At 31.8% G+C, this 114695-nt stretch overlaps 3 protein-coding genes across 6 annotated transcripts; all 3 read right to left on the bottom strand.

The window, feature by feature from the left end:
• Positions 1-3066: 3066 nt before the first annotated feature.
• LOC127730841 (protein patched homolog 1-like) lies at positions 3067-49158 on the bottom strand. Of its 4 annotated transcripts, none has more exons than XM_052239468.1 (20): positions 48860-48987; positions 38531-38619; positions 36433-36685; positions 34139-34209; positions 33169-33285; positions 32679-32802; positions 32292-32389; positions 30370-30490; positions 29630-29753; positions 28736-28908; positions 21678-21929; positions 20185-20362; positions 18622-18783; positions 17922-18055; positions 17510-17659; positions 15459-15584; positions 14705-14849; positions 13975-14096; positions 13416-13586; positions 3067-8371 (listed from the first exon to the last, which is right to left on the bottom strand). In XM_052239468.1, the coding sequence occupies exons 3-20, from the start codon at positions 36646-36648 to the stop codon at positions 8255-8257; spliced, it is 2601 nt and encodes an 866-aa protein (XP_052095428.1). In that variant the 5' UTR covers positions 36649-36685; positions 38531-38619; positions 48860-48987; the 3' UTR covers positions 3067-8254. The 4 variants fall into 4 exon arrangements, with proteins under 4 accessions (XP_052095428.1, XP_052095404.1, XP_052095420.1 ...); XM_052239460.1 differs by lacking the exon at positions 38531-38619 and adding an exon at positions 11626-11646 and having other exon boundaries at positions 8230-8371; positions 48860-49158; XM_052239444.1 differs by lacking the exon at positions 38531-38619 and having other exon boundaries at positions 48860-49158.
• Positions 49159-56163: 7005 nt separating this feature from the next.
• LOC127730876 (dual specificity testis-specific protein kinase 2-like) lies at positions 56164-87672 on the bottom strand. The gene is made up of 10 exons (XM_052239484.1): positions 87123-87672; positions 79386-79507; positions 73892-73940; positions 71294-71443; positions 69026-69108; positions 66971-67055; positions 65631-65714; positions 64242-64328; positions 62427-62538; positions 56164-61413 (listed from the first exon to the last, which is right to left on the bottom strand). Exons 1-10 carry the CDS (start codon positions 87390-87392, stop codon positions 60443-60445), a joined length of 2013 nt encoding a protein of 670 aa, XP_052095444.1. The 5' UTR covers positions 87393-87672; the 3' UTR covers positions 56164-60442.
• Positions 87673-105191: 17519 nt separating this feature from the next.
• LOC127738748 (uncharacterized) lies at positions 105192-108140 on the bottom strand. The gene is made up of 2 exons (XM_052250092.1): positions 108030-108140; positions 105192-106638 (listed from the first exon to the last, which is right to left on the bottom strand). The coding sequence occupies exons 1-2, from the start codon at positions 108138-108140 to the stop codon at positions 105277-105279; spliced, it is 1473 nt and encodes a 490-aa protein (XP_052106052.1). The 3' UTR covers positions 105192-105276.
• Between the last annotated feature and the right edge of the window lie 6555 nt (positions 108141-114695).

Genomic DNA, 114695 nt, shown 5'->3' on the forward strand with positions numbered 1-114695 from the left:
TTTCGATATCACAAACTAGTCAAAACATTTACTAAATTTTATCATCGGTACAAGGACATCATTCGTAAATATAAATCAACATGCAGACATCTTATACGTTCAGGTATTTCACATCCAATCTTTTATGGTAATATTCTGTACAAAGTACAACAATGTCGTCATTCACTTCAAAAGATAACCAAACCTTTAAACAGACTTATTCAGAAGGGATATAGTTATGATACTGTTATCAGGTCATTGAAGATGGCATATTTTGGAATTAATATTGATTCATTCATAGGGTCTTTACATCGGAAATAAACACATTTATTCTAAAACCAGTTGTTGGCATGATACGGTTATGGTCTTCTTATATATTTTATGATGGTATGATACTAAACCCCTAACAGGAAGGATTGTGCTTGATTTCATATGATGAAGACATAATCTTTTAATCAGTTTAATTGAGGTCTGGAGCTGGCATGTCTGTAACTGCTAGTAGTCCTTTGTTAATTTATGTATCATTGTCATTTTGCTTAGTTTCTTCTGTTACCTATTCTGACATCGGACTCGGACTTCTTTTAAACTGAGTTTTACTGTGCGTATTGCTGTGTGTTTGTTTATTCTACATTGGCTAGAGGTATAGGGGGAGGGTTGAGATCGCACAAAACATGTTTAAACCCGCCGCATTTTTGCGCCTGTCCCAAGTCAGGAGCCTCTGGCCCTTTGTTAATCTTGTATGTTTTTTAACTTTAGTTCATTTATATGTTTCGGAGTTTAGTGTGACGTTCATTTTCACTGAACTAGTTGGGTCCAGCTGAAGCCCGCCTCCGGGTGTGGGATTTCTCGCTGTGTTGAAGACCCATTGGTGGCCTTGGGCTGTTTTATGCTCTGTAGTCGGGTTGTTGTCTCTTTGACACATTCCCCATTTCCATTCTCAATTTTGTTCTATGAAGCAATAGATATCCTGGTTTCATGTATAAAGAATAAGTAGCATATCGAGGAGGCAATAACATCCTAGCGTCTGATAAGGCAACATCTTGGCTAAACGAATAAAGACAGAAAAAACAAACAGCTTTCCTCAATACACTACACAAACAATAATGGTTTTACTATAAGTATCGAATAAAATTAACATTATCAAAGATCAATGAAAAAGAGGTAAAGGTCAGATAAACCTTGTCAGACAGACATGGCACCTTACAATCATACCATACACAAACTATAGTTAACCTATTGCTTATGGTATCCGACAAACAGATCTAATTACGAAATTTGTGACCAATGAATCATGGTCAGATGAACCATGAAAGACAACATGTACACCACTATATCACCCATACACCAAATATAGTTGACCTATTGCTTACAGTATATAACCATAATAAACTGTTAACACAGAGATATGTCTCGCCTATTCGTTATTTTGATAATGCAAATGTTGAAATAAAAATAGCAATACTTTAACATGCAAGTAAATATTCAATATCAATAAACCATGACTGAAGGTACAGGGTTAAACAATCTCCGTGGAAATGAGATGTGCTAATGCTAATACAACTGCATACCAAATACCATTGACTTTTCATAAGTCGTTCCCTTTAAACAAACCTAAACACAAACATTTAACTTGTAAACTATGTGAAAGTTTCAAAGTCAATGAACCATAATGAGGGGCCAAATAATCTCCATGGAAATGAGATATGCCAATGCTTATACAACTGCATACCAAATATCATTGACCTACCACTGTTTTTCTTTGTTGACATATTTGTGGTTTTTATAGTGATTAAGTTTATAACAATGTTGACTGCTGTATCCCTATTTTTGACATTTTTACCTATTATGTCTGTTTGTTTTGTTCACATATAGTTGTCAATATAATCAATACTATACAAATCCTTGATATAATGGAATTTTATTCGACTGTCATACAAGTGAGAGGTTCAGCTAGCTATTAAACCAGGTAGGGTGAACCCTGTCTGACGGACATGTAAACCTTGCAAGGAACCCATATACCAAATATAGTTATCCTACTATTCATAATAAGTGAGAAATTCACCTGACAAAAAATGCCTAAATTTTTTTTCAAGCAGTCGGTGAACTATGAAAATAAAGTCAATGGCAATTAACATATTACAGATGGAAACCTCGTAACATAAGGTATGAAACATCCAGGTATTCCTCCTGAAATATAAGCTTTAAACAAATAGTCGGATAGTAATCCCTTGGCATCACTTTCTGCGACTTTCGTTGCAGACAAGACAAAATCTAATTAACTGTTGACACTGAGATATGTCTTGCCTGTTTGCAGAAAATTTAGACTTAAGAAAAAAATCTGATGGAGAGCAATACTGCTAATTGATTCAAAGTAGCTGGACCATGACATAGAGTACAGGGCCTCAAAATGGTTGACAAACTGAGATGAACTGACAGTTATGCAACTTACACATTTGTTGTTGTTGACACCGCCAATGCTGGAAAAACACATTCAGCGACTTTCAACACAGGCGAGACAAAAATTGTGCATTACAAACCTAACCAAGATTTGTTTCTGCTCTATTATTAGCAAACGTCAAGTTGTTCATGACAAGCAAAATTCTGATGATTGTATTTAAAAAAAGTCAAAATTTTGTGATGTTAATTTGAGAATAATACATGGTGAAATTGATATCACATGCTATATCAACCCAAGTTACCAATATCAGCAAAATAAGCAAAAATATTATAATACAAACATGTGAATAATTAAAGGTCACTATATGGCCTTCAATTAGCAAATCCTAAACCGTATAGTAATCTAAAAAAGGCAAAAATGTTAAAATGTGAAACAATTTAAAAGAGAAAATAACAACAACAAATATGACAGACTGCAACCAACAACATCAGAATTACAGGCTCTTGACTTGTGGACAGGTAAATAATTAATGTTGCAGGATTAAACAAGTTTGTGACCACTCAACCTTCCACTCACATTGGACAGAGGTGTAACAGCACAATGAAAGAACAAAATAATTTATATCAAATATATCTTAAAGACTTAGTGGAAATGGACCACTAAAAATCAAGTAAATCAGAACAAACATATAGTAATTATTTTCCTTTTATTAAAACATGAACAATACAATTATATGTGCTGTATTAAAAAAAACCTGCAACATTGCCAAATGGGCAGCTTCCCCAATGAATTCTGATAACAATTACATTGTCATAACATCTAGATGATACAACAGAAAAGGATTAAGTTTCATAAGACCTAATAATGGTAAATTATGGCAAAATTTAATAATGCTAGATTTTCTAAGCTTGTCAGTGAATGCAAGGCATAGTTTACTGTGAATACATTTAATATTTCCGAAGAAAACATCTTGTAAAGATTTTTGTTAGGGTAAGCATATCAGATGGCATCAAAGCAAAGGGTAGCAAAGACAGAATTCTAGATGACTGCTGTCAAAGCAAACTATAGTATGATCAAAACCACCTGCTGACAAGCTTTGGTCTGTTTTCAATTCAGCATGTATGTAAAGATGCTACCTTCTATGTAAACTATTTCAGTTAGGTTTGCAATTTCACACATATCTATTGATGCAACATAAATATAAACGAGTGATACAGTCTACAGATGTATAATTAGTGCAATTAAATTGAGAATACAATAAATTAGTTTATCTACTCGTATCACCAGGATTTAGTGAAAATATGTATAACAAATTATAAATAAAAATGTGGCAAGTTTGACAATATTAATCTCATTCGAAAATAATAACTATAGTATGTCACTGCATATTAAATAAGAAAGAACGCATATAAACTTTCACAATCTTGCTTTAAATACTTGATCCTTAAGCAGATGGGCCTTTCTGTTATATGGTGGTAACCAACCACCTGTATATATAAATCAAAGGAAATTATAAAAATAAAGAATGTAAAATAAATAAAGGTAGCATAATAAAAATGTTTTGTTATACATTGTACTGCTTTCAACTTACTTTCGAAAATAATTTTTTTTTATTTCTAGATGATTTAAACATATGAGGCGTCATTATAAAAACATGTTAAGTTTTTATAATGCAAAAAGTGGAAAGACTTGATTTTCCCTTACTAAGTGAAACTATGATATTTTCATGAAATTTTTTGTTCAACATTATATTCACATTATTTATGCAAATTGAACCACAAGAGGCAACAACAGGGTGGCTGATATTTTAAAGCTATTGAAAGCAGTTGAAAGTGAAAGTGCAAAGCAAAGCAAAAATATCAAGTGTCATTTGCAGAAAAACTGGCCCTTTTATTATATGTATATGAAAGTTTCGCTTATTTACAGAATAAAAAATTCTTTTTAAAAATCTTCTTGCAAAAAGTACATTTAGTGACTATTGGTAAGTTTTTTCAGACTCCTTTGCTTTCTAATAATTTGTACTGCTGAAATCCAGCAAATCTCCTTTTTGACGAACAACCATCACTCCACAACTTAAATTTGCAATTTCTAAAAGCCTTTTCTTTCAACATCTAAATTCAGAAATAAAAAACGGTACCATACTTTTTTTTCCCCATTTCTGATCAATTTATATATATATATAGTAAAATAAGCAACAAGAGAGACCTTCACCTTTATTGTTTCATCTGTCCACTTAGGTTTATGTGAGTATTCAAAGTATGACATAAACTAACTCTTACCTTTTTGGGGCAAGAGGAGCTAAAATTTATAACTGTTGTATTGAACTACCTTTAAACAGAATTAGTAAATGACTATGTTTTTTAAAATCAAACTTTTTGAATTACTTTTACGTTCAATAATAGTATCTGGTTGACAAGTCCTGGGATGTAAAATTAGTGTCATTGTTTTTTGATCCCCTGAGATTGTCTTGTCTGGTTGGTGGTATATAGTAACATTATTGTCTTTGATTTGTGGTCCCCTGAGTTTGACCCATTGAGTCTGGTTGGTAGTACTTGAACAACATTATTGTCTTTGTTTTGTGGTCCCCTGAATTTGACCCTTTGAGTCTGGTTGGTTATACTTGAACAACATTATTGTCTTTGTTTTGTGGTCCCCTGAGTTTGACCCATTGAGTCTGGTTGGTAGTACTTGAACAACATAATTGTCTTTGTTTTGTGGTCCCCTGAGTTTGACCCATTGAGTCTGGTTGGTAGTACTTGAACAACATTATTGTCTTTGTTTTGTGGTCCCCTGAGTTTGACCCTTGAGTCTGGTTGGTTATACTTGAACAACATTATTGTCTTTGTTTTGTGGTCCCCTGAGTTTGACCCTTTGAGTCTGGTTGGTAGTACTTGAACAACATTATTGTCTTTGTTTTGTGTTCCAATGAGATTGACTTATTGAGTCTGATTAGTGGTACTGGAATGTTTAATTTTGGTATCTGCTTGGTGGTCTTTGGAATGCTAAATTGTTGATTCTGCTTAATGGTCTTTGGATGTTAAGTTATTGAATCTGTTATAGTATCCTAGAATGTTAGTTTCTTGTGCATGTTATATTTATACAATAGAAATATTAATCAATATCCAAATAAAAAGGTGTTATCCTAGTACAGCACAATCTGTTAGATATAATTTACAAATGTACTTACATGTATACACAAGTCAAACTAACATAATACATGTAAAGTTAAATGCATGACATGGTATGACAGAACAATGTCAAACATGTATATTGTTTGGACTTGTCAAATTAGTTTTCTTTGAAAATTTATTGTATTATAGGGTTCCTGTCTTCAAAACCAATGAAATTCAATTAATGCTGTAATAACTATGATTAGTGTTTTTTTAGATCTGTACTTTACATTTCAAAAATATCATCTTAATAACTCATGCAAATATAAGAAAGTTTTTAAAATGTATAAAAATTAAAAAAGAAGAAATTGAGTATAAATGGATTCAATACAATATTACTGGATTTCATTTCAAAATAAAAAGTATGTAAAAAACTCAATAAAAAAAAAGTCATAATTGGTAATGCTTCACTCACCTACAAAAATAGGAAAATACAAAAAAGCCATTAATTTGTAATAATAAGAATGAGGTGATGAAATTATTGTTAAATAAGCAAAGAAAAGTGTTAAATAAGGCACTTAATGACCAAATTACCAAAACAAGTCATAATGCAAAGAAAGTATTGGACAAAAACAATTATGTATAACATATATCACAGATTGTCATAAAAATATATAAATCTCAAGAGATTCTATTATGGCAGGTAGTTCTATTGTATACCCATGCAACAACACAATAAAGCGTAATACAAACATGTTCTATTTCAAATGGAAATATAACAACATCAACAAATCTTCATATCTTTTAACTTTCAGGATTTTTTTACTGGACTTTGTTTAATCCATTAATGGAATAGGAAAATTCTTATTACACTCAAACATTAGGTATTCAAATTGAAGCAAGAAATTTTCTGCATGAATTAATATGGTTCAGGTAAATGCAAAGCTTTTAAATTCCAGGTACAGTTATTAAAATGTTCTACTGACATACAACAGAAATCCTTCTTCCTTGCACATAGATTATATTCAATTGGCATACAAAGGTTTTTTTGTGAACATTTATAATATTCTAGTGCTATATTTTGTTATCTTCCCATAGTGTTGTGCTTCCTTTGAAATATAATGTTTATATCAAAACTTCACCTTTGTAGATTAATATTTCAAACAACTCTTTGTGTAAAAAATTTAATATGTTTTCTGAGTATAAAAATATTTGTTATTGTGGAAATCTCTGATTTCTATAAAGCTCATACTGCAATAGTTTTAGATCAGAAGGGTGTTGTTTCCTGAACAAGAGTTTTTAATGGTATCTGGGACAATTTACAAAATATCACAATTAAGAAATGAAAAAATATATTATTATGCAATTAAACTCTATAGCTTTTTAATACTTTGCTATTCATTATGATTTTTCAGTCATAAAAGAGATTGCATCATGAGAAAGGTTGACATATTATGCATCTAATCTCAATGGTATATTATTAACAAAATTAAATTGTAAATGGTGTAGTTGACATTGAAATTGTAGATATTTGAGATACACAATTCCTAAATCTTTGTTAGAGACACAAATTTACAAAGCCGCATATTTTCAATTTTAGGGCAGAGTTATTCAAATATTTTTTATGTCTCAAATGATAAAATTTAGCATTGAATGCAAACTATTTAACTTTGCCAATTTACTCTCAATTTTAGAATTTTTTTCTCTAATAATTCAAACAATTCTAAAAGATTCAATAATTTAACATTTATTAACAATTTAATATTAATTTTCTCTTTTTTAGTTGGACACAAATATAAATCAACATATAACAAAATATAAGAATTAAAACAAAACAAAACAATAAATAAATTACTACTACTACAAAAAATATATTCTAATTCTGATATTCCATGCATAAAAATATGCCAAATAAATAAGCTCAAACAACTAGTATATGTTGCAATCACATGAACAGAATGATTATCAATTACTTCAAGAGAGGTATAAGTTTCGACAAAATGTTAAGCATCCATAATCTGCTATCAATAGACAACACAGACCTTTTTGATATGTATAAATAGATTCTTTTCACATCAACCCATGACAAAAATATTATCATTATGCAAAAACTAGGAATTTGCTGGCACAACATAAATGGCAAGCCTGAAATGTTTTAATTTTTACTGACCATAAAATGACGTTCAAATTAGCTTTTTCTTCTTGATCACGACAACCATATCTAATGAGATTCTACAGTGATACAGATCACAGCAACCACATCAAATGAGACTCTGCAGTGATACAGATCACAGCAACCATATCTAATGAAATTCTACAGTGATATAGGTCACAGCAACCATATATAATGAGATTCTACAGTGATATAGGTCACAGCAACCATATCTAATGAGATTCTACAGTGATATTGGTCACCACAACCATATCTAATGAGATTCTGCAGTGATATAGGTCACCGCAACCATATCTAATGAGATTCTACAGTGATATTGGTCACCACAACCACATCAAATGAGACTCTGCAGTGATACAGATCACAGCAACCATATCTCATGAAATTCTACAGTGATATAGGTCACAGCAACCATATATAATGAGATTCTACAGTGATATAGGTCACAGCAACCATATCTAATGAGATTCTACAGTGATATAGGTCACAGCAACCATATCTAATGAGATTCTGCAGTGATAATGCTGATAATGTATCTATTGAGACTAATAGTAGTCAAATCTGTTTTAGTCCAATTCCAAAAATCCATGATATTCATCTTTTTTCTGGTGAAACTCTGTTGCTATATTTTCTTGTCATAGGTGGTGTGTAGTCAGGTGGAGGTATATAAACTTTATCTTTTGTATCGTTGTCATAATCAGGGGGTGGAAACTGAAATATATGAAAAATGAATACCATCATCCATACAATTCTAAATTATATGACATAATTAAAAATCATCTGTGAAAGTTCCTTTCTACATGTATTTGAATGCTGAGGAAAGTATTTATCATTCGAAATAATAAAGAAAATTTACAATCAATTTCATTCCCAAGCATGCATTTCTGGAAATTTATTTGCATCAGGTGATAGATTATTTCTGTTGATTACTTTCCCTTCAATTTTATTTAATTGTTTAATCTAAAATTACATACAATAACTAAAAAGTTCTGAAGCTGGTTCATAATTTTGCTAAACTTCAAGCAAAGATTAATACTGTAAACAAGAATATCCTTACAGTAATACATCTGTAATAGTACTTTATACTTGAGCTTTGTATACATTTATTACATGATTAATATCAATTAATTATTTTTGCAATCTGAAAACAGTAATTGTAAGCAAATCTGATAAGAGAAACGATAGTCTTTACAAAAAGCAGAGTTATTTAGTCCTTCAAGCATATAATACAGAGTTAACTGTAGAAATAAACTGTATTAGATTTACACATTAATAGAATAGCCCTTAATAGAAACATGAATCGTAATATTATATAAAACTTGGAAGTAAACTATTTCTGAGCAGTATTTTTTTTATATTAACAATGGCTCAATGATAAGCAGTTTTAAATTCCTATCAATTGACTTACAATATTTGTTCAAATAACTTTCAGGATTACTTAAACACACCCACAACATCGCAGGTCTGTGACTGAATTAAAGTACCTATGCTTTATTTTTAGCCTGAATTTTTAGTATTATATATTGTCATCTGATAAATTCATGCTGAATGTAAGGTGCACAGTTTTCTCTGCTTCCAAATCTTTCTGTTTGAACCCGTCCTGGTTTTCTTACTTCAATAAACTTACTCAAGGATTTGTATACTATAAACTAAATTTAACTTTTTTAACTTATTACCCAGTGGTATTGAGGTGGAAGAAAACAGACTTGTTAAATAGTGTACTATAGTGTAACATTGATATAAACAGATCCGTGACTGAATTAAAGTACCTATGTCTTATTTTTACCCCGGATTTTTAGTATTCATATTGTCATCTGATAAAGAGTCTTATAATGCAAGTTTTCTCTGCTTTCAAAATCTTTCTGTTTGAACCCGTCCTGGTTTTCTTACCACAATAAACTTACTATAAACTAGATTAAATTTTTTTTAACTAATTAACCAAAATTAAAAGTGGTATTGAGGTGGAAGAAAACAGACTTGTTAAATTGTGTACTATAGTGTAACAAACACATGTAGATATATTATATCTTCTCCCCAGGCGATATCATATAAAACAACTACTGGAAGAATTAGAGGTTCTCCTGATAGAGGAGGGATTTACAGAAGGTAACAGGTAACTACAACCGGAAACTATATGTGACATATACTATTGGTATTGGTATCAGATTCGACCCGGAACTTGTTAAATTGGTATTACTAATTATGTGGAAAACAAAAGGGCCTGGAATGGTGTAATTTTTAAACAACACCATAGTCCTTTATTAGTTATATATAAAGTTGAATTCTTTGATTCAACTTTTTTATGTCATGCCAGCTAACAAATTGGACCTCGTTATTTTAGTAGTATAGATATACTGTAAATTCAGAAATTATTGCGTGCATTTATTATTGCGATTTTGTCATTTTAAACTTAAATGCGATTTTGATTTTTACGATTTTGAGAAAAATCCTGTTTAAGGTGGTACCCAACACCTTGACTAACATTAATTTGGCTCGTTTAATTTTCATAAAATTTTGACAAAATGTTTACTTTGACCCTTTGACAAAAATATAAAAATTTCAAAAAATTTGAACCAACCACTTTATCAGAAAAATTTCTTTGGTTATATAGCAGTTTGACAAACACTAATTTTGATCATTGAGAAGCTTAATATTTCCTTAACAATACAACGTAATTAAAATGTTTAGCTGATTTTTACAGAGTTATCTCCCTGTAGTGTTAGGTACCACCTTAATTCATATAAAATATTTCAAAATGCGAGTTTAAATTATTGCGTTTACAACTCTGTCGCATTTGTCGCAATAATAAAAACCTCGCAATAATTTCTATTAACTATTGCATTTCTCAACTCTTTCTAAAATGTTCTTACAAAGGAAGGTATGAAATTTCACATAGTTCATGCCAATAAACCATTGATTCAAGTTCACTTTTTCTGTGACTTCTGGCATGAACTGGCAGTTTAAAAAAAAAAAATTACTTTCAAGTCCTCAAACAAATGACGGAAATCATGTGAAAATATTATTCTGTTTTATATTTTGCAATGTTGATTATGATGGACCCAATATAAAAAACAATTTAGGTATTTAGTATTTATTTCACAAAGAAGAAACAGATAATAGGAGTGCATAATTATATGCATGTTCATTAATTTAAATAAATAGAAACGTGGTTCCATCAACAACCTCTTTATAAAGGGCACCTGTATATTAAGGGCATTTACCTGCTATCACCTGAGTGCCCATTATAGACAGGTTTGACTGTATAAGAAAATAAAGTCTGTTTAGTTCTGCACAGCAGCAAATATGTACTACATCATAAAAGGGAAATAAATGTCATCAAACTTAAGTTTGTCTGCTTAAAAAAGTTTCTAGAAAGGGCCAAAATTATATACTTTGAAATATAACAAATCTTATTCTTTGAAACATATATATATTTACTACACAAAACAAAATCTTCACAAACAAATTCCAACAATCATGACAATAGAAATGAAAGATCAAAAACAACATTATTAACCAGGCATGCAATGATTATTGTTATATGAAAAAGCTGATATGAAATTCTAACAATGACTTGCATACTTTAATAAAAGATCAAAAATTATGAACCGGGCATGCAATGATTATTGTTATATGAAAAAGCTGATATGAAATTCTAACAATGACTTGCACACTTTAATAAACAACTTTCCCATTGTGTCTACAAAAAGATGAAAACCAAAATAAATTCAGTCTTGTCTTCTACAAAATCAATAGTGTCTGGGAAAGATCGTGAATCCAACCACTATCACCCTTACCGGTATACTAACTTCCAGAAAAAAAGACATTGTCAGAATTAAACATTTATAACAAACTTGCCTAGCTGCTAATACTCATAATGTTGTAGATTCCTAAAATCATTAAAGCATGCTTAAAACATACAAACTGCATAACAATATTATTACTCAGAATTCACATATACTTACTTATCTTTACAAAGTAGGGGCCTGAAATTATTTATATTATAAAATACTATGAATGTAGTCCTATAATGGAAGTGAAATACTTCTTTTTTCAATTTTCAAGCCATTCTTTATATATTTTGATAATGATGAATTCCAAATGTGAGTCATATAAAACATATCCTTCATAACATAACAGAATTCATAAACAAATTGATACTTTTAATTGTATCAAGGTTTCTTTTTTTTTTAAGAGACCAATGTAGGTCTATCTCAACTACTGACTGACTTATAATAATTAGTCAATATAAAATTTGAAACTGTTACAAATTAAAGGTCAGGTATATATTTTGATTTTGTAAAGAAATTTGACCTACTGTATAAGCATTAACTGAGAAACTAATTTGGACCTCCTGAGCATGAAAATGAGTTTAAGAAAATATGACACCTGTCAAATGGACATATAGACCTTATAATACTAAACACATTGTACCATATATCATTGCTCTGTAATATATAGTTACTAAACATAACTAATATGTTTTTTACCCTGACCACTAAAGCAAGAAGATGAATTAAAGGTCCATTGAAAATTATTGACTGATAAGTTCCACAAAAAGCTACCTCAAAACAGAACTTGTTAATGCAATACTTATGTCTAGTATTAGAGATATTTTCCAGCTTGACACAAAAATCTACCTGAAACCCATGCATGTCCTTTTTTAAAGGTAATATCTCAACCAAGTTTATTTAATCCTATATCTTATATACAGATATCCCAGACGCATCTTACACCAACATTAGTATAGCATGCAAAGAAGGTAATTATACTCATGACCTGATTTTACTTTCGGTTAAAGTGAATCAACCAACAACCTTGGGTGATCCCACAGCTTGTGATATCAACTTTCTTGTCAACTTGAACAGTATTAAATAAAGCATTAAAGGTGCAAATTCAAACCTATCTATATATCAAACTTGTATACTAATTTCAAGTTCCAAAAATGTAACTTTCCATAATATGGGTTTAAACATGGGCTCAGTAGATAAAAACAATATCATATGATATAATCCTCATAAATCATAACTAATTCAGTTTACTAGTGACTGATTAGCTATAAAAATTGTTTCAACATAAAATAAGATATTCCTTTTTTGTGTATGTGTGTGTGTCTATATAGCCTAGGATTAATAACTACATGAAATTTTTGTAATGTCATTAATCTTGTTAAGATGACTGTAATGGAATATCATTATGATTTCTACAAGCACTATAATAATGCTAATGTGGATTAATAGTAAATAATTCAAAACTAGAAATATGGTGACCTGTGTGTGCAATTTAAATAAACAAATTATGTTTATTTTCATAATTAGCCCATTATTCAAACCACTGATTTAAAAAACAAGTTTCCCCAAAAATAAATTATGTAAGAATGCTTAATATTTTTTCCACATTTTCTAATTTTCCAGAACCAATGTTATCTGCTTTACTAGAATTGTTACTTATATTTGCACAGAATTTTATACAATGAAACCCTCTTAAAACCACAATGTAATTGTTGATGTGTTCCTTCACAGCAAAAGGAATTTAAGAAGAACCGATTTCAAGTTTTGAATTAAGCTTTGTAGAAACCTCTGAACACATATTGAAGATACATTAATTTCAACAGCTGGCAAACCATCTTTAGCTATAAACCCTTCCCTTAATTAACAAGGATGGAAAAATCACCATACAGAAATGTAAGATTGCATAGAATGACTGAAAACATGACCATTGACTCCCTAGTGATGAAAATTAATATTTAGATTACCTGTTTTTCCATGGCATAATTATCTACACCATTCTCCTCATCTTTTTCTTTTTGATCATGCTGATATCGTCTGTCAGCTGACAAGTAGGCAGCAGGGCCAATCATACTCAATAACACAGGTAAATAGACTAATCCATGGAACAAGCCAAATATCACAACTAAAAATAGCACCTGAAAAAAGAGCAACTGATGTAATAATTAAATAATCAAAACTGTTACGATAAAATATTATACAGACCATACAGAAAAATATAAAGACCACATTCAGCAAGAGAATATGTTTTCTTTTTATAAATATCCATTTATAACTTAGTAAGCATGTATCAATTGTGTTTTTTTGTGTGTTTTCTTAAATAGATCTTTGATAGCTTTTGTTTAATTTATTCATAACTTTGGAGGACTGAGATCTTGATATATTATAGGAACACCTGTCTTTTCTTTATGAGTAAATGTTTGTGGCCTCAAGATGTTTTTAGCTTATTAAGTTGTTGTCTCATAGATGTATAGCTCTCTTTTTCATATGGCCTGATGGTAACTTTTTAGACTAAATATAGTTTACCTTAAAGAATGTAGTAAAAACATAGCTTTTGCTGACTGCCAACAAAACAAAGGCAAGGAATGTACTGAAACCACCACTGATAACTGGTCCTCCTATTTCTACTAATGTAGCTTTTACTCTCTCTACAAAATAATACAACAGAATAAAAACAGAAGTTTGATGGACTATAATATAACTGCAAGTACATATATATATATGTGAAAGTGAACATCACAAAGTTCTAAAATAATCACCTGATCAGTGGAGCAGTGAGGAATGAAATTTAACTTAAGATTCATGAAAGCATGATTAAAGAGTTACACTTCATAATCTTCTAGAGAATGAAAACTTTATCTACCTTTAACTGATATACCCGATAGGAGTAACTAACAATTATAAAGTTGAACATATTCATAGAAAGTGTTGTTAGTCAATCAACTCAAGTCAAATGGAATTTTTTTTTCTTCTGTCAAAATTTAACTCGTCAGTTATACCCTAAAAGGAGTTTAAGATTCCCAATTTTTCCATTAATTACTGTAAATTCAGAAGTTTTTGTGTTCATTTATTATTACAATTTTGTAATAGTAGACAAAAATGCAAGATTGGTTATTTCGATTTCAGGAATTGTTGCATACAAATAATGCTATGAAAATTCTTAAATGTAAGTTTTTATTCTAGCAAAAACCAAACTGATATTTTTGAAATAATAAAACATCTCTATTTGATAATTTTTTGTCTTAAATGTACATACCATTTCTGCCTCCTTGAAATGTCATAAAACAATGACCTATATGTGCTGAATAATCAACAGCTAAACCAATGGCAAGGATCAATTGTACACATGTGACAACATCTATAGTCAGACCCCAGAAATGCATAAAACCTCCAACATTAACCTAAAACAGATAATCAATTGGTCAACAGCTAATTCAATTGATAAGATGTGCAGTACAAACCTAAATGAACTTTTAAAAAGAAGTTTCAACCCTGTTATTTGAAGAAAACATGAAATTTAGATAAATTGTATACCATTTTAATAGTCATATAAACATTATTGTGAATTCATTTTGAATCCTAGTTTTATACCAATTTTTGTGTAGATTTCCTTAGAACATGGAACATATGAATCAAAATCACTCAATAAAATACAAATTTTCAATTGTTTTGATAGCAAACTACAATACCTTGCAATTATCAACATTTTGTTTAAACACAATAATTGGTTTCTATGAAATAAAGATATTTCATAATAAATCATATTTTACATAAACCAAGTTATATTAATTCATTTCATTTGTATAAAGGCCAATCTGTGTAGAACAAAAAGGCCAAATCTGGCAGGTACACTTTATTCTAAAATCTAAGAGTTTTTACAATTTATTAGTGTTAAGAGTTTTTACAATTTATTATGTTACATTAAAGGATTGTAGATTTTAATTGTGATACCATAAACTGTTTGAAATTACTGTGATAAAAATAAAGTAGAAATTCTGAAATAAACTTACAAAAGTTAATGCAACACAGGAAAATACCATCAAACTAGTCCATATGTTGGCTATGAGAACCAGACAGATGATAAATACACAAACTGCAGCCAGAGCAATGTTACGGTACAATTCCTGTCGGATAACCTGTAAAGACAATAAAAAATTAACACATACAGATGTTCAAAATACTAATACAACCTTTTATACTATTTAACTTCTGTGGTAAATTTAAACAGTTGTGTCCAACTTGTTTAATTTCAACATATAAAGAAACTATAACTGTCAATTCATTTATGGTTTGCACGTAGCAAATAAGCTTATGATATCCATCCCTCTATATCAAGATTGCAGCATGTTGTCATTGTGTGTACTCTAAAACAACTTGTCAACATCATACTTCCTTAAAGGCTGTCATTAGGACTTTTCAGGGTTCTTAGGTGTCACATATATGTTGTTAACTTTTATTATGTAAGACCAAAGACCTGTGCAAAGGTGAGGATCCATGCCCCAAATGACATTCCTCTTTGGCTCAAGGTACACAAAATTCAATGATGTCACATCTACAATTTAGATGTAGAGATTTAGGATGGCAGACCAAAGGGTACTAAACAAAAAACAAGAATAGACTAGGTGTCTTGACTGTAGAAAGCAGGAAAATAAAACCAAAAATAGATTTTCAGAAATCAACATTACCTTATTACTTTCCCATGTAAGATGTATTTGACTATAAGGAAAGCAATCACTACCAGCTATCCCTGAGTAAGGGGAATGAAACTTACCTTATTACTTTCCCATGTAAGATGTATTTGACTATAAGGAAAGCAATCACTACCAGCTATCCCTGAGTAAGGAGAGTGAAACTTACCTTATTACTTTCCCATGTAAGATGTATTTGACTATAAGGAAAGCAATCACTACCAGCTATCCCTGAGTAAGGGGAGTGAAACTTACCTTATTACTTTCCCATGTAAGATGTATTTGACTATAAGGAAAGCAATCACTACCAGTTATCCCTGAGTAAGGGGAGTGAAACTTACCTTATTACTTTCCCATAAAAGATGTATTTGACTATAAGGAAAGCAATCACTACCAGCTATCCCTGAGTAAGGAGAGTGAAACTTACCTTATTACTTTCCCATGTAAGATGTATTTGACTATAAGGAAAGCAATCACTACCAGCTATCCCTGAGTAAGGAGAGTGAAACTTACCTTATTACTTTCCCATGTAAGATGTATTTGACTATAAGGAAAGAAATCACTACCAGTTATCCCTGAGTAAGGGGAGTGAAACTTACCTTATTACTTTCCCATGTAAGATGTATTTGACTATAAGGAAAGAAATCACTACCAGTTATCCCTGAGTAAGGGGAGTGAAACTTACCTTATTACTTTCCCATGTAAGATGTATTTGACTATAAGGAAAGCAATCACTACCAGCTATCCCTGAGTAAGGGGAATGAAACTTACCTTATTACTTTCCCATGTAAGATGTATTTGACTATAAGGAAAGCAATCACTACCAGCTATCCCTGAGTAAGGGGAGTGAAACTTACCTTATTACTTTCCCATGTAAGATGTATTTGACTATAAGGAAAGCAATCACTACCAGCTATCCCTGAGTAAGGGGAGTGAAACTTACCTTATTACTTTCCCATGTAAGATGTATTTGACTATAAGGAAAGCAATCACTACCAGTTATCCCTGAGTAAGGGGAGTGAAACTTACCTTATTACTTTCCCATGTAAGATGTATTTGACTATAAGGAAAGCAATCACTACCAGTTATCCCTGAGTAAGGGGAGTGAAACTTACCTTATTACTTTCCCATGTAAGATGTATTTGACTATAAGGAAAGCAATCACTACCAGCTATCCCTGAGTAAGGGGAGTGAAACTTACCTTATTACTTTCCCATGTAAGATGTATTTGACTATAAGGAAAGCAATCACTACCAGTTATCCCTGAGTAAGGGGAGTGAAACTTACCTTATTACTTTCCCATGTAAGATGTATTTGACTATAAGGAAAGCAATCACTACCAGCTATCCCTGAGTAAGGAGAGTGAAACTTACCTTATTACTTTCCCATGTAAGATGTATTTGACTATAAGGAAAGCAATCACTACCAGCTATCCCTGCTACTAAACTCTGTATTCCATCTAATACATTAAATCCTTCCACTGTATCTTTAACACTGGGGTGGTAAAAAGATATTTTAGATCCCTGAAAAAGTAAACATGCATTTAGTTACTACCTATTACTGCCAATCTACTTAATTTTGTTAACTTTTTGCCTAATTGTGGTAAAATTACCTGATCCCATCCAAGGCATTGTGCAAAACTTATCAATCTTCACTGTTACATATTCAGACAACTTTTGCAATGTGGAAAAATTATTTAGGAAATTGCTATTCTGTGATTTTGTACTATCATAAAATTTGATTTGAGACATAACTGTTTTAATTACAAAAGATAGCTGTACTTACAGTAAGTCCTAAGACTGATGAAGTATTTGAAAACTTGAGATTTCTAGAAAACCTCAATCCTGTGGTCTCCGTGGTAACAAACTGGTACAATAAGTCATAAAATTTAGTCGAGTCTAAAGGATATTTTGTTGTTCCTGCAAAATTTTTTAAAACTTGATATTGCAAAAACACTTATACTGATACTCATGTAACATGCAATTACTTTATATTTTCTTGTGGTTTAAAATTATCATCAAAGTATTGAGTTTTATTCAATTTCATTAATATTGAGAATTCTTTTCCAGCCAAGTAACATCAACATGATGAACCTGCATTTACATAATGATTTTTTTACTACTATAATTCTAGTTCTTATCCATTTTTGTTTTTGAGCCAATGTAAACATTTAATTCTGAAACATTCAAGCTTGCTATGAAATTTGACTCTACTGAGAAAAATATGCAATTTCTTACAATCTGGCCACCACATTTTGAACCTGATATATCTTGACTACACAATTAATTTTCTAATTAACATGTGAAGGTTTTTTCTTGTCCTGCACAGGAAATTTAGAGTAGGATTATCATACTCAAACTCAGAATTCAACCAATCAAAATACTGGATTTGGTGTTCAAGCACAAATTTTGTACTCAGAGTACTGAGTCAAGCTTTATGACTGTAGGCCCTGAATTGCTTAATATTGTTCTCATGTGTTAATTACCATCAATCTGAGCTGTAACAGCAGCATCAGATGTGGTTGACAGCCAGTCTGTATAGGATTTGAACCAGCTGTCCACAGTTCCATTAACAACATAATTACTGGCTGTCAACTGTGTGTATAAAGAATCCATTTCTGTTTTCTTGCTGAAATAATCGATACTTTCTGAAATAAAAATAACTTATTTTCAATTTGTATATTAGCAAAATGATATTTTCTAAACTATGTCATTACAAGCTAAGACATGAGTAACCTATCCAATTATGGAAATGTCCTGTTAATTCACTTTATTAAACTTACTATGCTTACAACAAGGAAAACAAAATTGAAGTGGTCAGCTATTAATGCAAAGTGAGCTAAAGAGTCTTATTGTGTATATCAGCTATCTGTTGTCATGGACAACTAATATGGGATACAACAACTTAAACAATTTTACAATTAATACAATGTTTTCTTGCATAAATGAAGTTATTCAACCAGTTTAATTGTAAAGCAAATCTAGAAAAAAGCATAAGATTGGTTACTCATCTAAAAATTACAATATATCAGTTTTCATCTAAAGCATATTCTGAATGCCGTCTAGGTTTAATTCAAATTTCACTGCCTATCTTTAATTATTTTTCACATTAATTTGTTCCTTATACATAAAATAGATTTGTTAGTAAACTTAATATTAATACTTGAACATAAACATATAAACTTCTTATATTTTCTTTTTGAAGATGATGACTATAAAGGAATCGCGCTGGGCTTCTTCAGTGTCACAAAATGCAATTTTAATTTCAATTGGCAATACAATAAAGCTGCTGGCAATATTTCTAGCACCATTTTTCTGATGTAGAAATTTAGTTTTTGTTTGTAACTGTGATAAAATTCATATCCAATATACTGTTCAGATAAGTTTACTGTTATCTGCTGCCAGTGCATGCTGTTTATCACCTGTACAGGTTCATTTATTTAAGGCTTCCATTTCCTAATTAAAATGCCACTGATAAACCCTTAACTGTTGTTTAAATCAGTTGATTGAACAAAACATGAACCAGTTGATCATGGGGTCAATTGTCATTCTGATCCTCTACACTGTAGGGACAATTGAAAATAATTACCCATAAATCCAAAGGAAGTACTGGAATTAGTTTTTCTATTCTAATCTTTGAAAAATAATAAAATAGAGATCAAAATTAATCGTCTTCATCCTTAATTACTTTTCAAAAAAAAAATTAACGTTTTGCAGTTTCTTCAAAGTTAAAAGATTTCATTTCAGGTTTCAATATAAACAAACTTCAATGTTCTTTTGTGCTTGTTATTAAATGAAGAAAGACTTTTCTAACTGTTAATGATGAGCAAGCAAACCTTTATTAAAAAAAATCTGACGCATGATTTAACTTCACATGAAGAAAAAATATGATAAATGTGTGTAGAGGAGGGATACATGAAACTTGGTGCAAATTTTCACAAATCAGCAACAATTTTATACAGGGGATTTTTCTGGGGACTACTTTTTAGAGGCAAGCCTAGTCCCTGCCATAAACCATTGAGATGGACAACTAGCCTATTCACACTTACTACAATAAACTCCAGCCTGTTCTTGTCCTGAACTGAAGTATTTGTCTGATGCTGTAAGGTAATCATAGGCATAAGAATCTGATGGAAGGAACCATTTTTCTTCAAATTTCTGTTCTAAATTAACAGTTCCCCAAATAGTCAAACCAAACAATGCAGCAGTAAGTACAAGGACTACTATCTGAAAAAAAGAGTTAAATTTGAATGGACGATGTCAATCTTTCTTCTTTTACTCTACATTTCTTTCGATGCTGTTGGGATTTACAAAAATGTACATGAAAAACTTTATAGATTACGGTGCAGTCCGGTGTATTATGCGTACCTAAGACTTTTGGCTTCACTTTGGTAATCTCATAAAACCAATAATCAGATAATATTGTGTGAACAAATTCATGACATACTTTAATTTCATGAAATCTTCTTTATGTATGGTTCCACTCTAAGATTTTATGTAATGTGTGTCCAAAATTAGGGAAACCCCTGTTTTGACAGTTCTTCAAATGGTCGGTAATTTCGTGCATGCATTCTAAAAACAGCTTATTTTGAATACAACAAAATATAGTTCAGTTTGAACCAAACAGACTTCCAAGGATGCGGAGCAAAATTTATTTCATTTTGATAAACATTGGACTTAAAATGAAACCAATTTTTTCTGATGATGTAAATTTTTTTTAATGGCAAATGGCTGAATATGGTTAATCATGGGATTGCAATTATAAATTTATGCTTGAACTTATCAATTTTATTCGTTTTTGTCCCTTTGGAAGACTAAAACAATTACAGGAACGGTTCTATTTGTGTTGCATTACGGATATGACGAAATCAGGTAATGCTTGATATCACCAGCCGTGCTGACACAGGGGATTCCACTGTAATTCAATAATTGTTTTAAAATAATCTTTGATGACCTCAAACTGAATATAAAGAAAGAACCTTTGGTGAGAAAACTTACATACCCCAACACCATGCATAATTAATATGGGATATTTTGCCGAAATGAAAAGTCCATATTTAAGATTTTTCAGATGAACAAACTCATCTGAGGTTTATGATTACTGGTAGTAGAAAGCTCCATACAAATTTGAAGTTGATCTGATGAAAAATGAAGGTTCTATCCCAGCTACAAGCAGTTAAATGGGATATTTTAACAATTCCCTAAAAAACAGTCCCATATTTCTGAGTTTTCTGATTATCTGAAAGTTTCTGACTAATCCAAAGTTTAATGGACGGAAACCTTTATTTAAATTAGAAGGGAATAGAACATAAAATGAAGCCACTAGCAGGGCAACAGGTACCCACAGCTTATTGAACAATGAATTCAATTATGCCAAAAATAAAATACTGTATTGAGACACAAAGGACTAAAATATTCTGCACCCATATTTAATAACTACTTTTTTGATAAAACCAACAAAATATCACTTCACCAAAATATGCCAATTTATGGTATCTATGAAAAAATATAATTTGATATAGTTTGTATTTAAATGAAATACCTTCACTGGAAACTTGAGGAGATGTGGAGCATAGAACTTAAGTATAAATGTTGGCAGGTATTCCTTCTGGCTACAGTTGTTGGGTTTATATTCTGGTTTATGTTTATAAAAACAACAACAAGCATTCAATCTAGCTGCAGCTCTTTTAACATCCACTGCCATCGCAGATACAAAGAACGTTGTTGACAAACCATACAGAGCTATTATTCCAAATGCAGCAAAGATACAGAAAGACCTCAGGGCAGGCAGTAACTGAAATGGATAAAGTTACATCATGTCATTATAATTAAAACAATAACATAAACCATTGACAATTAGTCTTGTGTAAATTCAGACTTCAAAATAGTAATTTGCATTTGTCATGTGGCCTCTTTCTGCAAAAAGTTGAAAGCAATGCTTCATAATGTTCAACACTAAATTTACTTTTTAGACTTATTGTAGCACCTCCAAAGATGAAAGTTGCCTATACCAAGTCAGAAATATGACAGTTGTTTTCCATTCATTCCGTTGGTTGATAAAGTCTAACATTTGATTTTGTCAGTTTTTATGAATTTCCACCTTTTGGAATTTACATTGGAGTTTGATATTTTTGTTATATCTTTTTATGTAGCTGTGATATAGTATTCAGGACAACTATTTTTCTCCAACCTCTGGTCAGATTGTATTTTGTCATTGAGTTATGGTAATGTGCTATTAAGGACATTGTTGTAGCAGCTTTGTTTACAAAGCCATGATGTCAGTCATGACCCATTACAATGATAATGGTGTCATTTTTTTTCTAAATTTTTATTGTTTTTAAAGCTTCAAACGAAATTGGCTACATGCATGGTTCACCATACTTCTTTGTTCAGATGTGTCTTATCCATATACATTTTTTTATAACACATTTATTTTAATTTAAGGGTGTGGCTAATGTTTTTATACAGAAGGAAATAGACCTTCAAAAGCAATAATAAAATGCTTCGCTGGGGCGCAGCTTGATACGACCGCAGAGGTCGAACCCTGAACAGTTGGGGCAAGTATGGACACAACATTCAAACTTGATACAGCTCTGAATTTGGATTGTTATTAAATATTTGACACAGCATAGGTTTCTGACACAGAAAGAATGTGGTCTAAGAACTTGAATTTTTTTAATTTACCTATTATGGTCCAATGTCCAAAATCAAAATACATGGTTAGATTCAGCATATCAAAGAACCCCATATATTCAATTTTTGTTAAAATCAAACAAAGTTTAATTTTGGACCCCAACTTGGACAAACTTGAAAATTGGGCCCATAATAAAAAATCTAAACACATGTTTAGATTCAGCATATCAAAGAACCCCAAGAATTCAATTTTTGCTAAAATCAAACTAAGTTTAATTTTGGACCCTTTGGACCTTAATGTAGACCAATTTAAAAAACGGGACTTAAAATTAAAAATCTAAATACACAGTTAGATTTGGAATATCAAAAAACCCCAATAATTCAATTTTTGATGAAATCAAACAAAGTTTAATTTTGGACCCTTTTGACCTCAATATGAACCAATTTGATAGCGGGGCCCACAAATAAAAATTCTAAATTCATGGTTAGATTCAGCATATCAAAGAACCCCATATATTCAATTTTTGTTGAAATCAAAAAAAGTTTAATTTTGGACCCCAACTTGGACCAACTTGAAAACTGGGCCCATAATCAAAAATCTAAACACATGTTTAGATTCAGCATATCAAAGAACCCCAAGAATTCAATTTTTGTTAAAATCAAACTAAGTTTAATTTTGGACCCTTTGGACCTCAATGAAGACCAATTTAAAAAACAGGACCCAAATTAAAAATCTAAAAACACTGTTAGATTTGGCATATCAAAGAACCCCAATAATTCAATTTTCGATGAAATCAAACAAAGTTTAATTTTGGACCCTTTTGACCTCAATATGAACCAATTTGATAGCAGGGCCCACAAATAAAAAATCTAAATACATTGTTAGATTCAGCATATCAAAGAACCTCATATATTCAATTTTTGTTGAAATCAAACAAAGTTTAATTTTGGACCCCAATTTGGACCAACTTGAAAACTGGGCCCATAATCAAAAATCTAAATACATGTTTAGATTCAGCATATCAAAGAACCTCATTTATTCAATTTTTGTTGAAATCATACAAAGTTTAAATACTGGACCCTATCTTGGACCAACTTGAAAACTGGGCCCATAATCAAAAATCTAAACACATGTTTAGATTCAGCAAATCAAAGAACCCCAAGAATTCAATTTTTGTTAAAATCAAACTAAGTTTAATTTTGGACCCTTTGGACCTCAATGTAGACCAATTTAAAAAACAGGACCCAAAATTAAAAACCTAAATACACGGTTAGATTTGGAATATCAAAGAACCCCAATAATTCAATTTTAGATGAAATCAAACAAAGTTAAATTTTGGACCCTTTTGACCTCAATATGAACCAATTAGATAACGGGGTCCACAAATAAAAAATCTAAATACATGGTTAGATTCAGCATATCAAAGAACCCCATATATTCAATTTTTGTTGAAATCAAACAAAGTTTAATTTTGGACCCCAATTTGGACCAACTTGAAAACTGGGCCAAAAATCAAAAATCTAAATACATGTTTAGATTCAGCATATCAAAGAACCTCATATATTCAATTTTTGCTAAAATCAAACAAAGTTTAATTTTGGACCCTTTGGACATTAATGTAGACCAATTTGAAAACTGGACCCAAAATTAAAAATCTAAATACACTGTTAGATTTGGCATAACAAATAAATAAATGTGATCAAAGATTTTACAAATCTAATGCGCCATACTGTGCAATTAAAGATTACTTCTTGAAATTTTTCAATATTTGAAATTTGAAAAAAAAATAATATTTGAAGAATAATTCTTTTTAATTTCTGAAATCTGAAATGAGAAAAAATTGGCCCCCCACAATTTCTTTTTATCCCCCCCCCCTCTTTTTCCCCCAAAAAAATTCTTTCCCTCAAGATATGGTCATAATCTCAATTCAAATTTCCAATGGAGTTGGCAACCATAATTACCCATTTAAATTTACCATAGTGCTAACTTAATCTAATTTATAATAGAATTAATAAAAATATAGTGTCAAATCTTTCATATGGATTTTTTTGTAAAAAAAAAAGATGAAAACATTTGCAGATATTTTTACTGGTCTTCCTTTATAAATATGCATTTCTTTAAACATAATTTAAAAGCAGTGTAAGGGAAGTAACCAAAACGTTGTATTTGGATTACCTCCCTTACACTGTTTTAGATTATCTTTATTGTTCATTAACCATTACTTTATACATAATTTAAAAGCAGTGTAAGGGAGATAATTTCAATGATGTATTTGATTTATCTCCCTTACACTGCTTTAAATTATGTTTTGTACTAAAGTATTTGTCCATTAACCAGGACAACCTTGTTTTTCCCCCTTTTTTGCCCCTAATTCCTAAACGGTTTGAGCCATAACCCCCCAAAGCAAATCCTAACCATCCCTTTGTGGTATGGAAAATTGTAGTATAATTTCAGAGAGATCCATACACCGTTCCACAGTTATTGTCTGGAAACTAGAAAATGCTCATTTTTGGCCCCTTTTTGGCCCCTAATTCCTTAACTGTTGGTACCATAAACGCCAAAATCAATCCCAACCTTCCTTTTGTGGTATTTAACCTTATGGTCAAATTTCAAAAAGATCCATTCACTTAAACTAAAGTTAGAGTGCGAAAACCAATATGTATTCGGACGACGACGCCGGACGACGACGCCGACGACGACGCCGGACGACGACGACGCCAACGTCATACCAATATACGACCACAAAATTTTTTTGCGGTCATATAAAAAGGATAAAATGCTCCGCAGGGCGCAGCTTGATACGACCGCAGAGGTCGAACCCTGAACAGTTGGGGCAAGTATGGACACAACATTCAAGCTTGATACAGCTTTGCATTTGGATTGTGTTTAAATATTTGACACAGCATAGGTTTCTGACACAGAATGAATGTGGTCTAAGAACTTAAAATTTTAAATTGGACATTCACCTATTATGGTCCAATATCCAAAATCTAAATACATGGTTAGATTCAGCATATCAAAGAACCCCAAGAATTCAATTTTTGATGAAATCAAACAAAGTTTAATTTTGGACCCTTTTGACCTCAATGTGGACAAAGTTGATTAAGGGGCCCAAAAATCTAAATACATGGTTAGATTCAGCATATCAAAGAACCCCATATATTAAATTTTTGTTGAAATCAAACAAACTTTAATTTTGGACCTCGATTTGGACCAACTTGAAAACTGGGCCCATAATCAAAAATCTAAATACATGTTTAGATTCAGCATATCAAAGAACCCTAAGAATTCAATTTTTGTTAAAATCAAACTAAGTTTAGTTTTGGACCCTTTGGACCTTAATGTAGACCAATTTGAAAACGGAACCAAAAATTAAGAATCTAAATACATGGTTAGATTCCGCATATCAAAGAACCCCAATAATTCAATTTTTGATGAAATCAAACAAAGTTTAATTTTGGACCCTTTGGACCTCAATGTGGACCAATTAAAAAACGGGGCCCAAAATCCAAAAACTAAATACACGGTTAGATTCAGCATATTAAAGAACCCCAAGAATTCAAGAATAAAACCCCATTGAAATTGGTCAAGAAATAAGCAATTTATACGAAGTATCTTCTTTTGCACAATACTGTGCAATTAAATATTTCTTGCTATTGCGCAATACTGTACAATTGACAATTTCTTGCTATTGCGCAATATTGTACTATTGGATATTTCTTGCTATTGCGCAATACTGTGCAATTGAAGATTTCTTGCTATTGTGCAATACTGTGCAATTGAAAATTTCTTGCTATTGCACAATACTTATTATATAATAATTTACACATCCTGTTTGGTGTGTATCTCCTACCATATCATTATTATTTGCTTTTAAATATAAATCAGAAATAACCAACTTAAAATGGAAAATTTTAAAAGAAAAAAAAAAGGAAAAAAAGAAAAAAAAGGAAAATAAAAAAAATCCCCCCCCCAAATTTTTTGAACCCCCTTATGATTTATCACCCCCAAACTCAATCCCAGCCTTCCCTTTGTGGTATGGTACCTTGCAGTACAATTTCAGAGAGATCCATACACTTGAACACAAGTTATTGTCTGGAAACTAGTAAAATGTGTTTTTTGGCCCCTTTTTGGCCCCAAATCCCTAAACGTTTAGGGCAATTACCCCCAAACTCAAACCCAGCTTTCCCTTTGTGATATGGAACCTTGTAGTACAATTTCAGAAAGATCCATACACTTACACACAAGTTATTGTCCTGAAACTAGAAAAATGCTTGTTTTTTGCCCCTTTTTGGCCCCTAATTCCTAAAATATTGAGGCAATTACCCCCATCATCAATCCCAGCCTTCCCTTTGTGGAATGGAACCTTGCAGTACAATTACAGAGAGATCCATACACTTGAACACAAGTTATTGTCTGGAAACTAGAAAAATGCTTATTTTTGGCCCCTTTTTGGCCCTAAATTCCTAAACGTTTCGGCAATTACCCCCAAACTCAATTCCAGCTTTCCCTTTGTGATATGGAACCTTGTAGTACAATTTCAGAAAGATCCATACACTTACACACAAGTTATTGTCATGAAACTAGAAAAATGCTTGTTTTTTGCCCCTTTTTTGGCCCCTAATTCCTAAAATTGTGAGGCAATTACCCCCAAAATCAATCCCAGCATTCCTTTTGTGATATGGAACCTTGTGGTACAATGTCAGAGAGATCCATACACTAACACACAAGTTATGTCTGGAAGTTACAAAAATGCTTATTTTTGGCCCCTTTTTGGCCCCTAATTCCTTTACTGTTGGTACCATAACCCCCAAAATCAATCCCAACCTTCCTTTTGTGGTATTGAACCTTGTGGTAAAATTTCATAGAGATCCATTCACTTAAACTAAAGTTAGAGTGCGAAAACCAATGTGTCTTTAAGCGACGCCAGACGACGACGACGACGACGACGACGACGACGACGCCAACGTCATACCAATATACGACCACAAAAATTATTTTGCGGTCGTATAAAAAAAGGAAAAAAAAAAATTACCCCTTTTTTGACCCCCGCCCCCTTATGATTCATCACCCCCACCCCCCTTTCCCCCCAAACCAAGCTCAATAACAGCCTTGCCTTTGTGGTATGGTACCTTGTAATACAATTTTAGAGAGATCCATACACTTGAACACAAGTTATTGTCTAGAAACTAAAAAATGCTTATTTTAAACCCCTTTTTAGGCCCCTTATTACTAAACGTTTTGGGCAATTACCACAACACTCAATTCCAGCTTTCCCTTTGTGAAATGGAACCTTGTAGTAAAATTTCAGAAAGATCCATACACTTACACACAAGTTATTGTCATGAAACTAGAAAAATGCTTGTTTTTTGCCCCCTTTTGGCCCCTTATTCCTAAAATTGTGAGGCAATTAACCCCAAAATCAATCCCAGCATTGACCCTTTGTGATATGGAATCTTGTGGTACAATGTCAAAGAGATCCATATGCTAACACACAAGTTATGTCTGGAAGTTACAAAAATGCTTATTTTCGGCCCCTTTTTGGCCCCTAATTCCTTAACTGTTGGTACCATAACCCCCAAAATCAATCCCCACCTTCCTATTGTGGTATTGAACCTTATGGTAAAATTTCATAGAGATCCATTCACTTAAACTAAAGTTAGAGTGCGAAAACCATTGTGTATTCGGACGACGACGCCGGACGACGACGACGACGACGACGACGACGCCAACGTCATACCAATATACGACCTCAAAATTTTTTTGCGGTCGTATAAAAAATGGCTAAAGGCTTGTAGTATGTTATATCTTTGAAGTTGTCAACACTGTAAACAAAATCCTGTCTTGTTTATCTAAATATGAATATATATAGATTGTAAATATTGGTTTCTAGATATGAAATAACACAGGTTTTCAGGTCCTAATGTAGACCTTCATGGTTCTACTCCTTTCCTTGTAGCACTTACTGTAGTAGCTCCAATGAAGAAAGCCATGATGTCAGTCAGTGATGTTACTGTTATAGAAGCACCAGAATGTCTAAGAGCTTTCCCAATTCTCTCATTTAGTGGTAATTTTTGTTGTTCATCAGATAAATTTTTCAATGCTCCAACTATCACAAACATGTCATCAACACCAATACCTAACAATGAAAAAAGATGTCATCAACACCAATACCTAACAATGAAAAAAGATATCATCAACACCAATACCTAATAATGAAAAAAGATGTCATCAACACCAATACCTAACAATGAAAAAAGTTATCATCAACACCAATACCTAACAATGAAAAAAGATATCATCAACACCAATACCAAACAATGAAAAAGATGTCATCAACACCAATACCTAACAATGAAAAAAGATGTCATCAACACCAATACCTAACAATGAAAAAAGATATCATCAACACCAATACCTAACAATGAAAAAAGATAAATGTGAATTATTTGTGGAAATCATACATGGGTTATATAATTAATGCAATTGAGAAATCATCTTCTGGTACTTTTACATCTGTGAATGAATTAACACACTAATTCATCATCATGGTATCCTAATCTTGGATGTGCTTAAACTATTACAGCATTTTCAAGCTTTTCATTGATTTACAGCATTTTTCATGTGCCTGTCCTAAGTTGTGGATCTTGTCAGAGTTGTCTTTTGTTTAAACCGAATAATATTTTTTCAATACATATGAATTTAAGTATTAAATATTGTATCAAAAGTAAGGATTGTTTTGTTAGATAAAACATAGAAACTATCTATACACTATACATAATAATACATATATTAAACACATCTGGTTTTAGAACTCAATTTTGCAGACAAAACATAAGGGAGTCTATAGCTAAATTTACCTAATAAAAGGAATGGTAAAACTGAATGTAATGGTCCATACTCAAATCCACATAATGAGGCCAGACTAAAACAGATTCCAATCGACATACCAACAACCACCACACCAGCTATAGCAAGACCAAACTGTAAAGATAATAAACTAAATACAATATTCGAAAGATTACCTGGTGTACCTAAAGAGCTACATATTATGTAATCATGTCATATGATAGAAGTAGCAGAATTATTTTAATACATAACATTTTTTTAAATAGCTCTTGATAAAATAAAACAAGACTGACCAGATTCAAAGAACTATTTACTTATTTATGCTGTATGTTGAAATCAATGTAAAATTTACCTCTGACATTGTAATGTAATCTTCACTATTAATCAGTTAATGTTATCTAATGAAAAAAATTGTTTAATGTAGAAATGATTTATTCAGCAAAATATTCAGGAAATAAGAATTGCTGTCTTTTTGATCTGTAAAGTACATGAAAAATCAACATTAAGATGTATGTTTACAGATTAAAGATAACAATTCATGTTGAAAGTATTTGAAATTTTGACAAACTGTGATGGACATCAAAACAAGTTTGAAGTTTGGACAGGTTTCACTTATAAGTGATTATTGAGATAGCACTTTTATACATGGATTCCAATTTCCTTGTTTGTTTGAAAATTAATGCATTAAAGTTTTCACAAAAATAAGAGTACTTGAATAATGATATAAATTAATGATATAATTTGTTCTTACCCTTTGTTCAAGACAGTTGAATTTACCCAACATTATGGTAATATACACAATAACAATAACATATCCTGCCGACAGAAAAGCAATGTCTCCTCGAATGGCACCCCCAGCTTCATCACCAAAGCTGAAAAATACAGAAAAAAACACAAATATATTCTACAAACATGAAAGTATTGTCTCCTAAAATGACACCTCTAACGTCATCATTAAAGCTGAAAAATACAAAATATCCTGCACAGAGACCACCATTGTCTCTTTCAATGGCACCAACCACTTCCATGACTGAATCAGTGAATCTTATAAAATAACAGATTAAAAGCACAGACAAATCAAAAAATAAAGTGACATCATTTAATAAGTCAGTGAGTGACATTCTTGTTTTCTAAATCATATGCTATTTTCAGGCATAAAATGGCAAGTACAGTTTCTCCTTTGATTTCATAAACAGTACATATCTCAAATAAAAGTGAAAAAATGTTATATCCCTTTTATTCTATTTATGTGTGTAATGTATAAAAATATTTTTCATCAGAGTTTTCTATTGTGCTCAGGAGACTTCGTTCACTTTTTAATAACTTGTCCTTTCACAACCGACGCATACAATCTTCTTTTCCAAAGACTGTATCACTTGTGCAAACATAAAGTCTGACCCATACTTAAACTTGAAAAGTTGATGAATGTGAAGTTACTTATTCAAACTTTGTGAATGTTGAACTATTTTGGGGCTGTAGGGCCTTTTAATTGCATTTTACATTACATAGTAATTCTTTTGTGATACAAGAAAAGTCTTGTTCATACCAAAATCTGATTGGAGGATCACAAAATATTTCAAATGAGAGCTGAAATTCTTTCTATCTTAAGGTTCATAACAAATGGACACAATGCCTGTGTTTTCACTTAAACATTTGCTCCAAGTACAGACAAACCTGTGCAGTTGGAAAAGTTTTAGGGTCTACCATCCAGAGATATTTCAGAGTAAAATGCATTTTGTGTTTCAGAAAGATGAAATCTTATTTTGAATTTCGATGTGCCTTTTTTTCCTTCCTGCCGGTGTAAAAATAACTGTAAGGATGGGTGAGATCTTTGCTCTGTTTTTTTTTCTGTCCTCTAAGGTAACACTTGTATTGTATTGATTGACAATAGATGTCTACACAACAATTAGTGATTTAAAGGGTGTGACAGAGTGGACAGTATCAAATGTAATTCAGGCGTTTGTTTATTTAACCATCATCTGCAGTGAATAAAGACCCAATTAGACATTTTTTACCATATAAGTTTTTAAAAAAATCTGGATTTTTCCTGAAAATTTTCTTATTTTTTACTTTTTTTCTACAAATTTGGGATTTTATACCAACATTTTTTGGCCAAATATGTCTTTTTTAACAATTTTTTTTTTTCAAATTTGAAATTTTTCACTAAAAAAATAAATCAATTTTGCACCAATGTTGGATTTTCTTTCTGCCAAATTAAACTTTTATAACAATTTCTTTTCTCTGACACAAATCAATTAGTGAAAAAATTATTAAGCTACCTGTGTACCATGACTACACAATTTAGTGTCAATAAACTGTGCACTTTTTACTCAGTCAGTTTGGTCATGGAATAACAATGATGAGTCCTATATTTTGGACAAGGTAAATGGCATCAAGCCAAATCAATTAAATCCTATTGTATGAATTGAATAAACCAAATATGAAGTCATTCTGTAATCAGTTCCTGAGAAAATTGCAACTGAAATATTTGCTGGACAAACTGACGGAAGGACAAGGTGATTGCAAATTGCCAATATAGCTCTCACTACTAGAGAGGGGTATAAAAAAATTGTGTAAAACAAGGCGATATAAAATGATAACAATAACATACCCCGATAATATTTCTTTTAACCCTTATGCAGTGGGCAACTTCAGCTTTATCTAGACTCTTACCTTCTTATAGCAAACACGTATGTACTACTGATGTCTGAATGGCCATTTCGTCCTAAATCAATAAGTAGTTGCTCCCAGGCTTCTGCTTGGGCCTGTACCTGTTAGAAATGTACATTTATACATGTGTTACAATAAACATTGTTGCATTGAAAAGGTTATATAGTCTTGCATTTAATTTTTTAGAATTAAATTATATAGAGTTGATAAATATTGTAATCAGTAGGCTATTGAGGTAGAATTTATATATGTATTTCACTTTAAATTTTTCAGCTGTATAATTGAATTCTTGCTTCTTAAATGATTAAATAATTGACCATGTCTGATAAACATCTTTCTAAGAAAAAATATAATGATGGAAATGTTGTCTAGTCCTGTAAGATAACATACAGCATCATCTCCCTGAATGAACCAAGTCATTTTTGTAGCTGAAGCTGAGTCTATATCACCACTGCCATCATACACCTCACCCCCAAGTACTGTTGTCACATCATAACTGTTATAATACATTGGACTGAAAACAGAAAACATTTATGTTGAAAAAAATAAACATCTTCACAAGAGGGTGGGAGGTAAATGTTTTAAAAGATTTGTAATTGCAATTTTATTTTATAATTAGACATGCAAGTTATTGTTTGGAAATTTTATGAGATTCAATGGCAGCATTATTGAGTTGTCATTAAAACATTTAAGTTGCTTATTTATTAATAAGAAAAACCTTTTTTTTTTTAAATCAAAAGGTGTTTTGGCTTCAAGGCACAAGACATTATGTAAAAATTTCTTTCAAATCTTGATAAGCAAATATGGGATATATTTGTAATTTCAAATATTCAACACTTCATGACAGAAATTTTTTTTTAATCAGTTATTAAATATTTACCTTGAAGTTGCAGAATTAATTTTTGTTTTAATGTCAGCCTGAGATAAAGCTAAAATGGTTGTCTCATCGTAACTCCACAACTCTAAGATACTGTTAACCAAACAGTTCGATCCTGATCTGAATAATACATAAAAAGGATAAAAGTAATCATTAAAATAAATGGGGAATGTGTCAATGGGACACAGATGATGCCCCCGCTGGTCTATCATAAAAAGTTATAAAGGGACATAACTGAAAAACGGTAATAGTGACGCTACCCAAATTTGTACTTGATCTGAGTTTTGTGGTAATAACAATTATGTATAAGTTTCATAACATTTGGTTGAGGCGAACTTAAGTTAGATAACTGAAACGAAAAATTCAGCAATTTTTCCAATTGTAAAGGGGCATAACTCTAGAACAATAAAAGTGACACCCCAAAATTCAAACTTGATATGTATTTTGTGGTAATAAGCATTGTGTATAAGTTTCATAACATTTGGTTGAGGCTAACAAGTTTGAGAACGGAAACAAAATAAATGGAGAATGTGTCCCCATGGACACAGGTGATGCCCCTGCTTGCATACAACATTATAAAGGGACATAACTCAAGAACGATAAAAGTGACCCTACCCAAATTTGTACTTGATCTGAGTTTTGTGGTAATAAGTATTGTGTATAGGTTTCATAATGTTTGGTTGGGGCAAACTTAAGAAACAGAACGGAAACTAAAAATTTAGTAATTTTTCGATTTAAAAAGGGGCATAACTCTAAAACGGTTAAAGTGATGCCACCAAAATTCAAACTTGATCTATGTTTTGTGGTAATAAGCATTGTGTATAAGTTTGATAACATTTGGTTGAAGCAAACTTAAGTTAGAGAACTGAAACCAATTTTGGGACGTACGGACGTACGTATGGACAGATTGACAAGGGTAAAACTTAATGCCCCCTCCGCTTTGGTGGGGGCATACAAATGTGCATAGACTTACTGTATACAGAGTGTTGAAAAGTTGTTTGTTCCTGTTGTCAAGCTTAAACTGCTATTGTATATACTCCACATCTGTAATATTAATAATACTTTAAGTTTTAGAACGTACATGTACTATATACATCTTACTTACATCATCATTCATATTGTTTTTGTTCAAGCTAAACATGCTAAATATAAGCATTTATCAGAACTTTATGTGTATTAGGAACAGACCAAACCTCAAGTTGTCCAATTTTGGAACAATTTTTAAGATTTTGATTCATAGCATTTATTCTGCCTGAATCATTGCTTTACCGGGTAATCTAAATGCGAATATGTTCCTCTATTGTTGAAAAAAAAGTAATTCAGACTTATGGGAGATCCTATTGAATAGGAGAGACATCTTTCTTGAACATTTTGTACAGGAGGGACATCTGTCTTGAACTTGCTGTACAGGAGGGACATCAGTCTAGAACCTACTGTACAGGACGGACATCTATCTAGAACCTACTGTACAGGAGGAACATCTGTCTTGAACTACAGTAAATGAGGGACAGCTGTCTTGAACCCACTGTACAGGAGGGACATCTGTCTAAAACCTACTGTACAGGAGGGACATCTGTCTTGAATCTACTGTACATGAGTGAAATCTGTCTTGAATCTACTGTACAGGAGGCACATCTGTCTTGAATCTACTATAAATGAGGGACATCTGTCTTGAATCTACTATACAGGAGGGACATCTGTCTTGAACCCACTGTATAGGAGAGACCTCTATCTTGAGTCTTCTTGATCTACTATACAGAAGGAACAGAAGTGAACCTTCTTTTGGGAGAGACATCTCACTTGAACCTTTAGTTCGGAGGGACATCTGTCTTGAACTACAGTACAGGAGGGGCATCTATCTTGTACCTTCTGGAGGGATGGACATCTGTTGTGAACCTACTGTACAGGAAGGACATCTGTCTTGAATGTACTGAACAGGAGCTCGAGGGACATCTGTCTTGAACGTACTGTACAGGAAAGACAAATTATCTTGAACCTTCTTCAGGGAGGGACATCTGTCTTGAATTTACTGTAAAGGATGGACATTTATCTTGAACTTTATTTAGGGAGGGACATATATCTTTAACCAACTTTACAGGAGGACATCTATATGTATATTGAACCTACTGTAGAGGAGGGACATCTATATGTGTCTTGAATCTTCTGAACATGATTTGCATTTCATGAACCTACTGTACAGGAGGGACATCTGCCTAGAACCTACTGTACAGGAGGGACATCTGGCTTGAACGTACTGTACAGGAGGGACATCTGGCTTGAACCTACTGTACAGGAGGGACATCTGTCTATAACCTACTGTACAGTCGGGACATCTGTCTTGAACCTACTGTACAGGAGGGACGTCTGGCTTGAACTTACTGTACAGGAGGGACATCTGTCTAGAATGTACAGGAGGGACATCTGTCTAGAACCTACTGTACAGGAGGGACATCAGTCTAGAACCTTCTGTACAGGAGGGACATCTGTCTAGAACCTACTGTACAGGAATGACATCTGTCTAGAACATACTGTACAGAAGGGACATCTGGCTTGAACCAGCTGTATAGGAAGGACACCTGGCTTGAACCTACTGTACAGGAGGGACATCAGGCTTGAACCTACTGTACAGGAGGGACATCTATCCTGAGCCTTCTATACAGGAGGGACATCTATCCTGAGCCTTCTATATAGGAGGGACATCTATCTTGAACTGACTGTACAGGGAGGACATCTGTCGTGAACCTAATGCACAGAAGGGACATCTATCTTGAACCTAATGTATTAGAGGGACATGTCTTGGAACCTTTTGTACTGAATGGATATCTGGCTTGAACCCCAGGAGGGACATCTATCTTGAAGCTACTGTTTATTTTACTTGTGGTTGCTTTTATTTCCAAGATGTTTGTTATTATTTCCAAGATTTTTTTATCAGCTTACAGTCAACGTTAATATTTATTCCCCTTTCAACAATTTTCAAAATACTTTCATCAATAGAGACATGATAGAAGCAGGCACCAATGGTGTTATATCAATTAGCCATAAACTAGTTTTTAAGAATTCTGACTGGATGAAAAACAGATATTCTGAACCTGGTTGGTAAACAAAACAAGGGCATAATAAGGCACCAATCTCAGAATACTTTGACCTATGACATTGGTACTAATCTAAATATAGATTTCAATTCCTTTAATTGGGAACCTCAATCTACATGTACATGTATGGAGTAAGTTCGACACAAACATACTACTTAAAATAAATTTTACTTACTGCAGACAGTACTGTAGGTGTCAGTACATTGTTACTGACAAATATCATGGTACCAAATCTAACGGTTGATGGAAATACTGATTCTACCCATGATTTATAATCTAGAACTTTAGCATTGACAGGAACCCAGAGTGTGTCATCACCATCTGCAGACTCAGTAAAGGTAAATGGAGCAGCTATACAAATCAGTCCTGTCACAACTGTAGCGATTATCATAACCCTCCATGGATGAGTACCAATTATTCTTCCTAGTCTAAAATATGATTCTGATAATTAGTATAATTTTGAAATAAATATATACATTTCATTGGCTATAACATGACAATTTATTCATTTGAACAACATATAAGTAATGGTTACAATGTTTATCACTCCTCACATTACCATTAAAATATATCTGTATGAAATGTTAAAGAATCTCCACGATGCTTTGCTGTGCCGTGAGTAAATAATTTACCTCGACCCCAATGATTTTCATAACATAAGAACAATAAATCTGAAAAAGATCAAGTCATTTAAAGGAAGGCAGCTTTTAGGGGTAGTAAAATAAAATTTCATTCGAATACATTTGTAAATGAAGACTAGACTTCGTGTGAAAAACACAAAAACAACTGTCAACAAGCATTCTGAGAGTACAATGTATTGCATGGCAATACATAGTACCTTACCGGTTAAAAATTCATGGTACTGGAACAAAATGTTAACTTGTTCTATAACTTGTCATGGTCTTAACTATATAACAAATATCAAGTCAATATCTTCAAGCATGATGAAAATAAACAGCTGTGCCGTAAGCGCATGATATGTCTGTCGCTTTTTCAAAGAATAAAGTTCAATAACTTCTCAATGTCATATCAGAAATTTATGAAAAACTAAAGGGAGGTTATCTCAAAAGATATAAACCAGTCACCAATGTTTCACGAAAACTGCTCAAAGCTCTTAAATGATATTGTCAGAAAACTGGAAAATCACCCCTTTTTATGAATAAAACCCCATAACTCGGAAACGTAAACTCTAAAATTTATAAAAATCCAAAGGGAGCTCATGTCAATAGATATAAACAATTCACCAAAGTTTCTTGCAAATTGGTGAAGATGGCGAAAGATACCAGAGGGACATTCAAACTCATAATTCAAAAATAAACTGACAACACCATGGCTAAAAAAGAAAAAGACAAACAGACACACAAAAGTTCACAAAACACAACATAGAAAACTAAAGACTAAGCAACACCAACCCCACCAAAAACTGGGGGAGATAGATGTTTTTGAGTTATTGTCCGAAAAACTGGAAAATCCGTCTTTTTTAATAAATAAAACCCCACAACTCGGAAACGTAAAATCTAAAATTTATAAAAAACGAAAGGGAGCTCACCTCAATATAAACAATTCACCAAAGTTTCATGCAAATTGGATAAAGCATTTTTGAGTTATTGTCCGACATGTTGATGACAGACGTACAACGGTATACCATAATACGTCCTGTAAACGGGTGTATAAAAAGTGTGGAAAACTAATTATTCAAGTGAATTTTCTAAGTCCAAGGACCATAATCAAAATCATCAGACTGGAACAAAATTCGAACTTGATCTGTAACTTGTCATGATAAAACTATGTACCAATTATCAAATCAATATTTTCAAGAATGACGAAAAAAATTGCGGTAAACTGATAATTTGAGTGAATCTTTTATGTCCAAGGACCATAACTCTGCACAAAATCATCAGATCGGAACAAAATTAGTACTTGATCTGTAACTTTTCACGATAAAACAATACACCAAATATCAAATCAATATCTTCAAGGACGAAGAAAAAAGTTTGGAAAACTGATTTGCCGTACTGACGGATGGACAGACAGACAGACGGACAAAGTGCAAACCTTAAGTCCCCTTCCACTTTGTTGGTAGGGGACTAATAATCTCACAAAATAAAGTCAAATACCTCTAGAAATTAAAAAAAATCAAAACAAAAAGGAAGCTTTATCACATGCAAGTTAAGATTTTCTTTCAATTAGAATTTATTTCAAGCATACATAAGTGAAAATGCAAAGAAAATGTCACAAGTTGACAGTCTTGAAATTTACAGTACACTATATACCCAATGCCTGCAGTTTTTGCAAATGACTGCTTCTGTTGGTAAAACTGGCACTGACTCTCTATATTAAGTCTTTGAATCTAATGGGTGTCCTGGAATTATTATAATACAACAATTATTGAAGATAAAAGGATCAGAAATCTTCCTTCATGTATATTATGTATGTATATTGAATGTACAAGTAACTCAACAAAAAGCACGTAATATATAACATCACAATTCATGTAAACAGATCAGTTCTACAAAATATATCTTTTTGTTTATTCAGTATAACATGTGGTAGAATAAAACAGGTATATCATAACTATGCAGAACGGTATTTGCAAGGGAATTTTTCAATCATGATTCAGTTGTTTAATGCACATCTTCTAGTTTCAAACAGGATCAATCTGTTTGAATTACATGTAGTATTAATAATCATAGACTACTATTTATTTTTATAACTTTATGGTTGAATTAAAACTACACATTTTAATGATATGATAAACTATTCAGTTTATGCTCTGGTTAATTTTCTTTAATCCTTAAAGGTATTTTTTAAAATAACTTGGTCATGTATTCTATTTTTATTTTTAACATTCAGCGTTTCATTTTGTACTTTCTTAAGTACATGTATTATATATGGTTTTTCAACATAGATGATGTTGATATATACCAAAATTTTAAATGAATGTACACATGATCATGATGATTGGCAGCATAGATAGGTCATCAATCTTTCAAACACTTAAGTCTTTAAATCTTAAATTTTTTATGTCTTTAGGGGTTTAAACAAGTGCTTAGACCATTAATACATCAATGTTTATAGTTGCAAAACTATTTCCTTTTTACACACCAAGAAATAAGATTGGATCTCTGCAGTCTACTAATCTGATTAAAATTTAAGTCTTCATGTACTGACAGGGTTCTCACTAAGAGTAGTCCATGAGTCATTTTTTGAACTTGTGATTACAATGATGCAGCAAAATTATCAGCAGCTAGCTGAGTCCAGTTATCATCATTTCATTGCAGAATTTTTAAAAATAAAAGTTTTATTTTGTTGTGAAGGTTTACAAAAATGTAACTAATATATTAAGGCTTTTCTTCACTATATTGGCTTAGACAAAAAGGATTGAAAATGGTGAGTCCTGGACTCTCCTACAGAAATCAATGATAATGTTTTTGAACTAAATAATAAATAAATGGGGAATGTGTCCATGGGACACAGATGATGCCCCCGCTTGCATATAACGTTACAAAGAGTATAACTCAAGACCTGTGAAAGTGACATTACCCAAATTTGTACTTGATCTGAGATTTGTGGTAATAAGCATTGTGCATAAGTTTCATAACATTTGGTTGATGCAAACTAAAGTTAGAGAACAGAAACAAATACTTCAGGAATTTTTCCATTTGTAAAGGGGCATAACTCTAGAACAGTAAAAGTGACACCACCAAAATTCAAACTTGATCTGTGTTTTGTGGTAATAAGCATTGTGTATAAGTTTCATAAGATTTGGTTGAGGCAAACTAAAGTTAGAGAACAGAAATGAAAAATTCATCAATTTTTCCATTTGTAAAGGGGCTAAACTCTAGAACGATAAAAGTGATGCCACCAAAATTCACACTTGATCTGTGTTTTGTGGTAATAAGCATTGTGTATAAGTTTCATAACATTTGGATGAGTCAAACTAAAGTTAGAACACGGAAACGAAAAATTCAGCATTTTTTCCATTTGTAAAGGGGCATAACTCTAGAACGGTAAAAGTGATGCCACCAAAATTCAAACTTGATCTGTGTTTTGTGCTAATAAGCATTGTGTATAAGTTTCATAACATTTGGTTGAGGCAAACTAAAGTTAGAGAACGGAAACCAATTTTGGGACGTACAGATGGACGGGTGTACGGACGTACGTACAGACGGACAAGGGTAAAACTTAATGCCCCCTCCGCCAGGGCGGGGCCATAAAAATGAAATAGGAACAATATGCTTTCTGTTTCGCCCCCCCCCCCCCCCCCCCCCCCCCCCCCCCAGAATATTGTCTAAATGTAACAACTGTACAACAGACATTCTCTACAAGATAACCTGTGAACTTGTTTATAAATTGTGCTTAATTAAATCGGTTATTTCATTTCTACATGTATACTTCTAAAATAACAAGGTCCGATTTGTTAGCCAGCATGACGTAAAAACGATGAATCAAAGAATTCAACTTTATATATAACTAATATATAGGATAATGGTGTTGTTTTAGCCGGCATGATGTAAACACAGAATGAAAGAATTCAACTTTAAATATAACTAATATATAGGATAATGGTGTTGTTTAAAAATTACACCATTCCAGGCCCTTATGTTTTCCACATAATTAATATAGTTAACAAGTTCCTTTTGAATCCAATACCAACAGTATATGTCACATGTAGTTTCCGGTTGTAGTTACCTTCTGTAAATCCCTCCTCTATCAAGAGAACCTGGAATTCTTCCAGTAGTTGTTTTATATCTACATATGTATGTTACACTACAGTACACAATTTAACAAGTCTGTTTTCTTCCACCTCAATACCACTTTTAATTTTGGTTAATTAGTTAAAAAATTAAATTTAGTTTATAGTAAGTTTATTGTGGTAAGAAAACCAGGACGGGTTCAAACAGAAAGATTTTGAAAGCAGAGAAAACTGTGCACCTCTTTATCAGATGACAATACAAATACTAAAAATCCAGGCTAAAAATAAGACATAGGTACTTTAATTCAGTCACGGACCTGTGATGTCGCAGATGTGTTCTATTACTAAGTAAAGCTGGAAAGTCTCCAGGATACTGACCATGAACCTTACATGTACATTTTAGCTCTCCAATTTTTATTGATTATGGCTTACAAATATACTTCTACACACATTATGACATAGCACCCAACAATAATTATAATTACATCAAAAAACCCTTGGCAATAAACTTGGAAACTGAAACAAATTATTCTATGTCAACATGTCCAAACAGTATAGAGCTTGCTAACAAAGTTTAATTTTGTTAAGGGAGTCTTAATTATCTATCTATAAAATTACATACTAATGATACACTACCTTTCAATTTATGAAATCATTACAACTAAAACAATACGGGAATACACTAAAATATCAGAATTGTAGTTATTTTATGAAAATACACAAAATACTGGTATTACTTTTCTCTTGCCTTCTTTTACACTAGGGTTAGGCTTCATTTATGATTATGGTTAGATGTTGTTCTATTTTAGGATTAGGGTCAGGGTCAGGTTTAGGATAGAGGATAGTTTAGTATATACATGTAATGTAGCTCTACTGATGAAGGACCAGTTGCCATCACCTGTTAATTTATTCAATAATGGAATTGTTGCGTAAAAATAGACTGCTGAAAGTTTCAGACAAATATTTTTACATCATTTGTAAAAACTCCTTTTTGTATGATCAGATTTAGATAGGGAAATGCAGCATTTTCTGAAGGGAAGTTACAAGTGTGGTGACATGACATCATAATGACAATGCTTTATGACATCCTCAATTTTGGAATACTAATATATTAATTATATACCGTATTTAGCCATGTATTATACCCAATTGTACCCAATAAAAAGTTGCTTTTTTTTTTAAGTCTAGTTCACAGTAAAAAGCTTTTAATAGGGAACAATAAAATCATGTATTTAATCTACATTAAAGTCTATTGAAAGATAAAAATAATAAGATTGATTGTTCAATCAAATTGCTTAATCAAATAATTTTAAAGACATTAACAATTAAATGGTAGAGCTTTTATCATGCAGTCTTCACGATGAACTTTTAAATCTACAGGTCTGGTGCTCAATTTTTGGAAAGTTTTAGTTATATTCTGTTGGCCTGTAGAGTGTAGATATGATTTTTACAGGCCCGAGAGCAATTTTACAAGCCTGGGCTGCTGGGCCTGTGGTTCAGCGTGAAGACTGAATCATGTAATTAACATTTATTAATTTTATAAAAGAAAAGTTATTAATTAAAGATCCCTTTCAAAATGAATGTTTGTATAAGCTTGTCCAAGCTGATGCACTGTTCAAATATTATAAAAGAAATAATTGGAATGTTATGGAACAAAAGCAATTAGACCTCAAACATTTCTAAATTGATTAGCAGTAATTAAAATTTAATAACTCTTTAATCGGATATTTCCTTTTCATTGATCATGTTGATTTAGAGCACTGCCTGAGGTTATAACATTGAAAAACTGTCAAAAGATTGATTGATTGTTGGTGTTTTAACGCCACTTTTAAGCGCCACATTTGGCCTATTTCGTGGCGGCCAGTTTTTATTGGTGGAGGAATCCAGAGTGCCTGGAGAAAACCACTGACCTTCAATAGGTCTGTCAAAAGATGATTATTCAATTGCTACACACCCATACTTAATCCTTAATTACATTTTAAGCTCACTCATGCAGGATGCCACACCAGTACCAGTGTGGTCAATAAAGCGTTTTTAAAAAAAAATACAAATAAATAAATAAAATTAAAAATGTCTTGAACATATACAATAATGAAGAAAAAAACAATATTAATTATATATAAAGAAAAAAAAAATTGAAAAAAAAAAATTCAACAAGAGGCTGTCAGAGAGACAGCAAACCAGATTTTCCTGCAGAGGTCAAACCCTGAACAGTTGAGCAAGTATGGACACAACATTTAAACTTAAAACAGCTCTGAATTTGGATTGTGATTGAATATTTGATACATCATAGGTTTGTGACACAAAATAAATGTGGTCAAAGAAATGAAAAATTTGAAATTGGACATTTACCTTTTACGGTCCAATATCCAAAATCTATGTACATTGCTAGAATCAGCATATCAAGGAACCCCAAGAATTCAATTTTTGATGAAATACTTCTTAGTTAAACCATTTCTGTTCAAAGGGAAATAACTTTATTTCCATGAACCAATAATGTAAATCTAAAATTAATACGATTTAACTATAATTCTCTAAAATTAGATATGATGTTATATTTATTTTCAAATTATAATCTAATATAACTAATAGTTTTCAAATAAATCTGTCACTACAATTATAATTGGGTGATTGACAATTACCAGATGGTGTGTTATCTTGATAAAAGGTGAAAATCATTTAAAAACACTTAGTGTAATCAGGAACATATATATTGACGGGACTTGACACTACCTGATTGTAGTCAATTTAATCGTCGTGCCATAGTTAATAAAGATACGATACAGAAACGGACATGTGTTAAAAACGGACTCGCTATTATCCTAATAATTTCTGATATTATCAATAAAATGTCATTCAAACTAGTTTTATAGTGATGCTAGTGTATCAAACTTGTATTCTGTCACTTCAAATTTGTTAAAATCGCAAGCATTTCATCACAGAATTGTGCAGAATGCAAACAAGGTAATAAAAAAATGGCGGCCATTGCCGCGATGATTTACAAATTGACAAACTATTATAAAACACTTCACATCAAATAAATCAAACTTATTTTGGTAATTTTATATGACAAAATATATCTACTAAATGATAAAACTTGTATTTATTTACAATTAGAGTTATGTGGTTTATTTGTTGAGCAGTTCTGATAGTTTTTCAGTCAGACGCTACCAAAATCTGTAAATCTCAGGAAGTCTCGGGGAGTCCGAGATTTTATCAATTTTATACTGAAAAGCGTATCAGATTCATTTCCCGTTAGATATACTGTTCCCAGGTGTAATCAAACTTTATATATATAGTTAATAGTTCCCAATATTTTTTCTTTCATTTGTAACAAACTAATAAAGATCTGCAACTTATCTATGAAATTCTACAACTTTATCCACACAATGTAATGTAATGAAATATATCCTTTAATACAAATAGATTATTATTTAATGAATTTGCAAATCTGGAACAGGATCAAGTAAAAATTAAAATCAACACACACTAAGACAATAAGTTTATGCAGAATAACAAACAAACCTACCACAAAATTGTTCAAACAATTTACCAAAGAAAAGAAAAAAAATATCCAAAATGTCATTTATCATTAATACAATGTCTTTTAAAGGGGCACTAGCTGTCAAATTCATGTCCACCGATTTGACTCAAATTCTCATATTTGATTTATAACAATGTAAATCATTTATCCAAATTATAAAAAGTCAAATAAACAATTTACAGGTTATGGGCTCGATAATATATTTCGTGTGTATTTTAGTCAAGACGCCACCTAATTAACTGTTGAGTTGACCTCCGAAAACCACTGATGCCCATATAAGTGATATAAACATAAATATAGATATAAATAGAAAGTTAACTTGTGCAATTGGATTTTTCTAGGTCTGTTTAATTTCATATTATAGATTAAAAATATATATGTAAGAATAATTTTTTTATGGATCGAATCAGTCAATCAAATGATTTACCTTTGTTTCACTTTCAATGTTGACATTCTTTTCCTTTAAATAAATGAACACGCACAATGCATGTGTAATCAATCTCTAGCTAAAGGGTTAAATTGAAGTTCACATGAATCTGGATTCAATGAGGTCGAATTATTCACTTGCAAGTGAATAATTCATCATCAATGTTTCTTATCTTATTTCGACAAAATTGAACCATACTGGCTGCTAAAAGCGAATTATTGTTTCACTATTTCACTTTCATTAATGATTGAACATAAAAAAAATCATATTTTATATTCTTATGTTTCTCGTAGCTAGTGCCCCTTTAAAAATCTTTTTTAAAAATGAGTTATTTCCCAACGTACAGAAATGGATTTATTCATCAAAAATTGAACTCTTGGAAAAGGGCTATAACTGACTAACGAGAAAAGCTAAAATCGTGAAAATAGAACTTGACCTTCATTTAGTCACAGGAAACAACATATCAATCTAAATTTGTTTAAAATTGAAAAAATTTCTTCAAAGCGTTTTCATGTAAATGAACGGACACTAATTGGCAACTGCCCGCCCGCCCACCGTACATCGCCAAATCAATAACCGATTTTTACTTCGAAAATCCTGTTAAAAACCGTCTATAGTTATGTATAATACGCACCTCCTCTACCAACTACATTTTTGGGGTAAAAAAATGCGTACTATACACACCTTAAGACAATAACCATCTTAAGACAAAGCAATATCTAACCTTGATGGTAACTGGGAATCATACCTATGAAAATACATGTGAAAAATTGGCACACTTGTAACCCCTTTTTTTGAGTGTCTCAATGAAAAAAAAAATACGTTGATGTTGATTTCTATTTTAAGTTTAATTTGAAATCTAATGAACCATTAATGTTTAGTTTGTTTGTAATGTTATGAATAATTATAACATTGAATTAATCTGCACTTCAAAGGGCACCTTGATTTTATAATAAAATTAACAGATTAAATGCAATTATTAAGACAAATATCATGAATATCATACATGCCATACCTGTAGAATCTTTTAAGGGCTCATGCGTAAGGAAGTTCAATCCTTTTTCAGCCCAACCAAATTCGTACTAGTTCTAAAAACTAAACTTATAACAATCCTGCATTTTATGGGTCACTCTTGGTCGATGAATAATTAAAATTCTAAATGGTTAATATTTAAAAAGTCCAAATTCATCACTAGAACTGGTATTTAATTTCTTCCTAATGCCAATCCACTCATATTAAGAAACAATAAAAAATTTGTAGTAATAAATTGCTTCGCCAAGCGCAGCTGGATACGACCGCAGAGGTCCAACCCTGAACAGTTGGGGCAAAAATGGACACAATATTCGCACTCGTTACAGGTCTGAATTGGGATTGTAATTAAATATTTGACACATAATAGGTTTCTGACACAGAATTACTATAGTCAAAAAACTTAGAATTGGTTATATGATTTGAATTTATATCCAATTTTTTGCTTTGTGCAATAGAAAAGAATAAAATAGAATATTTTTATTTCCCAAATTACAGGGCCCATAAAGGGCATAAAATCAGATACAATTGATTTACATAATTGGTAACAACAACAATAATAGTCACTTGAAAATATATATTTAGTATACATTTGTATTAGCATTGGTCAGAATCAGAGCCAAAAACCACATATATATTGTGAATAAAAGAATAAAATTACATTATATGCATTCATTCTCAAATCATTTACTTGACTTAGTGTCAATATGCATACCTGATTTCCTTAATTCAAAACAGTCACAAATATAACAGCCCAGTTTTTCCATAAGAGTTACATTTTCTTGAGTCAAGAGCCATAAAAATTTAGAAGATTTATTTAAATTTTTAAAATTATAACAATTGTCAGATATGTATTGAAAAAAGTCTTCCCTTTGAGTATCATAAAGAGGACATTCTAACAAAAAATGAAGCTCATCTTCAACTTTACCAAGTGAGCAATTTGAACAAAGACGCTCAGATCTTTCTATATATTTTTTTGAATATCTGTCTGTCTCAATTTTTAAAGAGTGAGCACTTATTCTTAATTTACAAATTGACTGTCTTTTCTTAAAATCCTGTAGTTCTAAATATTTTTCTTTTTTAAAACAATTTTTTATAGAAAAATAAGTACCAAGCTTCCCTTTTTCAGAGTTAATTGTTTGATACTTCAGTCTATTCAAAAATGTTAAATAACTTTCACATAGTTTATTTTTAACATACTGACATAAAGAACCAATTGATTGGTCAAAATTTGGTAAATCAATCTCTCTCTGAATATAATCTATAATACTAGAGTACCATGTATTTACATTAGAAATATGTAATTGTTTACAGCATATGAATGCATCAAATAATAATCCTTCTTTCAAACCTTCCAGTCTATGACAATATTTTAACATTGATAAAATTATAGTAAAATAAATAGGAAATCTACCAAGCTCTGACATCACAGCTATGTTACTGGACTTTCTGTTTACACCAAGAATATATTTCATAAATTTGTTATGAGCTTTTTCAGAGGAATCCTGACCAAAAACTTTTTCCAATATATAATCATTATCTTTTTTTACATGCAGCTGAATCAGTACGAAACCTTCCCCATATTTCACTGCCATATAATAGTATGGGTTTAATTGTATGATCATAAAGATGTAAAAAAGTGGCAATACTAGGGTTAGATGATGACAAGCATCTCTGTAGCTTAAAACATGCTTTTAAAGATTTATTGTATAATTCATCTTTACACTGCTTGAATATACCACTAGATGTAAATGTGATTCCAAGATATCTATATAATTTTGCACATACTATCTCTTTACCTCCAAAATGTAAACAGCATTTTAAGAATTTTCCTGGCTTGTTAAAAATTATACTTTTTGTCTTTTTTAGATTAACATCAAAACACCATTCTAAACAATATTCATGTAACATATTAATTCTCTTTTGCAAACCTTCCTGTGTTTCTAAAAAATTACGACATCATCAGCATACGTAAGACAATCTACTCTACGGTTATTAATAGTTACTGGATCAGGACATGACAAAAACTTGTCAGGTAGATCATTAATAAATATTTTGAAAATATTTGGGCTTAAAACATCACCTTGTCTAACCCCTATAAATGATTTAAAACATGGGGTCATTTCATTATCAATTTTAACACATAGGTCACTTTTATTATACATATCTTTAATGATAGAATAAAACTTTCCAGTAATATTGTTTGTTAATAGCTTATATCTGATACCCTCATGAATCACTTTATCAAAAGCCTGTTTAAAATCTACAAAACAGGCAAATAGTTTACCCCCCTTTTTACTAATATATTTATCAATAATGGTTTTTTAAAACAAAAACATGATCAGATGGTCTACATTTTTTTGAAAATCCAATTTGACATGGATTAATCAATGATTCCTTTACCAAAAAATGATCTAGTCTATTATTCAAAACAGAGTTAAATAATTTACCAACACAAGAATTAATGGCAATGCCACAATAATTATCTCTTTGACTTGGATCACCAGACTTAAAAACAGCAGATAAATACACTATGCTGTTGCGAACTGCCCCCCTTCTTTTTTTTTTGCTATTTTGTGCAATACACTATGCTGTTGCGAATTTACCCCCCCCCACCCCCAAAAAAAAAATAAAATTGTTTTACCCCCCTAAACCTAAAGGGTCGGATTCTTAAGTGCTATTGAGGGGCTAAAAATATATTATTTCGCTTTGATTTCGTTTCTTCATTTTCCATTTCATTTCGTTTCGTTATATTACGTTTCGTTTTGATTCCATTTCTCACTTTATAAGTACCCCTTTATCATTTTATGGGCGTTGTAATTTGGGAAAAAAATATTCTATTCTATTCTATAATTTGGAAGTCAAAACACATAGAAATGATGTCATGGGAATAACTAAATAAATACCTGTAAAATGCTGTTTCCAAAACGGAAATAATCTTGTGGCTTATTTTTTGTAAACATGATAGCTTCAGTTCCTCTTTGGACGAATTTATATCTCCATTTGAAACATGACCATTGGCATTTGTGCTGTTGATTGCGCCGTTTTTCTTCCCATCCATTTTCTTCAAAATTCAGTGAAAAATGTAAGTATCCACGGTGGGTGCATATATGCCAGTTTTATTGTTTGGTTATCTAAAGCTAATAAATTTAAAGTGCACGTTTCAGTTCACGTTTTGCATGTAAACAAACCATCCGTTAACCAAAACCTGGTACCAATGCACAATATGCATTAACAGAAACAGTAAAGTAAATAACTAGGTACCAGTTTGTTATATAACAATAGAAATATACAAAATAAAACTGGTAAAGATACGTTTACGTTTTCGAAAAAAAGTTGTTTTACATAGAAACTAAATTTTCTGATCCATTGCTTTTAAAAAGGGGGGACCAGGCGACATTAGGAGTGAAACATGTAAACTTGTAAAAAAAACCTATGTTTAACCATATATGTAGCTCCACAGGGGAGGGGGCTGCCCCTAAATCCCTGCCTCTGTATAACACTCCCTTACAAAAAAATGTCTTTTTACCATTCAAATGTCAAATCATTAATAAATGTCCATTAGCTTTCCATTATTTTTAGTATTTTTTGTTAAACTATAACTGTTTACTGCCACTGAAGGAAAAAAACAAGACAAAAAATATTTGAAAAATGCCGCCTGTTCATGCAGTAATATATCAATGATCATCAATGACATCATTATAACATAAAATATCTTACATTAGAAAATATAGGTCTATATCCTGAGTATACAACAAATTGACAATTTAATCTCTATCCTTATCTGTTTAAGGCACCACCCATTCGTCTTTTAAGGGGTCAGAATTAAGAGGGGGGCAATTTTTTTTAAATAAATTCATTATTGCTGAATTGCTTAATGCATATATCAATTGAAAGACCAAAGGCGGAAGATTTTGATTTTGAAAAATGTGTGATGACCTTTGGAAAGTTGAAACAGAGGAAGATATCAAAAAAATAATGTGTACATGGCATTAATTTGTAAATAACTATTGCAGACTGGATTATTTTTTTTATTGTTTATAAGGTCTTTCATTAATTCCTCTCATCTGTAATAAATACTTTAAAGTTCCATGACCGTTATATGAATTGCTGTAACTATATAAAACAATTAGATTGGTGTATGGCTTTAAAAATATAAATTATGTTGTGTAACTAATTCTGAAAAAGAAGCGTCGCGCGCTGCGTTACAAATTCACTGACCATGGACCCACCATGCATGAAAAATTTTCTAGGGAAGACACTGAATTGTTTGTTATTAATAAATTTCTGTCAGTTCTAAGGGAAGTAATTGCCGTTTGTTTCTATCGTAACTAAGCAAAACTTGAAAATCATGAAAACTGTTTTGATCGGGCCATCCTGTATGAAGGAATATAGTTATTGAACAAGTTTTTTTTTATATTAAAACTGAAAAATGAATCATGAGAAATATCCCCAAACCCCTCCACAAAAGATGAATGGATTTTTCCTATTAGAGCAATAAGATTAATCTAATATTATCTTTGATATTTTATTTCATTTGCGTATTTGGCTATATCAAGGTACAAAATGGTACAAAATGTATATAGAATTGAGCTTCAATGAAACAAATGGTTTTTCAACGGTTTTCATCCTTTTTAGCTCACATGGCCCAAAGGGCCAAGTGAGCTTTTCTCATCACTTGGCGTCCGTCGTCTGTCGTCGTCCGTCGTCGTCCGTCGTCGTCTGTTAACTTTTACAAAAATCTTTTCCTCTGAAACTACTGGGCCAAATTTAACAAAACTTGGCCACAATCATCATTGGGGTATCTTTTTTAAAAAATGTGTCCGATGACCCCGCCTTTCAACCAAGATGGCCGACATGGCTTAAAATAGAACATAGGAGTAAAATGCAAGTTTTGAAAACCATTGTCCGGAAACCAAATGTCTTCGGACGACGACGACGTGATACCAATATACGACCGCAAAATTTTTTGCGGTCGTATAAAAACTATAATAGATAAACAGACATTTTAAATCACAAAAATGATCAGCAGGTCAAGATCTACTAACAAGTCAAATTTTGCTGATATAGTTAGAAGACTGTCACTCTTTATAGGAGTGATTGTCCTTAAATGAGGATATTTTTAACCCTCTTTTGAGTTTCAAAAGTGAGCAAAAGCTAAAGAAGATAGATAGAAACTAAACAGAATTAATGATCAGCAATACAAGATCAACAAAACAGAGAATTTTTTCATGAATTCTATACTCATCTACAATGTTGTAGAGTGTCCTTTGTTGAATATGCACATAGACCAATGTGAGCGACACAGGCTCTTTAGAGCCTCTAGTTATTTCTGTTAAACTTCCCCTAAATACAAAACATGGGGAAGAAATGAACTTGTTATCTGTGAAACATGATTTATTTATTAGTTGTAACTGGCATTGATTTTGTTTTTTGATAAATTACTTTTTTCCAGACTTTGATTCAGTTTGTGTGTTAATCGCCCAAGTTTACACACCAATAACCTCTAGAAAAAATGTGTTTAATCCTACAGTATCCTTAATCAGGAAATGATTGCTTTCTGAAAATTGCATACAGAGTACAATGCATCATACCAAAGTTTCCCCCAAATCAGTAGAAAATTATTTCTTCATACAGAAGCTGAGTATTAGCAACGAAATTTATGGAAACGAAATAAATGTGTGTCAGACAAATTTTACACTTATTTTTAATTTTAAGCAATGACAGCCATGCAGGTTGACAAAAAAAACAACTGTACACTTAGATACCTGAGGATCATTCTGCCAAAGTTACGTTGAAATTATTCCAGTGGTTTCACAGATGAAGAGTTTTGAGGAAAAAAGGGTGCACATGCAGAAATGTCTGGCCTGCTTTACTAACTATGATTGATTGTATGCTGAAAGCCTTAACGATAAACATTTCATTACAAGTATCACATAAACTTAACATTTGCAAAGATCAATGACAATGAGGTCAAGGCCACATAAACACTGCCAGACAGACATGTACACCTTCCTTTTTTTCCTTACACCAAATATAGTTGACCTATTGCTTATAGTATCCAAGAAACTGATCAAACCATGAAAACTTAATATTGACAAGTGAACCATAAAAATGAGGTCAAGGTCAGATGAAACATGCCAGAAAAACATGTACACCTTACACTGATTCCATTCACAAATGATGTTTGACCTTTTGCTTATAGTACCTAAGAAACAGACTTAACCACATAAACTAAACATTGACCAATAAATAATGAAAATGAGGTCAAGGTCAAATGAACCCTGCCAGACAGACATGTTTATCTTATCATCATTCCATACACCAAATATAGTTGACCTTTTAGTTATATAGTATATGAGGAGAGGACCAAACCATGAAAACCTAACATTGACTAATGTCCATGGAAATGAAGTCAGGGTCAGACAGTTTACGCCACCGACTCCAGATATTAATTCCTACTTCCTTGCATATATACTGGTACGAAACAAAAAAAAAGATGACGGACGATTAATGATGGCAAAAGGCCGTGAGGTATTAATAAGGGTATACGTCAATGAGACAACATCCCAACAATACACACAATAGTACACAAGCTGAAGTGTCGCGCCTTCTTTACTGATAATAATTGAATTTCATGTTGAAATTCGCTAAGACCAATATCATCCTGAATATGCAAGAAATATTTGCCATTGGATAACAAGCCAACAACAATCAAACAGTTAATCTTTAAAATCAACGTCTTACTACAGGTACCACATAAACTTAACATTATTAATAATTAATGACAAGAGGTCAAGTTCAAACGAACTCTGTCAGATAGACAACTTCACCATACAATAAATTTATGCACCAAATAAAAATGACCAACTAAAAGTGTTAGAAAAACGGAAATGATCACAGAAGGTTAACGTCGACCAATGAATAATGAAGTCAAGGTCATATGAACCTTGTAACATATACACCTTACACTCATTCTTTATGTGCAACTTATAGTATCTGATATCCAAACCAAATCACAAAGCTTTAACCAACAAATCATGCAAACTGGGGCCAAGGTCAGATGACACCTCTCAGACAAACATTTTTACCTTACAATTATTCTATACACGGAATAAAGTTGATCTTTAACTTATATATGGCGTTGTCAGTTTATTTTCGACTTATGAGTTTGAATGTCCCTTTGATATCTTTTGCCTCTCTTTTAACAATGCATGTGATGTCGTGCTAAGCATATCTTCAATTGTAATTTAAAGTATATGAAAACAGGAGGTAGGTGTCTGACAAATCTGAAAAAGGTCTCGTCATATTCTAAGCATTTTTTTTACACAAGTGACAAACACCTAGGTAATCCTTCTTACCAGGAACACAATAACAGGATGATTAAAAATAAACCCATATATTTTTAATGCTGTGACCAAATAGGGTGGATATCCTATAGAAGAAGATGACCAGTGACCCATGTTATTTCCTTATACTTGTTCCTCTGGAAACTGTTATAAACAATGCTATAATATTCTATATCCTTTATTCTGTCAGGATCAAATACTGTAATATTTTTTTCCAAGTTGAAACAATATTCCAGAACATTTCTTCCATTTTAAACTAATATTATATAAAAGGAACTTTTTAAAAGAAAACAAAACATTTTCAAAATTTCTTTACCTATTTGGAACAAACATCTCACATTGACAGACATGTTTCAGCATTTTCTGGTAATCCATTTTGCAAAGTATGACTTGTATACAATTCGGCATCCATCAAAAAGATTTTTGAGAAATTTGGAATACCCCAAAATACAAAGCACTCAAATATGAGGGTCTAAAGGGGGTCTTTCATTTTTGTATTTGGTAGGTCATTATTCTCTATTTTTTATATTTTAGCACCCCATTATTCTCTATTCTTTATTTTTTTGGCCCATCTTTTAGTAGATTTGACCCATTATTCTCTATTCTGTAAACCCCATGCAGACCTTCAAATATTATGTACACCTGTGATAATAATACACTATTCCTTCTATCATAAATGGTTCCCCTTTGACTGACCTAATCACAAACTTTAACATGTATATTATGCTTCAATGAAACATGACTTATACTTATACAGAAGCATACCACAGGTTATTGACTTACCTTTAGTGGTTCCCCTTAAATCACAAACTTTAAACATGTAAACTATGCAAAAGTTTACGTTAATAGACCATAACTGAGGGAATGGGGTCAAATTATCAGCATGGCAATAAGATGTACCAAATCTAATACAACTGCATACCAAATATTGCTAACTTAATATAAGTAGTTTCCCTTAAACTAACCTAATCACACACTTGTTGAATCTGTTGACAAATGCAGAAACAGCAAATCAAAGCACCTCACTCAACAACTTCCTTTAAGTTAGACAAAAACTGATCAATATTGATGAAAAATAAAAGAGGTACATCAAAAGTAATGAAAACACTTGTTTTTTTCAGAGACAGGTTGCCACAATCCTTTGTTTTGGCCCATTAAACATTGAGTTAAAATTTCAAAATGATTTTTCCTGAAGTTATTGTCTTAACATATTGTCTCCACATTTAGTAAATGCCTTCCAGTCAATGAACACCTTCATATTATCATAGGACTGCAAGAGACGATGCTGTTCAAACTACTGATCTTATGAATTGAGTTCATTGTATATCTTGTTGCAGAACCGTTGTCTGAGTTTGAAGAGAGTAAAGTCTACCCAACCACATACTTAAGGTGAGTCTCCCAAGCCAGGAGCCTGTAGTTCAGTGGTTGATTGCTTTTCTATTAATGTAGCCAGTTGGATGTATCTTATGAATTTTGCAAAATCATCTTTTCCTGAGATAGTTTTTATTTTCTGCTAAATAGTTCTCTCTTGAAATTGCACTACCAGTATCACTCCTTATTTTATATATAAATGTAATAAATTGCTATCTTATGAAAGAATGAACACTCCTGAGCTAAACTGGATCCCAAAAGTTGAATACAACTTTTAATTCTTAAGGTAGAATAAAGGTGTCAGACCACCAATTCAAAATCCCTATATAATCAACCAAATTATTCCATTTTCACAGCTTTCTTTATATTTTTCCTTTAGTTTAACTTCATAGAAACCAGGTATACACAGGCAATTGTCTCTGAAAAAATAAATGGGAAATGTGTCCATTGGACACAGATGATGCCCCCGCTTGCATATATCGTTAAAAAGGGATTTAACTCAAGAACTGTAAAAGTGAATCAACCAAAATTTTTACTTGATCTGAGTTTTGTGGTAATAAGTATTGTGTACATAACATTTGATTGAGGCAAACTTAAGAAAGAGAACGGAAATTCAGCAATTTTTCCATTTGTAAAGGGGCATAACTCTAAAAAGGTAAAAGTGACGCCACCAATATTCGAACTTGATCTGTGTTTTTTGGCAATAAGAATTGTGTATAAATTTCATAACATTTGGTTGAGACAAACTCAAGTTAGAGAACAGAAAAGAAAAATTCAGCAATTTTTCCATTTGTAAAGGGGCATAACTCTAGAACGGTAAAAGTGACGCCACCATAATTCAAACTTGATCTGTGTTTTGTGGTAATAAGCATTGTGTATAAGTTTCATAACATTTGGTTGAGGCAAACTAAAGTTAAAGAATGGAAACCAATTTTGGGATGTACGGATGGACGGTTGTACGTACGGCTGTACAGACGGACATTGGTAAAACTTAAGGCCCCCTCCGCTACAGCGGGGGCATATCGATCCTAGTAATTTTTTTCAGAGACAAGTGCCTGTGCACGTATACCCTGAATTGTACATGTATCACCTTTCTATATGCCAATTTTCAACCAATGTTTATTGTCTTATGGTGAAAAACGATCGTTCGGAAAACAACTGTTACTAAAAATGACCCCTGTTTTTTTGGGAAATACTATGGAGCCAATTAATCCTCAATTTTTCATGCAAAATCATGGACAAGTAAATTTTGACTCCAAATGGTCTAAATATATTTCTCTTCCACCAAAAGTTTCATTCCTGCAAATATTTTTGTTAGTTTAAGTAAACAATGACATCAAAAGCACTATTTGTTGTTAGGGAATGGCTACTTTTAAATTGGAGTGTGTGAATTGGTGGTCTGACACCTAAAGAGAACAGTTAGCCATCAAGAAAACATGTTTTAGCTAATACAAGAACTCTACAGTGAAAAAATAGTCTAAACAAACCTACTCAACAGATGTTTATTATGTAAAAGATAACACAGAATTGTAACAAAGTGTAGGATATATTATTTGACATACAAAAATAAACTTTCAAACGTGTGTCATTAATAACACTTTCTGTACAAGTAAAAATCATTTGAACACTATATTAACATAATTGCTATATGGTTTAATGAATAAATAAATTCAAAAGAACTATATAAATTATTTTTTTTAAATTTTTCATTAACAGCTTTTCAGTCACTAAGTATACACTTTCCTAAAACTGCATTGTGCCTGAAGTCTGCCTCCCCATCACCTTAGCTGCCATCAACAACTTATTTCACATTGAATCAAATGCTGGAATTTCACACAAGAATCAGAATAAGACATTTTTAGAAGAAAAGTCATTTGGCAATAATGATGAGGATAAATCTGCATCTAAAATTATTTCTAACAACATGTCATTCAGTTCTATTTTATATTCTATTTCATGATAAGTTATCATTTACAGGACTGAACCAAAATTATAAATTTAAACTTTTTAATCAAGTTGCTGTCCAATGTTTCACATAGGGAAAACCTTTTCTAACTTTAGATACAATACATTTCACGAAGGCACATCATCTTACAACAGAGAGTATATAATGTGAAATTTCCAAAAACTTTTTGGAAATTTTCAATAGGGTCCTATGATAAACAATATTTTATACTAGTAACTAACTTGGATTTCAATGAAGTACAATTGAAGGCAAATGTGTGAATGCATCTTCCTTAGGTTTAAATAAAATCTTTTGAGTGACAGAAAAATTTAGTTCAGGGTCAAGACTGAATACACTTCACACATGTTTCAAGTTGCATGCACTTCTTTAAGGATCAAATATATAACTTTAAGCTGGTTTTCAGTAACATGACCACTTTGGAAAGAGTTTCACATGGCACTTTTATCCCCATTGTCAATTTTACCATGATTTGAGGCTATTAGGTTCCTTATTTTCTGGAAGGAAGCTGTTAACATATGACATCAGAACTAATTATGATGATGGATACAAACTGTTAATGTCTCTCGTTGCCCTTTTTGTCAGTTGAGTGCACTTGGAACTCTTGTTCTAGCTAGCTATATGTCTTAATATACAAAATATCATTAATAATTTCATTGATGTTAGTTTTGAAGTTTGGATTAAACAATTTTTATAATATATTTTTAATTTCCTTGTATTAAGGTAGATAGGGTGTCTTCCTCCATCTTGGATTTTAAAATACCAGAAAGCAATCGGTCTAGATCTTTAATAGAATGTGTAAATTTTGAGAGTAGTAGGTAATTCATGTGTAAGAATTTTCATTTCAATATAGAAAATGACATGTTTTATCATATTTATGGTTGTATTTTACAAAAAACAGAAAACTTTTGTTTGATTCAAATTTTTCCAACTTTGCCACATAAGGGGAGGCAAATGTAAGGGCAGATAATTCAGATAAAGGTACTTTTATAATAGAATGTGTTAGGAATTTACCTATTTTATTATGTATAGCAAGAAAACGGGTTCGGTGACCCCATTTTTTCTTTTTCTTATCTGAAAGCATACTATTAAAGCTATCTTCTCATATTTTATCTCAAAATTCTATTGTGTAGTTTTCGTTTTATGGCTGAAAATTGGGTTTTCCATGCATAATCTATACAAAATCTGTCAATTTTGAACAACCTGTAGCCTGAAAATAAGCCCCGTGACCCATTCTTTTTATTAAATTTTTTTGAAAAGCATGATATAAACTACATTTTGGCAAATTATTAAAAAAATCTATGGATTATAATTTAGACACCCCATCTACCTTAATTGACATAATTAAGGTGATGCATTGACATGTAATAACTGATACACAGGTAGTATTCATCTACTTCTTTGTCATTTGAGTCTACATTGTATTTATCCAATAAAATCAAAACTACAATCTTCTATTTGACAAGAACATCTATAAATATGTTACTGCAAAAATAGTAAATTCACTAACAATAAAAATCCATTAACAGCTTTGGCAAATATCTGTATAATTATAGTTATATGAATTTTTCTGAGAGCACTATGAAATAAATTATTGCACCTTAGATAACTGTAAATGTTAACATGACAAAGCAGTCTATTAGTAAGCTGGTTACAAACATTTCTATGATTTTTAACATACACAGAGGAATCTATAATTTCCAACTTTCACAAAGAAATGTAAAATTTGTATGATAAGTTTTTATGTTCACACACATATTATACAGGATGGTAAAAAAGTAAGAATTACAAGGATTCAAATCTTTCCTTCCAATGAAAACAAGAATAAGTGCACATTTCATGTCTCTACGAGTAAGAGGTAGAAGTTATATTGCAACCAGTAATACTAATAACAGGCCGTTATTAATGGCTACTGGTACTAATCAACTAAACAATAAAAATAGATTGAAAGTAAATGTTTAAGTTTCTGTATCTAGTAGCAATATTTCAAAGCTTGGAAAGATTTTGTTGACTGTTTAATATCTTCTCAAAGATAACATGGGTTAAAATTTCATGTTCAAGAATAGAGAATGACAGCAATTGGCATTTTCCTTTTTTCATCTAACATGAAACCTCCAAAAATTGAGTTTTGAGTTCTTTTGAAACATGAAATGTTCCAAGCATGTAACTTTTGGACTTACTATATGATCATAAAGAAAGACATAGACATTTTTATTTGAATAAAAGAAACAGTTGTCTACAACATTTGATATAAAAGCCTGAATACCATTGAATGTTTATGAAACAAACCAGAATGATGACCCCTAGATGTCTTTGTTTTTTGGGTATTGTTGGGATGCTCATTGATCAAGTCAAGTCTTAGCAAAATATGTATGTCTTGCCTGATCTAAAGTAGTGAAAAATGGTCGGAGAAACTTTAAGTTTAATGCATGATAGTAAAATGATGATTGTCAATTACAAGTTCAAAGTGAAAAATAGTTATGAATTTCTGCATTTGGTGTAAACATTAACACAAAATGATATCACATACAGTGTATGCTAAATTTTATTTGTATCTTTTTTTTTTCATATCATGCATAGATGTAACCCCAAAATGTTTTTAGAGAATATAGGTTTTTTTTTTTTTGGTGTCTATTGAATTATTCAGAATCTTAGTTTATAAAATCAGCATTGTGTTGTACAATGATGAATGATAAGTAATACAAATTTCCATGTATAATTTCTCATTGAACAAGAGCGACAACTCAATTCATTTTGCCCCATGTTTTATCAGTATCTTTTCTTACGGAGTTATAAACAACAGTACATGTACATGTTATATCAGCACGATCCTAAAATTCAAATGGGTGTTGCTTTGTTTTAGTGACACTAAAACTAAATTCAAACATTTTTTTCCGTACTAATGACAGAGGTATAATTTACAAGTTTTGAGTTTAAAGAAACTACTACACTGTAGTGCTCATTCTAAATTTTGATAAAACCCAGATATATATTTATTTTCTCCTAGCCTACTATTAAGAAGTTTGCAATTTCACGATGGTATCACATATTTATTATTTGCTGCAAAGATATCTTTTAATTATTATTAATATTATACATCTGTAAATAACATTATAATCTATAAAAACTGTAAACCTTGAGTAACAGATATAATTAAGTACCATTCTATACAAACTCTTGAGTAACAACAAATATATACATATGTAATTCTATTCGATGGTTTATAAATTATCACAGTGGTTAATATATCAGGTGGAACTATTGTCATGGAAACAGAGGTTAAGACTGTAGTATGTATTTAAAACAAGAGGAACCATAGTAAATGCTCAATTAAGTCCATATTAAATTATCAAGTTAGAAAAGACTGTTTGAACCTCTCTTTAGATATTAAAATTAAAAATGTCATCCAACAGTTTTTTTTTTATGAAATTACATTTTTCTAAAAAATAATATTGCTATGGGAATACATGATTCTTCCATTTGTACAAAGTATAGAATTCACTTCCTTGCTTAAAACCAATTAACTTATTCAGCAATTGTCTTTTTTCAACAAATTAGTCAATCTGATATTGGAATGTTACAAAAATTGCACTTAATCATTTTATACCCCATCTTATCCCTGAAGAAATGGCTAGAAGAGCTGTTTTCCTAAATTCTGATATGATGTTTAGTTTCACTATGAAAAAATAAAAATATTTTATTGAAATTACACTATAACACTAAATTTTTTAGCTATAAGTATTTTTTCTTATATCACTAGTAACATTGAAAACTACAGATCCTACACATACCATCATACTATAAAGTTACACTCTAGTTTCCATTATTGGTCTGTTTAATTTGACAACTGTTTCTTTTTTCTTTCCATTTCTCTGTGAATCAGATTTATCTCTGCTACTTTTATCTGACTTATTATTTCCATTTACATCTTTACTTGCATTTGATTTAGTTTTAGTACCTGTCAATTTGTCATCAACACATGATGAAACAGATTCCTGATATGAGACATTTAACTTTTTGGCGAATTCTTCCTCTTGAGATGTTCCCTGATTATTCAGGCAACTTTTTTGGGAAGTTCCCAAATCAAAATTAAAACGATTTTCATCTACACCATTATCAGCAGAACTAATAACACTTGTCTGTGAATCTTCACTTAACTGTCTGCACACATATAACTTTCGACAAGTTTTGCGATTATTCCTCCGAGAAGATTTTACATCCCATGTTTTACTATACTTTGACCAATCCTCCTTGGTCAATGCATTGTTTAAATTTTCATCGATTTCATTCTGCAGTCTATGAGCTACTTCCTCTGGGAATATAGTGGACTTTGATCGAGGACATAATGATACTCTTGTATTTGAGTTTTTCCTTGACCCTGATCCATGCAGAGATTCTTGATGGAAACGTTCTGCTGCTTTTCTTAAAAGCATTGGAGAGGAAGGTAAAGACTGACTTCGCCTTTCATATGTATATTGTCTTTTACCAAAATTGTCAGGGGTTCTGGGGGTACATGGTGGTGTCAGGGCATCTGATGGAGATGGAAGCTCAAAACCCATAGAGTCTCTATTACGTGGAGTACCTAATATTTTTCCACCATATCGTTGAAAGGCAGCAAAAGGATTACTATCAGCAGGAATATAAAATGGATCATCTTTACTCATTGCTTCTCCTACTACCTGAGGGGTCAAAGGTTCACTGAAATCCTCCACTGCATCGATCAGATTTAATATATTGTCCTCAGATTTTGATCTTTTGTGACCACTTAAAGCATTTTCTGAAAAGGATTGACATATTTGTTAAATTAAAATCAAGTGAAAATATTAAATCTGCATTCATCCTTTCTTCCATTTCTTTTACGCAAAATATTAGTGGACAAACATATATCTGCTAAGAAAACTATTTTTTAAAAGTAATTATCTTAACACACAGAAATGGTTCTTCACTGCATATTCAGGAGGTTATACATGTACTTTAATTACTTATGTATCAAATTTTCATTGCATTTAATTTCAGTATATAAAAATATTTCTCTTTTATTAAAAGTGTCTATAATTATCTTGGCGCCTGAACTAATTCAACCTACTGTTGTCCATAATGCTAAAATCCTACTAGATAATGGGTGTTTATATGAAAAATCTTTAGCTGGTAAGATAGGTATGGACTAAAAGTAGAAATTTTTTTGACAAAACATTTGTTGAATCAAAAGCATTAAATTTATAATAGAGATCCCCAACCACAAAAAAATACCTTTCACATAAAAATTAATTAGTTGCAGAATGATTTTCATTGGTATTCAGATCAATTTTAGTTTCAATTGGCACAGTGGTTGCGAATAAATATTTGAATTTTTTTCAATGCATGACAGATGACAATTGATGACAGAACCTCACATGGCGCAATGGGATTGATTGATTGACTGACGGAGGCTTAATGTCAAGTGAAAAATATAACTGGGTAATTCAGGACTATAAAAAGATAATGTAATTTGAAGATACCCTTCTTTGTGCTTTTCTGACATGCTGAGTAGGATTTTTAACATTCTAGGTCACAAAGTAACTAAAAGACAAGTTCACCTTCTAGCTTTTGCTCTACTCTTAAATGTTGCATGCTTGACAGGGAAGCAGCCTATTTTAAAGTCTTAAAGTCGACCCTGAGCACAAAACCTTGAGTCCACCTAGGTGTTTTGGAAAATTAGGGTCAGAAGAGCTATAACTGTGAAAAAATTATAAATTATAAAGAAGTGGTTTATTGGTTGCTTTGCTCACTAGATGATTCTTCTATCTATACCTTTGATATGAAGTTTTTCTGGAGTATTTAGATTATCATCTAATAATCTCTGTTGAATCTGAATTAATGAGTGAGCTATCTCTGTAAAACTTGGTCTCTTTTTTGGATCAATCTGTAATAATGGAAAAGGTGTAATCATAAAGTTATTTACATTATGTACTGACAATATTGCCCGATTTGAAATGCAACTAACTTATCATCATTGCAAAGATCATATGGTGAATTATATTCTCTCTTTATATTTATAGAATAACTAATCGAAGAATTCAAATAGAGAAAAATATTCAACGAGTGACCGAACAACACATTAATTCATGAATGCGCGTAACGCATGAGTTAATTATCAGTGTTGTTCGGTCACTAGCATGTAATTCTTTTTTTTCTTAGTTCAAAATTATGAATGTCATACAAATACAAGATTCAGCACAATAAAGTGCAGTAAAAGAACTGAAGACTTTTTTAAGCTATGGATTCAGATTTTGGTTGAATAAAAGGGATTCATATGTCCTACAGTTTACTTGCAAACTACTATATTACGGTAATGCTTATAAGTTTTGCCTTGTCGCAAATGATCACTGTATGTTATACTTAATTTGAATAATATAACTAGTACACGTTTTCACTAAAACCCACAGCAAAATTGAATGTAAAGTCAAGAACATTCTAATATCATACAATGAAGTGAGGACATAACACAAACAACCATGATACTAAATAAATTCATCATAAGCTTAGAATGCGTTCCATATCTTACATTAGAATATGTACACACAGTTGTACTTAGTCACTATCTTGTTGTCATTTCTATTTTGCTCAAATCTGATTCTATACATGTACAGTATTCAATGTTTTATTTTCTAGCTTGATATTTAAATAAGAAGAAGTGGTATGATGCCAATGAGACAAATTAGTTAGTTGTACATATATATCCATATTAGAAATATGATTTTAAACAAGAATCAAATGACAGAGATATTTGAGTTACTCCACAAAAAAGGTATAAAATACCAAAATCTCACCCAATTCTAAACATAAAGGCACTACACTAGTAAATGCAACAACCTCTGTATTTATCATTGAGGATGAGGGTATCAATTTCATTGGATTAACCTTTAATTTAAACCCCCAGTGTGTTAACTCTCTATTTTTCTTGATTAATTTCCTATTACATGGATTCTTTTTCATATTTTATAAGAAATTTTTAAGGAACTCCAATGCTCCTTTCTTTTGGCTAAGATTTTTCTTTAAACTTTAATTTATTGATAGACAGCATGAAATTTTTTACTTATATTCATTCTACTTTTTATTAAGTTTCTTGAATTCATATTTTGATAAGTTAAAAGTTTATGCCATTGTTATAGCATTTTTCCTCTTTTAAATAGCCTTTCCAAAAAAGTGTGAGTTCAAGTCTCACTTAGGACGGAAAAATAATAATACAACTAAAATACCAAAATTTCAAAAAGATAGAATTATTTTTGGCTTCTTTTTTCATTCTTTTGCAAATCACAGATTTGAAAAAAAAAAGATTAAGAAAATAAACCTTCTTTATACGTTTTATGGTTCTTACTTTTTCAGCTTGGGAAAACCAGAAACTCCATTTAATTCTGATTATTCTGTTACGACAAAATTTTAGATGGCCTTTTTAAAATTAATCCATTTCCAAAAAGACAACTATCAGATGAAAAGACTGTCAAATTCAATTACTAATTCTAAAAACTTTTACATGATGTTATTTTTTACCTATTCTCACGTCAATACAAATTCTCTATAATTCACTCAAACAATGTGATGTTTATCTTTATTTTAAAGTCTTACCTGACAACATCTGAAGGTTAACCTGAGATAATCCAAAGGACAGAATGATACCATCTCACAAAACTTGACATAATCCAATCCAAATCTCTGAGAAAGAACAAGACATACAATATAATATGAAAGGATACATGTAATTAAATATCATAAAATAAGAATATTTTGAGTTATTTTTATGTAGCAAACTTAATTTTAAATATAGATTATATTTAAAGTTGACTAAACAGTCAATTTGTCTTCCCAAGTGGTTACATTTCCTCAACTTACTCCTTTTATTGGTCAGATAAACTTTTCATAGATACAAGTACAGATAACTTTCTCAGACATAGGTAAATGTGAAACTATGCCCAAAATTTCTGACAGCACTGACGATTTTCAACATCTTTTAAAAGATTATATATCATCAATGGGATTGTATTTTAAAAATATCAATTTTCTGAAAATATTTCATAATTTTCTTAAAACTTAATTATGAACTGAAAATTTGCACACAACATAACTGGCATCAAATGTATTGAAACCCTGTTTTCTTTAACTGACCTATTCAAAAACTTTAACAATTGTTGACACCACCAACACTGATTCAAATGACGGAAAAAACATGTCAAAGTCTTCCTTCATGCTTTTCCCGAGAGAGGCAAAAACTGAATTATCTATCTTTTAACATTTGCTTGGTGAAGTGATAAAAATTAGTGCATTATGTCATGTAGGTTCTGCGATAATTTCATTAGCATCTGATAGATGAGGCCAACCTTCTTTTCTTGGAATGGCAGTCCATGTTTTGCTTTGGGAAATCCCAAAATTCAAATAGGATCTGCACAATGGCATCAATAAAGAAATATCCTGCAAAAAATTCTTTGAAATTCACAAGAGTCACAGATAAAAGTGCCAACCCTTTTGTAGATATGGCAAAGTCAATATTTTACTATGGGAAACCCAAAAAATTAAAAAGTAGCGAATGTTTTCCATTCATTAGGCTAAGATAGAGTTACAGATACAAAAGTACACAGGACTCAACCAACAGTGTACTTTTGATATTTGAACACCAAAAAAAACCAAACAGCTGAAATGATCACAATAATGTACCTGCTTCACTAAAGCAGGAGTATAAGTATTTTGTATTAAGGAAGGTAATTTATTCTTCCAAATTTTTTCATTTCTTGATTGTTAGTTTTGTTTTCATGCTTTAATGTTATCTTCAGAACTTATTTCTTTTAAATTGTCAAATAATAGCTTTTAATGTTAGGTACACAAAAGATAGTTTGGATACCTCAATTTTCACATTTAATAAACGAAAAAGTTAAAGGGTACTTTTACGATCAAGACCATGCATCTAAAAAGTTTTCTGCCCTTTTAAAAAAAAAAATTCTAACAAAAATAAAAGTAATTTACCGATGTTCTTGGCATGAAATCTGGATCTGCATCTATTCTTGCTGTTATTTCACAGGATATAATACTGTATGAAAATATATCAGCCTGCAATGGAAACACTTTACATTAATTCACATGATAATAAATGTAACTATTTAGAATTTCCAGTAGAACCATTAAAACATACATCTAAAACTTTCATCTAGAAGCTGCATGAAATATTCAACAATGACTCATGACATCACATATCATGCTAATAAAATTTAATCTTTGAATTGGTGGAAGAACTGGTGATAGAAAACAAAACGACAGGATATTTCCAACCCTTATCTTAACTTGCAATCAAAACTGCTCTGTGGTAGTTTTGCTTGTAGTAAATTCTATACAGACTGTTACAGCAGGAATATTTAAATAACTTCTGTAACAATCTGAATAGAATTGACCTGTGAAATTAAGTTAAAAGAGGAATTATTTGTGTATAAAACATAACATCATTTCACATTGTGTGTATTTTTTATGAAAGAAGAAGGAATTGCTAAGTCCTTTTTATTGTTTACAGAAGTTTGATGTAAATATTTATAAACTGTTGACACAGAGATATGTCTCACCTGTAGGTAAATTTAACAGTATAATGCAAGTGTTGAAATTTGAATGAAAAAACTGTAACATGTAAACTATGCAATACTTTCAAAGTCAATGCAATTATTGACATCCTAACCAGAAAAGGCAGGCATCAGTATAGTAGGCAAGAAAGAAAACAAAATGCAAATTTAGGTCTCCAGACTACCAACCTGCTTTTTTGTTACAGATTGAACATGTCAAATAATATTCAGAAACATGGTGAAACAGTTATTACAGGGTATGTCAGAAAGGACTGGTCCACTGACCCTGTTTATTTTTCTAACCTGACCTGATGCATTAAAGTATGCTTTTTATTCAGGGGCCAGCTGAGGCCCGCCTCAGGGTGCAGGATTTTCTCCCCCTGTTGAAGACCCATTGGTGCCCTTCGGCTGTTTTCTGCTCTTTGGTCGGGTTGTTGTCTCTTTGACACATTCCCCATTTCCATTCTCAATTTTATTAAGGGTTAGTAAATCTTAAAAGCTAAGGTGCACTTTAGATTATTCACTATTTTAGCATAAAAGCACATAAATAATTTCACATTTTCACCAATACTGAAAGTAGTCAAACTGGCACTTAGTCTATAGAAGATTAAAACATGATAGATGAAATCATGTAAACAATGCCATTAAAAGCTATGCAACATTAAATTCTGAATGGACTGTTATTCACATGCATTTCATACTCAGCTATCAAGTTATAGATGTTAAACACAATAAAATATCTTAATTCTATACAAGTACCTGTTCATTATACCATTCTCCATTGAGGACTTCTGGAGCCATCCAATACGGTGAACCTACTATTGACAACCTCTCTGTCTTGTTTCTGAAAAATTTGTTTAAATTAATTTGCATATCATTTGAGATTTCTATCCGCTTTCAGTCAACACTATAAGACCTTTTTGATTAGAGTTTTTTGTCTTTAGTTTCCATCTTTTCAGGGTTCACCTTTTTTGTAACACAGATTCTTTTCACCTGCATATATTCCTCATTTATTTAAACCATCTTTAAGAAAAAACATCAAATAAAATTTGTTAACTTGTACCATGATAATTGAATATGAATTTCATTTTGTCCAAAATATATTTATAAACAATTTATTAAACCATATATTATTGAATGAAAACATATGCATTTGAACTTTTGAGTATTGAAATGTAAAACAGGTCTCTAAATAATGTAAATGTTTTGAACAAGAGTCCACATGCTGAAATGTCTCGCCTGTTTTACTGACCATTGATTTCAGGTTGAAAGTCTTAAAGATAAAGGTTTTACTTCAAGTATCACATAGACTTAACATTTTTAAAGATCCATGACAATGAGGTCAAGGTCAGATAAAAACTGTCACACAGACATGTACACCTAACAATTATTCCATACACCAAATAAAATTGACCCATTGCTTATGGTAATTGAAAAACAGACCAAAACACATAAACTTAATGTTAACCAATGAACCATGGAAATGAGGTCAAGGTTTGATGATGCTGGCTAGACATGTACACCTTACACGCATTCCATACACCAATTATAATTGACCTATTGCTATTAGTATTTGAAAAACAGACTAAAACACAAAAACTTAACATTGACCAATGAACCATGAAAATGAGGTCAAGGTCAGATGACACCAGCTAAACAGACATGTACACCTTACAATCATTCCATAAACCAAATATAGTTGACCTATTGTTTATAGTACTTGAAAAACAGACCAAAACACAAAAACTTAACAATGATCAATGAACCATGAAAATGAGGTCAAGGTCAGATGAAACCTGCCAGTCTGACATGTACCCCTTACAATCACATATAGTTGACCTGCTGCTTGTAGTGTCTGAGAAACGGACCTAATCATGTAACTTTAACCTTCATCACTGATCCATGAATTGAGGTCAAGGTCAGGTTAATCCTGTCAGACGGACATGGGTCATGTAGACGTTGCAAGGAACCCATATACCAAATATAATTATCCTATTACTCATAATAAGTGAGAAATTCACATGACAAAAAACTAATTTTTTTTCAAGCAGTCACTGAACCATGAAAATGGGGTCAAGGGCAATGGGCATATGACAGACAGAAACTTTGTAACATAAGGTATCTGCATGCAAGGTATGTAGCATACAGGTCTTCTACCTTGTGAGAAATAAAGCTTTATACAAATAGTTTATGCTGCCGCCGCCCGAGAGTAATACCTATGTCTGGCATACTGTGACTTTCGTCACAGGCGAGACAAAAATGGGTTAGCCTTTGTAGTACTCTGTTATAATGTACCCTGATGTTATTCTTCGATGTAAATTTTCTGAACATTTGAAATTTGTACAACCATGAATTTTAATTGTTATATATATAGATATTGAAATGCTGATTAACATATTGTTTATAGATGATAAAGAATCTGAAGAGGTTGCCATGTGGTATGATATCAACCTGATCACTTTCTTTCCATGTGATCTTCGGTGGGTTACTGTCTCATTGGCAATTATGTCACACCTCATTATTCTTGTTTTTAAATGTATTTTCTTAATCTAGCATGTTTTTTGGCATGTATCTGGCATTTAGAATAAATAATGAATATTACAGACAACAATTCTCCTTATGATAGATTATATCATATCTTACACTCTATTAATTAAACTGATAATTGCAAAATAGTTGCCAATAGTCTGTTACTTTTTGGGTTTTTTTTTGTATACCACTTCTTAAATAACAATTTTGTTGCAATGTCACAACTGATCATGCTTTTGATATCCTCTGAAACAACCAAAATCTCATCTTTGACTATATACTTACAGTGGATCTGGAATTTTTGCTGCCAATCCAAAGTCTGCCACTACAGCTTGTAAATTGCCTTCTGTAATTCTCACTAGTACATTCTATAAAATAAAATGTGTAACAGACCAAATAACATTGTAGGTGATGTTATAATTTCTATTGTATAAACATTTCAATTATCTTATATGGATCTATTCAAGGTCTGTTAATAGGTTTAGCCATTCAATAGCATTTTCTATTCTGAATCAACTATAATTGTTATTGAAGTTACAACAAATAAAATTCAGAAATATTTTCAAATGGTTACATCAGCAAATTTACAAGATATTTCCATTACTTTCTATTGTTTGGCTGACCCTTGACACTTTTTACAAATATCAAGACTCTTTATTTCAAGTCCTGATAACATGATAAAGTTTTTACTGTACAATCCATCAAATTAAAAAGAATCTTCACTTTATCATAGTTATGTAGAGTAGAAGTATAAAGAGCAAGATATTTTATTGCATTACATAAATCTGCATCTGCTGCACAATGTGCACTTCCTTTCATGTTAAGTGCATCTATATGTTATATATTGACTACAGGGATTTATAATTGATGATCAGTACACTACAGGTAATCTATTGTTGAGAGTTATTTACTGGTAATTATCATAAGGTGGGCTACAAAGACAAACTACCTTTAGTTATAAATGTCATGATTTATTGAAAATTTGAGTGAAATCATCTGACATTATCTAGTTATCCTCAATAGATTACAGTACTGAGTGATGGAATAAAAGGCCAGAAAGATAATATTTTACAGTTTTTTTGTTTTTAATTTTGATAAAACTGCTTAAAAAGCCTTACTTCAACAGAGTTTTTGATTTTTTATGATTATTCCCTCAACGAATATGATACCAATTTTTCTTTAGATAACCTTAAGATATATTTTATGGTTGATCATGGATAATAGTAAACAATAATAATTACATGAAAAGTCAATAACAAATGTAAATTTAGTACACCAAATAACATGATATCTCAAGGATACAAACGTTTATCTTTTAAGTGTTATAACAGCAAATAAAATAGCTAAGCACAATCTTGTTTTTAGACAGAAACTGTGCTTTGAAATGATGGTCATTTACTTTTTTATTACCTCAACTTCAAAAATTTGCAATTAGTTGGATGGAGTGTCTCAATTAAACCAATTTTTCAGTGCTACGTAATTCATTTTCATTTAATTCAATGCATTTATCACCATCAAAATATTTTAAATGCCTAAGTTAATCCACGATATCACTGACTAGTTTGGATTAAACATGCTACTTAAAGGCGCCGGCCTTAAATAAAATACTTTAGTGAAAGATAAAAGGGAAGTAACTTTAACCTATTTAAATCTATAAAAGTAAACAATAGGGGTGTCAAACTGAGTCATATAAAACTTTTGGTCTCTACTGACCAAATTAACCGATTTCAAAGGATTACTCAAATACACTTGGCAAACAAACAAATCCCTTAAGAACTTCCTTTTAATTCACAAACATTAAACTTCCCAGGATAAGTAATATTTCTTTTAACAGGAAACAAAATACAAGATAACAGGATTGCTTTACTTCCTTGATAACTATATATTACCTATGTATTAATTCAGGGTATATAATTAGATCACAAGTTAATTTATCATCCAACAAAATTTGATGGGAAATGCAAAATTTGCAAATGTACAATCATGACTAGGTAAAACCACCTAAGGAAATGTATAAATCTGCACCTGTTTTATATCAACTCGCAGCTAAGTTGTGACAATAATTTCCTGTGAATGAAATTTCATGTTGAAATGCCAATTTAATCATGTATTATGTAGAATGTGGCAAAATGTCATATAAGCAATAGTACCCTCATCTGATGATTTTTATAAGCTGCTGATGAGATATATTTTACATTCTCAGTTTCCTTGTTATAAATCCATATCTGAACTGAATTGTTTAGCCTCAGCAGAACCAAGTGTTAAGATCCACTGCCTGTAATGCTATGAAAAAAGATGGCAGACCAATATTTTTGCAGGGTGAGATGATGGCCAAAACTATGTTTTAATTTTTTTCTATCAAATGGGTTCTGGTGTTTTCTTGGTTTTTTTCTATTCTCGGAACTTGAGCAATTGTGATCAATGACCCCCTATGTGACAATCTGGAATATTCTTGGTTTACTCCAGTAGAAAGACCTTACATGAAAATTTTATTTCCCTGGTCTAATGGCTGACGATTCCATCCATTTTGACAAGATCTAAGGAAATACTTACTTTAGATGTCAGATCTCTGTGGAACCAGCCTCTTGAATGTAAATAATCCATCCCTTTGGCTATATCTAATGACAGATTTAATTTGGCTGTCCATGGAAGTTCAAACTCTTTATCAGCAATCACTTGATCTAAACTTCCACCATTAATATACTACAATACATAAAACATTCTTTCTATGTGTTGTCTTTAATTTCAAATAATTTTTCTATCACATTCAATACATTGAAAAATGCAAAAAAAAATCAGTGTATAAAATGGAGTTGTTGTTAAAATGGCTACTTGCATGTTGTGTTTGTAAAATGTGGGCTAAAATACTTTTCTTCTATGTTATTAAGGAATTCTTAGCAGAAAATATAAAGAAATCCAGGCTTTCAATGACAAATTTGTTGATCGGTAAAACATGACAAATTTTTTACTGTGTTTCCCAAGTGGTATACACATTGACTGCAGATGACTGGTTGGCGAACTGGGTCGTTATTACTACACACAATCTTAGTATTCACAAATTCAACTTGTTGCAGCATCTTCTCTATGACATCAATCAAACCTATCTATACTATTGATACTTGGATTTACACCTAATACTACATTACATCTGAATTTGAAGTGTTTACACCTAATACTACATTACATCTGAATTTGAAGTGTTTACACCTAATACTACATTACATCTGAATTTGAAGTGTTTACACCTAATAGTACATTACATCTGAATTTGAAGTGTTTTCACCTAATATTACATTACATCTGAATTTGAAGTGTTTACACCTAATAGTACATTACATCTGAATTTGAAGTGTTTACACCTAATACTACATTACATCTTAATTTGAAGTGTTATTGGTTACAACTTGTATATAGGATGTAGAGCATGTTTAATATCTACTTCTACATCAACAATATGTTGGAAATCTGAGTAATTGTCATTTCTCAAAATACATTTTAGACTGATCAATCGAAGCTTCATCTTCTTCATGATCAGAAATATAACAGTCTAGAAACTTAAAGTATGAAATCCTGCTAGCTTATATGGATAAAATTAGCAGATAGATTCAAGTTAATCACAATATTTTCAATTACACTTTATTGTTTATAGCCATATAACAAGTTCAGATATATTGGGTGTTAGAGATAGAACTTTAACAATTATGTATGTGAATTGGTTTGTTGATTAGGAAATCTGTATATAGGATCAATACAATAGACTTAAAGATCACTGTAGCCTTATGTTACTATAGCCTGAAATCTCCAGTGCCATATATATTTCCTTTTACTTAATGGGATGATAGATTTAATTATTCATACTTATCTTGTATTCATTAGCAGCATTGATGCTATTGTTAACATCTACAGTAACATTAAAATGCACACAATTGTCTTCCCTTAATATTATCCAACATTTCTTAATGTATTCTCTACAATTTTTGTTCTAACGTTTGATAACACTTTCTTCATAGCATACATTGATTTCAAAATTACACAGTTCAGCATTTGAAACTTTTGCATGAAAAATGTAATATCATTAGATTCTGAATGTAAAAATTTCTATCAATTTATCAACAGATGAATAACCTTTCTGTCTTTGGATGGGGGAGAGGAATTACAGAAATAGTATGTACCATTTCTTCTAAACAATTGGTAAACCTCCACAATCTGATTACTTCATGACTGGCCTACTTATTCACAATTAATTAACAGCAAACACTATCAACTTTAGCAGATACAAAAACTGTCAGTCTGCAATTAAGTATTAGTCTTAATCCACCCATGCCAATGTCTATACAGAAAACTACAAAGTCCTCTTTAAACAAACCAACTAGCAGATATTTATTTTTCATGGATGATTTGTTAAATTATCCATGCTAAGTTTGATAATAAAGTACAATTTATTAATAGACAAGATAAGCATAAGAGGGAAATAAGAGTTATCTGTGAACAAAAGAATGTTTCTGTACTACCATATGTCTTTTATCCACATCAAAACAATCAGAATCAATAACAAATTACTATAATAATGTACAGCAAGTGCAAATCATTATTTGTGGTACTCCTCTTCATGTCACAGTACTGTTATTATAGTGTCTGCAAAACCCACTACACCAAATCCATTTACAAGTTGCACACAATGTTCAACATAGTATACCCCACTTACTATTAAACACTGACAAAAAAACCATGATCAGTGGGTATCGTAAAAGTAAGCATTGTCAATCAAGAAGTGTTTGCCCAACAGATTTTATAGTAGCTTACACAGTACAATTCAACTTCTAACATTCTAGATAAATATACCAAATCATTCTTTAATACAGCTGACAAATACAAGGAAAATATCCCATGCTCAGAGGTATGATAGAAGTAATGTTAAACATGTTAATGTTTCAGCAGTAATGAAAATGGTCTACAATATATAACTTAACATGGTTAAGTTCCAGACCAAAATATCAAATCATTCCTTTATTCAGTTATGTTTAAAAGTTATAAGTAGGGAAAGTCATAGACTGACAGATGGACAAGATCATTGCAGTTTCTCCTTGAGTTGGGACATAATATTGTTTCTTTCCCAGACCTGTTCCAGGATGAATGTATAAATAAACTTACTTCTGTCAATGCATGGAGTTGTCCTTCATGAACACAGACACCAATAAACCTGTAATCAGAAATCTAAATCTATCAGTTAAAGTTTATAATACATTTCTCAACCCTATATATTTCATATACAGAACTGTTCTTTGAAACAGTGATATAAAAAGTATACCTAAATTTGTAAATCATCTTCAGTAAAAAACATTCACATATTTAGAGATATTCATGCAAATAGCATTCTATCAAGTGGTTTTGACAAAGTTTGTTATGTGATGAAATTTGCCTTAGCGATTTAGGTTTCTATACTTAACAAATTTTAAAACTAGATATGGACAATGCCCTCCCCCTTTTCTGCTCTGCCATATGAATGAGTATAGTTCCACATATTTTAGATTTGACAAACAGTGATGTTGGCATACAACTTGAAATTGTTACGCTGTCTGTAAGACACAAATGATGCCCCCGCCTGACCAAAAAAATGACTAAGTCCAACTACCTGTCTTTTTCAGAATATATGAAAAAAAAATCAAAATCCTGTGGACATGCACACCTCCATTATGTGTTTGAACATCCTACAAAATATTAAAGCTGTATCTCCAAAACTGTAGGAGGAGATAGCCGGACAAACCATGATCTCTTTATGCAGCTTGTACCAAAAAAATGACCAAGTCCAACTACCTGTCATTTTCAGATTATATAAAAGAAATCAAAACCCTGTGGCCACGCACACCTCAAATATGTGTTTGAACATCCTACAAAATATAAAAGTTGTACCTCCAAAACTATAGGAGGAGATAGCCGGACAATAATTTATCCTAATCCGGACGGACGGACGAATGGATGGACAGACGGACAGGGTAATTTAATATGCCCCTCGATATTTTGTTGCATGGGGCATAAAAATATCTTAATAAAATGAAATTAAAATTGACTGTAAGAAAACTTGTTCACATGTGAACAGTTTCTTGAAAGGGAGAGGGGTGGTAAATTTTATAAGCAATCACCAATAAGCAATGAACTACTTTGCATAGAAAATATCTACACTTGAATTTCAGACATGAGAATTAACTGAAATCTCAAGTGATGATAAAATCTGTTTGGAGCTTTTGATCAAATGTAATGGAAATGTTTCATTTTTATTTAAGTGATGGAACTAGTATATGTGGAAAAGTTAAATGTATCAAGTGTCTATAGAATTAATAAAGACCTATTACCGGGTACATGTATAATGTTTCAAGGTCTCCTATCAATAAACTATTATAGACCAATTTGAGACGAACAATATGAAACTTGTAGATTTCTAAGGTATGCCTTGCAAAATAACTAGCCCCTATTACAATATGAAAATTGTTACATCATAAACTAAAGTCTCTCACAGAAATTTATATTTAGGTTTCATCAACACTTTTTGCCAATGTTTAAATGAAATCTTATAACTTTATTTTTGTGCCAGTTATATAATTTAGTTGAAGAGCAGGTTATAAACAATTTGCCATCTGATATACAACTTAATGTTCAGTTTTCAAAGATAAAAATGAGGCAGAAATTTATGTAGTATTTTTATGTGTGGGATGGTACAAAATGTCTATAACAAATAGTGATGATTTCATCATTTATTTCATGGTACTTGGAACTAATACATTTTACCAAAGCTATTCATCCTGTTATCTTTAATTGAAGATGAAATGCAAATAAAACATCATAACTTTACCTAAAGGTCGCTTGTACTTTTAATCATCTTGCACTTGAGAAGACTGACAGACTATAAGAAATTTTTAAAAAGTACACTAAAAAACCTAAGGCCTAATTTGAATCCCTAAAATAAATTATCAATTTTTCTTACAGACAACCTGAGAACTACTTTTTCTTTAAATAAGGTTGACATTGCTTAAACAAGGTTGAAGTCTTAAATTAATTTCAAGTAAGAATAGACTAACTTAGAAGATCTCATATCAAAATATATAACTACATGTACATATACATTGTCATTCAAAATATTCTGACATTTAAAAAATCTGAGCTGAACTAAACTTACAGAGACTGGCAGGTTGACAGTAGAATTGCCCAACCCCCAGGCTAATAGTGATTCTGGACATTGAATATAATTGGAGGAGGGGGTAAGCTATTTTCTGAGAACCAGAATAAAAAGCTGATTAGATACAAATGTATATACATATAGGCTTTTAGCATATTTTTAAAGGATCAAACAATAATTTTACAGTCTTAAATAAAAATAATCTGCTTGACCGAGAAACCTTGTTACGGAAATTAACACGATGTTACAAATTATATAATTTGTATCTTTTTATCTTCAAGTGTTAGTCCTACTGTCAAGTGTGTTTATTCAGATCATATCTATATATGTTATAATACCATTATTGTACATGTATAGTATTTATGGATTATTCAAGTCCTGAGTGTCCTGAGGTATATCATGAGAGATGACATCTAGGTGTTTATTCAGATGATATTTATGTTATAATACCAGGATTGTACATGTATAGTATCTATGAATTATTCAAGTCCCTGGAGTCCTGAGGTATATCATGGGAGATGGCTTCTAAATGTTTATTCAGATGATATTTATATGTAATAATATCAGTATTGTACATGTATTTATGAATTATAAAAATCCCAGGTGTCTTGAGGTGTATCATAGATGACATCTAGTGTTTATTCGATGATATTCTTATTTATCTTAGTTTTAGTACTTGTTACTGCAATTTTGAATATTTGATAAAGATGGAAACTCCAGACCTGTATCGCATACCCTGTATCACATTCGTTTTGGAACATCTGGTGACTGTTTTCAGAAATCCTCAGTTGTTATCTGCTTGAAATTTTAGCAGATGACAATGTCAGACATGTTAGCCGCAGTCCGCGGACAGTGGAAATATGAGAAAAACAGAATTCACTTTAACCGTTCCTGAAATTTGTTGACATCGGACTTCGTTTTCCTGACTGTGTTTGCATAATTTAAAACAAAAACTGGTCAAACCGTAATTTGTATGCCTGACATTGGTTACTCGGGGTCAATACAACATGTGATACAGATTTTACCATGTATCATTCTCTATGTAATAACACCAGTATAGACAGTATTGTATAGTATCTATGTAATGTACAAGTTCAAAATGTCCACTAGTATATGATTTGATATGACATCTAGGTGCAATTTCCCTTTTGCATGTTTTGTGGGACAAAAAGCTTAAGATATATACAGTCTAACCATTGGTTCATTAAGGCCTGTACATGTTCTTTGGGTTTAAGCATATAATGCTGGTTATGACTAATGTACATATCTTCATTAGGTTTTGCCTGTTTTTTTAAGATGTTTTATATATTTACATGCCAGAACATTTTATATGTTCGTGGAAACTTTTTTTATTAAGGTCAATTTGAATTGAACCAAGAATAATTGTACAAATATTTCATCTTTTGATTTTAGATTTCGATTTAATGACAGTATATTAACATTTACTGCTAAGGTAAGTTAACATTATGATCTCTGAGATTATATGATTAACCTTCTAAACATATCCCTTATCTGTTTTCAGTCTGTTAGTAATAGGTATACAGAGAGGTTATACTCTAATCTGTTACCCTAGAACATCAATTCAGGAAAATTGGGCATTTCAAAAACCCTATATTCCTTAAAATTAATAATTTCTGACTATTTTTAAGTACATGCATGTCTTGTGACCTTGAAACATTGGTATTGACTATTGACCTGTCTTTCTTGTCAATACTCTATCACCTTGTAGTTACAACAGCTCATCCATGTCAACTTGCAGTATACATATGATGGAGTTTTTCTATAGTCTAACCATCTATTGAAGGTCAATTCACTCAAAGTGTCCAATTTTTATATATATATCTACATAAAACGTATCCTAGTTCTTTTGACCTGTGTTTGTAGGATGTATGTTTTATGATAATACATATATCTTTTTCATAAACCTTATAGTAACCATCACCAGTTATATATAGTGATAGTCATTTTACTGCAACCAAACTTATTTAAGTTATTTATTTCAATTTTATTTAATTTTGCCCATGATGATGATGGTCATTCGAAATTGTCACATTTCTTAAGTAGCATGCATTGGAAAGTAACATGGATCATGCAATTTCAGGATAGACCTGCAGCTGTATAAGCCAGTTAAAAAAAGGTTACTTTTGAAAATTAATGACAAGCTATACAGGTATAAAAATCAAAAGCTCTTGACAAGACATGATTGATGAGGATGAGTTGAAGTAGGACATGTACAATAGTGACAAAGATACAATACTACACCTACTAATAAAATTACAATCTATTAGTGAACAGATGTATCCTGCTTATTAGATATCAATAACTTAATCTGATGTTTGTCACAAGTTAATTGATAAATAGTAAATTAAAGGTACAACATATGTAAGATTTGTCAGGTTAATGAATGGGATATATTGTTATTTTATCAAAATATTGATTAATTGGAACAGATTTTATCAGAAATTTGACACAACCTATCAATAAAAGGAAATAATGAAGTTTTTATCAAAAATATTACATATATTCAATAAAATATGCTATAATAGATAAATCTATTAATCAAGTACAATACAAATTTGAATTTGAATTTAAAAAGTACAATGCACTATGAAATCTAATTTTTTTTTCTCAAACACACGTTTATCTGTATTTGAATCTCATTTTTTATTCATCTGTAGTTGTGTTTTACTATAGGTAAACAGTTCTTACCATAGTGTACATTGGATAATCAGACGCCATGAACAAAAGTGGACACAACCAAAATAACACAGATTATCATTTTTATAATCAGGACCATTAAAATTGTGCATACAGATTCAACAGCACAACATATTCTAGGAGGCCTAGGGACCGTGAGTTTACAACTTTGACAATCCCTCTTTACAGCGCAAGGGTCCACAAAACTTGTCAAAACTCTCTAAATATAAATGACTCCTTACTATGAGCCAGATGTTGACCCTTAATGGGTGATTCTTTTTCTAAATCTTTTTATTCCAGGATTGAACACTGTGGCTGTACAATTATCTATGTCCCCTGCCTCATAAATATGGAATTAAGCTTTATCGATTTCCAATGCCTCAGGATTTGTAATTCCTGTTTCCTACCCAGAAGAAAGAAACAAATTTAGATATATGCTCTCAAGTCCAAAATTTTCCTCTATATCTTTGGCTTCAGAGAGTAATTCTTTTTGAATTGGCAGGAAAATAACTAAAATTCTAGAAAAAAATCATTTGTCTTTTGTTTCATTTAAAAACGATAAAAAGATTTCTTTTGTTTCTAATTCTATGAACAATATTGTGCAATTATTAATTTTTCAATTTGAAATAACCTTAGAATGTTAGGACGTGATAGTCTGTTCATTAGCTGTACTTTACATAACATGTTAGGCCTTAGAATGTTAATATGTGGGCCCGAGGATGTGAAAGTCTGTTCACTAGCTGTACTTCACATTACATGTTAAGACCAATTTCTTACCTTAGAATGTTAGGATGTGATAGTCTGTTCATTAGTTGTACCTCACGTAACATATTAGGACGATTTTCTGAGTTCGTATTCATCTTCAACACCATTACTTGACCAGAAACTTTGTGAGTTACCTATAAGACAACAAAAAAACACATTAGAATATAAAGATGCATTATCTTTTTTAAATAAGTTTCAGTGATATCCACACACATCATCATGTAAACTAAAATTCAATAAAAGAACAGAGTTCCAATGTCCCATGCGTTGCACATATTTTATCTATCCAAGGTACAAGGGCAATAACTAAAAAAAACAACACTTTTTTTTGTCCTTTAAAACTTTTTCATTAATATCTTAGAGAAATGAAGGCTTCAGAGCAAATGCAATGTGATTTCCAAGGGGCATAACTCGTTAAAAATATTTGATCAGCACTTATTTTAAAAAGTGTCAAAGACATTGCTGATATAGAAATCAATGATAATAAGTTTCATAAAATTCTGGCAATAATTGTACACACGAGAGCGCTGACAATGCAATTTTCCATATAATCAATATTTCCAAGGGACATGACTCTTTTAAAAAAATTATTGATTGGCACTGATTTTCAAACTCGTCAAAGACATTACTGATATAAACCTATGATATAAGTTTCGTAAAAAAATCTGGCAAGAATTGAACACATGAGAGCGCTAACAATGCAATTTTCTATATAATTAATGTTTCAAAGGGGCATAACTCTTTTAAAAATAATTGATCGGCACTGATTTTCGAACTCATCCAAGACATTACTGATATATTTACCTATGCATGCTATGATATAAGTTTCCTAAAAATCTGGCAAGAATTGTAAAATGAGAGCGCCAATGATGTAATTTTCCATATAATTAATGTTTCCAAGGGGCAACTCTTTTAAAAATAATTGATTGGCACTGATTTTGGAACTTGTCCAAGACATATTTGATATACACATATGATAAAAGTTTCATAAAAATCTGGCAAGAATTGTACATGTGAGAGCACTAACAAGACAGACGGACACCCAGTATTTCTATGTCCCCTGCAACGTGTTGGGCTGAGACAATAAAAAATCAGTACCATAAAAAAGTTATACACAATCTTACACTTACAATGTACCATGCTTACTGGCAGATTGTAGCACTATGATAAAGAATTCCATCTAAGACTAAAGCTGGATCTTAAACAACTCAATGAAGTTAAAAACACAGGTAAATTTGACCAATACTTTTTTTGTAGTCGTAGACTAAAAGACACTCATAAATGTACTATATCAAGTTACATGATACAATGTATATAATTTAAATTGTGTAAATTAACTTTGCTATTCCTTAATTCCCTCATCTTTCCAATATTCTTTTAAACATTTCTGATAATTTCAATTATTAATCTTCTTGTTTATATGAAAGGATAAAAAATAATATCAATTTTTTTAAATTCTATACATTAATAACCTGGCATTTGTTTTGCTGAGTAACATGTACATAATTTCTATTTTGATCAAACTGGGATGATGGGTTGCTGTCACATATTTTCTTCAATTATACATATTGAACTGTCGAAAATCTACTAAGTATTCTGATGTGGTGAATTCAGGCTTGGATATATAACCTATGTTCAGCATACTTAACAGTACAGTTTAAAGTAGATAAAGTCTATTCACACCTTTTTAACAACTGAAGATAAGATTTTTATTATGTAAATCTTAGTTTCTTTACATATCATTAACATATATTTCACGCATAGAATTTTAAATCCGACCCTTCATGTCATTTGAAAATTTAAATTCTAAATGTGTTTGGACTAAAAATACCATTCATAAAAATTCTTCCCAATAAGATAACTTAAAAGTGATTGTCATCTACTTATATTGTGTCAAGTCACTACCTATACAGTCAATAACTTTCAAAAATATGTTTAAAGCATGTATTTTTCCATATTCCAGAAAGAAAAGAACAACTGAGTTGATAATCATACAATATATGCATGTATATGACAGTACACTGTCAACTGTTGACAACTCTAAGCATCTATGTATGCTAATTTTCAAATAAGAACTGACTGCCCTTTTATATAATAAGTTCAAATTAGAAAAAGATTAGAACTTTTTATATAACAAGATTTTCCCCAACAGCATAGGTTGCACTTCTGTAAATATAGACAATACAATTTCCCATAGGAACTCCCTTTGCGGCTAAAGCTTTGCCACTTTTACTATGAAGTTTCGTAAAAAATTATATCCTAGAACTTAAAAGTTGATGTGCACTACTTTTTTAATCAAAGGTCAAAACATAGGGCTATGCAGCATATTTTCAACATTTATATGCCCCCAACTTCTAAGAGTTTAAACTTATACTAAAATTCTGCACTACCCCTACCTTCACTTTGGGTATTCCTCAGAATTCATTTTTCACCGCTACCATGTGTTTTTATACTGGTAACATTCCCAAGTTATTTCTCTATGAGATGAAACATAGAGATCATATCTGGGAACCAGTACGTAAACAAAACAAAATATCTATGAATATTATATATCTCCCCAAAAGAGGCGTGGCTTGTGAAACAGCTGTATTTACAAAGTGCAACATATAACATTTAAAACTGTAGATATTTTTTTTCTTTAGCTAAAGTCAGAAAAAGTCTTATTGGTCTGCTGTTAACAGTGATATTCAGAACCTTGATCATTTATCATTCACAAATGTATTCATAAATAAGCCCATATCCTACTTCCCCTTTTTCAACTTTTTGCAACAAAAAATAAATTGAAATGTTTAACATTCTAATTTCTATTAAACCAAACAAATGAAAATCATTGTGTAGCCTTTAAGTTGGTAGTTTAATATTTCCTTTTCTTTTCTTTACTTATGTGTTGTTTTCTCAAAGGTGTTTGGCAGAACTGTAGAGATCGGTAACTTCCTGGCAAAACAGTTGAACTTGTCTCCTGTCCCAATGTCAGATTTCATAAATATGTCAGTCATACTATTCTACACTTGCTTTTACAAAAATAAAATATGGCCTTTTATTAAAAGAAAAAGATAAAAAGTAAGTAATAAATACATGTACGATCTACAAACTGTATACTTTCAGTGAAAGGGGTCCATCATTTTGACAGTGAAAACTGCTTTAATTTGTATACAGTATTAATGTAAAATATTGGCAGTCAGTGGAATGTAAAGATTTGACCACTGTGATATAATTCTACTGTCCTTTTCTTTCCTACATTCTCTTAGGTAAGAATCTATATTCTAATTATTAATTATAATTGAGGGAGGAAGGATTAATGAACGGCTACTATTTTGTGACCTTTATTCACCTTTAGGTCAATAATGAGTAATTTATTTGGTAGAAGGTAAACATAAATATCAGTACATTATTTACACATTCCTATAGAACATAGTTACATAGGTACTGACCTTGATTTAGGTGTACCTCCACTAATGTAAGACAGTCGTGTGGGTAGTCTTAATGTCATTTTCTATCTCAACAATTTAGTGCAAGATTGATATATCTATACTGATATACACATGTTTTTTAACTTTCAAACCATCTCTTTTTCTAATTTATACAAATGACCAAATATAAATTTTCTATAGGTTCTTGATGACTTATATATTATAATTAATTCTAATGAAGCATCCATGACAAGCAATACATATGACCAGCACCACATAAGATAAATCTTATTGTAGTATTGGTACATGTATTACAATTAATGTATACATAAAAATAAGATGTGGGATATTTGCCAATGAGAACTCTCCATCAGAGACCAAATGACATAGAATTTGAGAGATCACCAAACTGCACAGTCAGCTTTTAAAGACTCTGAAATGACACACGTAAACAATTCAAACAAGAAAACTGACAGCCTGATCTACATAAGAAACAATATTTTACCATATATTTGTATTTTATCATACAGAGTTGTCATGGTGGGGAATTTTAAAACTTCATTAAAATTAACAAAAAATTATTTCCTTTGCTGTTGGGCAATGATTCTGAGGCCAAACATTGTAATGTATGTACATCAAACAATTACAATAATGGTCAACAAATGACTACATACATATGTATTATACCTATATACATATATATTGTAGGTGTTTGTATGAACTCAAAGGACTCTCTTTATTTTTTGTCAGCCACTGAACTGCAGATAAGTATGTTGGTACAATATACAACAATTATTCTTACATAAAGTCTTGATGTTATTACAAATAATGTAAGAATAGCATTCTTTGGCAGTTGGTGTAGGTGTAATAGAATGCTGCCAACATCAAACAAAATGCTGATTCTTTCCTCTAAACTTTTTACTAATTACTGTGCTTGAATCACAATAAAGCAAACTCATCAAAATTACATTTCTAAATTATAATCTTTGCACTGCAAAATCTGTATAGATATAAGATAGTAATATACGAAGTACATTTTGTAAATGTAATGAAATGTAATGAAATTGTATTCAATTTGACAAATATATCAGCACAACAAATGGCCTTCTTCAGTGTCAATATCTCTATCAAATGTTAGATATCATTTTTTTAGAATTTCTCAAACCCCTAAACAGCCCTTTACAAGCTTAAGCAATCATTCATTTTTTTTAAATTTGCTACCGAACTAACCAAAATACATAACTCCAAAAAACAAAAAACATGAAAAAAGGGAGGGTTATTCATTTTATTCTACTTATTGAACTAGGGTCTCTTAGATACCCTTTTTAAATAAATAAGGTTTACACTGTTAAAGTAAAGAATTAATTATGTAAGAAATCTTATCTACATGTACAATAGGAAATGACTTATTAGCTTACAAGTGCTATTTCTTTGTTATTTGACTGATAATCAACTTCTTATTCAATCTTTTAAAGGTGATAAAAACAATTTCACAAGTTTACCTTAAATCCCTAATCCAGAATTATTTCAAAATGAATGCCTAATTAATATGACATTGTTGAAACATGTAATATTTGTAACAAGTTAATATATACTAACTTTTGAAATGTTCATCTCAAGCACTGAAACTGAGGAAAATATAGATTTATTAAATGCAATCATGAAATTATTGCCAATGAAAAATACATCATTTTTGATTGGGTATATATTTACCCCAGTAAAGGAGTTTTGGGTGCTTGTAATGAGGCACATATCTGGTTTCCCCCTCTCCTTAACTGAACATACATGTATGCACTAAATTAAACAACTGATTTTTTTTTCTAATTTGCACCTAAATCTTTTTACTTGCAACTTGACATCCTACTTAATTTACAATAGAGTATATAAATTTTTTAAATGCTTATCTATCACCTGTATCGTGATCAGGGATTCTTGTAGTAATTAACACTTTGTGTACTTGTACTGTACATGTAATTTGATTCAGAAGACATTTTCAAACTTGAATATTTGTCCATAGGACCCTGGTTACAAGTTATCACATTTCTATCATGTCCATATTCTTAGGTGAAACACAAAATCTGGGTCAAAAGCCTACTTTGGCAAAAAGTTCACATAACACATGTATAATGAACTGATAGTCAACTACAAAATGAACAAGTTGATTTGACTATATCTTCATGATAACCTACCTTAAACCAAAACTTTAACTTTTTGAGTTGATATTGGAAAGACAGACTTTAAAAAAATATGCACCCCCTGCACATGTACATGTAGATGAGGCATACAATTTTTTAAGTCCAAACATAGTTAGAATCTAGAATTTGGAAACTGTTGTGATTCTGGGACTCATCTTAGGATTCCTGCTCATGAACGTAAAATTGTTACCTTCATGACATTACTACCCATGTCAAATAAATGATCTATTCCATTTTGAGATTAAGTGGGAACAAAATATGTGTACATGTACATGTAGTTATTTTTTGTAAATGCTTAGTTGTCTCTAGATATATGGGTCTTAATCTATGTCTTAATCATACACAAAGTTCCTAAGAATCTAGACAGTGTAAGGCTGAAAATATTTCTCTAAAAATAATACTTGTTCACAGGTACAATATACATATTCCACAAAACTTGTCACGATTGACAAAGATTCAGGAGGAAAGGATTAAGACTTTCTGAGTTTCATGTATCTGTGATATACATGTAAATATAAAACACAAAAAAAAATAATTTAAATATTTATAAATTTTCATAAAAAAATTTGAACCCCTGCTTAATAAATGTAATGCATGACAGTTGGCTAATGGCTATTGGGTTACACTTTTGTTCTTGATATGAAATGATATCAAAATGTATTGCGAAATGTCCAGACTATAGCTATGGTCATATTGAAGGAATAGGACTTTTATCACTGCAACCAGAAGAGATTGTTCTAAACATGTACATGTGTATAAAAATAAGATGATGTGGTATGATTGCCAATGAGACAATTCTCCACTAGAGACAAACTAACATACAACATGTAGAAGTTACATTTTGTAACAACTATAGGTCACTGTACAGCCTTCAACAATGAGCAAAATCCATACCGCAAAGTCAGCTTTACATGTACCAAATAAAATATATGGAGTTAATTTGGCTGGTCCATGCCATATCTATTATCACTATTCGTTTTTTCTCATTTAGATGAGGAAAATACTAGGAAGGAACAAAAAACATACATGTACATATAGTACTGTACTACACTGAAACAGGTTGGGGACAACCCACCAAGTGGGAAACTATTCCCCAAATGAGTAACAATCCCTCCATTGAGTAATCATTTGATAGTGCTAAAAACAAAATTTTCTTAGCTGAGTCTTTTTATTTAAAATGGCACTTACACTGTATCTATAGAAATTCTCCCAAAGAACCATGTTTTTATTTTGGGTTTTAAAAAAGTTAGAAGCCTTGAAAATTGTCAATTTTTCACAGATTTCATAACTTGTAACTTCTCAGTAAATCAGGTTAAGACTATTCATCTTTTGGAATATTTGCTGCATTTTTCATGAATATGTGCAATTTCAAGTATAAAATGCGTATTAGAAAAATAGTTTTTTTAACACTAGAAAAGTATCACTCGTTTGACAATTGTTAGAGGGATAGTTACTCATTTGGGGAACTATTCCCAATTTGGTTGGTTGTCCCCAACCTGTGAAATGTATTTCAAAACATTTGCAAAACTAGTATGTAACTTTTTGTTTCAAATTTAAATTGAAATGTGAAGAGATCGATTACTGGGAGGCCTGAAATTTTTCTGGTCACTGTCAGGATTAAGATTCGGCCCTGTAGCTGTACTTCACATAACATGTTAGGAAAAGTATTGCATGAGTTCAAATGTTCAGGAATGAATGTACTAATTAGTAATATGATTTTTTTAAATACATATACATTTTGTTAGAAATCAAAAATATTATAGAAAACAGGCACCAAGAAAATGTCAATAATTAACAGAGACATACAAATGTCTGTTATTCAGACACAATAAGCAGTGATTAGGTTTTTTGTGCGAGCATGAAATATATTTGAAATGAACATCAAGATCCAAAGTATTTGAATTTGGCTAGGACTATATTGAATCTTCAAAAGAATACTTTTAAATATATATTGGTGCAAGAATTTGATAAAAAAAAACAAGCTGGATTGATAATAATGTGATAAGTCGTATTTTCAATCAAATTCTGTGTACCATTTATAAATTTTCAATATTATTATTATATAAAGATTAAGAATCAAGAATATGACTTCAACTTCAAATTGGAGTAAGCAACTATATACACATGCACAGCTCTTCATGTACCTTGAAAACTTCTGCAAAAAATCCATGTCCTATTTTTTCATGAATGAAATCATCTAGTCTAGTAAGCGACGAGACAGCATGTCGTAGAGCTCGACAAGATGCCCCAGGGGCACGGGATTTTAAGACTGGAGATTCTTCCTCTACCTCTGGGAGGTTGCAGTTCAGCAGAGATTCTGACGGAGACATATCACCAAAACTACTAATAGCAATCGTTCTCGATCGTTTCATGTGGCTTCTACAATTGGTCATAACTTGACTTATATCCTTCATCACCCAACTATCTACATCTTCGTCTGCTTAATATCCCTGTATGAATATAAATTTGATAGGGGAAGTTGCAGTGTGAAAACTTCCAAGGTGATTTTCCTCATTTCTTTTTCCCTGTAATAAACACTGCATTTAATTTTGTGAAAATGAAATCATTTTGTTATATTGAGAATTACTAATTCCCTTCTAGAGAGTGTCATTGTACACAGAACGTAATCCGTTACAAAACACAACCATTTGTGTGCAGATCCTGTTCTCTTCTGACTTCATTTTGATTGTAAACTTTCTGTTGCATTATGGGTAGGAAGTGCTTTGATTTATTTTCGCGGTAAAATGTGAAATCATATGATTTCCTGAATGTTAATTATTTAAATATCTGTGCACTGGCGGTTCCAGAGGGGGGGGTCTGATGGTTGGAACCTCCCCTTTTTTGACGATCAATGCTATTGAATTGGGACATATGGTTGGCACCCCCCTTTATCCTGGGTTGGAACCCTTCTTCTTCCTGGTACGGGAAAGACTCCGTTGCCGGAGTGTGGAATATCCCGGAACTGTGGCGCTTTGTACATGCAAATGGTTGTCGAAAATTGTGTTATAATAAAATAAAATATTTGCCACAGTTCAATTACAATTTTAAATAACATTAGTTGAAGCTTAATGTTAAACATGTTAATATTATGTACAGTGGCTTAATAAATACACTAATTAATTAGCCAGGTTAATTAGAACCTCCAAATGTTAGGGTGGACTGAGATACCACCTTTGAAGGATTCTAGGGAGGGTGACATGCAAATTGTTTCTGGGAGATCGTTCCAGACAGCAATAGTACTTGGGAAAAAAGATGATTTAAAAAAGTCTTTATTTGTATATATATACCGGAATTTATGTAGGCCTCTAGTTCGCCTGTCAGATTGTGTCGGGACGTCATTAGTGACGACCCCCCCCCCCCCCCCCCCATTTAATCTTTTAAATCAAAACAAGCTTAGCTTTTGTTCTACGGGATTGTAAGTTTTCCCATTTTAGTTTGTTTAACATACCAGTGACAGCGCCTGGTGATCTATCGTTACAATCATTAAAAACATATCTTGCTGCCTTACGCTGTATCTGCTCAATTTGGTTTATTTGGTTTTGTTTGTACGGATCCCAAACTGGTGAGGAGTACTCGACGGTCGGAGGCACAAGTGATGTGTACGTAAGGTTTTTAACCTTACGTGTACAGTTTTTCATGTTTCTACGTAAAAAAGCCTAGTGTTTTATTTGCCTTTGAAGTTATATTATTAATATGGGGCCCCCAATCAAGATCATTGCTTATTGTAACTCCTAGATACTTGCTGTCTTTGACAGATTCAGGTACATGATTATGTTAGTTTTTGACTTTTAAGAAATATTTATGACATAGCATTTTTCAGGATTAAATTTCATTTGCCATTCAGATTCCCAATTTTCAAGGCTTGATGGATCTTTTTGGAGTGCTTGAGACTCATTTATATTATTTGATGTTTTATAAAGTAAACAGTGGTCAGAAAAGACGAACCTTACAGGAGACATGCTCAGGTAGGTCGTTTATGAATAACAAAAATAAAGTAGGGCCTAATACTGTGCCCTGAGGGACACCAGAGTCAACAGCTAATTTGGAAGATTGATCACCGTTAAGCAGGACTTGCTGTTGCCTGTTTATCTTTTATCCAAAGTAAGTTATTTTCACGTATACCATAATAATTAAGTTTTGTTATTAATCTTTCATGGGGGACCTTATCAAAAGCTTTAGAAAAATCTAAAAGTATTGCATCAACTTGATTACCTTCTGCCAAGTATTTGGCTATGTCCTGGATGCTGATAACATGTTGTGCTTCACAGGAACGTTTACTCCTAAAGCCATGTTGGCAATCATTTAAAATATTATTTAAGTCTAAACGTTTTCTAATATTACTTGTTAAGAGGTGTTCTAAAACCTTACAACAGATAGCCGTTAAAGAAACCCCCTTTTAAAAATGGTTGGATCCCGGTCGCCACTGCTGTGGTCAATAAAAAGTTACCCAATGTTTAGTTCTTGCTCGGAATCTTTGGAAACACCTTTCGGATAGTGTCGTGCATGCAAGACTTAGTGCTGAGAACTACTATAACAAACACATTTTTCAGTTTCTAAAGTTCATTGGTTTTGACAAGGATTTGTATAGTATACAAAGTCAAATCATTGGTTTTGACCATGTCTGGAATAATAAAGAAACACTGTCAGAAGGAAAACTCATATCTGCAGTGAAATAATAGATTACGAGAAAGATATGAAATTATTTCTTTTCACGTTTGTCAGGTAAAGACCAAATGAAATTACATACATATTACCGAGCAGATTTGTATATTTTAAAAGAATGGAAACGCGGCTCGAGATCAATCAGGACTCCCGCGGACCGATAATTTATGTCTGTTTTAGCCTGGCATCCTGACCAAATCTAATACTTCGTCAGGCAGTGAGCCAGGATCACAGGCTATGTCTGTTTCGGTCAGAAGTATGGTAAATAATACAATGAATCGGAACGGAGGTCCATTTTCTGTTATATTTATCGGTCAACTAAATTCACAGGGTCATCTTCCTTGAAAAGATATAAAGGAGGATAAGATTCAAGATTCAAGATTTTTTTAACCAATCATGGACCCTCAAGGGGCATACATATAAAATACAACAATTTCACAATGATTATCATAGCATAACAAATTATTAAAGGTACATTGGTAGTGCACAAATATTTGTACTTAATGAGGCAAAAAATGTATATATTGTATAATACTACCATGGAATATGACATAGTTAATATTATAGAAAAAACAACGGATATGGGGTATCCATCCATGACACAAAATCAGTACATGCACAGCAAAAAAACACACAATAAGCAAAGGAACAACGCTTTTATTGCTGTTCTTCATCTCAAAGTCCCAGTGAGGCCTTCAACACGGAACAAAACAAAAAAACTCTCACCTCACTGCAAGTTTAAGACGGCCCCTAGCATAGTCATTAACCATATAAATCTGTTAAGAAATGACAAGTTAGAAAAGGATGGACATTCTTTGGTAAAAGAGTCAAGAAATTTTTTTCTATGCTGATTAAAAAAAGAACTTTGTAAAAGAAAATGTATTTCATCCTCAACATCATCAGAGAAACATCTGTCACATATTATTTCTTCACAATGCACACTTGGTTTGGTGTACCGCCCAATTTTAACCTTTAACTTATAGTTCCGCGTTTCCATTCCTTTTTAATATACAATTCCTAGATATTACCGGCTAAAAAGGAATATAACTGACCTGAGATTTATACAAGTTGAATGTCTCGAAATAATTTATTAGACAGTTTTGTAAATTAAGAATGTTTAACCATAATTTACACAACGAAAAAGACAGAAATAATAATACACCCTTGGGTCAAAGAATATGTAAACATTACATCAGACGTCAATATAGAAAATAGTGCTCCTTCCACTTGAGACTGTGAAACATCTAGTTTTAGAAATGTTTCCTATGGTCATGTCATTACAGGAGACCTCAACATCATCGAAGACCGTAAGGTCAAAACTTTTCTTAAGAAAGGACCTAAATATCGTCCTCCATCTACAATAGATTGGAAACAGTGTCGCCAGGTCATTAAAGACGCTCTACTGTCAAAATTGGTGTAAACGTGAAAAATCGGATAAAAAATCTTTAGACAGTTATTTGAATAAAATTATGAATACTGTTGATATTCGTATATCTCATTTTGAAAACAATTCTGAAATTAATAATATGGTCGATGCATGATTTACCCATTTCTAGAATAAAAAAAAAGCTCCAAGTACTCGCAAAGCGGTTTGTGTTCGTACCGGCAGACAAAGCAGCCAATAATGTAGTGGTGGTGTGACGCATATACTACACGGAAGTTCTCCAAAACGAAATTATCAATTCTTCTACATTCAGGTCCGTACGCTCCACAGAGAGTCAAATTGTAAACAAGCATATCACTGCCACTACCCAGCTTAAAGCCTCTTCCGAACATTTGAAAGTTCCGACTATGTACTGGTTACCTAAATTACACAAACAACCATTTAAATTCCGTTTCATCTCCGCATCTAGTAAGTGTTCTACTACTAATTTGTCAGTGCTTCTAACTACATCCCTTACTTCTATCAACGAACTTGTTATTAACTTTTTTAATAAAGCTTATGAAAATAATGGTATTAATTATTTTTGGAGTGTAAAAAATTCTTTAGAAGTTTTAGATAAAATAGTACATGCTTTTGATGTTGCTTTTAATTCTGTTGACAGTTATGATTTTTCTACTCTCTACACTACACTCTCACACAATCTTGTCAAGAAACAGTTTTCATATTTAATTAAATGGTCTGTTGAAAAATCTCATTGCAAATTTATTTGCTCTAACTCGTTTAAAGCCTTTTTCTATAACGATAAAGGAAAGTATGCTAGATACACTTACTGGAAATATGAAGATATGATTGAAGCTTTAAATTTTCTCCTGGACAACATATACGTACGTTTCGGCGATAAAATGTATCGACAAGTAGTAGGTATTCCTATGGGCACTAACTGCGCCCCTTTAATAGCAGACTTATTCCTGTATTGCTATGAATCTCAGTTTATGACCAAAATCAGTAAAGACACGTCATTGCTACATTTGGTTGATACATTCAACAATAACTAACGTTATCTTGATGATATTTTTTCGTTAAATAATCCAGAGTTCTCTAAATATACTACCCAAAGGAAGTTACTTTAAATTAATCTAACATAAACAGCAGTAGTTGTCCTTTTCTAGATTTAGACATTTCAATTTCTAAAGGGAAACTCCATACTAAAATTTACGACAAAAGAGACGATTTTTCATTCCCTATTGTTAATTTTCCTTTTTTAGACGGCGATGTTCCTTTGGCTCCATCATACAGTATTTATATATCCCAACTCGTTCGTTATGCCCGTGTGTGTAGTGATGTCATAGATTTTAACGAACGTAATCAATGCATCACTGGTAAATTATTAAGTCAGGGATTTCGTTACCATAAATTACTTGAAACTTTTACTAAATTCTTTCATAGATACAAAGATTTTTTCAGTAATTTGGCTGTACCTGTAGAAAACTTATTAAAAACGGTAAAAACGTACATTTTACGGTAATATTAGACTAAAAGCAACGAAATCACTATGTGGTCCGTGTAAACTCATCGAACCTTTAAACAAACTTATTAGTAAATGTTATCTTACCAATGTTGTAATTAGATCTTTGAATATAATTTACATTGGCACAAATATCTATTTTGTCATCAGCAAATTAAAACATAACTAAATTTGTATTCTTTTCAAGCGGGTTTGGGGATGTATAAATACACATCCACGTTCATTTTCTATATAGAGATTACTTTATCTATGTATAACATTATACATATTTATTAAAAGGTTAACCCCTAACTATCCTACTGCCTGTCGATACTTTTATTTTGGCATTGCACAAGTCATGTCTTCTTTGACTGTCCATGACGTTAAAACACTAAATCCCTGGGATGTGTTTTAGTTGATTTTAGTCTCTGATGCATGATTTTGTATTATTAATTGTTTTTGGCTTTTAACTAGCTTTCATTAATTGCGAGTACTCTCAAATCGTACTTTCATGTTAATTTGACCTGTTGATGCAATTTTTGTTATTTAATGTTTACTTATTTAGCGTTATATCTCGTCCCATTTTTTTTACATTTGATAAGTGTTTATATTTACTTGTTTTTGTTAATATGTCTTTTGATCATGTTGATTGAGTTAAGCCATTTCAATTGATATTTTATAGTGTTTCTTTCTACGTTTTGATGGTACACTATTGTTTCAGGTTATGGTGAAGGTCGGCGCCTGTTAAAACGTTTAAACCTGCTGCATTTGTATGCACCTGTCCTAAGTCAGGAACCTGTTGTTCAGTGGTTGTCGTTTGTTGATGTGGTTCATAAGTGTTTCTCGTTTCTCGTTTTTTATATAGATTAGCCTGTTGGTTTTCCTGTTTGAATGGTTTTACACTAGTCATTTTTGGTGCCCTTTATAGCTTGCTGTTCGGTGTGAACCAAGGCTCCGTGTTGAAGGCCGTACTTTGACCTATAATAGTTTACTTTTACAAATTGTGACTTTGATGGAGAGTTGTCTCATTGGCACTCATATCACATCTTCTTATATCTATTGTATTGATAACAAAATTGAAGATGATTTTCATTTCATGTGTGAATGCAATCTTTATCAAGACGATAGGAAAAAGTTTCTTCTTCTTTATGTACAGAAAAACATCAACTGGTTGATGATTCAGAACTTTCTGGCTTATGCCTGGTTTAACAGTATTGTTATTAATTACAAATTTATTTTCTAATTTCATTTTAATTTTTTAATTTTTATATTTGTAAGTATAATTTTTCAATTTTCAATTTTTTTTTTTTTTTGTATAAGATAAAAACAGGATATAGATTATGCATGTAGGTATGGGTAAGTATCTAGGAGAATTTCTCTGGTGAGTTTCTCCTTGAAGCACTCATTGGTGGTGCTGCAGGCTATTGGTTCAGGTAATTTGTTCCAATCTTTTATAGTTTGTCAGAAGAAAGAAAATTTGAAACTGTCTTGGCTGCATCGAATTGACCTGTATGGTTGTTCGTGATTAGACCTGGTATTTGCTTTGCTTTTAATTAGGATATCAGTATATGGTATGGCAATTTTGTTGTTGTTGGTTCTATGGAACATGTACCTTTAATCGACCTTTAAGTCTTCTTTCTTGTAATGATGGCCAGTGAAGTGTGTTTAGCTCGTTTGTAACACTTTCAACATATTGGTATTTAGAACATACGTATCTTGCTGCACGTCTTTGGACTTTTTATATGGAGTTAATGTGCTGTATTGTGTAAGGGTCCCAGACGGTGCAGCAGTATTCTTTGCTTTAGATGTCATGTTCTGAATGTGTTTGTTCCACTTCATTGTTACTCCTAGGTATTTTGCATTTTCAACTGAATCAAGAATGTGACCGTGCATATTATAATAAAAATTAATAGGTGTTTTCATTGTGGTCACTCGGAGTATGTTTAATTTGTCATGATGGAACTGCATTAGTCAGTATTGTTCCCATTTGATTGCCCCTTCTAGGTCTTCTCGGAGTTTTATGCAATCTGATGTTGATTTTATTTGTCGGTAAATGATACTGTCGTCAGCAAAGAGCCTGATTTGATTGTGATATATATAGTCAGGCAAGTCATTTATGTAGATTAAAAATAGTATTGGACCTTATACAGTGCCTTGAGGAACACCTGGTGTAAATGGTATTTTGTTAGAGGAAAGGTTTTTCTAGTATAACTGTCTGTGTTCGATTTGATAGAAAAGATTTTACCCAATTTGTAGCTCGTTCTGATACGACGTAAAATTTAAGTTTGAGTAGTAGTCGATTGTGTGGAACTTTAGTTTATCAAAGGCTTTTGCGAACTCCATGTTGATTAGATCAGTTTGTATGTTTTTATCGTTATTTGATTACTTAGTGAGATTATCTGGGATTCGAAGATCTATTTGCCCTGGAACCGTGTTATAAGTCATAAAGTATGTTGTTCGATTCCAGGTGTTTCATGATGTTGCTTGCAAGTATGTGTTCTAGTAATTTGCAGGAAATACATGTTAGTGATTGGTCTATAGTTCCTAGGATGATGTTTGTTCCCTTTTTTGAAAACAGGTGTTACGTTTGCGTGATTCCAATCATGGGGTACTTTTCCTGTTTGTATTGATTTTGTAAAAAATAAAGTGAGTATTTCTGTACATGTATTAATATTTTTCTTTTAACACTATTTCAGTTATGTTATCCGGCCCTGTTGCTTTTGTTAGGATTTATATTTTTATTAATTCATAGATGCCTTCTCTATTGATGTTTATGTTGTCCATTGTTGGATGTGTTGATGGACCTATGTTAGGGATTATTGTATTGTGTTGATGGACCTATGTTAGGGATTACTGTATTGTGTTGATGGACCTATGTTAGGGATTATTGTATTGTGTTGATGGACCTATGTTAGGGATTATTGTATTGTGTTGATGGACCTATGTTAGGGATTACTGTATTAGTCTCAGATGTAAATGCTGATTTAAATTGTTCGTTTAAGATACTTGCCTTTTCTAAAGGATCTGTATGGAGTAAACCTTCACTTCTAAGAGGTGCAATACCAGTGTTTTCATTGTTTTGGCCTTTTATGTATGAAAAAAGTTTTTTAGGTTGTTTGTTGAATCTCTGATTTTCAAGTTCTTGTATTTCAATGTCAAATATCATGTTTTCAATATATTTCTAGTAGGCATTTCGCATTTCTTTCTGTAATTGTGTTTTAATTTGTTTGATTTTTCTAAGGTGTTAACCATCATGTTTTTTCTTTCTAAATATTAAGTTTTTCTTGTCTTTTAGTTTTTCAAGTTAAAATTTATCCATGGTAGGTGAGTTTTATTACCTATTACCTTGGTTGGTACATGCTTTTGGATACTTTCTGTTGTTTTTGTTTTGAAGTAATTCTACGTTTTGTCAATATCTAGTTCTAACTGGTCTCTTTGCATGAGTCTATTATCTCACCAAATTCTGGCTTTTTTGTTTTTTTATTGATTGAAAATTAATAGTTATTATTCGCAGAGGTGGAACTGTACTTTGTTTCTTTTTCTACTTGAATGGTTTCAATTTTTGTTTGTGTATTGGTGATGATGTATGAAATGGTGTTCCAATGTGTTCTAAGTCATTTTCATTGGTGCTGAGGTCTGCAAAGCTGTTAGATGTTTCAATGGAGCTGTTAAAAAATGTGGTAGAAAAGACATGATTACATTGTTAACATTATACCATGGTTTTGTTATTTTCATGGATTTGGTAAATTTAGATATTTAATAGACAGTACTGAGACTGATGTTCTCAACATATTTCTTGTATATATATATAGATAAATGTGTCATAACCAGAAATTCATCTGTGAAAATAATTGCATTATTAATGTGGGTGTCTTGTCTTTTATTTGTTATACGTGACAAAATTGCTGTTTCTATTTTTCTCTCTCTGTTTTTATGTATTTCAGCGATGATCCTTTTGCACTGGATTTTATACTAAATAAAATTAATTATTAAGTTAGTTAGTTAGTTTACTTTATGAGTAAGTCAACGTGTATTTGTTCCGCATAGCAGACTGAGTTCCCCAGGAACCTTTGTTATAAAGAATGCCGTAATATCTGTTCCTGTTGGAACAAATATTTTATATACCCTTTACCGCATGCAACCTATTAAGTTGAAACTGTATATCTGAAGAAGAAGGATACAAAATAACGACACCTGTCAATCATTAATGCATTCTCCGAGGTCATATTATATACTAACAGAAACTTCTACATAATATTTAAGCATAACCATGACATTAAAGGCAAATCGACAGCTTAATTTTCTAAAACGTAATCTAAAAGTATCTTCCAAACAAATAAAAGAAAGGGTATACATGTCATTAGTTAGACCTAAGCTTGAGTACAGCTAACAAAAAAAAAACCCAAAATCAACCAAATTGAGTCGGCCAAACGAAGAGCTGTTCGCTATATATATAAAACAGATACCACAATACCAGCGATAGAACATCTACAGTGGCCTACACTACAAATGAGACGCAAATTAAAAAAAAAAAAACTGCCATAGTTTTACCAAGAAGTATACATGCGCTTGCACGGTATTACAATCTGTCGATACCTATATTTTGGCATTACACAAGGTCATGTTTTTCTCTGACTGTTGATGACGTCTTTTCACTAAATCCATTTGATGTTTGATGTGTACTGATTGATGTTTTAGTCTTGGATACATGATTTTTTTATTAGTTGTTATTGGTTTTGAACTAGCTGTCAGTAACTGTCAGCACTCTCAGATCTGTACTTTGTGTCCTTTTTGTTGTTAGGGATGTATAAATACCCTGCCACGTCCGGTCTATTTTTTTTGTTTTTGTTAGATGTTTTTCTTCTTTCTCTTTCCCCGCCATATTCTTTATTTGCTTGTCTCAAGTCAGGAGGAGCCTGTTGTTTAGTGGTTGTCGTTGGTTCATGTCTGTCATATTTGGTTTTCATAAATTGTTTTGTTATACATTAGGCCGTTAATTTTCTCAACTGAAATGTTTCACATTTTTCATATCGGGTCCTTTTATAGCCGACTATACGGTATGGGTTTTTCTCATGGTTGAAGGCCGTATATACGGTTGCCTATAATTGCTTACATCCACTTTGGTGGATAGTTGTCTCATTGGCAATCATATCACATCTCCTGATTTTTAAATTAGATAAAAATCCACAAAATTAAAACTACTGAAAAATATCTTATTTTTCTGTTCACCAAATGTTACGTAATATTACATTAACTTTTTTCTTTCTTTTTTCAAATGTACACAAGCCAAGCATACAATGGCACGTAATAGTTGTGACTGAGTGCGAAAATATGAAGAAATTTATTCTTAGTACTGGTTTGTTGGTAATATTTCTAAAGATATGGAAATACACCCAGAACATCATTCCGATATACCATCCAAAAAATAAAAAAGTGTTAAATTGTAAAATTATAAAGTTTGTATCAGACAAATATGAGAAATTTTACATTAAATGATTTTTTAAGATTTGATTCCTCATTTAACTTTGTCTTTATGGAAAGCTATAACTATTTGTTAGTCTGAGGAATATTTGAGCTGCAACAATTCCACTTATAGCCAATTGTTTTCCAATTTAGCCCTTGGTATCGAAGTGGTAGGTATATGAACATTCCAAGAGTACAAAGATTATGTAAAGAATGTATAGAGTCCTATATATCATGAATATCATTTTTTTTATTGTAATTTGAATGTGTCATTACGTTCAGATTTTTTTTACTTACATCTATGAGACAACGTGACACCAATTTAAGATCTTGATCCATTTAATAAATTAGTTCACATTCTTATTCCTACCCCGGAGCTTATTGCCATAATGAAGTATTTGATAAACAGTCTTTAGGTCTGAGGGCGTCAGACAAGTTCTTGATACTCATATGATACTAATACAATGCAGTAAATATGATTTTACATTTGTGTATTTATACTTTAAAACTATTGATTTGTTGTATTCTTGTACATGCATGTATTTTATTTGTTATTGCTTGACCCTTATGGGTGTAAATTTGCACTAAAAATATTATAAGAGGGTTTTGGGTTCTACAGATCTCAATATAGGTTCATCTGGTCCGCAGGAAGACGTCAAAGCAAGAATTTTGATGGTTCCGGTAAGAAAATGTAGGCGAAATTTATTTAAGGTCAAAGAACAGTATATGGGCTATGTGACAGATTTTGCTAAAATTTTGCATACAACTTTTGCTTAATGAACTTTAATTGTAAATCGAAAAAATAATGCAGTTATCTCTTTTATTATCTGAAATATTACTGATTGAATTCTTTTAAAATAGGTCACGGAACATTTGTATAGAAAGCACATAAAATCGGCGAAATACCTTCTTAAATTTGTCTTAAAATCATCAAATCTCCAATTTGAATCTATTTTGAAAGAATTCAATCAGTAATATTTCAGATAACAAAACAGATAAATGCATTATTTTTTCGATTTTCAATTATAGTTCAACGAGCCAAAGTTGTATGCAAAATTTTAACAAAATCTGTGACATAGCCCATTTACTGTAACTTGACCTTAATACGGTTTCTCATGTGGTTGTGGCCTGTTTTCTATTTCTTGCATGAAGAGATATATCTCGTATCACACTTCACGGAGGTTTTTACGACATTTCCGTTGGCTATTCGTTAGGTCATTGATGACTTTCAAAGGTTAAGACGATGTACATTTCGTCTATGGCAACGGACATATGTGATTTCTTCAATAATATACAAAACACTCACATTTTTCACCGGAAAATCTTCTTATTGTCAAATTTTATTAAATCCTGAAGCGTACAAAAAGTTTAAAAATGTCTGATGTTAAAGTTTGACTCTGGAACAGGACATATGGCGTCATACATGTATGTGCAAAAGACTAGATTCGCGGAATTTTTTAATCTAACACAATGAGAGTGTTGACCATAAGAGAAATAGGTTTAACAACTCTTGAGAACTGGAAATCGCTTGATATAAACTCTCGTTATTTCATTTAAATAGTAATTATAAACTCGTCGAGGCTTTATTATTATATTGGAATTAAATAACTCGAGTTGATATCAAGCGATATCCAATTCTCACTCGTTATGAAACCTATAAATGCTTTGCTATTTATGTTTGTTTTTGTTATGTATAATCCGTTATTTTAGAGTTAGGTGCTTTTCCTGTAGTAGTTTCATCGCTTGTGATTTTATATTTCAATAACTGGGGAATGATGAAATTTAAAAAAAAAAGTTTAACCCCGTCACATACTTATGTGCCTGTCCCAAATCAAGAACCTCGTCAGTAGTTATCGCATGCCATTTTCTAATATGTTTCTTTATTTGGAGATTTTGGTGTTCATGTATCGACAACTGTCTATTGTTAAAGAACGTATGCTTTACTCTAGATGACATGTTGTAAATACAACTGTCAATTGTTGAAGACTTATGTTGCACTCTAGGTGTCTTTTTGGTTATATTTGTCGTTCGGTTGCTGTCTCACCAATATATATATCCTAGACACTTTTTTTTTCATTCTTTGAAAATAAATCGAACAACCGTGATCCGTGATAATACCTCAAAACTGTCGATCATTTTAGTTTTGTCCAGTTTTATTTGCTTGATTACTTGCCATCGAAAATCTCAGGCAATCTCTATATGATTAGCCGAAACACTAGACGACAGGAGCAGATTATTTGATACATACAATTACAACTGAAAAAAACTATAGCACAACATTATTAGTCTGCTATAATTACTACGTATACACCATAATAAAATATAGTAAACATAGATTAAACTATACAGAACTCTTAAAGGATCAACATATGTCAGGTGTTATCATATGTTGTTTGCCTTTTTAAAACTAATTAATACGTAGAATTTATAACTATTTCTTTACCAATGTTAGCAAAAAAAAAAACAAAAAAAAATCATAATAAAACATACAAAATTGAAATCAAAATTGGTAATTTACAATGCCACATGAAAAAATATGTGACTTTAAAAAACCATGCAGGTTAGGGAAGTTGCAGTGTGAAAATTTACATAGTTATTTTCCTCATTTTTTCCCTGTTTTAAACATTACATTTAATTTTGTGAAAACAAAATCATTCTCTTAAAGGCGCATTAACTACGAGATGTGAAAAAAAATAAAATAAAATATTTGTTTTTTTTTGTTCAATCAATAATGAAAGTAAGATACTGAAATAATAATTTGCTTTTAGAAGCCAATTTTGTTCAATTTTTGTCACACTGAGCTAAAAATCATCGCTGATGAATTATTGGCTTGCAAGTGAATAATTCGACTTCATTGAATCCGTATTCATGTGACCTTCAATTTAACCCATTAGCAGGACATGGGTACGCATGTATTCAGCTATTAAAGGAAAAAGAATGTCAACATTGAAAGTGAAACAAGGGTGAACCATTTGGTTGACTGATTCGATCCACTAAAAATCATTCTTATACAGGTAAAAACTTTTCAACCTACAATATGAAATCAAACAGACCTAGAAAAAAATCTAGTTGCACGAGGTCGCTATCTATTTATATTTGATATTTATATTTATGTTTATATCGGGTAATATGACCGTCGGTAGTCTTTCGGAGGTCATCTCGATGGTTAATTAGATGATGTCTAGAAAAAAAATCACACGAAATTTTGATAAATTTTATCGAGTCCATGCATTGTTGATTGTTTATTTTAGACATTTTGTAATATGTATATACGTTTTAGTATGTTGTAAATCAAATATGAGAATTTGAGTCAAATCATTGGACATTAATTTGACAGCTAATGCCCCTTTAACTGTTCTCGTCTTACAGTCAAAAGTAATCTAGTTATGTTTTTTTTCTTTCTGTTCTGATACCACTTTAAAATAGTTGCGAGTTCTGGAGAAATCCTGAGAAACTTAAGGAATTTTTGTTTCAAAAAGATTTGGAACCCTGTAAAGATTAACATCGATTTTTTTCGAATTACAATTAAATAAAATACAAATCTGATTAAAATTCAGATCTATCTTAACTCGCGTGCTCGTATATATAACGGCCTAATTTATAACAAAACAATTTATGAAAAACAAAAATGACAGACATGAACCAACGGCAACCACTGAACTACAGTCTCCTGACCTGGGACAGGCACAGAAAGAATGTTGCGCCGTTAAACATGTTTGAAGGTACCAACCCTCACCTTAACCTGGGACAGTGGTGTAAAAATACAACATGATCAAGCTCCTAATTATCTTTGTAGTCTCGTACCTCAACAACTTTATCAAGTCTATAACTATAATACTAGAAGGGCATTTAATGTTCAAAATATGAACTGCAGAACTACTTTTTATCAAAATTCCTTCCTACCATCTGTTATTCGTGAATGGAACAGCCTTCCACAAGATGTTAGATGTAATCCATCTAAATTTACACTTAAAAATTATATAAATCGAGATATTAAGAAAGTCCCTACATATATATATATAATACTGGTTGTAGAAAAGGCCAAATACTTCACGTCAGACTCCGGTTGAACTGCAGTGGCTTAAATGAACACCTTTTCCAGAAAAATATTGTTCTTTCCAGCCTCTGTATATGTGGACAGGTTGAGAGCAGCAAACGCTATCTGCTAGAATGTCATATTTATAGACTCATCAGGACACAAACCATTTCTACACTACCAAGATATAAAATACAAACATTATTATCAGGTAGTGAACTCATCAGTGATGAGGAAAATGAAAATATTTTAAAGTTGTACAAAGTTTTATGTTAGAAACAGGGAGATTTGGTTCATAAACAATTATGTTTATGTCGATTTAGATGTTGAAACTTTAATTTGATTTACCTTATTTTTGAAACATTTACATATTTCACAGCTACATGTGAGACCACAATTATAAAAAAAAATGAGTTGATAACATTTTTCGATCAAACTGACTTCTGAGTAACGGGCAAACCACTGAATAAACATGTAATGTGAATTGAAAATTATATTATACGAGTTTCTTATACTATGTTCCTAATTTTGTCATTTGTTTTTAAAGGGGGACGGATTTATATAAGTTCTTCTTGTTTCCGAATCCCAGTATTTCTATTGTATAATTGTATTTTGAGCACTTTTGAAAATAAAATATTGTTTAAACTAAAATACAACATAAGAACATACTTTAAAAAAAATCAGTTGGAAAGGGCTTAACTCATCAAATCAATACAAAGCAGAAAAACATCTAACAAAAACATAGACCGGACGTGGCAGGGTATTTATTATATAAACATCCCTCACAACAAAAAAGACACAAAGTACAGATCTGAGGGTACCCGCAGTTATTGACAGCTAGTTCAAAGTCAATAACAACTAATAAAAAAATTATGTATCTTAGACTAATGTATATAAGTCAGTACACACACATTTAACATTCAATGTCATAATTGAGTACGCTTAAACTTAATCAGTAGCGGGTCCAGTTACAATTGAAAAGGGGGATGAGTGGATTACATTTGCCATTAATGTTGACAATATTAAAAGCCATTGTTGTTTTTTTTTTTAAATATTGCTTGGAGTTTTAAACATTTTTCACTATTCTTACAATCTTGGGGTATAAACACACTATTTGATAGACAAAAATACGAAAATATTTGTTAAATGTCAGCGAGACAACATAATAATTTAACCAGCATAGACATCTATTGACTAATTGCGATCTGGTTGAACATTCAGTCTATAGGAAACGCAGATGTGCTTGATGGACTTCTGACATTTGATTAAAATGGATATATGTCTGAAATGAAATATTGGACTGAATGAAAATATTTCAGACTCAGACCTTTTTGTTTATATTTTGTATATGCTTTTCAGCATGTCATTTAGTTATTTACTTTTTCCCTCTTGAACTAATATTTAAAGATACCGGTTTTTTTTTGTGTGTACGTTTTACATGATTAAATTATTGTACAAATGTCAAATGTAACTATTTTATGCTATTACGTAAAGTCGTTTGAAAACTGAACTTAAACCTTTACTAAATTTGTTCATGGATACAAAGATTTGGTTTTGAAGTTTTGAATACTTACGGTCCTTAGTAACCTGTCGAAACTTGTATTTTGGCATTGCACAAGGTCATGTCTTTTTAAGCCTATTATGATTGATTGATTAATGTTTGATGTTTTAACGCCACTATTGGCTATTTCATGGCGGCCAGTTTGTATTGGTCGAGGAAGCCATAATTCACAGAGAGAACCAACGATGCATGTATTCCAATTGTCGTAACCGCAATCCCGTCCTCTTTTTCTCGATTGTAACATTACAGAATGAGAGTCGTCACCGAATGTGTACTGATCACAAGTAACACGACGGATATCATTAAGGAAGCAGGGTCTTCTTACCCATCAAGAGCACATAAGATCATCCCCGGTCTAATACAAAGTACCCATCAAGAGCACATAAGATCATCCCCGGTCTAATACAAAGCAGGGTTCATATTCATTTCACATTATCATGTTCTCGTCTTGAATATGCAGTGTATTGACACTGGACGTTTAACAACCATCCGTCATCCGACCATAAATAAAACAGTCAAACTCATCTAAAGAGGGAGTAACAACCAAATATATAGGTTTGGCACAGCAGTTAAGTGCATGTTTTTAAGAACTGGAAATTTACAATTATCAATGTATCATATTGAAGCTTTTAAATTATGAACAATAATGGACAAATATCGAGAAGGGCAAATTATAAAGAATGACAGAGGATGAAGACTTTTTGTTGTTTACATTGATAATCCTCAAATCGAAATACACAGTATATGACTATTTCCAAGATGTTACACAATGAATCTAAATACATCATAGACTTGTGCTGTTTGATGAAATATGAGAACGAACCATTGTATTGTGTTAAATGTGATCAACTGTATTGGTGATGTTTTGCTATAATTGTTTGTCTCTTTGCCTTTTTTATTGCTGGCTATGGTGTTGTCTGTTTTTACTGGACTTATGATTTTCGATTATCCGCTTGATTTCGTCTCTATTTTTTATTTTTTTTTTTTACAATTAACGGATTTGTTTGAAAGAAAGAAAAATCATATTTGAACATATCCTTTGTTTTTCTATTATAATTGAAAAATGTTAATGTATTGTGCAGAAGTAAAATCTTTCATAAGAGGGAAATATAAAGTTATATATATAATAGATGTAGAGACATTATGTAGAATTCATATTTCTCTGTATGGTGGAATTTATATTTCTTCTCTTTATGGTGATGGTGTATGGTTTCCATTTTGTCTCCAGTAATTTAGGTCGATCATCGTTTGGGATATGTCTTTACAAGGGTGATCGTGGTAGGGAGGGGGTCCGAAGTTATGCTAGCAATACTTTTTGGTTTCAAAATACAAGTTTACAACCAAAATATGGTTACACTTGTGCAAACTTACCTTTGGATTTCGAGGTGTCTTGTTTTTTTTATGCAAGCCTGGATTACTTCATTACTGTTGACAGAGGTAGTCTGGTCGGGGGTAAATTACATATAATGAATAATCATATATAAGATATTAGAAAAAAACCATTTCAGTCTTGTTTCAAAGTATTACTAAGGGAATTGGTTTTCGACCCAAAAAAATGCCAAATGCAATGTTTGAATGCAGTAATATAATGATAACAAAGCAGTTTAAGCGTAGTATGTCGTAGTTGTATTCAAAATATTATAACTTAACTGTAGTAGTTTATCCATGTATCAAATAAGATTTGAATTCTATAAATACTTTTTGTGTATACCACACAACGGATACACATTACGCATAGTTCTCTCTCCGTCCCAAAGCATAACTGGTGCTCGATCAGTCCCCGGTGCAGTTTTTGGTCCACAACATGGAAGATCGAACCAATAACCCGAGGGCCCTATTACAACACAGTCCTCAATTCCATCATGGTCATTTGGTTGTCCACTAGAGGGATCCCAGTTACTAAATAATCCTTTGTTCCCATCCCAATATACGTCTGTGCCTTGTGGATTAGTTGCATTTAGCCAATGAGGTACTTTTGTTTTGGATACTATTTTTGTTGCAATGTCATTCCAGTCTTTTGAATATATGTTGGCCAGGTCTGAATACTTGTTTATATTCTTGCACCTATTTCGGGCAGTAGTTTGATCATCATAGTAACCTATCCGAGGATAATATACGGACCCCTTCAGGGAAAATAAACAATATTCGTCTTCAAACGGTGGAAAGGAATTACATTCGTACTGGATATTGGTTGATTTGCTTGGTTTTATCTCTCCTGTTACTGTTGATCTATGTATAAGACGAAGTCCGGATATTTCCGATGGAGTCTGAGTACCTGGTCCGGCTATATGTGCAACTGAAGGATTGTGTATCATTAGAAAATCACCTGGGTCATAGTTTACAGAATAAATCAAATTAGAAGCTAAAATTTTAGCATGAAAAAGATCTTGAATGTATTTTGTTTCCTCTACTGACAACTGTTTATACGGGTTGTCATTGTTATCAGTATTAAGCTGTAAATATTGACCGGATAACGTTCCCAATGCTATCATCAGTGTGTCATCATTTCTAAAGGGATGTTTATAAAGAAGAGGTATGTGAACAGAGGAATTAAATGCACTAACGAACAAAATGTTCTCAAGATATTCTCTCTCTGCAGTTGAAAGCATGTCGACAATTTCTTTAAGCGGAACAATGAGAGTTGGACCGTTTGAATTGGCATGAACACAGTAAATCAGAGTGAACAAATGTGGCATCTCAAATATGTTTCCGTCTACATGCCAACCTTCTATTCCAATGCCAACAAGTCCAGCTTTGTAGTCATTAGAAAATATTCCTATACGTGGATCTAGATTTTTATCATATTTCTTTCTATTAATAGAAGACGTTTCTTGAAACGGCGCGCCAAACAAAGAGGTAATGTGAATTTGTTTTTGCCAAGGCAGAGTCTGATTTTTGAACAATAAAAATCTGTACATATATGCTTCCTCTCGAAGATTCCTTGCACATTCGTTAGAAATTGTTTTAAGGTCAATTCCTTGAATTCTGGCACCAAATGTTTTAGATAGTGGAAGGACGTCATAATTGCAGTTTTCTGTTCTAGCTATGGACTGCAAGAATACAAACGATAAAATGAATAGCAAATTATATTAAGATTTGGAAATAAAAAAACCTATAATAATGTTATTCCAAACGGTATACAGATCAAGGGAGTTGGATAAAAACCGAAATTTTTATACGTGTGCATGTAACACAAATTTCTTGGTATAGGGGTCTAAATACAGCACAAACAACATTTTCCAAAAGACCAACAAGTGAAAAAGTATGTTTTAACAAAACGCATTTGACTAGCAGGTCGAACAACGGATGTTCTTAAACCCTGCTGACTGCCATGGCGATTGCCAAATAAACGGAGCACAGATGTAATAAAATGGATCTTAATTTTAATCTAATACCAAATAGAAAACAAAAAACTTGCGGAAAAGATGGTATACCGCAAACATGAGGTGCAAAAATTTGTACACCATATCCGGATTTCGACAATTAATGTCTCTTCAGTGATGTTTAGACCCCTATATCAAGAAATTTGTGTTACATGCACACGTATAAAAATTGCGGTTTTTATCCAACGCAAACATAGGTTTGAACGTTGGTTTCAATTTGGACTTGTTGGGCTTGTATTATATTTGCCTTCGGGTTTATATGATTCGTTCATCCTATTTCGACTCTTCAAAATTCAAGAGTCAATCCCAAATTGAGGTAAATTATATGGCCTTCCAAATACCGTTTCGATTCCTAACATCATCACTGAAATGTCGAAATCCGGTGTACAAAAACCTTTGCACCTTTTGTTTGCGGTATATCATCTTTTCCGCAAGTTTATTGTTTTCTGTTTAGTATTAAATTTTTAATTAAGATCCATTTATTACATCGGTGATCTGTTTATTTGGCAATCGCCAATGGCAGTTAGCAGGGTTTAAGAACATTTGTTGTTCGACCTGTTAGTCAAATGCGTTTTGTTAAAATATACTTTTTCACTTTTTTGGTCTTTTGGAAAATGTTGTTAGTGCTGTATTTAGACCCCTCTAACAAGAAATTTGTTTTGCATGCACACGTATAAAAATTGCGGTTTTTTATCCAACGCAATCATAGGTTTGAACGTTGTTTTCAATTTAGACATATATATATATATATATATATATATATATAATACAAGTAATCTTATTTATACAGTAATTACGATCTTATCTTCTGTAAAAAGTGTAGGTATGAAATTTCTCGAATGTCTGATCTTAGTTTCGAGTATTTTAGTATAGTGTTAACGCCAGGAGGAAGTACAATTATCTAATGTGTTTTAAACAAACATCTTTTTATTGGAATGAGTATAGGAAAGAGTATCGATCAATGATCTTCTAGGACTCACGGTTTATTGTTCTTGTTTTTCAAACTTTAAGTTTCTCTTGTGATATGCTGCACCAAATGAAAAAAAAAATCTACTTACTTCATAACAGTTGTCATTATTGTCTTTTGTGCACGTATCGTGATTGACATCATTCCCATGACCAGTCCGTACAATACAAAGGCATATAAAAAGTAAGGGATTGGTCTTCATTATAATTTTCAACTAAAAAGACATGACAATTATAAGAAGAGTAGATGTTGAGACAATTATACACCAAAGCTCACAGTACAAAATGTACAGGGATGTTAACAACTACAATTATGTTATTATTCGTATTTAAAATAAGAATTCTAACAATATTATATTGATAGATGAAATGAGTGTAAGAATGTTTTTGCTGTTTTGTCAGTTTCCTTTCTCACTGAAAAAAAGAAAATAACAAAAATACCGAACTCCAAGGAAAATTCAAAACGGAAAGTCCCTTATCAAATGGCAAAATCAAAAGCTCAAACACATCAAACGAATGGAAAACAAATGTCATATTCCTGACGGTACAGGCATTTGTAAAAGTTAATGAAGTAAACAATTTACTACGATTTGACTGTATGTTGACCTAGATGTATTTTATATATGGTGGATTAAACCTTGTTTTGTGGCTAGCTAAACATCTAACGCATATGACAGTCGCATAGAACTCCATTATATTGACACCAATATGTGAGAAAACAGACAGACATATAATAGATAAAAATAACAAAACTTGCATGGGTACAGAAATCACATTGTGTTATAATCGTAATCACTATAAAAACAAACAACTAGGTCAACAAAGAACAACAAAATGACACATAGATTTTCTATAGACAAAGCAAATAAGCAAAAATGAAAAACAAGAACACAAAACATGACCATTGCAAAATAACACAATTGCGGGATGTATAAATACCGAGCCACGCCAAAAGGATATTACCAAAAATTAAAGTTTAAAAATATACAGAGACAAATGAAATAAAACTACTTACTTCATAACAATTGTCATTATTGTCTTTTATGCAGTATGCGCGTCTTTCCACATAGCTAAGCATATTCAAATATACACAAAACGTTGACAATATATATATCAACACATGAGGTATTCACTGGAAAAAGTAAAATCTACGGAAACATCGCCATGCAATGTCCACAAAAAGTCAACTTTTGTCAAATTGTTCTTAATATTTTGAGAAGTAAAACAAAACACCAGTTATTCGATATTTACGGGTTTTAATTTAAGCATGGATGCAATTTGAGTACTCCTCATTACAGAATCATGGATCGTTTGAAGGTCGGTTCAAATCTATTTTTCTATGATTCAATATGGATTCAAAATTAAATTGGTGGAACTACTTATATCGTTAATAAGGATACATCTACAAAATAAACACAAAATAGAAACTTTTGTCTGCATGGGTCATAAATAAACGAAGGTGAAAAACTGTCAAAATAGGTGCAATATTGATACCTTTCACGTTATACCTGCTATTTTCCACGTACATAGAAAATTTTGAATATTTGCAAATGGTGAATCAACATGAGTGTAATTGCATGTCAATTAACACAGACATTGGCACAATGAACTAAATTTTCTTAAACTTTTTAACAACACCATTGCACGGTAAATAATTTTCCTAGTCCATACTCAACCTTTCCAACCTCGTATTTGATTTGGTTTGTCATTTTTTTTAATTCGAGCGTCACTGATGAGTCTAATGTAGACGAAATGCGCTTTTGCATACTAAAAGATAAACTACAACCATTGTGTCGATAACACTTCAGATGTACACGACAGCTTATAGATGGTGTCATTTTCTGTACCTCAGTTTACGGTTCATAAAATGTTCCAATTATTCTAACATTAAGAGGTTTCTATCCTATGCATTAAAGGTCTAAGTCAGATTTGACACAACTTTTAAATATTTTTTTGATTTTAAATGGTCTCCCATTTTGTAATTGATTTGACTTTCTGACGAATTGTTCTGGTATAAGCTTGTCATAACTTCTTTAAATCTTGTATTTTTGCTACGTCTTTATTTGTACATTGAGCTTCTTGGCTATATTCATGCAGATTCGAACACTGAATACACTATTATTTTGTTTTAAATACGCGTTTTCAAATAGTATGTTTCTGTCAATAGGACGCTTGAGAGATACGAATGAAGTTCTCAGTTATCATATTATCTAATATATGGATAAAGGTCACGATCATGTATTCATAAAAGAGGGACGAAAGATACCAGAGGGACAGTCAAACTCATAGATCGAAAACAAACTGACAACGCCATGGCCAAAAATAAAAAGACAAATAGACAAATAATAGTACAGATGACACAACATAGAAAACTAAAGACTAATAGTATGATCCAAAACTCTCTTTTCTTTTATCGTCGATCCCCAATAATGATTGAGCTCGGATATCATACTGTGTGTAAATCAGGCGAGAAAATCCGGTATCTATGGGTGCCAACAGATTGATATTTTTATTCCTAAAAATGTCTATGAATTGTTAAAAAAAAGAAAAGAGCTTCTGCGAAAATTTTGCCATATATCTAATTACCATTCTTTCAAGTTCGGGCGTAAACTTATTTGCGCAATAATATCTTTTTTTAGAAATAAAAAAATCTGGTATTGTTTCTTGTTTTTGGTTAGAGCATATAACTGCAAGAAACTTACCTTGACTGTATTTATAATTATATAGTTACTGTGTTATGTAATGACATGGCGGGTATATTATCTGGGGTCAAAATGTGTGCTTTATTATCGTCAAACGATTTTAAGGTCAATTACTATTACTCTACAGATGTTGTACTAAGCCTTTCACAACATATGAACAAACAATAAAAATCAGCCGAAAAGGGCTTAAGTCATCAGATCGATACAAAGCAAAAACACATCTAACAAAATCACAGACCGGACGTGGCATGGTATTTATACATCCCCCACAACAAAAAAGACACTAAGAACAGATCTGAAAGTACTCGCAGTTACTGGCAGCTAGTTCAAAGTCAATAACAACTAATAAAAAATCATGTATCTATGACTAACATATCAATCAGTACACATCCAACATCCCAAGGAATTTTGTGTTAAGACGCCATTTTCAGTCAGAGAAAATCATGACCTTGTCAATTCTAAAATATAGGTATCGACAGATTGTAGAACCGTGAATGTGCATATGTATATAATAATAATGTTAATTTGGTTTTAATTAACTGATAACAAAATCAATATTTATACCAATAAAACAATATTTAAAGGTCTAAGTACAGTGTTGAATTGCATGGTAACCTTTTATAATAAGTATAAGTTGATATCCTTCCAAGGAAAGCACATGAAAGCGTTCCCGTTTATTTCCAATGGTTCATTTAAGTATATGTGTACAAGGAAAGGCAAAGATACACATTTACATATTTTTTAGATGCTGTTTTACTGCAACTTTGAATACGTCGTGGTCATGTATTGTTGTGTGCTATTTGAAAGCGCATTCCAATCTTTGAAAGCATTTTTAAAAGAAGAAAAAATATAGAGTTCACTCCTTCAATTTTTGAAGAAAAAAAACTAAATTGAATAGGCTTGCTCTATAGTGTTGTAATGCCTTTTATAGCAAAACACAGGCAATTAGAGCTACCATTAGTAAGTAATTTTGTATACAATTCAACATTTTATATAAAGAACAAAACGGATGCCTAACCTCGATCCATTGCGAAACGGATGCCTTTAATAGTTAATTTTTGCTCACTTAACTCCAAGTGGCAAATGTTTCATGCATATTAAAGACGGGAAGAAATTAACAATAGGTAGTTCGACCGGGATGAAGTTCGGGAAATCTGGACTGCCTTGAGGGTATGTTGGATAAGGTCAAACATTTTACCTATGTCTATTGTGCTACACAAATGCAAAGTGAAACATTGTGTTATGAGACGCAAGCACTTACTGGAATGCTAGTTTTTTAATGACAGGACATCATCAATATATCTGAAAGTGAAAGGTGAAAATAAAGAACTTTGCAAGATGCTTTTTCTTCAAGTTTTGTGCTTGAGAAAGTTCTGTATAAATTCTGCTTCATATGAGTACAAAACCAGGTGTGTCAGTAGCATTGGAATACCTACTGTCTTGAAATATCTATTCACCAAACTCAACAAATATGTTGTCGATCAAAAAGTACTACATTTTGATGATATCATCTTCAGTGTATTTCTTGTTGGAGTCGGTGTGGTTATCACGAACTAAGATTTTTATCACCTAAAACGAGGAATATTTATCTACGGTTCCCATTTGTGTTGAAAAAGAACTGTTTAATGCCATGGGAAGATGAAGTCGATCTTTCAATTGGGCATGGAGAATAGTAGCGTAGAGCGTAGAAAAATCAAAAGTCTTAATATTACTGCAAAATTGTAAAGACAGTGACTGAAGATTTTAGAGTAGATCATTAAAATTTTCAAGAGTCAACATCTGATTGACACTACTGGTTGACTTTACCTCATCACACTATTTTTGAAGGCCATATTTCACTGTAGAAAAAGTGGTAGCAAGGAGGTTTTATCTCATACAACCTCCTTGGTGGTAGTCGGAACTTACACAAAGATGTTAATTCGTACATCTAGACGAATGTGAAGGCGGGGAAAGCGTAAACTATTTGTATAAAGCTTTTTATTCCATAAGGAACCGTGACTAACTAGATACAGATGCATTATATTCAACAAATGGAAGTTTTTAACGACATTGACTGGCTATACAGCCCTTGCACGGTCGGTTTCATTATATTCAAAGTTTTTGTCAGCTTATGTCCGTTGTCATTGAACTAATTTTCACGGTTCAGCGACCACTTAAAAACTGTAATTGCTTTATCACGTGATTTTCTTAATTATTTTTTTATATTTGTTATATTGTATCATGGCAAGGTCTACACGTCCAATCAGACAGGGTTCACCTGACCTTGGACTCATTTTATGCATCAGTGATCAACGTTGATATTCGTTGTTAAATCCGTTTCTCATATACCCTATATAAACAATAGATTGCTCACATTTGGTGGCTGGATTGGTTGTAAATTGTACATTTCTGTGTGGCAGGGTTCGTCTGAAAATGACCTCGTTTTCATGGTTCATTGGTTAAGCAAAAGGTCAACTACAGCTCCTCTTCTTCTTCTTTAAGTTTCTAGCGATCCTTCAATTATTGAAGATTATTCGCCGGGCGTCGACTATAAAATTTTATAATTTACATTGTAGCAAGAAAAATAAAAAGAAACAAAATCAAAATAATGTATGTACATTTGGAAAATTCCATTTAGATAAAACTATATACATTTGATAACAAAATAGTTAGGGATAGAAAATGGGGATGAGAGCAGATTCTGAGATCATACTCTTGAATCCCTGTACCGTACTGCATGATACTATTTGTTGTGGCAGATGATTCCAATTTATAACTGTTCGTGGATAAAATGAATATTTATAACTGTCTTTAGATGTTTGTATTTGCCTAAATGAGTGTGGATTGCTATGTCTAGTTCTATTGTCTAGTGGGATCAAAAGGTTATATGTAGGGACTGCAACAATTTCGTGTATAATTTTGTAGAAGAAGACAAGTCTGTATCGTAAACGCCTATTTTCAAGTGGGTACCAATTTAAGTCTGTCATCATTTCAGTAACTGAGCTGGTGTTATGGAAGCGGTTGCATGAGAAGCGCGCTGCTCTTCTCTGAACTTTTTCGATTTGTGAAATTTGCTGTTTTTGATGTGGATCCCAAATAGTTGATCAGTACTCTAGTTTTGGTCGGACAAGAGCTTTAAATGCATGTGATTTAACTTTAGGTGAGGCTATTTTTAGGTTTCTACGAATAAATCCAAGAGACTGATTTGCTTTTGATGTCATGTTATCGATATGTTTGTCCCATTTTAAATTTGATTGAAGAGTTAGGCCTAAATATTTTGTAGAGTCAACTTTTTCTAGAGAGTGATTGTGTAATTTATAAGTGAAGTCTAAAGGTTTGCGTTTTTGAGTTACACTGAGAATGTTGCACTTATCATGGTGAAAATGCATGAGCCAGTCCTGCTCCCATCTGCCGGCCGCTTCCAAGTCAGACTGTAATTTATATGTGTCATCTGGTTTTTTAATTTCCCTATAAATAATACTGTCACGCATCTGCGAACAATCTTAATTTACTATGTTCAATATATTCTGCCAAATCATTTATAAATATTAAGAATAAAATTGGACCAATCACTGTGCCTTGAGGTACCCCAGAATTTACAGGAATTTTATTTGATGTTTCACCTTCAAGGACTACTGTTTGTGTTCTGTTTGTTAAAAAATCTTGAATCCAATGTAATGCATTGCAATTTATACCGTAGAAACCGATTTTATACATGAGATGGTGGTGTGAAACTTTATCAAATGCTTTTGCAAAATCCATTATTATGATGTCTGTTTGAATGTTTTTATTATTTGAATTTGTAAGATCTTGAATAAATGATATTAACTGAGTTTCACAGGAGCGAGATGATCGAAAACCATGTTGTAAGTCATATAGTATTTTATTTTTTTCCAGATGTTCCAGCTGGTGAACAGTGGTTATGTTCGTCCGGTAGGGTTTTGTCTTACCATTCATCGTGTGTATTCTTGAGGTTTTGCTTCATCTTGACTGTTTCGTGCCACTTCATAGTGGGGAGATTTATGTTTTTCAAAGAGGTAAAGGAGTATCAAGGTGTATTTTTTTAGAGAGTGGCTG

Source organism: Mytilus californianus, unplaced genomic scaffold (assembly GCF_021869535.1).
Source record: "Mytilus californianus isolate M0D057914Y unplaced genomic scaffold, xbMytCali1.0.p SCAF_1, whole genome shotgun sequence".
Taxonomy (NCBI): Eukaryota; Metazoa; Mollusca; class Bivalvia; order Mytilida; family Mytilidae; genus Mytilus; species Mytilus californianus.

Coding starts and splice junctions, on each gene's coding strand:
- LOC127730841 (XM_052239444.1), bottom strand. CDS start 49,014: ATGGATGGGAAGAAAAACGGCGCAATCAACAGCACAAATGCCAATGGT. Junction 34,210..36,432: donor CACCTACAGTACTGTCTGCA/GTAAGTAAAATT, acceptor TTAATATTACAG/ATGTGGAGTATATACAATAG. Junction 18,056..18,621: donor TGTTACAGCTCAGATTGATG/GTAATTAACACA, acceptor AAAATTTTGCAG/GAACAACAAAATATCCTTTA.
- LOC127730876 (XM_052239484.1), bottom strand. CDS start 87,392: ATGAAGGATATAAGTCAAGTTATGACCAATTGTAGAAGCCACATGAAA. Junction 71,444..73,891: donor AACTCCATGCATTGACAGAA/GTAAGTTTATTT, acceptor TATGTATTGTAG/TATATTAATGGTGGAAGTTT. Junction 69,109..71,293: donor ACAGAGATCTGACATCTAAA/GTAAGTATTTCC, acceptor TTTATTTTATAG/AATGTACTAGTGAGAATTAC.
- LOC127738748 (XM_052250092.1), bottom strand. CDS start 108,140: ATGAAGACCAATCCCTTACTTTTTATATGCCTTTGTATTGTACGGACT. Junction 106,639..108,029: donor ATAATGACAACTGTTATGAA/GTAAGTAGATTT, acceptor GTATTCTTGCAG/TCCATAGCTAGAACAGAAAA.